The sequence below is a fragment of the Dendrobium catenatum genome, unplaced genomic scaffold, assembly GCF_001605985.2.
Source record: "Dendrobium catenatum unplaced genomic scaffold, ASM160598v2 fragScaff_scaffold_1125, whole genome shotgun sequence".
NCBI lineage: Eukaryota > Viridiplantae > Streptophyta > Magnoliopsida > Asparagales > Orchidaceae > Dendrobium > Dendrobium catenatum.
In genome coordinates this window covers 751,919-873,195 of record NW_021319587.1, presented here as the reverse complement: position 1 = coordinate 873,195, position 121,277 = coordinate 751,919, and the positions used below count along the sequence as shown (strand labels likewise).

General features: G+C 32.6%; 4 protein-coding genes and 1 non-coding gene across 5 annotated transcripts; 3 read left to right on the top strand and 2 right to left on the bottom strand.

Annotated features, from left to right (window-relative positions):
- Positions 1 to 10,002: 10,002 nt before the first annotated feature.
- Positions 10,003 to 60,516, top strand: LOC110095568 (protein FAM133-like). Its single transcript, XM_020821165.2, has 5 exons — positions 10,003 to 10,287; positions 19,929 to 20,030; positions 31,098 to 31,239; positions 49,341 to 49,387; positions 60,110 to 60,516. Exons 1-5 carry the CDS (start codon positions 10,204 to 10,206, stop codon positions 60,341 to 60,343), a joined length of 609 nt encoding a protein of 202 aa, XP_020676824.1. The 5' UTR covers positions 10,003 to 10,203; the 3' UTR covers positions 60,344 to 60,516.
- Positions 60,517 to 66,688: 6,172 nt separating this feature from the next.
- On the top strand, positions 66,689 to 68,900 carry LOC110095574 (polygalacturonase-like). Its single transcript, XM_020821172.1, has 3 exons — positions 66,689 to 67,099; positions 67,500 to 68,021; positions 68,673 to 68,900. Exons 1-3 carry the CDS (start codon positions 66,689 to 66,691, stop codon positions 68,898 to 68,900), a joined length of 1,161 nt encoding a protein of 386 aa, XP_020676831.1.
- A 14,450-nt stretch (positions 68,901 to 83,350) lies between these two features.
- Positions 83,351 to 102,837, top strand: LOC110095570 (vacuolar sorting protein 3). Its single transcript, XM_020821168.2, has 14 exons — positions 83,351 to 84,570; positions 84,725 to 85,000; positions 85,128 to 85,324; positions 85,468 to 85,609; positions 85,845 to 86,120; positions 86,223 to 86,295; positions 91,197 to 91,245; positions 91,802 to 92,090; positions 96,451 to 96,506; positions 96,602 to 96,670; positions 96,759 to 96,870; positions 97,149 to 97,238; positions 101,566 to 101,736; positions 102,400 to 102,837. Exons 1-14 carry the CDS (start codon positions 83,419 to 83,421, stop codon positions 102,490 to 102,492), a joined length of 3,045 nt encoding a protein of 1,014 aa, XP_020676827.1. The 5' UTR covers positions 83,351 to 83,418; the 3' UTR covers positions 102,493 to 102,837.
- A 2,794-nt stretch (positions 102,838 to 105,631) lies between these two features.
- On the bottom strand, positions 105,632 to 105,705 carry TRNAI-AAU. The gene has a single exon. It is a non-coding gene; the product is annotated as a tRNA-Ile (tRNA).
- Positions 105,706 to 112,687: 6,982 nt separating this feature from the next.
- On the bottom strand, positions 112,688 to 113,251 carry LOC114580620. The gene has a single exon (XM_028698707.1). The coding sequence runs from the start codon at positions 113,249 to 113,251 to the stop codon at positions 112,688 to 112,690; it is 564 nt and encodes a 187-aa protein (XP_028554540.1).
- Positions 113,252 to 121,277: the final 8,026 nt, after the last annotated feature.

Below are 121,277 nucleotides of genomic sequence, written 5' to 3'. Positions count from 1 at the left end.
TTCCTAAATCATCCAAGATGAAATATCTTATTTTTTCCTCTAATCGTTCAGGATGATCCACAATATCATCATGGATGATCTATATAAATTTGAACTAATCATCTAGGACTATCATGAGATCGTCCAAGACTATCATGTCAAATTATATACATCATATTAGACATCCTACTATCATCTATGATGATACTTGGTGCTAGAATTGAGTTTTTAGGGTTTTTTGAAGCTCTCTATTTAAGCACATAATTCTGGATGATTCTGTAATTATCTTAGATAATATTTGCCTCTAGAATTAATTTTTAGGGTTTTTTAAAGCCCTCTATTTAAGCTTTGTCAAGACACTTGGTAAGTGTCTTTGGTAGCCATTATATATTCGTTCTTCTAAATAAACTTGAAGAGAGAATTTAAAAGGCAGAGATAAAAGGGTGGAGTTTTAGAGGGAAATGATCCTTGGAGGAGGTTTCAAGGGAGTATAGACGGGATTTCAAATGGTTGCTCCAACAAGCTTGCACCTTAGTACCATCGGATTTAAGGTTCATCTTGAGGGAAGTTTTGGAAAGAAGAATATTTCTTTGGTGTCAAAGGACCCGACTACTCCACCGCACCGGGGAAGGTGGAAGTGATTTTGTAAGGGCTTCAATTCCTCGCCTAGCTTTGGGGGCTAAATGAGAGTTACTAAACGTTTAGTACAATATTTGGAGGGTGCCTCCAACGAGTGAATGTAGGTTAGGTTGGACCGAACCACTATAAATCTAATGTATTTTTTCTAATTATTTTATGCACTTTATTTTTATTATAATTAACTGCTTGGGTGAAATCTCTGATTAATCTTTTTATTATTGATTTAATTTATTTCTACTATAAGATATAAAAAGATTTTTCTTTTAGTTAAAAAAAATTTAAATATATAATTCACCCCTCCTCTTGGTTAGCCTCGGTACTATTTTATAAGGGCTTAATAACCCTCATAAACTTTCAAGTGATATTAAAGTGGGATTCATAAATTAAGTTTTTAGAAATTTTTGAATTTTGATAAATGGCAAATTTTTATAATAGTAATATTACGGAAGGATATTGAATCACCCGAGCACCATTATTTAAAAATATTACTTTTGATTTTTAGAAAATTTGTATATCTACTTTCTTGCAATCAATTGACTATCGAATGTGGCATATGACTCTAATTGATTATTCTATAAGCTATATCATCACATGTTATAGATGAAATTAAAATTGATATTCTTTGTAATTAATAGAGTTGGGTAGATCCAATTAATGCTTAATTGAATGCTAAATCTTTAAATTATTTTTTATTTGCTTTGAATTCTGAAGATTAAATGTTAGTATGAACATGCACTATTGGCAACAAAATTTAAGATAAATTACACATTACATATGAAGGTACTAATAAAGTCAAACAATTTATGTTGAATATTCAAATGTATGATTATGAACTATTTTGCATGAAATCTTATGAGATGATCTTAGATATGTATACTAGGTTTACTCAAATTATGATATCATTATATATTTTAGGTTTATTCTATTGATAATTTGATTGGCTCACTCATTGCCTATGAGTAAAGTTTGAGTTAAAAATGTTTGGACGCAGGTGAAACGAATAGTGCTAAAATTTAAAGATATGGAGAAAAATGGCTTAGTAGAAAATGATGAGTTTACAAGAAAATTTGAAAATTTAATACAACGCAAGCATCAACATCAACAAAAGTGGAACAAAGTTAAACATATTAAAAATGTTCATATTTCTTCTAATGTTATTAATTTGTTTTGAGTTTAGGAAATTCAGACATATGAAAAATCAGTGTCTTAATTTAAAAACTCTTCATGCAAAGGAAACTGATAAAGCTAAGCAAATTATAAAAAGAGCTGATGATAAAAAGCAAAAAATCTTCTTGACAGATCTAGTTTCTGAATCATCAAATCAAGAGCAAGGTAATGAGATAAAAATTTTTATTTATGTGTTATAGTTAATACATGCATATATATTCTTTGTTTTGTTTTGTTCATTTTAAATATTTTTGTGCTATTTTTGATATTTTTTATAATTATTATATTTTATTTTTCTTGTATATTTTTGTAATTTATCTCAGATCTTTACATACAAATCACTATTTATATCATATTTTCTTAAGAGAATCAATTCACTTCTCTCAAATTTTTTTAAAATGAAAATTTTATCTAATTTTTACCTAAAAAATTAGTAAATAGTTATTGACTTCTCTAAATCAGTTAAATGATGAAACAATGATGATTGTATCTTTTCCTCTAACTTGATATTTTTTTGAAGCAAAATCTATTTCAAATTTAAAGTTGGACTTTAAAATTGAGATCTATTCAATCTTCTTACAATAATTTATCTCATATGAATAATGCTCATAATCATTAAATCTCTTTAAATCTTTCTTGATCAGATTGTTGCATTTATTTTATGAATATGATTATGTTTTATGATATATTTTTTTTTTATATTAGAGAGTGAGTTTTACTTCTCTTATATATATAAGATATCCTCTTAACTAAGAGTTTTTAAAGGTTTCAAAAAGGAGCTAGCTTTCCATATCCTCTTAACTAAGAGTTTTTAAAGATTTCAAAAAGGAGCTAGCTTGTAAAAATAATAAGAGGCATAAAATGAGCGCAAAAGAAAATTAAAAAGATGTGCAATGATCGCTAAAAAATTAAAAGATTTATAAAGTGTATCAAAAATCAAAAGATGCACAAAATGCATCAAACAACTGACAAGAAACACAAATGAGCCCACAAGAAATTAAGCTTCATTCTCTTTGAAATATCTAAATCTTAGAAGAATTCATATGCTACTTGATATCTTCAAACACTTGATTTTTTAAAAATTATTATTTTGGTTGATTACCTTGTAATATTATTCTAACAGATATTTTTCTGAGAAAAAAAAATTGAATAGATCATTTTTCTTATCTGATTTCTGGTTTGAATTAGATTTTTTTTTAAAAAAAAAGACTAATATATAAGGAGCTTGAGATAGGGTTAAAAAATTTTAAATTTATAATTTTTTTATATCTTAGTGCTATCAATTTATTTCTTACTATATTTTTTTAATAAAATTAAGAGATAACTTTCCCATTTCAAGAAAAATTATTGAAATTAATTGAATCTTCTTAAACATTACCATCATCCCCAATTAATCAAGGGCTGATTTGATCTTTTATGTTTGTTTTATTTCTTATTGTTTGTTTCTTTTCTATGCTTCTTTTTTTTATAATGTTAAAGGGGGAGAACTAGTTATATTTTTGTTTAAGTTGTATATGTTCATCCTATATTTACTTTAGTTTATTTGTTTTGTAGTTTTTTAAATATTTTTTATTTAAAAAAACCTTTTTTCATTTCCCCTACTTTTAATATAATTATCTTAGTGAGGGAGAGATTAGGAGAAAAAGTTTTGAAATTTATAAATTCAACCAGTAATATTTGTCATCATCAAAAGAGGAAGATTATTGCAACTTGATCTTATGAGTTTATATTTTTTATGATCACAAATATTATTCCTCACATCGTGTTGTCTACTTATTTTGAATATACTTTTGTTTGTGTATGTACGGACTTTCAAGAATATCATGCACCATCCAATAAAGATTCAAGGCTCAAGATTGAGTATAAAATATTATGTTGTAACAATTTTTATAATATTCATTAATGAATTTTTGATTTTTTGAGTCAAGTCCTATAAGGGTGTATGCTTTCTTAGTGACCATGCACACACATACACTCAGGGGGAGTGAGATTGAGTCAAAACTAGATGTTTAAATTTTGAATTAATCGTACTACAAGATTTATATCATCCAGGACGATCAACTCATTGAACTAATCGTACTGGACAATTTCGATCATCCAGGATGATTAGTTATGATCTTGCAAAAAAGCTATCAATAATAATTTAGACAAGGATTTAAGATTCAAATTTTGTTCTAATCATCCCGAACAATCTAGATCATCTTGGATGATCAATACAATTATGCCTAAATTAATCATGTGATTATGGGACTAATTATAGTTAAATTGTTCAATCAGATTATCCTGAATGATCCGTATATCATACTTAATAATGTTTGCTAACATATTTGATTTTCTTAAATCATCCAAGACAAAATACCATAATTTTTTTTTAATCATCCAGGATGATTCATAATATCATCTTGGACAATCTATATAAATTTGAACTGATCGTCCAGAACTATCATGAGATTGTTCAGGACTATTAGGTCAAATTTTACACATTGTACTAAACAATCTTGCGATTGTCAAGGATGATTCTTGGTACTGGAATTAAGATTTTAGAATTTTTTTGAAGCCAACTATTTAAGCACATTATATTAGACGATTATACGATCGTCCTAGATGATATTTGTCAGTAGAATTAATTTTTAGGGTTTTTCAAAGCCCTATATTTAAGCTTTGTGAAGGCACTTAGTAAGTATCTTTGGCAGTCATTATGTCTTCGTTATTATAGAGAAAACTTAAAGAGAAAACTTGAAAGGGAGAGAGAGAAAATGGTTGAGTTTGAGAGAGAGAAGATCTTTAGAGGGTGTTTCAAGGGAGTGTGGAGGGGGTTTCACACGGTTACTCTAGAAAGCTTGCACCTTAATATCATCATATTCAAGGTTCATCTTGAGGGCTATCAAAGTAGCAAACTGTGAAATTATATCTTAACTAACTATTAGATTAGAATTGTATACAAGAGCTGCCTGACTAGAACTTTGTCCATCAGTCATATTTGGGTCTGGTGGATCTATGATCATATAAAATGTATAACTGAACACACATGCACATGAAACAAAAATAATGAACACACATACAGACTTGAAACTACCCCACTAGACTTACAGATCAATTCTTATAGCTCTATTTTATGATCCAATTCCAAAAATATCGCTCTAATAACATAAAAGTTTATCACAACCCAACCTGAGCATGATAAGTCCTATCACATTATGCTATGACTAGCAAATCCTAAGATTTAGTTTTGAATTATTTTAAATTTTTATGTTAATATTCATTGAAATAAACTATCGACTATAAAACTACTAAAACATTTAAATACGAAAATTAAATTCATCCACAAAATTTCTTTCATTTCATCAAAATAAATATCTACACTATAGTACATGTATACATGTAATAACTACATAATAAAAAATTTAACTAGTCATGACTGTACAAAAAAACTGTAAAAAAAAAAAAAAAAATACCTATGACCTTATATTTGATCTTGAATTTCTAGTCTATAACCTTTTTCCCCTTCCTAGATCTTGAAAATTAGAAGAAAAATCATAGTGAGCTACAACAGCTCAGTAAGCCACACAAACCAATTTAAATTTTTAAATATTCTTTTATCTAGTATTTTACTATATATATAAAAATAGTTAAATGAAAATTAAATAAATCACTAAATTAAGAAATATAATAAATGCATAATAGTTATTCTCTAAGTTAAATAATAATATAAAATAAATAAATAAATTAAAAATTAATATCACAGAGTAGTTCAGATCATATTTCCTAGATTTAGACAGAACCTCAAAGGATTCTGATCCCTTATGACTTTCTTTTTGTTTGTGGTTATCGCATAAGAACATATTACATATATCTATTTCAGATAGAATTTCAAAGAATTCTGACCCCTTATAACTCTCAATAATTCCTTGACCTAGATAAAATTTTAAAGGATTCTGATCCCTTATGGCTCTCAACAGATATAACTTAATCACATATGTATATATATCATCACATTATAATAATTAAAGAGTAATTGAGCATGTATAAAAATTTCAGTATTGTGTAACGGTACACAACAGAAAATCTAACTAGAAAAAATACACATTTTCAAAAAAACTATCAAATTATCATGGATTGTATAAAATGATATTTTAAGGCTTTTATTGTACTACAACACTATTTTTTAACATCCAGATAATTTTTTATTTCAATAAAAATATCATAAATTTAAAAATCATTGATGTAAAATTTCTAGAAAATATTCAAAATATGCATAATCATAATTTCTATAATATATAAAAATTTACGTAGTGAAAGTTTTACCGGTGCAAAGTTATTCCCATTTTTTGTTAATAAATACAAAGTTTTGATCAAAATATTCACTAAAACTTGTACATTTTTTAAAATTGAAATGCACATAATATGCCTAACCTCATGACAGACAAGTTTCCTAACTGATCCGATTGACGAAAATGGTTCTAAGACCTCCAAAATTAGAATTTTTCCTCTCTCTCTCTTTTCATTTTTCCTTAATTCTTGTCTTATCCGTTTCTATTCTCTTTTAACATTGGCAAAAGAATTAAATGGGAATTTTAGTAAAGTAAGATTAGATATTTTCTTTTTTAAATATTATTTAATATATAATATTATTATTATAATTAATTTTTAATTGAAAATTCATAGAAATATTTTTAGAGATTTCAAAAATTACCAAAATATATTTATAAATTAGCAATTTTTTTTTTGTGAAATTGGTTTGCAAAACGGGCACCTAACGGTCCCAAAAACCCAACTTGTATCGATAGGTGACAATTTTTTAAGAAATTTTAACAGTGCCAAAAAATTATGAAAAAATTAGATTAGCTAAAATATAACATTATAAATGTTCTAGTGAATACAATTTGTGATTTGGATTTATTATGACTCCAAAAATAAATATTGATTGTTCTAAGTCAAAATTTCTTATAAGAAAATTTAGGGGTTTCACAATATCCAGTGAAGTTTTTTAAATTATCAATTAAGCTCATTCACAAACATATATAACGAGTATTCTTGAGCTACCAAATGAGTTCGTTCATGAACATATCTAATTAGTTTTTTTTTCGAGTTACCAAATGAGCTTGTTCATGTACAAACAAGCTATGATTCATCTTATATTTGTTCATGAACATTGTAAACAAATAATCTAGCAAATATTAACGAATGTCACTTGTCCATAAATAAATTCATTCTATTGAATATATAAAATAAATTGAAAACTTCTTATCGAGCTTCTTATTAAGCTTAATGTTGAGCTTGTTCACGAGTTTTAAATGATGTTATTTGAAAAACATAAATGAGCAAACCATTTTATTAGTCAAGCTTATTTATTTAATGATCAAAAATATAAAAAAATATTCAAGTATATTTGTTTAATTAATTAAATGAATATGAATGTGCTTTAATCAAATCGAGCATCGAGTAGCTTGTCGAAAGATTGGTTCATTTGTACCCCTACTTATAACATCAAAATATGCTCGTAGGCTGAACATAACTTTAACCGCCATAACATATTCGTAGGCTATAAAACATGACTTTAGCCACCAGAATATACACTATAGGTACCATAACACGACTTTCGCCATTAGACATGCCTTATAAGCACCAAAACAAACTTCGTCCTTTTCCACAACATCTCAGAATTTCTCATTTTTAAATAATAGAACATATAATTTATTTCATTAAACATATTCCAAAACTTCACAAAATTTTATAATGGTGCACACAAGAAACCTTACTGAAAAGAAATGTGTTATTTCAGAATTTAGCCAAATTACTAAATATTGTGTAAAAGTCTATTTTGAAACTTTAATTATACTACAACACTATTTTTTAAGTTTAGGATTATTTTTAAATCAGTTAAATTAATGCTCATTTCAAAATACCCGTTATACAATTTCCAAAAAAAATATCTAAATGTTCAAAACAGATGTCTCTATAATATGCATAAAGTTACACGGCAAAAGTTTATGAGTATAAAGTTATCCCCATTTTTTCCCCATTTTTTGTTACAAAAATACAAAATTAATAAAAATATTTGAGAAGGCTTTGTATTTTTTAAAACTAAACTAGGTAAAATGTCACATGCTTACCTTCTCAACTAAATCGTCAGTTGAAAATGGATCGAAATGGCTCAAAATACACTTTCTCTCTCTAGAAATTTCTTTTATTCTCTCTAACACGGGTGTACTCAAATCTAGTTATTTTTTAAAAATATGCATTTTTGCCTAATAGGATTTCCTACTATTTACCATTATAGAAATATGACAATTCTGACACATACTCAATTATATTTTTACTATTATAATATAATGAAAAATATGCATGTGATTAAATAATATATGCTGCGAGGTCAGAATCTTTTGAGATTTTATTTGTCAGGGAATACTCTGGTGCCTATAAGGCATGTTTTGTTAGCTGTAAGTCATATTCTGATACATAAGGGCATGTTTTAGTGCTATAAGCATAAAAGATAGTCATAAGGGACCAAAATCCTTTAAGATTATATCTTGGTTCAAGAAATATGATATAAACTTCTCTATGATATGAATTGCAATTTATTTGTCTGTTTAGCAATATTATTTAAATAATTGAATAGCTATTATGCTCTTATTATATTTCTCAGTATCGTGATTGATTCGATTACATTTATTTACTTTTAAATATTCAATAAATATTTAATAAAAGAATTTAAAATTTTAGAGCAGCTTGTGTGGTATGCTGAGCTATTATAGCTCACTGTTGTTTTACTTCTGATTTTTATGATCTAGAAAAGGAAGAATACTATTGATTAGCAGTTCGGGATCATATTTGAGTTTAAAGGTATTTTTTTTGTTTTAATTTTTATACAATTATGGTTAGTTTATTATTTAGTTTTATAGCTTTACATACTATAGTATAGATATATTTTAATGAAATAAAAGAAATCTTGTGGATAAGTTTAATTTTAGTATTTGGATATTTTAGTAGCTCTATAGTATGTAGTTTATTTAAAATGAATATGGGGAGGGAATCTGAAATATTTCAAAACTAGATCTTGGGATTAGTATGCCACAGCTCAACACGACAGAACCTGTCATGATCGAATTGGGTTGTGACGCCTGGGACCCCCTTCAAAGCATATGCAGACTCTCACATCAAAACAATCTCAGATACATGCAAAAGGGTTCAAATGTAGAAATTTAACAACTTATCTTATTCAGATAAGGTCAGAATAGGTTGAATTGAATACTGAATCAAGAGGTGTTACACATAAATTAATGAGATTGTGCTATAACTGCTAAATTTCACCACTTGAAGTAGAAAAATTAGCACGTATTGGGCTTGTACAAGAAGGCTTCTTGCTTTGAGTAGAAACATTGGGTGGCCCTATCACCCTATTAAAGAGCATTTATTTGAGGCCTCTCCACTTGCAAAAGCAAAAGATAGTTATTGAAAAATCTAAGAGGAGGATGTGAGGAGTGTCATAGGTCTTGAGATGATTGAACCATTATATACTAGTTTTTCATCATTGTTCATATTGTTTAATACTTTATTTATTATTAATTTCATTATTGCTATCACTTCTAGATTATTATAAGAGAATAACATGAGATTCTAAAACATTTTAAAGAAAATTTGATTTATTTCCTCTTGAATGTTATCATTACTTTTATTATATACTTTGTCACTTTTCATGCTCAATAATTCCCTAATATGACCCTTGGGTGATTGTATTATTTTCATCGTGTACTAGTTATTTTGCAAGCTTACTCAATCTAGCTTTATACTCATTGATAAAAAACTAATCATAATTCTATTGTGGATAGTTTATAATACTTAACTCTTTCAAGTATATAAAAATTATTTGTGATTAATTTTAGCATTAATGTATAATGTATTGATATCCATAATTAAACGATATACCTTTCGATCATTATTGTTTATTCGTGCTCGAATGCATTAGACTACTAATTGCTAAAAAATTCATGATGCTTCAATTGGGTGTTTAACTAGTTATGCTTATTATTTTGTTGAAATGTTGAATGCAAAGGCATAGATTTAATGTAAATGATATCCAAATATATGGCATTGACAACACGGAACAAGCTAGCTCATGTCCGGTTCCAAGGCAGGGTCCCTTTTCCGGTCCTTTTAAGACCGCAAAAACCCTTAACCCATCCATCCAGAGCCATCCCTCGGAAGCTCCCGATTCGGTCCACGCCACACATATAAGCTACAGATGGGAAGAAGGGAGAAAAAATCAAAATCCGAATAGACCCGCCAGCCTTCCGCTGTCGATCGAACTTCTTTACGATCTACTTTGGAATCAACTCAGATACTGGATCTTACTTCTCCGAGTCGATTAGCCAGTCCGCCTCTTGCAGGAGTTGTTCAATCATATTTTCTTGCTCCGAGATGGGGAAGAATCAGGCTTACAAAGCTATGCAGAGGTCGAGGCTATCGGATGCGGCTGGGCCGGAGGAGTTCGAGGACGGAAGGGTTCGTACCTTTTCATACCGTTAACCTTGTGTTCTTGACCTATCACTTGTTTTTTCAATTCTATTTAGCTAGTTTGGCTTGTTTTCTTTTGAACGACTGTTGCAATTGAGGATGGAATTGGTTTCTCGTTGGAATTTGAGAGCTCAAAATGAGTAGTTGATTTGGGTCAAGTGTCTTCAAGTTACTAAAGTGAGGGCTGAATAGTTGGCGTAATGGCTGAAATTTTTGTTCGGGATTGTCCATATTTATATTTTTAGTCAAAATATGTAGGCTGTCGCTGTATCCGAAAGAATGTTGGATTCTGAGAGTGCCCCGCTGCTACTGTCATTGATATTGTGATAATAACGCAAGAGATTCTTTCCTTATTGACTTGGTTCATGCATTGACATATGGTTGAGCATCTACATTTTTGTTTATGAAGTTTCCGGCTTGCTGATGAAGCTTAGATTTTCTTTCCTTTCATTTTCAAATGAAATTCGGAGTAAATTTTCAATATTTGGAAGTCCTCGCCACAATTACAGATAAAACAAAGCATATTTATCTTCTTACAAGTATCCAGTAATTTTATTATCCTTCAAAACACTCGGGGAACTCTTTATAAATTCCAATTTAAAGTTATAATCTCCTCTTATTTGATTGAATCCACTTATAACAAGTACTTATGTGAAAGAATTGTCTTTCAACAATTAGTCATCAATTCTCCTTTTTGATAATGAATTCAATGCCCGTTTTGCTGAATTTGGTTGAAATGTGTGAATTCATCTTGATTAGCATTTATGTCATGCTTGACTAAGGCTATGTTGTGTCCATTGTTCGTCGGATTGGACAATGAATTTGTTGTGTAATTTGATCACCCGAGTTGAAGGTTTTTTTGTCATGAAGCAAAAACACTTTTTACATTTAGACATTTTGGTGCTATAGAATGACACTTGAAGGACACCATGTGTTGTATCTCATGTTTGATTTTTGTTCTTAAAATTGTTTCCATTGCCTATTGCCAGAGGAAGGGTTTGGAAATCAAGAGATTCTACTTTCATAGGAGTTTGAATTTCATTGTAGAGGCAAGATAGGAGTAGGGAATTGAGAGAGAAGCAAGGGAGAGGATGTGGAGCCAATAGAGAGGGAGAAGAATGTAGGAGGAGATGGCTTTGGTGTGTTTGGGGGAGAGGGATGTAGAGGAGGTAGCGGAATATGAGAAAGGCTAGAAAAAGAAAAAAAGAGAAAGAGAGTTGTGGGAGAAGCAAGGTTATTGGGAAGGGAGAGAGAGAGAGCGCCAGGAATCAATCATTAAATAAGAAATAATAATCCATTGGGCCTTATTTATAGAGAAAAAGGCTATAAGGATATTACAAAACATATTCCTAAACAAATTAAAAAGTTATTATCCTTCAATATATAAATTCAAAATAAAAAGTATTTCCTTAAATCAATAAAGCAAAAAATAATCAACCCATAGTAGGCATCAAATACGTCTTGATTGAACAATCTGTCGCGGGTCTCCTTTAGATAGTCATGGTGAAATTACTTTAAGTAGGTCTAATGGAGATGGTATCCTCAATGAGCAAAATTATGATGCTTGTTTGAAGGATCTAATGTACCTTCATCAGACTAGAGACCTAATGTGTCTTCATCAGTCTAAATCTGCTCAACATTTGACATTGCTAGAATTGGTGAAAGAATTGAAGCTGGTGCTACTAACATGTTTGTAGAAACTCCACTTACAGGGAAACCCTTAGGAAACTTTGGAGGGTTGATATGATATCAAATCTTCATCAGTGCAAGTTAGACAAATGCTCATGTTAGTAGAAAAATATAGAATATATGCTTTCAGTCTAACCTTTTAATTATATGGGTATGAGCTGGGTTATGAAGTTATTAATTGTATTGTGTGAAAATTGTTTGGGGAAAATATGAACTTAAATGTTATTGTTTTTTATACTTCAGTAGAAATGCATTTGATCATGCACAAATTTTGATGCAATATTTGGATTAAAATTTTTTTAACTAAATTCATGATCATTTGAGCTCCTATTTCAGCTAATTTATAATTGAACTAAATGTTTCAACAAGACAACCCCAAGGACATCAAAAGCAATCTGATTCAAGTTCAAATGAGCCCAAATCAAGCAGTTGGAAGTATGATTGGAAACTTTGAGACCTTAAATGAAGGATAAAATGATTTCCAATTTTTTCATTCTTACAGTCAAATTGAGTGGGATAAAGGCTTGATGTTGTTGTTGTACAGTCAAAATGAGCAGTGCGATGATAGAAATTTAATGAGCCCATGATCGCTTAATTATGAGTTCATTAAGATGCATATAATGATAGAATGATCAATGGTTAAAGAAATTAACATAGGCCTTTGATATAATGTTTTGGAATTTTAGCTTGATTTATCAAAATGCCACTAAAAAAATTATAAAGAGGGCTATATTCTTCACATGAAAGGGATCTTGAACCTAGAGCTTGGAAGCAAATTTGGGCTTTGAGTTGGAAATAGCTCTATTAAAGATCGATGTGATGACCAATTCTAGCAATCATAGTCATCCACCACCATCGCTTGATTATGGTCTCTTGACAATTATTATTTGATTTCAATCTCTCGATCAAAATCGCCCAACTACCTTGTTCGACTACACCGATCCTCATTGAATGCATTGCCCATTATCACCAATAGTGTTGGCATAAGCCATCTCATATAAGACTGATGCATGTCGTCGATGCACGTTGTTGTATATCGGTGTTGATGAACACCATTGTTTATAAGGCTGATGCATGTCATTGATACCAAGACTAATGTTTGTTGACTTCATTGCATGTCGTTGCTTGCAACTTTAATACTCACCATCGCTAGTAAAGGTAAGGCTTGCTGTTGGCATAAACTCTAACTCTCAATGTCAATAACAAGATAATATTGGCCTTCTTGGTCTCTGATCCTCTCTTTTTAAAGGAGAGTGATCGAACAACCAACAAACAATCACTTGAGGATAATTCCAATGCTTTAAATCGATTACAACTTCCACCATATAATCCATCCTCATGTGTTCATTTATACTCCATTGTTTCATTGCCTTTCCAAATTAAGGATAAAGGTTTCATTTCTAGCCAACAATATACACACTAGTGGAATCATTTCATCTAGGTTGGGCCACATGTTTTTTTTTCTTTTTTATTTATTATTTTTCTCGTAAAAACTTTGGCGTCTCTTATATTCATTCTCTTTTATTTGTGTGCACTAGATCTTTGTAGAAAGTCAAGACGTTAAATTCTTTCACTCTAATTCCATGAATAATTATACTCAAATCATTTTATAAGAGGGCTCCCCTTCTACATCACATTAAAGTTCCTCCACCATAGTTTTAGTATGATTTCTTGGACATAGCTAGTTTAATTCATCCTTCTTGTATTGGTTTGCTAACTTATAAACTTTTGACAACCGTGATGGATTTGAACCAACTTTGTGTTATTGACACCTCTTGTGATATCATAGGAGATAAACTTTGATGTTTTGTTTAGGAGTAATTCTTTTAAGGGATATGAATCATCTTACTCATAATCACAATTTTTAGGAGTCTTCGCTTTGACTATTACAATTATTTTATATTACATTCCAAACCATCATGCACAAAATCAAGATATTTTCTTAATTACTTGGAGGTAATCAAAGATATGTTATTTTTCAAGTAAGTTTTTACAAAAACACTTGTATTTTACATTTACATTTAAAATGGTCTCGTGAGGGTAGTTGACAGATAGGGTTTCTTCTATAAAAGCCCTAGAAGGCGCGGCAACAAAGAAGCCTTGATGGGAAGTTAATAGTTGACAGGTTCCTTGCTAGAAATACCCCATGAGAGTAAGTGGGGGGTCTCCACTAATCGAAAAACTTTAGAAGGCATAAGCTTTTGAAGGCACATGTTCTCCAAATTATCAAAAAGGCATAAACTTTAGAAACTACATGATATTCAAAAATATCAAAAGATATAAATCTCAAAAAGTACAAGTTATCCAAAAAAGCTAAAGTTAAAAAGCTTCTAAAAGTATAAGTTTTCTCATTTATTAAAAATCTTACATTATATAAGCTTTAGAAAATACAATTTTTTCAAAAAATTCAAAATATAAAAACCTTAAAAGGTATATGTTTCTTTGCTTATTTTAAAATCTCAAAAAATATAAGCTTTAAAAGATATATATCTCTTCACTTACCTGAAAATCTAATAAGATATAAGCATTAAAAAGTACACGGTCTTTGTTCATATCAAGAATATATGTTAGCATTTATTATGGATTTTCTCTACTTATTTAACATCTCATAACACTTAAGTTTCAGAAGATATAGACTTTTTATGCACCCAAAAATCTCAGAAGGCATAAGCCTTCAAAGTTACACAATCTTTATTCATCAAATTATATCAATGATGCAAGCATATTTAGAAGCCTCAATAAGCACAGAGCCTTTATCAACATAGGGATCGATGCCACTATGTTTCAAATGGTAGACAAGTATCTTTTTGTTATTGACTCAAAGATTCAATTATAATATGCTAAGTTTCCAATAAACCCTGAAGATTTCAAGCGCATCTCAAAGCCATATAAAGGGCTTAGTTTCCTTGGGGGATACGTTCTAAAAAATCTAAATTGCTTTTACACGAAGATTGAGAGCTCTTCTATTATTATTGCTTCCAATAACTTGATTACAAACAATCATGAACTAGAAAATACAAAGTTTAATTTTAAAGCCTAGTGGATCACCATCAACAAAGATTTCTTTCAGTCTTCTAACCTTTAGGTTCCTGCCTCAGCCTCCAAGGGGTGGGTCTTTTTCCCTTTTAAGTTTGTTGCAATGATGTAACTTTTGCTCGACTGCAACACATATTAAATGATTACAATGCAATCAAATCTGGTGGCAATGCTTGAATCACCAGATTTGACACCCAGTGCTACTATCAAGATGAAAATCAAGCACTATTTGGTGGTATCTGAAATGTACATACGCTTTTCTATAAGGTTGAAGCAAAGATTAAAAGGCGAGAATACAAAATGTTATAAATGGACTTACATCACTGAATTCTCTTTCCAATGACTTAAAGCATGTTAGAAAATTCATTTATTTGACATTTCAAATATTTTTTCTATGACAACAATGAGGTGCAGGAATCACCGACTAACAATTATTCAAGAATTTTTCTAAATTAATATTGTATGAGATATATAGTCTTTAGTCATTATGGCCATGTACCACGTCAAAAGAGGGTTTTCCTGTACAAATACAAATATAGTAATAAATAAATTCAATCATATTTTGAAGTTGATGAATCATGAAGTGATGTTACAGTCTTAAAGAATTGTGGAAAAAAAATAACCGAAAGCATTACAATATAACTAGCTTAAAATTAATTGGATAACTCCCTCACCCTCACCAAAGGATGAATATCACTCTCAACCTATTTAAAGGAAGAGATAAAAACTTGCCATCAATCCAAGTTGGAAGAAAATAGAATAAACTCCATTATATTTCAAAATATTGTGGCTTACAACATAAAATTTCATGGCTATTTCTAAGATTTACTTCATAAAAAATTTTATGAGCTATAGGCATAATAAAAAACATTAAATTACAGGAAAAATTATATTTTAATAAAAAACATTTAATTACAGGTGATTTAACTTTATTCCTCTTCGTCTTTCATCTCCCCACATTAAGAATCTTCAAGATTAGTTTTGTTCCACTCAAAAGTCTCAAGTAGAAGCTATATTAAGATCCTTTCAAATATTCAAGGAGAAGTTACCTCAATACCACTCTAAATCTTTAAAAAGAAGCTACCTCAGGCCTTAAACATTCTCCTACCTCTATTGCCAATGTTAAAATGCTTCAAATGCCTATTTTACCTATGAGGAGGTCAGCCCTATCAAGATTTCATTATTCCCACAGGCAAGGCGGCTAAATTTCCATGCAAGATAGTGATAATTTATCTTCATATGCATATTTTTGTTCACTTGTTTTTTTTACATATAATTTTAACTCAAAAAAAAATAAACATAAATAAAGTGGAGGAATGCATCGGGCTTGTTATGTGATAGAAATGTACCCTCAAACTTAAGGGAAAATTCTATAAGATGGTAGTGAGGCCTGCAATGCTTTATGGTGCCGAATGTTGGCCTTTAAAAGAGAAGCATAATACTAAGTTAAGTGTGGCAGAGATGAGGATGCTCAGGTGGATGAGTGGCTTTACCCTTAGAGATAGGATACAAAATGAGCATATACGTGAAAAGGTTGGAGTAGCTCCAGTAGAAGATAAGATTAGAGAAAGTCACTTTAGATGGTTTGGTCACATAAAACGGCAGCCTTGCGATGACCCGATTAGGAGAGTAGAGGTATTAGATTTGATTTATGTTAAGAAAGGTAGGGGTAGACCTAAAAAGACTTGGTTAGAAAATATTAGGAATGACCTTTCTTTATTAGATTTAAACGAGAATTTGACTTTTAATAGGACACAATGGAGAAAAAGGATTCATGTAGCCGACCCCACGTAGTGGGATAAAGGCTTGATGTTGTTGTAAAGTGACATGGCCAGATAAATATAAAAATAATAGTATTGCATGAGAATTAGATGAAAATATAGGAAATATACAAATATATTCTGATCATGCTACACTTGTAGTGGAGACCATCCACTTAGACATAAAAGTAATTTGATTATATGAAAAATATATAGAATTTATTTGTTCTTAAACCTATTATCATGAAATTTGTTAACAAATGGTTCAAATCATTAATGACTTTATTTAGTATTGGTGCATACTAATTTTCATCTTTTATCCAGGCCAGAATATATTCAAGGGAAGACTAAGTTGTGGGATATCAGTGGAAATATATTAATCACAATTAATGTTATTGAAATACTTGATGAGTCATCTTTGGGAAAATTGTTTTTTTTTTGTTGGATGAAGCTGAATGTGTCAATGAAGAGGGCATAGGGACTAATGCTAATGATGACACTAGCATTGAGTGTCTTAAGTCTAATTAATGATACTCATGTAGTCATGTTCCAATTCAATTTCTTCAGAATAACATTGGTATTTATTTATTTTGGAGATTTTTGGACATTTTGCATAATATTAAGTTAAGTGTTGTAGAGATAGAGGATGTTTAGGTGGATGAGTGACTTTACTTTTAGAGACAGGATACGAAATGAGCATATATGTGAAAAAGTTGGAGTAGCACTAGTGGAAGGTAAGATTAGAGAGAGTCGCCTTAGATGATTTGGTCACATAAAACAACTATCTTACAATGATCCGGTTAGGAAAGTAGATGTATTAGATTTGGCTTATGTTAAGAAAGGTAGAGATAAACCTAAAAAGATTAGGTTAGAAAATATTAAAAAATAAGGATATTAAAATCAGGTCTGACCGGCCGATTCAACCGGCTGAACGGGGAACCAGCTAGCCGGCTTGATTAGGTTTGTGTATAAAACTGGAATAGCATTGAACCGCCCGAGAACCAGAGAACTGGCGAACCATCACCAGTTTTGCAAAACCAGGTTGTTTAAGCCTAGCTGATTTTGAACCGATTCAACTCGTATTTAATTAAACAAAATAATTTAAAAATTTATTATTAAATATTTCACTTAATAAATTAATTTAAATTTTATATATTTTAGTTACACAAGCATCAATAATGCTTGATCACCCCATCTTACCATGTGACTTCTTTTACCATGTGAATTAAAAAGCTTATATAAACAAAAAACTATACTAACATATAGTATCTAGTTGATGTTGGACTAAAAAATCAAGATGAAGTTGTCAAGTTCACTATACATACACTACATATTTCTACATATATTTTTTAATTAAAATTTAATAATACAAATAATATTTAATTTTATCTTTTATTTAATTTAATTATATAATATAAAAATTGATTTATTTTAATTTTTTATCTATTTTTAATAATAAATAATATAACATAAATTTAGATATAATTTTATAATATAAATTTTGTATATTTTCATAGGTATAGATTATACCTAAACATATAATATAAATTAGAAATTATTTATATAAAATTTAAAAATATATATGTAAACTAAATTTTTATTAAATATGAATTATATTGTTTGTAAAGTATGATTTTAAACCTCCAACTCATTCTTAGTTTGAATATTTGATATGTATGATATAATGGATTTATGTTTAAGCTTAAGGTTAGATTGTCATATTATTATGTTAATTTTATTAATTTTAATAATATTATTATTTGTTACGTCATCCGATTCGACCCCGGTCAAACTAGTTGAACCGGTCAAACTGTAAACCTCTCATTCTTTCGATTTGTTGTCTGGTCCGATTTTGACAATCTTGATTAGAAATGACATTTAATAGGAAACAATCGAGAAAAATGATTCATGTAGTCGATCCTATGTAGTGGGATAAAAGCTTGATGTTGTTGTTGTTGTTGTGGAGATTTTCGGACATTTTAAAGTAATGTTGTTAAAATGGTTAATGAATGCTTGTGTTTGATTTTTTGTTATGATTATATAGTTTTTTTCATGATATTATATTTCATGTGATGTCTTTAGTAGATAATAGTAGAAATTATATATTTCATATTTAAGTTATTAAATATATAAACGTGCCCGTGGTGTGTTGTGTGCTACTTTTTGCAATTCTTCCGTATTGTCGTTTCCATGTTTTCATGTCATATCGTATTTGTGTCCCCATGGTTGCTTTTGTGTTTGATAGATGAGTATTCAATTTATTCAAGGAATGCAACTATTTTATTGCTTGGTGATAAGAATACAATAGAAACTGTTAATGAAGTTGACAATAACGCCTATAGAGCAAAGCTTGTACCATAATATATAACTCCTTATGACATGTTGAGTATTTTTATTTGGCAACATTCAACTTCTCACTAAAGTTTGCACAGATGGTTTTATTGACTCAAGATATTGCCATTTGTTCTATTTTTGTTAGTTTCTCCTCTGCACAGACATATACTTGTAGGTAAGGAGGCAGATATGCATATGCATATAGTTCGTTTGGGAAATGGAAAGAGCGTTAATTTGATCCAATACGATGGCTATCAGATGGATGAGAGAATATTTGCACTTGCAAATCATCTATTATTCTACACCGGATGTAACTATAACAAAGTTCTTTTCAGAACGGCATTGTCCTGTTGTCTTTTTATATTGTAGTTTGTTTCAGGGACACTTTTCATCTTGTAAAGTGAAAATTGATCAAGTATTTCTAATGATGTTTAATATTTTGATGATAATGCTTCGAATTCTCTTTTGGTATGTCATGCTGTGTCTTACAGATATTGGTCATACATAGACTTAAGGCTTTGTTTTTTTGTTTTAACTAGCTAAATGGTTAATGCATGTTAAAGTTATGTCTGCCTTTTGGGCATTGCATATTTCATATTATTGCGTGTATAGAGTGATACTATTCATATTAAATGCAAGTAAGATCTTTTGCATCTCTTCCATGAGTCTTGATCTGTATGCGATCATGGGAACTCATTTGCATGGTTCCTCTTTTGAATGCTTTAATGTACTCCAAAATAAATATAGCTTTCATCACACACTTCTGCCTTATAGTTTTACTGGAATTTTTACTAACGAGGACCGTCACAGGTTGATGGTACATTTCATTCACCAGAGTGGCATGCTGCTCGTTTGGCCAGCCTTAATACATCCCACACAATAACATGGGAAGAATACAAGAAAAAACAGAAGGTAGTATATAATATTTGTGATGTGAAAGAGTGTAGGGCTTCTTCCTTTGCAGTTTCTATCATATTGAAAGATCATCTGCATACTGTACTCTTTCATGTCGTGGTATGATCTCTTAGTTTTCATTCAGTAATTCCTTTACCTGAGCATTTTCTTTTTAAAAAGAGTAATTCTTTTATATTTGATCACCTTTGCATGTGTCTTACGAACAAGGTACTGTAACATACTCCGATCTATAAGGTGGGTTAGTTAGGAAATTCTTAACTGCGCTGGAGAGATCTGTTCAGCTGGTAATTCTTAACGTTGTTTAAGCCGCACTGTTGTATAATGTTTATTGGCATATAGAAGTTTTTAGCTATGTTTACATCAGGAAAGGTAAACAGAAGGTTAGGCGAACTAAGAATTTAAAAATGGAAGAAAAAATAAACGAGGATACCAATCAAGAACATTTCAAGAATTAGATAATAGGTAAGAGACAGGAGGCATGCTGCCTTATAGTCTTCATGGTTCATTTCCCCACAAATCTCAAGCAAAGTAAATTCAGTCAAATTGTTACCTTTGAATGCAAATATTTTACATTGCATTCTTAATACGCCAAATCAAACAGTCCCTTGTTGTCCATGAAGGCTTGCCTTTTGTTTTTTTGGATATTGAATTGAAATGTCCACGGAGCTTTACACTCCGTTGGAGGCTTCCTTCCCATTTGTTGAAGATTTTCTCCGACCCAGTGGAAACGTTTGCTGCATTAGCAGTGGTGATGAGTAAAGTTGCAACAGCTATTTCAAGTTTGCTGATCAGCTATGCAAACTGATTAAGCATGATCCTATAATGTTGGAAACCCGATATGTAGGCTTACGTTGTTGACAGGTGTAATCATCTCTTTTTTTCCCATCCCGTGGGGAATAAGACTTTGTAAGAGAGATTAGAGTGCTCGCCTTCCATTTTATTGAAGTTTTCTTGTTATGATAAAGCCTTCAAAACCTCATATACCATTAGTACGTATTCTTTCCATTCTATAGTTTGTTAATATGGTATTTCCATTTCCTTCATAATGAATAACAGTGCATCGTTAACCAATTTTCATGCTGTTTATTCTTGTTGAGATTAGCTGTAAGGTAATGAACTGTAAAATCCTTGAAGCAGTTCTCTGCCCTAAGTTGGACTCGTGTATGATAAACCCTTACCCTTAAGATGTTTTAAGTGCGTGGCAGCTCTAGTTTTGATGTGGTCTCATAGAGTCCACTTAAAACTTTTCCTGAACGAACTGCAAAGTCTTCTAATTTTTTTTTTATTTCTTTGGAATCTAAGAAATCAATTTATTGTTTTTCATTAAATTTATTCTTGCAACATGAAGGTCATATTGGATTCCAAAATAAGTTTGCGGACATATTAAAGAATTGAGATTGAGCAATGACATGATTTATTCAGTTAATTATTTATTTTGGTGTCTCTGAATTGTTCTTGAAAATGGGGGTGCTTCTCTCATGAATAAATAAATGTAATTATATTTTTTTTGGGAAATTTTGAGTGCTGGAGCACAAATTTGGTGTGGAGGAATTTAATTCTAACACCTTTGCAACAACTTCCAAGCTGTTCATCAACTAAGCTAGCTCACCCATTACTTATGTTATTTTTTTAATCAAACTAATTAAGAGTAGTTTTTATCAAACATAATTTTTAGAATACCTAGAGGGTTTCCATATATGTAAGTGCAAGTAGTTTGCGTCTGATTGCTTAGGAAAAGCCAACCCATGCTCAATCTTTATTGATTTATGGCGAGGAATTCTAGAGTAGTTTGTTTTAGGTAGATTGTGTTCATTTTAACTAGATTTTCACATATATTAAATCAAGGTTTATTTAGATCTGTGGTCAAAACTTCCTATATGAACATAAACTCCTATATTTAATTACCTTTATGCTCACGAGAGTACCCTTTTGATTAATGAGCTTGGGCTCAAATTTAGGTTTATGATTAGTGTTTGGATTTAATTTACAAGGGTGTTAGAAGAATGGAGATAAACCCTATCGAGATCCCATAATTCCTTGATTTCGAGTTTGCCAGTTTGCCAATGTTAGAGAGCTTTTAACCAGAATGTTTGTGGAGTTTGATTAACAATCATAAGTTACCTTTTTTATGTGTCTCCAGCAAGCCACATGGATGCATATGTTGAAGATGTGCTTGCAAAGTTGCCATCAACTCATTCGCTGATGATAGGCTAGCCATACAATTTTCAGTGAATAGTTCAAATGCACACAAAATGGTTGCTTGCTGTTCAAAGGTATTATACTTGGTCAATAACAGCACAGAGGCATGACATGACCATCAATTTTCTAGAACTTTTAGTATAACTCAAAGAAGCATGTTCAAGGCGCATGTGAAGTTTGATTGACTAGTTTGATTTGATTGATGGGCTCATTAATGTTGGAATTTACTTGAATTTAGCTTATGACTTACATCCTTAAGATGGCTTGAGAACCAAGCATAATTTGATTTGTGTTGGCTTAAATTAATTATGTTAAGGCTAATATCCATTGGATGGTTTGTAACTAGAACTTGCAATTTTTAGGATGAGGAAAGCTTAGCATTGGGTTTCAAGGCTTTACTATATATCTATGGTGGCTTGATTAATCAAATTTGTTTGATGGGATTGTTAACTTTACATTTTCTCCATTTATTGGGATGTAACTTACGTTCATTGGAAGGCCCATAAGTGGAGTTTACAACCTTTAAGGAGAGAAAAACCAAAAAATAAAACTTGATTTGAAATAGAATTTTGAACTTTGAAAGGAGAATTTGAACTGCAACTTTACTTTTCAGTCGAACCTAATGGATTGAGATTTGTAATCTTTGTTTTATGGGGAGTTTGACATAGGCCTTATTATTTTTAATTTATAATGACTTATAATGATGTATCTTATCTTGTCATGTTGACACGACAACCCTTATGAAAGTCTTACATAAAGTTCATGATCTTATTGTTGATTTTTTATCTCTTTGATTTTTTAGAATGACTGATTACATAAGAAAAAAAGTTCATGTTTGAAGGTACAAAGAAAGGGTATGTTTACATGAAATATAATTTTTTTGAGAAGCGGATTACTAGAGGTATTAAGGCTTAATGATCACTCGGATTGCATATATATGTCAACGTTGAATCATGTGCAAATGTGTTTGATGAAGTGAAAAAAAAAAGAATGTACTTATTATTTGAAGAAGTTTGCCACCACCAAAGAAATGACACAAAAGTATAAAGAAGATGATTGGAAATAGCTCATATTTTGATTCCCAGCGTGACATATCGAGTAGTGGAAGTCATTTAGTTTATTCTAATAAATGCACTCAAGGACTAATGAATAGATTTATGTTGAATGTTGATGTAGAGGAGAATATTAACTCTTAAACTTTTTCTCCTCTTGTTGCTACGAAGGAACTCAAGAATATAACCTGTTTAGATATTGCTAGGTATTTTTATGAAAATGACATTCCATTCAATGTTGTTAGGAGTCCAGCATGGATAAACATACTTTGATTTGTTGGGAGCTATGGTTGAGGTTTGAAGTTATGATAGAGGTTTAGAGCTTCCTAGTATGTATGAGTTCAAGACCTGGATATTAGATGAGAAGGTTAGGATAAGGACAATGATGGTGGATGAAGTGAAAAAGACATGGGTTAAGACATGAGTGATCATGATGTTAGATGATTGGTTAGATATTTGATAAAGGAGCATCATCAACATTCTTGTTAACAATCCTATGAAATTGTATTTCGGAAATCTATCAATGTTCAACTTTTATGATGGATGCACAATTGTTGTTTCAAATGTTAGATGAGGTTGTTGAGGAAGTAGGAGAGATATTGGTGGTTCAAGTTGTTACGCATAATACAAGTGCCTACAAAGCCTCCTGCAAATAACTTTGCACATTTTTTTGTCATTTTTTGAGAATTTTATTGCTTTTTCAGTAGCAATTGACCAGTTCTAAACAACCTCTTTAAACTCTTCCTTGCTTCTGAAATAACATTTCCACTTCAAACTTCTACTTATGACAATCAAGCATGAGATTAAAGACTGGCCATCTTGTACAATCATTTTCATCACCATTATGAACACTAGCGTCATCATTGCAATCCATACAGTCAACTTCACGTTGTTTTTTTCTTCAAATTTTCAATTAAATTTATATTTTGAACTCAAATCTTTTCCTTTTCCTTCTTTATAGTGTCTATAAATTCAACAGAACAATCAACATTTTTTTTCAAATAACTCATCATCATCATGCATCTCAGAATCATTGTTTTCAAATTGTTCTCATCATCTTTCAAGTTATAGTCCATATCCTTGTCTTCTTACATCTCATCATTATGGTAACCATGCCTCTTAGGTGTATCTACATTCTGAGCATAAGCATATGACAAATAATAGCGGTTGGTTGGGACAAACCACTATAAAGTTACAAGAAATTGGAGACATCTAACCACTCATAAACTAATGCGCGTAGTCCATCATTCCCTATTTAGTTGCTAAAATATATACACATATTGAACAATACAATCATAAATAAACTCACCTATAAATTAATGTTCATGCTTATCAATGGAGAAAATTAATGAAAGAACTCACTCTCTAAAAACATTCACATTGATATTCAATGACGCTTGTCGTTGATCACCCTTAATGATTCAAACTCTAATGTACAAAAAAAAAAAAAAATCGAAATAACAAAAAAAAAAAAAAAATCGAAATATATATAACCTTCAATGAAAAAAAAAACAAAATACAGAAAAAAATATATTAGAAGAAATTGGTGGTTCAACAATTATTTCTCTGTTCTCTCCAAATTGAGATGAGCCTATAAATAAAATTAAAAAGAAGAGTCTTAGTGAAATGAGTTACTTATTTCATGAGATTTTCAGACATTGTATATATTTCATGAGATTTTCAGACATTGTATAGTTGGTATTGATGTTCTCTGAATTCTATCAAAATTAATGTTTACAGTCTATAGAAATTGCTTTATATTAATTTAAAAGCAACTTGACTAGTCTTTCTGGATTCTTGCACTTATTTTTTCCTACAAGTTTCTTTTCCAATCCACGATAACAAAATAACATAGAAAATAAAGCAAAATAAATGTTATTACTAAATGAAACTTGTTCTCACAATGAAGTTGATTCATTTTTTCCATATTATCTAAATAAATTGATAAGCAAATCTATCTCCGTCTCCTTATGAATGTCGCACATTGCTCGCCATCTTTGTCTCTGGATTTCAAAGCACATTGTGATCACTCGACCTCTCAAGTCATTCGTGGTCTCTCGCAGTAGAACGCGTCTCGCTTGCAGCCTCTCGCATCACTCACGGTCGCTTGCAGCAGCACGACCTTTCTCATCTCGCTTGCAGCTACAGTCTTCTCCCTCGCACTATTCAGTCTCCAAATCCGTCTCCATGAATTATAGCGGGAAGGCGAATGATTAGGTAAGTATTTTTAATAAAATACCCGCAAAGAAGAGAATGCTTGTGGCTTCTTCCGTTAATTTAAATGAAAATTTTAGCAGAGGAACCAAATTGGACAATTTTTAATAGTTGATGAATTAAATTGGAGTAATGCGCATATCAATAGTTAGGGGACTATTTTGAGCTTTTACTCATTTTTTGTATTTTATTTTATTTTTTCGCCTTAGATGGTTTGGTCACATTAAACGGAGGCCTTCCGATGACCCGGTTAGGAAAGTTGAGGTATTAGATTTGACTTATGTTAAGAAAGGTTGAGGTAGACCTAAAAAGACTTGGTTACAAAATATTAGAAATGATCTTTTTTTATTAGATTTAAATGAGACTTTGACTTTTAACTGGACACAATGGCGAAAAAGGATTCATGTAGCCGACCCCACATAGTGGGACAAAGGCTTGATGATGTTGTTGTATTTTTTTTTCTTTTTGAGGCTTATGCATCGATCTATCGTGAGGCTTACGCCTCGACTCGGTAAAGCAAAACACCTTGATTTCTGATTTTGTCTTTTAAACCTTATTAATCATTGATTTTGTTGAAATATCATATAATGCTTATATAGGCTTTGACACCTTTATATCATTAGATCATCACCTAACCCATCAATCATAATAACTATTGATATAATCTAGCATTGAATTCATCGATGACCCCTCGATATAGATCGTGCCATTCAAAATTTTCAAAATCAAGAGTCGCGATCAACAACCCCTCGATAAAAGTTGAACCATTCTAACTTTCTAGTATCAAGAGTCAGGAATTCCTTTTTATTTCTACAATGGGGTTCTTCTCGTCATAACTTTATCTCTTCTTGTGCAGGTCATCATAGTGTGCATATTTATCTCATATGATATGACCTTTTATTTGCTTCTTTTAATTTATTATCATTATCGTTGATATTTAAAATTGCATAGCCTTAATATTCATTTGTTATCAATTAATCTGTTTTAAGAGGCATCCGAGGTAACATGATATATAACAATTTACCTCTATGTGCTCAAATAAATATTATTTTCCATCAAATAATCTGATGAATTGAGCTAATTAAAATATATTGAATTCATTTAAACAAGTACAACAATAACATCAAGCTTTTGAGCACTACGTGGGGTCGACTATATGAATCCTTTTTCTCCATTGTGTCCTATTAAAAGTCAAATTCCCGTTTAAATCTAACAAAGAAAGATCATTTCTAATACTTTTTATCCAAGTCTTTTTAGGTTTACCTCTACCTTTCTTAACAAAAGTCAAATCTAATACCTCTACTTTCCTAACTGGGTCATTGGAAGGCGCCGTTTTATGTGACCAAACCATCTAAGACGACTCTCTCTAATCTTATCTTTCATTGGAGCTACTCTAACCTTTTCACTTTTATGCTCATTTCGTATCCTATCTCTAAGGGTAAAGCCACTCATCCACCTGAGCATCCTCATCTCTGCAACAATTAACTTAGTATTATGCTTCTCTTTTAATGACCAACATTCGACACCATAAAGCATTGCAGGTCTCACCACCATCTTATAGAATTTTCCCTTAAGTTTGAGGGGGATTATCGCACAACATGCCTGATGCATTCCTCCATTTCAACCATCCAACTTGGATTCTATTGATAATATCCCCATCTATTTCACCATCACTCTGAACAATAGATCCAAGATATCTAAAACGTGTACTCTTATTAATGACTTAATCTCCCAAAGTCACAATCCCCTCGCTAGGTCTATTACTACTAAAATTATACTCCATGTATTCAGTTTTAGATCTACTCAAGTGAAAACCTTTAGATTCTAAAGTTGACCTCCATACTTCAAGTTTACCTTCAAGTCCCTCTATAGTATTATCAACAAGAAGAATATCATCAGCAAAAAGCATACAACAAGGTACATTCTCTTGCAAATGTCTAGTGAGAACATCCATGACTAAAGCAAAAAGATACAGGCTTAAGGTTATTCCTTAATATAATCCAACCAAAATAGAAAAAATACTTGGTCAAACCACCTTCTGTGAAGGTTTGAATACAAGTAATAGCTCATGCATACATATCTTTAATGATTTGAATATAAACATTATTAACTCCTTTCTTTTCAAGAATGCTCTATAGCACTTCTCTTGGAACTTTATCATATGGTTTCTCTAAATAAATAAATATCATATGTAGATCCTCTTTATTCTTTATATATTTTTCCATCAAACCTCTCAAAAAATGTATAGCTTCCATAGTAAACCTACTGGGCATGAATCCAAATTGATTTTGAGAAACATTAGTATCACGTCACAACCTACGCTCCATAACTCGCTCCCATAGTTTTAATGTATGACATATTAACAAGTAATTTTATAAAATGCATTAGACTTGTTGATATGATCATGTTATGCTCAATCTGAAGAATATCTACTTGCATGTGCATAATAGCTCAATGGAATTATGAATCTTGACAAATATTAAGTTCCAAGGATAATTTATTCCCTATATTAGAGATTGAGTATCTCACCTGAATTATAGGTTCTTCAGGATAAATTTCCTTATTTTTGTCACCCTGACATCTTGTTCTTTAATAAACAATCAAATAATAATAAATTTCTCAATTTAAATAATTTCTTTAAATTTTTCACATCGAATTTAAATCAAATTAACATCAAATAATATATTTGCCTCAAATTGATTTCTCTATATTCAAGCTTTTAACCCTACAAACGCGAATCTCAACTCAAGTTGTGGAAGAAATTACTAAGATAAAATTGTTATTGAATAATCTTGAATTCTCCTGTTTTTCTTTTTCTTCTTCTTTACTTCTCTCCCTCTTCATCTTCTTCTTCTATATTCCTTCTTTTTCTTTCTTCTTCCCTACCTTCTCATTTTTCCTATTTTCCCTTCTTCCATATCATTCTTCTTTTCTCTGTTTTACTTCTCTGTACCGAGCTCCCCTTATGCCTGGTTCCAGGTCCTGAGCTTACCTGAACTTCCATCCTGATAAGTGTTAATAGGGTTAAATTACATTGCTTAGGTTAGGTAATTTAATAATTATTTTCTTTAATTTAATAGCCTTTTTAAGTCCACATTCTGATTCAGCTTTAATTTTTGAACTCAGCCATTTCCTGCACCCAATTTGGGAAAAAATGGATTTTGCGACAATACAGTCGTTAGTGAATAGTATTATTAAAAACTTTAGGTCATTTTATTTAATTAGAAAATTAATTAATAAATTCCGATATACTTATTTATTTATATACACTTCTATATATCAAATGATAGAAATAAAATATAGAATTTATAAAATGGTTTCAGTGATTTTTGGCAAAAAATGAGGTAATTTTTTATGGAAAATTCTCATCTTTTTTTAAATTTTGCATCAAGATTGAATTTAGAAATCAAATCCTTAGCAAATAGTAGAAAAGCCTCGTGCATTCTTACGATACTACAATAAGAAGTTTTTATCTCACTACGTGTGGTCAACAACATGAATCATTTTTCTTCATTATGTTTTATTAAGAGTCTTATGATAGATGTTGTAAAAGATTTTGATAGCATTTTCCCTCTTCATTCTTTCCTGTTTATAGTTGCTTCCTGAAACATGTGTTGTTGATGGAGATAGCTGTATGCGACTTTCAAAATAATTTACTTATGCCTTAATTAAATAATGGAGATACCTGTATGCGACTTTCAAAATAATAGACTTATGCCTTAATTAAATGAATGGAGATACCTGTGTGCGACTTTAAAAATAATTGACTTATGCCTTAATTAAATGAATGGAGATACCTATATTATTTCTATTAGAAACCACCATTTTCATGGTGATATGACAAGGCTGGCAATTTTTTTTAAAAGGTTGGCATTTGGACCTACATGTCATCTTTATTTGAATCCATGTATTCTTTGTTAACTCTGTATGTTGTGTGAGCTAACTGAAATTTCATCATCGAACAACAGGTTAGGTCTTAGTTTCCTATTTTGTGATGTATTTTAATGTCTTATCTTCTCTTATAATTATCATCATCATTCATTACCACCTTTAACTTAATTTTTTGGGGTTACCCCATCTTATTTTTCTTATCACAATCATCTTTCTTTATCACCGTTAACCCAACTACTTGGTTTTAGCCTGTGTATCCTCTTTCTTGTTCTTTTACATTGAGTGTTGCATGAGATGCTAACACAATTTTATGCAAATCTGTAATGACGTAATCATACTACCTTTAAGCGTCTAATTTTTAAGTAATTCTTTCATAATAATTTTATCCGCCTGCTTTATTGGTGTATGTTCCATTCTCCTTTTAACATATCCAAATCACAAAAACTTATTTTCTGTATCTTATCTTTACAGGAGTAGACTTTCATTTTCTCTTTGATATAAGCATTGCTAACTGTCCTTTTTAGTTTTATCATTCATCTTCATTATTATTTTCTTTTACGCCACACTCAACTTGAATATTGATGTCTTTATTGTAAGGTTATGGATGGTCGGATAGAAGTTATATAAAATCTACATTTAAGGCTTCAGGAGTTTCTCTTATTTCATATCACTCTTATGACATTTCCATTTAACTACAAATTTAACTCTTGAGGTTATGTCCACATTTGCATCCTCTTTCTTTTCTCGAATAGAACCAATTTATTTAAACATATGACATCTCAATTTCACTTCAACTTCCACTAATGTTGGTTACTAATTTATCATTGCCATGGATTAAAATTTTATATCATCAATTCATTTTTCTCTGTATTAATCTTGAGCTCTTTATCATCTGAAAAATACCTCCATTACCTCCATTCTTCCAAATTTTCACTTATTTCAAAATATCTCCCTTATTAGAACTATCTCATTTTAATAACATTTACTAAGATGGTTTCTTGTGGATTTTCTTATAAGCTTATCCATGGCTATATTATATTTGATCGCTGATGTGCTTTTACTAGAATTGAAAACTCTTTGGTTATTCCACAACTAATATTATTCATAATTGCATTGCACATATATTTAGTAAGTTCAATATGCCTTTTCTTTGCATGTCAAATCAATTCTACTCATAATCATCATGTATTTTCATGTTAATTTAAAATCACATGAAAATCCTTTCTTTTCTCTCAATATTATTTTCAGTGATTTCCAAAACGCAGAAATATCAACTACAAATATTTAAGATAAGCCTAATGATGATGGTGACAAATATCACCTCCATTTTATTTTTTCTACTCTCTTCTACAACTTTCTTTTATGAATTATTAAGTTGATTCCAATATAGGTATCACAATCTTAAGCATATTATTTTTTTCTTGAACGGATATCAAATACTTGTTAAATGATTTGACATTCCTTTAGTCTTTATGACACCATTAAAAGATTTGTTAATGAGCAAGCTGCTCTAATTTATACAATAACTCTGCAAATCTTACTTGTTATCCCGTACGAACTTAGCTTTATCTTTATTTATGCTATTCAAAACATGCAACATCACTTTTTTTTTAATTTTTTATTGTTATGTTGGATTCTTTCATTAATTTTGATAAAAAATAGTTGCTGTTGCAGAGTTCTTTCTATAGCACTTATTGGTTTTTGTCAGGAAGATGAACTCAAGAAGGGTGAAATGGAGGCAGACAAGGATAGAATGATGCGAGATTACAGGGCACAGCTGGATGCAGATAGAGCTCGTAAGCTTGCTGCTGGGAGGAACCATTCAGACATCAAGTTGCATAGAAAAAAAGGTAGGACAATAGAAAACGTATGATTTATAATGTCAATTTAATTATGCTGGCCGACAGAATTTTTTTCATGATCAAAAGTAAATGGTGTGCTAAAAATGAATATGGTCTACCCTTCGATGCTATCTTTACTTTATTATTGGATTTGTAACAGCAAACATTAACCAATTGCATGTTAAGGGAACTGATATAGAATAAGTATTTTATGGAATACTTTGGTTTTTCCTCATTCTTATGTCTTCTTGCTCTTAATAGATGCTAAAATGGGATTGCAGCAAATGAAAGGGTAATCAAAACATGGATATATCAAGAAAAACATGATATAACAAGCATTGTAAATGAAAAATCCATCGTATAATAATTTAACTATGCTAGTGACATAAGTTTGCATGAAGAATCCCCTAGAAAATTGCAGGAGACAAGTGCGCAATACGATAGGACACCTTTACTGCAACACATGATATGTCAATTCTAATAAATCAAACAAGTCAATTGGCTTGGATGTGGTAGAAAACGGAGCCAAAGAAGACCATACATATAGCCCAGTTAACTATAATTAAGCTCTAGTAAATTGCTTAAAGTTAATGGTCGAAGACAAGACAAACAAGCCCCACTGATAAAAGACAAAGATTGTTACTATGGTCATCCTGACCATATGATCATAATTACTCTTAATGTATTTTGATCTTGTTGAACATAACTTGTAGTCCCTTGAGGACTATATCATATTTTTTGACCTTGTCAAAGCTAATTGCCCACTATGCCAAGATCTTATCATCGTTTCTTAGTCTTTCAATCTTTTATCTCTTCTATAATTTTTTATAATATTATTTGAGTAGGATTTACAAAAATGGTGCAGGATCATTATGGTTAATGAATCTCTGTCGATGACTTTTAGTCATGTGCCCATTTAGTTTTTTTTAATGTTTTAAATATGCTTCTTATATCAAATGTGTAAGGACACATTATGTTTATTTTGTATTAATTTAGGTTATTTTGAATCTACATTGAGAATCTTGTTTTTTAAAGGTGTCCTGAGATTGTAAATGGGAGCAATGATTGTATATTTATGGAACTTTGGTTTCTCAAACATAGCTTCTCACTCCTCTCCTCTCTTATTCCCTTCTTTTTCCCTTGGGTCTCTCTTATTAGTAGCCATCGTTTTAAAGGCTTTTGAGGCGAATGTCTCGAGGTGCATCTCGAATCGAGGCGTGGCGTGGGTGAATTGAGGCTTAAGCCTCAACTGCTCGGTCGAAATGTACGCCTTTTTTCCCTGAGGCGTATGCCTCAAGACTTGAGGCGCCGAGGTGAAACGTGGCGCTGCCTCAATTTATCTCTATTTTTTTTCGCTAGAGTCATGTGTGTGCGTGAGTCGAGCACACTTATTAGACTTAGGGCTTCTATTTCGAAGCACTTTTGCCGCTTTAACTCTCTCGTTCTTTCTCACTCCCCATTCTCTCTTGTTCTACTTCCGCCGACTTTGACGTGCCTCTCTAACTTCGACGTGTCTCTCCGACTTTGACGTGCCTCTTCGACTCTGACTCTGACGTGCCAAGGCAATAGTCGTCTTTTATAATCTTCGCCAAGGTAACGATTTATTTCCTATTTCTCTTCGCCTGATATTTTTAATTTTATCTATAAATCAAATTGATATTTTTAATTTTATCTATGAATCTACTACAAAATTTGCAAGAAATTCTCTAACCATATACATTATGTTCATTCAATTATTCATGAGAAATTAATAGTTAATAAATTCTTATGAAATTAATTGTTAGACAAAATAGGGCATATGAATTCATACAAAGATTTGTGATAAATGCTTATAAGTATGAAATTATGATAAATTCTAGTATTAGTTCAATTTAAAATATGCTTGATTTCACTTTATATCATGAATTATCAATGCCTTAGATTTTTTATATAAATCCTGATAAAATTAATTGCTAGAAAAAATAGGACATGAATTTATACAAATATTTGCGATAAATGCTTATAAGTAAGAAATCCCGATAATAAAATTGTTATATGTAATCAATTTATGATTAAATTTATATTTTTAATTTGATATTAATTGTTTATTCATATCAATTATTACTATGACTAGTGACGTAAGAAGGAAAGATCATGTATTGAAATATGAAACTCAAGTTGAAGTATAATATGAATGTACGAGGAAGGGATATGTTTATGTGAAATGTAATTTTTGCGAGAAACATATAACTGGTGGTGTCAAGAGGTTGAAGGATCACCTAGCTTACACGCATATCAATATGAGACCATATGCAAAAGTACTTAATGAAGTGAAAAAAGAATGTATAAATTATTTAAAGAAGTTTGCCATCACGAAAGAGATCATACAAAGAAATATGAAAGAGATAATAGGAAATTTTTGTTTATATGGTTCATAGCATGAATGTTCGAGTAGTGGAAGACAGCTACTTTATTCTAACTGAGACACTTGGGAGCCCATCGATAGATTTATGATTAATATTGATGACGAGAAAGACACAAATACTCAGGATATTCCTCCTACTGCTTCAAAGAAACTTAGAAACATAGTTTGTTTAGATATTGTCGGATTCATCTATGAAAATAATATATCATTTAATGTTGTTAGGAGTCCATCATGGATCAATATATTATGATTTGTTAGAAGTTATGATAGAGGACTCAACTTCCAAGCATATATGAGTTGAGGATTTGGATGCTAAATGAGGAGGTCAAGATAACTTCAAAAATGTTGGAAGAAGTTAAAAAGACTTGGATTGAGATAGGAGTGATAATGTCAAATGATTGGTTAGATATTTGACATATAAGTATTGTTAATTTCTTTGTCAACAATCTTTATAGAACTGTTTTTTAAAACTAATGGATGCTTTAAATTTTGTAAATGATGCACATTTGTTATTTAAAATATTGGATGAAGTTGTGGAAGAAGTATGAGAGATCTTAGTAGTATAAGTTATTACTGATAATGTAAGTACATACAAAACTGTAGGGAGATTGTTAACGGAGAAAAGACCTCACCTTTACTAGATTCCGTATGCTGCACATTATATTGATTTAATGCTTAAGAGGTTTGGATAATTGCCTCAGCATAATTCAACCCTATTAAATGTCAAATTCGTTAATAAGTTTATTTACAATCACTCTTGAGTATTAGGCTTGATGAGAAAATTTATTGAAAAAGAAATTATTTGACCTACCATTACGAGATTTGAAATTGCATATTTAATATTGCAGATTTTTAAGAAGTTAAGACAACTTTTGAAAGCTATATTTATTTTTGAAGAATGGAATAAAAGTTCATGAAACAAAAAACAAGAAGAAAAACAAGTTAAGAAGATTGTTATAAAACATGATTTATTTTGACATAGTATAAATTATATTTTGAAGACAACATGATCATTAGTTAAGATATTTAGAATGGTTGATAGTGAGATGACCCTAGCTATAAGATTTATTTTTGAAGCAATAAATATGGTTAAAGAAGAAATAACAAAAAATTTGGAAGGTGAAGGTGTCTGCAATGAAATATGAAATGTTATAAATAAAAAGTATGATCGTCAATTACATCAATACTTATATGCTGCTGCATTTTATTTAAACTCTCAATTTTATTATGATAAGGACTTTTATATTGATAAAGAGATGAAAATTGATTTGTATGCATATATGGACTAATTTATGAAATGACTATCTTAAAGTGAATGATCAACTTGAGAATTTTCATTTGAAGAAGTGAAAATTTGGATTTAGAGCAACGCTTGCATACTACAAAACACGATTTTCCGATATGTTTATAATTTGTATATTTATAATTTTAAATTTTAATGTTTATGTCCAAGTCTTTGATAGGAAATACTTGATTTCAAGTATTTTCTATTCACTTTTACAACAAATCTCAAAGCAAACTGTTGTCCCCAGCAGGAAAACAGCCCAAAACAGTAGAAAAACTGAGAGAAATTTGGAGAAAAGACTTGTATTTTACTAGTAGATGCCAGGAAAATAGCAAAGATACAAGGATCCTCTATTCGAGAGGAGGATCACACTCTCCCAATCTCTAGAATTCGATCTAGAGCCCTAGCCACCAAAGAAGAACAAGAAAACTCCAAGCAAAATTCACATAACCCTAATCTATTCTTTTCTCCCTACTTAATGCATACAATTCAAAAATAACACAAAAGGACCAAATATCCCTTGCTTCCACTCCTTTTGGCACCAAGAAAGTATTTGAATCTCAAGTGGACCCCACTTTTTCCCCCTCCTTTGAGCCCGTCGGCCTCCTCCTTCGATAAAACATCTGGACCGGCCCAAGGGATTGGGTCGGCTGGACCGGTCTAACAGTCTTCTACTTCAATCTATGTTCATAATATATTTTTTTATTTTCATGTAGAATATTAGTGGACTCAATTTGTAGATGATGCTCGTTAATTAAATGCTTTGTAGTTAAAGTTCTTAGCTTAATATGTTCGACTTTTACATGTGTGTGTAATTAAAGCACCTTCAATCAAATTTATACAAAGCGAAGAAGTCGATTATTTGCAGATCGAATAAATAAATTAATATATGTTATGTTTAAAAAAATTGAAGGATAGACATCTCAAATTATGGAAGCAATGAAATTGTGATAACGAATTTCATCATTTACTTGTTGATAATTTATAATATGATGATGAATGAGTTACTTCTAAGAATGCTGATGTTCATGAAGTTGAAGCTGAAGAAGAAACTCATGTCAATGGGGATAATGAAGCAACCATTGTAGATATTAAAAAATCTATTGAATTGAGATTATATTTCAACTCCCAAGTATATAAAAGAAAGAAAAAAAGTGAGATTGGAGTTTTAAAAAAATTCAAAAGTATTATTAAATATAATGAACTATTTTTTATGTTATTCTTTGTTTCATTATAAAATTAATGAAATATTAATTGATATAGAGGATAAATGAAAAAAATTATACATGATGAAGAGTTTGAGGATGACTTTGACATAAATTATAAGAATTCTTCTGAAAACAATCAAAGTAATGATGAGCCTACATTGGGTTTTGATTCTAAAGACATTTTATTTTTAAATGACTTTAGTTTGAATCTTGTATTCCAGTAATATGATCTTAGGATAAATCATTAAGTTCATAATTGACTTAATATTTTTTCATTATTTATAATTTCAAATTATTTTATTTTTATCATTTTGAGGCTTACCCCTCATCTCTCTTAGACAAAACACATCGATTCTCGATTTCATCTTTTAAAACCTTGTCCCTTACTAAGAGTTAACAGACAATTTTGGTCCTTTTCTCCTTATCAAAATTAACTTCAACTAGTATTGCAAAATATAATGTCCTTATTACACGTGTGACATAATAAAAATATTTAAAACATGCATAAATTAAAATGAATAAATAGCTAAAATTAATGACCGATATTCATTAGACTATAATGTTTCCACTTCATTTTCATATATCCTAATGAAATGAAAGTAATGATATAGTATTAAACTAGCGCAAGGAAGATGAAGAGAACAATGGATGCTAATAAGGTTTTAGAAGGCAAATTGAGAATTGAGATGTTTTGTCTAAGCGAGCTGAGGTGTAAGCCTCGAGGCGGATCAGGGCGTAAGCCTCAAAATGATAAAAATAAGATTATTTAAAATTATAAATAATAAAAAAATATTAAATTAATTATGAACTTGATGATTTGTTCTAAGATCATATTATTAGAACAGAAGATTCAAAATAAAATCACTTACAAATAAAACATGTACTTAAGATCAAGACCCAATGTAGGCTCATCATTACGTTGATTGTTTTAAAAAAAGTTCTCATAATTTATGTCAAAGTCATCCTCAAACTCTTCATCATTTATAATTTTTTTCCTTTATTTCCTGAATCAGTTAATATTTTATTAGTTCTAGAATGAAGTAAATAATAACATAAAAAAATAATTTATTATATTTAAGAAAATATTTTGAATTTTTTTGAAGCTTCAATCTCACTTTTTCTTTCTTTTACATACTTGAGTGTTAAAAGATAATCACAATTTAGTAGATCTTTCAATATTTATAATGGTTATTTCATTGTCCTCATTGACATGAGTTTTTCCTTCAGCTTCAATTATAGGAATATCAATATTCTTTGAAGTAACTCATTAATTATTAGATTGTAAATTATCAACAAACCATTGATCAATTTTATTATCACTGTTTTCTTGCTTATATAATTTGAGATATCTATCCTTCAATTTTTTGTTAAATATAACATATATTAATTTTTCATTCGATATGCAGCTAATCCTTTTTTTTGTTTTGTATGAATTTGATTGAATGTGCTCTAATTACGCTCGCATATAGAAGTCGAACATGTTAGGCTAAGAAGTTTAAGTACAAAACTTTTAATTGAGGAACATCATCTTCAAATTGAGCTCACCAATATTCTACATGAAAATGAAAAGTATATTATTAATATAGATTGAAGTAGAAGACTTGAACATAAATATTAAAATTTTAAATTATAAATATACAAATTATAAACATATCAGAAAATCATGTTTTGTAACATGCTGGCGCTCCTCTAAATCTAAATTTTTCCTTCTTCAATTGAAAATTCTCAAGTTGATCATTTATTTTAAGTTAGTTATTTTCAGAAATGAGTTTGTTTATATATGCATACAAATTAGTTTTGACCTATTTATCAATATGGAAGTCTTTATCATAATAAAATTAAGGGTTTAAATAATATGTAATAACATGTAAGTGTTGATGTTATTGATGATCATACTTTACATTTATAATTTCTCATATTTCTTTATTGGCACCTTGACCTCCCAAATCTTTTGCTATATCTTCTTTAGTCCTATTCAATGCTTCATAAATAAATCCTATAGCCGGGATCCTCTCACTATCAATCATTTTAAGCACCTTAACTAATAGTCATGTTGTCTTCAAAGTATAATTTATATTACGTCAAAATGAATCATTTTTCATAACAATGTTTTTAATTTATTTTTCTTTTTATTTTTTTGTTCATGAACTTTTATCTCATTCTTAAAAAATAAACACAATTTCTAAAGGTTGTCTTAACTCTTTAAATATCTGTATTGTTAAATATGTAGTTGCAAATTTCATAACAGTAGATCAAATAATTTCCTTTTTAGTAAATTTACTCATCAAGTTGAGTACCAAAGAGAGATTGTAAATGAACTTACTAACAAATTTAGCCTTTAGTAGGGATGATTTATGTTGAGGCAACTTTCTCAACCTCTCAAGCATTAAATCAATGCAATGTGTAACACATGGAGTCCAGTAAAGGTGAGGCCTCTTCTCTATTAACAATCTCCATACAGCTTTATATGCACTTGCATTATCAGTAACAACTTGTATTACTAAGTGCTCTTCTACTTTCTCCACAACTTCATCCAATATTTTAAACAACAGTTATGCATCCTTTACAAAACTTGAGGCATTTATTGATTTTAGAAAAACAGTTCAATATCAATTGTTAACCAAGAAATTAATAACACTTCTATGTCGAATACCTTATAACTTATTTGATATTTTTGTCACTCTTGTCTCAATACAAGTCTTTTTAACTTCATTCACCAATTTTTTAAGTTGTCTTGATCTCCTCTCATTTAGTATCCAAGTCATCGGCTTATACATGCTTGAAAGTTATGATCCTTTACTATAGCTTCCAATAGATTTGACGGACTTCTAACAACATTGAATGTTATATAATTTTCATAGATGAATTTGACAATATATAAACAAACTCAGTTCCTGAGTTTCTTTGTAGCAGTAGGAGTGGTAATATCTTGAGTATTTTGCATTCCTCGTCATCAATATTAACCATAAATCTATCCATGGGCCTCCGAGTGTCTTGATTAGAAGAAAATAGCTGGCTTCCACTAGTCAAACCTTCATGCTGTGAATCTTAATAAGAAAATTTTTCTATTATCTCTTCCATATTTCTTTGTGTGACCTCTTTCGTGGTGGCAAATTTTTTTAAATAATCTACAAAATTATAATTCGTATAGACATATCCCTTCTTCGCACATTTGCCTGGCATTTCAACTTGAGTGACATTTTCTTGCAGGATCTTTCCTTCTTGTGATACTAATCATACTAATAATTGATAAAAATAAATATTTAACATCAAATTAAAAATACAAATTTAATCATAAATTAATGACATATAACAAATTTTTATCGGGATTTTTTACTTATAAGCATTTATCACAAATCTTTGTATGAATTCATATGCATTATTTTTTCTAATAATTAATTTCGTAAGAATTTATTAACTATCAGTTTATCGTGGATATTTGAATGAAAATAATGCATATGGATAGAGAATTTCTCGGAAATTTTGTAAGAGATTCATAGATAAAATTAAAAATATCTATTTGATTCATAAATAAAAATAAAAATATCAAGGCAAAGAGAAATAGAAAATAAATTGTTACATTGGCGGAGTTATAAAAGATGATTATTGCTTTGGCACGTCAGAGTTGGAGAGGCACGTTGAACTCAGAGAGACACGTCAAAGTCGGAGAGACGTCAAAGTCGAAGCTGTTGTCGGAGAGGCACGTCGAAGTCTGCAGAAGCAGAACAAGAGAGAATGGGGAACGAGAGAGAATGGGGAATGAGAAAGAAAGAGAGAGTTAAAGCGATGAAAGTGCTTTGAAACAGAAGTCCTAAATCTAATAAGCGTGCTTGACTCACACACACGCACGACTTTGGCAAAAAAAAATAAAGAGATGAATCGAGGCAGCGCCTCATTTCGCCTCGACTCCTCAAGTCTTGAGGTGTACGCCTCAATGTAAAAGGCATAAGTTTCGACCGAGCGATTGAGGCTTAAGCCTCAGTTCTAGAGACACTATGTCATCAAGTGGACAAGTTGGCCTGAACATTGCCACTTAAGCAAATAACCATCTAAAAAAATACAAATCAACATTGGGTAAATTTTAACTTTAACAATAGCTTCCTTTGATATTTTTAAAGTAGTAAGTTTACCTTGGGAATTTATAAATTTGAGATTATTTTCAAATAAAAAAATTGTTGAAAATTTCCTAAAATTTCTTTGTAATTATATTTATGCTCAAAATTTTAGAAAGATTTTAGATATGTCCCTAAAATATTTACAAGCTCCCTTGTTAGAGTTTTAATGCAAAATTTTAATTTTTCACATAAAAGTTATTTTCAAATGCTTTTGACAGTATGGTCATCTTGACCACCAACTCTATTAATGAGGGCATTGTAGGTATTCATTAATGGGCTCAAATCGATTCAATTGATTAAGTTTTAGCTGAGATTGCCTACCATGATCTCATCCCAATTGATATATATCAATCTTGGTTAACTCATCTTCTTCCTCTATTAGATTGAAACATTGAGTGTTTTTTCTTTATGTGTGCTAACATATCGACAACTCTGTAAATATGAGAAAAGTTATAACAATATGAATTGGGGCCAATATGGTAGGCAAGTTTGAATTCCTAGAAGGTCAACTCTATCCATAGTATGGCTTGCACCATGCCCAATGATAAATCTTATTTACAATGGGGTCCACTTCTTTCCTGAATCAATTAGCATGCTAAGGCTCAAGAAACTCATCACCCACTTTGAAAGCGTGTGAAGGGGCTAACACTTAGTAATAGTTGAAATAGAGTGATCAATTATTGTGAAGCTTTGTTTATGATAAGATGCATGCTATAATCTCAAGGCCCTAATCTTACCCCCAATAAAGTTTGCAAGGGCACTAGTGCATTATTGAAAATAGGAATGTCACTTGATGTGGCAAAACATAATATATATTTTGAGAGTAAAAAAATGATTTAAATATAAAAAAAAAAAAAAAAAAGGAGTGTTGCTTCACTATGTGCTTCTATGAGTTTACAACCTACATAAAAGTATCAATTTTAAAGCAAAGCCTTGCACAAGAACCTGTCAATGGCAATGTGACCAAGTAAACTATTATTTTAAGCCTTTGAGCAATGGCAATGCTTGTTATACCTTTGAGCCACTGTGGACTATGATGTCTCAGAGCTACTGATAGTCATGTTCTAACGCCTCTAAGAGACACTGATAATGCTATTGGTCTCTGAGTTCCTTTTGCCATGCTTTTTTTCATTGAGTTCTCTTTTTGTCCATGCTTTTGAGTGCCTAAGCCATCTAGTCTCTTTGAAAGAGCATTACTTTTAGACTTTTAGTTTAGTAAATCAAATCCAAGCCTAAAATTGTTCCCCTTGCCATGCTTTCCATCCCTAATTCATTGGAAACCATTACGGATGGGGGAGCAAGTGGCTCCTAACAAGTTAAGTAGCAATCAAAGAATAGTTTGTACTAAAATTAAAAGCTAACGATTCCATTAATCTCATTGACTCTTTTGAACTAGGTTTTATCAACTTGTCCCCCCCCCCCACACGGCAAATTATTGCGTCCGGTCAGCGGACGCGCAGAATAGGCTCGGACATCCAATAAAAACATGTAATGTCACATGCGCTTTAGGTGCGCTTTTAACTGCGCTTTGACTGTGCTTTACCTGCACTTTTCCTGCGCTTTTGACACCCTTAATTTAAAACAATATTTTATTAATATCCGGACCTATCTCAGGCGTCCGGTGACCGGATGTAATAATTTGAGTTTGAATGCAGTGTAATGCCCAAAATTGGAAAAATAGGCATATTGTTTCATTTATTGTAGAAATATACTTAAAAATTCTATCTGGACCAAAAATACCCTCATATTTAGTATTTGCAAATACACAACAAATATTCAATAAATACGCAGCAAATCCGGACGGTTTACTCCACACGTAATAATTTCCTTGTTTGTACTTTGTACAGGAACACTGCTGTTGTCAGGTCCCAAGTTCTAGATGAGAAAAGTGGAGGGTTGCGTTAGGTAGTCGACAGCTAGCGTAAAACTTGTCGAATAATAATGATATGAATCCTTTATGGAGAAAAAAATTCATGTAGCCGACCCCACGTAGTGGTATAAAAGATTGATGTTGTTGTTGTTTGTACTTTGTACAGGGTTCGAATACGACATTATTAGAAATTTATAAAATAGCTGAATTGGAGGTTCAAATAAGGTTTGTGCAATGTTCGAGTACGACTTGAACTTTTTAAACAATAAAGTACAATATAACATAATAGAATAACAACTACAACATAACAGATTATTAGGTAGACATAATAGATTATAAAATTATAATAATAAATGTTACATTAAATGAAAACAATCATAATATTTTGCAGTAACATGTTCAATATAATCATAATCGCTATAACACAACAAAAAAAAATTAATACAACTTAATACAGCACATAAAATTTGATAACACTTAATGCATTCACATTTTAAATGTCCAAATCATACCATATTTATATGACTATAACATGCATAATTCTGTCCAACTCTACAAAAACAAACCTTTATTTCGGCTATATGAATCCTTTTCCTCTTGTGTCCTATTTGGAGTTAAATTCTTATTTAAATCTAATAGAAAAATATTATTCTAATACTTTCTGTTGAATCACACAGCCAAGAGGAGGCCATGTTAGCAATCCATGGGCAACAATTCAAGGGCAGCAGTTGGAGATCCATGGGGGCAATCCGAGTGCTGCAGTTGGAGATCTGTGGGATGTAATTATTATAATTAGTTAGATTAAATATCTTTCCTTTTTTCTATTTATTCTCCTTGAATGTATATATATGTAATGATTCAAAGGAATATAATTGAATTTGAATTTAGATTTAACTCTCTATCTTCCTGGCGATAGCCTCTCTTCAAGCATCGTTAGCCTTTGCTCAAAATTCATCTTCTCTTTCAACCAAGTAAACCCAACCATATCCATGGATAGCGAGATCTCATCCTCCTACCCAAATATTATTGGTTTAAATACCGTAAACTCTATATATGCAAACAACTCTTCTCCTCTTCCTTCTCTCATCACAAACCACTTATTGAATGGGCAAAATTTTTTGCAATGCTCTCAATCGATGATAATGTTTATTTGCTGGAGAAGAAAAGAGAACTATCTCATTGGTGATGCCCCTATACCACCACAAATCGATCCTTTATAGAAAATTCAAAGCAGGAATCATTATATCTTGTCTCGTCTCATCAACTCCATGCATGTAGAAATCGGTGAGAACTTTCTTCTTTATGAGATGGCCCACGAAATATGGGAGGCCATTAAAGAGGCTTACTCCAATTCCGACAACACTTCCGATATATTCGCAATTTAAACCATTCTTCATGACTGCCGACAAGAGGACCTAACGATAACTCAATATTTTAATACTCTAACCTGTTATTGGCAACAATTAGATATGTTTGAACAATATCAATGGAATTGCCCGGAAGATTGCTCACTTCATCGGAAGACTATTGAGACAAAAAGAATATTCAAATTTTTCATGGGCTTGAACAAGAACTTGGATGGCGTTAGAGGATGGATCATGAGTACCATACCTCTTCCCAATCTCTGGGAGGCTTTCTGTAGTTCGAAGGGAAGAGAGCAGAAGAAAGATCATGTTGAGAGGCCTATACGGATCTCCAAAGGTTGAAGAAGGAAATACTCTTACTGTCCACAACAATCGAAACCCCTCACATGTTGAAAATCGACATCAAAAGAAGCGAGGAAGACCATTGTGTGATCACTGTGCCAAATCAGGACATATAGAGAAGACATGTTGGAAGATTCATGGAAACCCGACTGATTGGAAGACAAACAAATCAATACAAGAAAGCATGGAGAACTCTGTCAACACCACGCAAGATCAATCCATCAAAGTTGAAGTCATCCATTTCACCAAGGAGCTTTTAGAGATGCTGAAGTTCCTACTTAACAACATCATAAACCAACTATCTCCAGAACTTGCTACCAGTCTACACACTCACTCAGGAATAAAACAATCAAAAGTTTTGAGAACTAATTTTGCTTTTGTCATTGAAGCTATCTCCCTCAAATAGGTGCTTTATGTGCCAAATCTTTAGTGCAATCTGATTTTCATTAGTAAATTGACTCGTGGAGTAATTGCTTAACAATTTTTTTCATTAATATATGTATTTTTCATGAACTAGATTCGGAGAAGAAGATTGGCAGTGTTGAGATGTGTTCTGGGTTATATTTCATCAAGACACCCAAACATACAAACTTTAATTGCTGCTCCTAAGAATCATTCTCCTAAGAATCATCCTAATGTAAGTCAGTTTGTTAATAGTCATTCTAGAGTCGGTCAAGACAGAGATATTATTATGTGGCATTATAAGTTAGGTCATCCAAAATTAATGTATCTTGAAAAGCTTTTTCCCCATTTATTTATTAATAAAATTTCAAGTTTGTTCAAATGTGAAACTTGCCAATTGGCTAAACATACCATATCATCGTACCAAATTGTTCCTTACTAACTTTCTAAACCCTTTACCTTGATCCATAGTAATATTTGGGGACCCTCAAGGGTTAAAAATATAAGTGGAGCAAGGCTGTTTGTGATATTTGTTGATGATCATATTAGACTCACTTGAGTTTATTTAATGAAGGAAAAGTTTGAAGTTGAAAGGATATTCAAATCATTTCAATTGATGATTCAAAAACTAGTTTGATACAAAAATTTAAATCTTAAAATCATACAATGGGAGAGATTACTTCCATTCTATCACGAGAGAATACCTATCAAGCTAAGGGATAATCTAAGTAAGTTCATGTGCGTGTATGCCTCAACAAAATGGGGTAGCTGAGAGAAAAAATAGGCAACTTCACAAAGTTGCAATATCTATTATGATATTTACAAAAGTACCAAAATATCTATTGGGGGAAGCCATTCTTACTGTTGCATACCTAATAAATAGGTTACCTACTCATTTGAAACACCTAGATAAACTCTACTCAAAGCCTATCCTCATGCTTGATTTGTATCATCTAACCTTCCACCTAAAGTTTTTAGATGCTCTGCCTTTGTTTATATCTATCCACAAGATAGAAGCAAGCTTGACCCAAGATCAAAAAATGCATCCTTATTGGCTATTCCTCCACAAAAAGAGGTTGCAAATGTTTTTGCCCTATTTCTAGGAAAGTATTTGAAATCATGGATGTCACCTTTTTTTAAAACAACCCATACTTCACTAGTTTTGAAATTCACAGGGAGAGGGAAGGAGAATTTCAAACTTGGGAGTGAAATTCCTTATTATACAACCAAACATAGTCTAATCAAAATAAACAAATATCACAAGAAATCTAAACCACGAGTGTTTCCCAAGGTATATCTCATATGTCTCATATTCACCTTCAGACCTATTACCTCCACCCATAAGTCCTAATCAATCCCTACAAAGAGCAGCAATTAAGAAACATGTATACTCAAGAAAAAGAAAGAAAATAGATTAATTAAATGGCCAGAAAGAATCATTACTGATTGTACATGTGGATGACATTATCCTTACTGGAAATGATATAGAGGAAATAGTGAAGATCAAGCATGCTTTGTCCAAGAAGTTTGAATTTAAAGATCTATAATCACTAAGATACTTTCTTGGTATGGAGGTAGCTTGATCAAGAAAAGATATATTTGTTTCCCAACGCAAGTACACCTTAGACCTTCTGAAGCAGACCAACATACTGGGATGCAGACCAACCAGTACACCTATGGACCATAAGAAGAAACTTGGGATAGAAAAGGAGGGACTTCCAGTAGATAAAGGAAGATATCAATGTCTGGTAGGAAAGCTTATATACCTATCCCACACCCATCTAGATATTGGGTTTGCTGTGAGCATGGTAAGCCAATATTTGAGTAATCCTATGAAGGAGCCCATGGAGGCAGTATATCAAATCTTGAGATATCTCAAGAACACTCCTGAAAAGGGGCTATTATTCGAGAAAAATGAAGATATGAAATTGATCCTTTATTCTGATGTAGATTGGGTAGGGAGCAAGGTTGACATTCGATCAACCATAAGTTATTATTAATTTGTGTGGGGGAACCTAGTGACATGGAGGAGCAAGAAACAATATGTTGTTTTCAGAAGCAGTGCAGAATCTGAACTGATAGCATTAACAGTTACTATTTGTGAAGGTATTTGGATCGGACAAGCATTGATTGAACTGGGAATAAAGATTGAATACACGATAAAGTTGAAATGTCACAATCAAGTCGTAAACAATATGACAAATAATCCAGTACATCATGATAGAACAAAACATGTTATTATTGATAGATATTTTATATCTGAGAAAATAGAGAACTCAAAAATTGAAGTAGTATATACCTCAACTCATGAAAAACTTGTTGATGTTCTAACAAAGTCACTATTGGCTCTCTACTTGATAAGTTTGTTTGCAAGTTAGAATTGCAAAACCTGTACAACCCAACTTGATGGGGAGTGTTGAATCACGCAGCCAAGGGCAGGCCACGTCAGTAATCCATGGGTTGCAATCTGAGAGCTGTAGTCAGAGATCCATAGGATATAATTATTATAATTAATAAGATTAAATATCTTTCCTCTTCTGTTTATTATAATTAATTAGATTAAGTGTCTTTCTTTTTTGTTTGTTTATTCACCTAGAATGTATATATATGTAATGATTCTAAGGAATAGAATTGAATTTGAATTTTCTTTTAAACAATTTTTTCATATTCTAACAAAGTCTTTTTAAATATGCCTCTACCTTTCTTAACATAGACCCAATTTAATGCATTTACTCTCCTAACAGGATTGTCGGAAGGCCAACATTTTATGTGACCAAGTCATCTAAGATGACATTATCTGATCTTATCTGCCATTGGAGTTACTCCAACCTTTTCATGTATATACTTGTTTCACATTCTGTCTCCAATTATAAAAGCCACTCATCTATTTGAGCATCTTCATCTCTGCAACACTTAATTTAATTTTATTCTTCTCTTTTATGTCTAACATTCTATACATAATATATTGCATATCTCGCCACCATCTTATAAAATATTCATTTAAGTTCGAAAGGTACTTTTTTCACTCAACAGGCCCAATCCATTCCTCCACTTCAACCATCCAACTTGGATTCTATTAATAATATCCCCATCTATTTTACCATCGTTTTGAACAATAGACTCGAGATATCTAAAATATGTAATCTTTTTAATGACTTAATCACCCAATGTCACAATCCCACCATTAGATCTATTACTGTTAAAATAACACACCATATTTATTCCACTATAAAGTGTGCAAATCTAATGACTTTATAGATTATGCCACTTGGTATCACCAGGATTGAAACCATTCGGATAAAGCAATAATATGTGTATTTTCAGTTTGTAATTATGGTTGTCTCCAAGTTGAAAATTTAAGAGGTATTCAAATTTTTTTAAAAAAGGAATAAGAAAACTGAAAATTTTGTCTGATTAAAAGACCCACATTTGTATTGATCTTTAGCAGTATCTCCACTGAAAGCAGTGTAATGCTTCTCTGCAGGTCTGATTAGAGCATATATATGCATATATATGCATATTCAGATGGTGTGCATGTGTCTTTTATCTTCAACAAAATGATATTATTAGCCTGAAATCACCTAATAATTTTCTCCATTACCCCCAGCTCGATATGTGATCCCAACATATATTTGTATGCATAGCAAAATAATTCAAATGAGTCGATCTCAAAGGAGAATTATTACAAAATAATAAAACTAAAACTTGATATGAGCTTTGCTTGACATTTCACCAAATATTGATCAAAAATTGATTGACCTTCACCAAACATTGATAAAAAATTGATCGACCTTATTAGATGTTGTTTGAACAATGTTTCAACATTGATCAAAATATTTTTGGACATTGATCAAACCGTTTTTTAATCTTGTTTGAAGAAGCTTTTTCAACAATTGTTCGAATTTAGTTCCAAAATACAAATAAATTATGATCAATGTTTGATCATGAGCCGAATATATTTCGATTAAGGTTTGATCAAGATTTGAGACATGTACAAACCTGTTAATTTCCTATCTTATGTCCATCTAGATTAAGGGTTTAGAGTGCACATGTATAGCATCACCCAAGAAAAAAATCCTGCCAAATTTATAATATTACTAACTTTCAACAACAACCGCCAGCTAACCAAAGACAAAAAAGAAATGTTATCTTGAAACTTTACCTTAAAAACATTTTTTGCAAATGAGCACTATGGGGGGAAGAAGAAGACATTGAGAATATAAAGGGTCAATCGACTTCTTGCTCAAGATGTTGCCAATATAATACCCGGGCTTCTCTTCAAATTTTTAGGGTAATTTTGTCCTTGATCAAAAACTTGTTTGAATTTTATTTGAATATTGTTATAATCAATTTTGGTAGCGACGAACTTAAAAAAGAAGTACGTGATCCAAAATGAGTGTATTTTAATATGAACGTAACTTTCAAGCATATTTCCCTATGAAATGAAATAGCTGATATATTTCTGTAATATTGAGTATTATGGGTTATATAAAGTCAAATTTCTCATACTATATGGGCTTGTGATTGTGAAAAACTTTAAACTAGGAATATAAAGTCCTCAAGTAAGGAGAAATCTTAGGGATACTTTATTCACACCAATATGCTTTCTGAAGAAACCACTTGCATACCCCAATCGGCAATCATATGGTGGATTGCTTTTCAAGGACAATAAACCTGATAAATTACAGGAAAAGAATTAATAAAAAAAAGTTGGAGCTGTTTGAATGAAAAAAATGGATTTTTTATTCTACTTTTCTCAAAAATTGCTTTGAAATTGTTTGGAAAAGTAAAATAAAAGCTATGACTTAAAAACAGCCTTTATAAAGTTCCAGCATATAGGCCATTGTGTTAGTAAGTAAACGCTTTTGTAATAAAGCTAAACATTTTCTTAAAACTACATCTGTCCTAGACTTAATGTTATGATTTGCTAATAGAAAGTATCATTCAAAAACTTGGTTAATTTTCTTATGGAATAATATGACTGTTTTTTTTTTAATATCGGAATACTTATCTCTTTTTCTATCACTTGTTCATTTTGAGTAGATTATAATTATTTTTCAGTTAATCCCTTTAAACTCGCAAGAACTTTGCAGCTTTACTTATTTGACATGTAAATGCAGCAAAGAAAGACAAGGATTTGAAGAAACGGAATAGCAAGAAAAGAAAGGTTGCTTCCAGACCTTCTCCATCATTTGGTTTATTTAGTGATTAAATTGAAATGTTTCTTGTTACGACATCTCGATCTTTTTTATGTTGGAGTCATGTGCATATACAAACATTGGCATTGTCATATGCATTCAATTTTATAAGCTCAATTGTATGCTAAAACCACTTTACTGATTACTAATGTCTGGAATTTTTTTTCTTACGCAAGATATATGTCAGATCTATACTGAAAGGCTTGCTTTATTCCTTAGTTCTTGCTCAATAATCACAATGGAAGAAACATTTTATTAAGGATTACTACTATGTGAACACTGCAGAGGAACCAATTTATTTAGTTTGGCTCAAAATTAGTTACTACCTCTCTCTGTAAATTTATTGCCATTCACTGAGGAAGGACTGTATCAAATCTGTGCTAAATTGATTAACTGATTTAAACTTTAATTATTGTTTAACAGTCAAGAACGTGAGAGTAAAAATTCACTTGATTTTTGTATTAGGAATTGTTGCATGTACGAGTTGATTGGACGAACAATGCTATGTTACCGGTGACTTGTTTGTTGCCTTTCTTTCTCTTTTTCTACCAAGAGCGATCACTTCCAACAAACTCTCACATTTCTCTGATGGAGGTGTTCTTTTGCAGTTGACCACTTGCCTAGAGATTACCCAAGTTAGCTCCTTTTTCTTTCGTTGGTTGGTTTAGAGAGGGTGAGGGTTTAACGCTCAGGTTTGGGCGGACATATTTTAGTAGTTTATTTGCAATCATGCGGCTAGCTAGTTTGTTTAACAAAGCTCTGAAGACCAAAAGTACAATTGTCAACTTTTGTGCATTCCATCTTTGCTTCAGTGATTATGTTTTTTTTTCTAATCCTCTTTCCCTTAATCCAAAAAACATGTCGGTGCTGGCGTGTTTTTTTTTTTTTTTTTTTTTTTCCAGCGGTAACTGAAGAAATGAATGAGCGAGCAAATAAAAACCGTGATAGTTTAGTTATACTGTGATTTCTATCTAGTCTATCATAAAAATGTGAAAGCTCAAAAAAAAAAAAAAAAAAAAAAACATAGTTGCTTTGCGCTACGTGTCATGTGCAGCATGTGTGATAAATTTCCTTTAATCTAGTTTTGTTTCTTTATCAGGGATGTTGGGTTTGGTTAAGGTTGGATTTTGACAATCTCTTACAAATTTGTTTTGGTTCAAGCCTTTGTTCATTCTCACTCAAAAAAATGTCATGGGCTAAACTTCTTGCTTGAGTGATGCTTTCCACATGAAAATAAGACAATAATCCTACTATCTTTTTTGTGAAATGATAAAGCAAATAATAGTTGGCATTGAACGGACATATTTTAGTAGTTTATTTGCAATCAAATAGCTACCTAATCTATTTAAGGAATCTCTAAAGACCAGAAGTATGGTTGTCAACTTCTATGCATTCTACCTTTGCTTCATTGATTAAGTTTTTTCTGATCCTCTTTGCCTTAATCAGGAAAGCAACATGTCTATATTGGTGTGCTATTTTTTTCTTTTTTAAAATGGTAACTAAAGAGATGAGTGAGCAAATGAAAAACATGATAGTTTAGTTACACTGTGATTTCTACCTAGTGTATCGCAGAAAATATTGTTGTTTTGCGTTGTGTCATGTGCAGCTTATGGGATAAATTTCCTTTAATCTGGTTTTGTTTCTTTATCAGGGATGTTAGAGGGTTTGGTTAAGGTTGGATTTTGAGAATCTCTTACATATGTGTTTTGGTTCAAGCCTTTGTCCATTCGCACTCAAAAAATGTCATGGCCAAACTTCTTACTTGACTGATGCTTTCCGCATGAAAAGAAGATAATAATCCTACCATCTTTTGTGAAACACTAAGCATATAATAGTTCAAATAGAACGGACATATTTTAGGAGTTTATTTGCAATCAAGCATCTACCTAGTCTGTTTAACATAGCTCTGAAGACCAGAAGTACATTTGTCACTATCTGTGCATTCTACATTCGCTTCATTGATTTAGTATTTTTCTGATCCTCTTTACCTTAATCAGGAAAACAAAATGTTGGTTGTGATGTGTTATTTTTTTTCTAGCGGTAACTGAAGAGATGAATGAGCAGCGAGCAAATTATATTTTTATTTCTGAATGAAAAATACTAAGCCTACTCCGATCAATTCCTACCTTTGGAAAGATGAAGAAGAAGAAATAAATTTTCCACCTAATATTTCAAGAGATTGACTTCAAAAAGAATCTTGCCAAGAGAGTATGACTTAAGGATTTTGCACGAGAGAAGTAAAGTATTTCAAGTGTGAGTTTACCTTAGCGTTTTTGTAAGAGCGAGATGAGTTTACTAGAGAGAGTTTCGGCCAAGAGAGAATTTGGAGGGATTTTAAATATGTAATTTAAATTTTGAAAAACAGGAATATTTTTCAAACATCAAAGTTTTGCCATGGTATTTTTAGGAATAATTTTAATATGCAGTTAATGATAAAATCAATAATATTTATATAATAAATCAATGAAAAATAACAATTAAATTGACCCAAATCCATAAAAGACGGGCACGACCAAGGGGTTTGCATATATATGTAACTTGGTTTGGAAAGATTTGAAATTGAGTTATTTAATTCAAAATCTGAATTCAATGAAATATGATAGTATATATATGATGAATTAAATACAAAATTATAAAAATAAATCAATGGTGGTTAGGCAATGCAAGAAGCCTAAGGTTAAAGAGGTCCAAGTTACCAAATTATCCCAATTAAAAAAAATACTAGAAAATAAAAACAAAGTAAAATAAATGACAATTAAGAGTAAAAATTGTTTTATTAAATCCTTCTCGCTTTATTAAAGGCTTGGAAGGCTTCTATTGAGATGGAAGTTCATGCACATGCATCAATTTAAATTAGATGACCCAATTCAAGTAGAGGATCTAAAGATCGTCCATTATATTAGATGTTGACATTATGAGATTTGAGCCTCTTCTTTTAGGTGGGAGAATTTGATTTTGACAATGAAAATTGAGATTTGGAAGAGCTAATATTTGGTGATTAGGGTTTTTAGATTGTTCTAGTTGTGTGTAGGTTGTTTTAAGTCTTACCCTTTTACGATTGATGTGTAGGTTGGCCATATTTGTCAAGAAGGTAAAAAAATCTTCATAAATTGATTGATTTTAAGACCGCTCTATTTGTCTTATTTGGCCAATTCGATCTTCTTAAATTTGAAAGCTTTAAATTTTATTTTATTTCTCTTAATTTTTTTATTTACATTTGGACAAGTCATCAATTTATATAATAATATTTTGTTAGCTCCTAAGACTTTTAAAAATTATATAGACTTGAAAAAAACCTATAAATAGGACCTTTGTACTTTTTTATTCATTAAATACTTTTTTTTTGTGCAAAATTTGTGGAGAGGTTTGGTGGTTGCTCTACTTTTCGACGAAGCTTGGTGGCTCATCCCCTACCAGTTTGATGAGTTCTTAATTATTTGTTTTTTTACCCTTTTTCAGCTCTTTCCCATCATAATTTTCATCTCCTCTATATAACCTCTAACTTAGCTTTTCTCAACCCAAAACCCATCCAACCTCTTCTAAGCTCTCCTAAATATTTTCTCGCATTCCTAATAATCTTCCAAGGCCTCAACTCACCAGTAACCTTAAGATACCATAACCAAAATATTAATATAGAGAGAATTTTCTTCTATGAGCAATTGAATTAAGCATATCATAGCCTATAAAACTTATAAAAATACAACCATTAGTTTCCTAATATATCAAACCTTTGATATGGAGTTTCTTATTTTTTCTCCAAAGAAAATTCACCTTTTGACAACTTAGAAGTTTCAGCTACAAATCTATCCAAAATCTAAACCTCTTTTTTTTTTCTCCACTTAAATAACCTTTCCATCATATAACCCTAAGGGAATACCAATTAAGTTATTGTCTTCACTAATAAGATCTTATTAATCCTACATTAGTTTCTCTTTCATATTTAGTTGAATGTAAAATTGATTTCATTCTCATTTACAATATCTTTTGAAATTAATCCTTAAATTGTTGTTAGTTGGTTTGACTTTTTTTTTTTTATTTGATGGAATTATTCACACATTGATAACCTTCTTTGAATACATTTAGTGATCTTAAAATTTTTTCATCATTACATTATAAAAATTTTATTTTTAATTTCAAAGTGTCTTTTCAAAATATTCTTAAAAGAAATTATTATGAGAAAATTTAATTTGTCATCTTATTACAAAATAATATTACCCAACAAAGTCTGACCCATTCTAATTTTTGTCTTTTTGATCTATCTGATCAAGATAGGTTTGATATTTTACTTGAATCATTTCAAATTAAATGTTAATAACATCCAATCATTTGTTTGTTGTCATCAAAATCTAAAAGGATGAGTCATGTGACTCATAAGTTTAACACCTCCTTTAAGTAAAAGCAATTACAATAGTAAATTTATACTTGAAGGTGCATGTTAAATTAATATTTCAAGATGATTATTTCTTATTAGGAATGATCATAAAAAAATTATTAAAAAATATCATATTATCTCTTTGTTCCTTTATATGTCGAGCCTTTCTATATGTGCATCATAGAATATCTCTATTTATCATCTTTGCTAGTTTTCATTCCTAATGTGATGAGGACATCGGACAATATTGACGAGTTTATCAGCGCAGGAATCATAGATCAATGGTCAGGATTTGCAGTTTTTATTTTTTATGCATTTATGTATTGCAGTTTATTTATATGCCAGTTACGTTTGTACCCTTTCTTTTGAGATTGCTTGAGTTGTAGCCCAATGGGCATTTGAGTCATTGTTATTTTATTTTCTACGCTTATATATTGTGGCCTCTTCTATTGTAAAAGGATGATGATTATGAATGAAATTTCAGATTTTCTTGTTTGATCTCTTTGTGAGTTCTTGAGAAGAGAAACCTTATGATAGGGCCTTACAACACCCGTCAGGTGCCGGTGGAATCCGGACTTTGCGGTTGTCGTTACCTTCTCTTTTATCGCTGCAAACCCTCCTTCACACCTCTCCCCCCCCCCCCCCCCGCCGACCAACCAAAACATGGGTCGGCCACCTGCCAAAACCCCTCTCCCCCTTCTAAACTGCTGGCCACCCATTCTCCCTTCCCTTTCTTCCCCACCGGCCAAGCCCCTCTCTTCTCAAGCCCACGCCGGCCACACCCCCTCTTTTTCTCCTCTTAATGTTGATTTCAATCTTCATTAAAGACCTTCCTAATTTAGCCTACATAATTTTGGGAAAAGTTTTCATCTATTTGAAATTCAATTTGAATACTCTCCTAAATTAACCACATCAATAAAAATTTTCAATTGAGTCTATTTAATATTAAATTAGATTTGAATTATTTTATTTTCTTCTTTCCTTTAAAGTGAACCAAGAATTAGGAAAAAGCTTAATTTCCACCCCAATTCCCCATACACCACCCATGCCCCCCCCCACCCACGACCAAATTTGAATTATTTGAAAGTGCTAATTCTTCCTTCCACCATCATTTAGTTCTCTTAATTGATTTCAAAGATGATTTAATAACCTAATTTCCTCTAACCCTAGCCGCCCCTTTCAATCCACCCAACCCAAGCCGCCGGCCCCTCCCCTTGCTAGCTCACTTTCGTGGAATTTTCCCACATCTCATGTGCTCTCTTGCTAGGAAAGAAGTCGAGCACCTCTCTTCCAACATTCCACTAGTTCATGGCTGATCTTGACGTTGATCTCGGGTTCGTATATGATAACCAAGGAAGGATGGAGATTCCTTGATCTACTTTCTTCGATTTGAACTTGAACGTCGACGACTCTGTGAAAGGCTACATTGACCGCATCACATTCACGTTGGCACCGGCAATTGAGGAACACCTCCCATTCGGATCGTGGTCGATTGCGAGACGCCCACCAACCCATCTGTCGCTGGCAGCCTTTCCATCAACGAAGATCTTAAGCTTCTTCTTCCTAGTGGCGATCTCTTTTATAGTGTGGAGCATCTTCTGCTAACCCCACGAGTGAATTAGTGAGAAGGTCCTCAATGTGAAACCTCTCATTATTAAATTGTGGATTTTCTTATGCGCTTATAAAAGTTACTCTTTTTTCCTTTTTTTTTTTATAAAAGTTACTCTTGTCTTTGAAGTTTGATCGAATTGTCTTGGTTAATCTAACGTGTACTTTCTTTTTGTGAAAGATAATTTTATATTGGAAAACTTTCAACAATTGCTCTTCTTAATTTCTCGTTAACTCCTGGTAGCTAACATGAGAATTGAAAAGTTGGCCCTGAGGTACTTTGGTCTCTATGAGATACTGGAGAGGATTGGAGCAGTGCCTTATCGATTGAAGTTATCCCCGACCGCTACTATACATCCGGTGTTTTACGTGTCACAGTTGAGGAGAGCTATCAGGGATCATGCATCAAGTTCAAAGTTACTCATGATACTGACAGAGGATTTGGAGGTGGCATTGGAACCATTGGACTTGAAAAGGGTATAACATGGAGAGGGGGGATCAAAAAAGTGTTGATAAAATGAAAGAATCTACCCAACTATAACACCACATGTGAGCCGTACAAGAGGGTGAAGCAGCATTTTCCATCTTTCCACTTTAAGGATAAGGTGGGTCTTTGGGAGGGGGTTATTATTAGACCGGTCCCTCTTGGACCGATCAAATGTTATGTGAGGTAGAATAAGGCCCCGCCTTGTTGAATCCCGGACCCGCCCCTTTCGGGTTGACGACAAGGAGGAAAATTTTGAAGGGAGTGGGCTATTTTGGCATTTGTTACATTTTTGGCATGCTTTATGTATATTGTTTACCCTGGGGTTGAGTTTTTTATTTTTTGTTTTGCTAAAATTGAAGTTTGCTTCGGCGAGAGGGCTTTAGCTAGCGGCTAGGGATTTGGGAGAACCGGATCTTTCTCTTCAATTGAAGATCTAATTATATCTTGCATTTTCTTTCATAGTTTTGCAATAAAAAATGTTCTTCGATGTTCTTCTTCCCAATATTGTTGTGTTGTTTGTTGATTTGGATGAAATAGCATCCACTTTCTATCACAATGTGTTTGTGGGAGGAAAACATGAATAAAAATAGAAATGTTTTGTTTTAAAGTTTAGGAAGAAAAGAAAGAATAGTGGACATTGAAAAAAATAGTAAAACTTTGATACCCTGATAAAATTGGAGAATTATTGAATGTATTTTATTCCAACATTTTAAAGAGTTTATACAATCGTAGAAAGGCTTTTAATTGGAAATATATGAAATCAAGGATAAAACACTAAAATGGAATTAACTATATAATAATTATAATAGGTGGATAATCTATATAAGATTTCCTTGTATAACTGGGTAGCTCCCATAATTGGTATGTTAACCAAATAGGATTTGTGGGAGAGACGATTCACCTCTTGAACAGTGAATCAACTTGTATATTATCTTACTTTGCTTGGAAATTAGTAAAAACAACATTCTTGGTATTATTCCTGGATCTATTTGGAGTAAGTTGTTTTTTATATTGTTGTGTGTTGTTTTGATCATCAAGTCCAATCAATTTAGTTTTCTTGATCAGAGTTTGACACTTACTAATTAAACATCAATTTGCAGCTTTATTCTAGGTTGTATTTATATTTAGAAGAATTCTTTGATCTTTTGCAAATTAAAACTTGATTACTTCAACAAATGCCATGAATTTTGACCATGGAGGAAGTCGCCATGATTTTGTAGATTATAATCCTTTCAACCGCAGAACTTAATCTGCAGCTTTTAGGTTCTGCGAAAATGATAAAAACGGGTTTGCATTTGATTTTGGTTCGGCTTACAGTTTCTAAGGTGTTTGGTACTGATGTTTTAAGCAAACTGTTGCCCATTTTCTCCATAATATGTTGGTTGTGTTGCATCATTTGTGCTACAACTTAGCACTAACAAATGGGATATCGTGATGCATATCATTGATTATAACGTATATTTTATGATTGGCTGTCAACCTTTACCAACTTTTCATTGTTTTCACATTCGTATTTTGGATTACTAATAATGGTTCTCTCTTTAGGCTTATAATGCAATCTAAAAGAATCAGTGTTTATTCAAATTTTTTTTCTTTCCTTTTGCATAAAAATTGCTGACATTTAAATAGGTACTATCAATGAGCTTAGCCGGATATTTAAATAACTGTAATCCTAACTAGTGATGTATGTTATTATGATAATCTCATAAACAAAGTGATCAACCATCTCATTAGCAAATTGTTTTTTGAACTCTCTTACATTAGTTAGATTATTGAACGATAAATTTTTAGAGATTTCAACGTGCAGATTTGGTGGTGGTACTGAATTTGAAAGCTTCAGTTGATGTATGTTTCTTTCTGTTATTCATAGACTAAGGCTTCGTTTGTGACAGCTTTCTTACTGCTTTTTAATATAAAATTTTCTTAAACTAAAAATTTTTATACTAAAAAATCATTTTAAAAAACTGTCAAAATCTCAGTCATCCCTTAGCATTTGATCCCACGGTTAGGATGAGAATCCGTGGGAGGCTCACCTAGATCACGCCAATATTCTTCTATATTTGGGTAGCTGAATTAGGAAGGATTATATTGAGGCAATTATGTATCAATTAGAAGTTATTTATTTCTTTATTAAGACATCTTGTATAGATCTATAAATAGGGATAATTTTGTATAATAATTAGAAGGTATTTTTGCCCTTCTCAAATTCTATGAATTCAAACATGGTATCAGAGCCAACGGCCTTAATTGCCGTCAAAGAACGATCCTAGATCATCGGAGGAGGAAGAGAAAAGAAGAAGCTCGGAGCATCCGAGATGCTGCCGGACCCGTGTACACCAGGACGGGACGAGACGGAGCCGAAACACCGATCGGAACTTCCCATCAGAGAGGAAGGCCAAAGTCGTCGAAAGTAGAAAGCCGAACAGCCACGAACGAGACTCCCGTTGAGAGCCGAGCGGCCCTTATTGCGCCGAGGCTCAACCACCCTAGCCGGTCGTTCTCAGAGAGAAGCCACTCGGGAGAAACCGTGCCGAAGACGACGCCGTAGACGGAGCTTTGCCAACAAAGGCTGGAGCTGAGCTTTGCCGAAGCCAAACGCCGCCAACAGTAGCGGCTTCCCCCTGCGCATGTACGGGAGATCTTCTGCTGACCGGAAGAATCGCACGCGGGAACCTGGTTCCGCCTGAAAGATTCGACCGCAAAACTTCGCCTGCCCGGCTCTTGTGGAGCCTCCGTGCATACCCAACCGATCCCAATCAAACGTCGTAACTTCCGATCCGACAGAAAGGGAAAGTAGTCAAAGGAGCGTAACCACGAAGGAGCCGAAGAAGCAACGCTGGACCTAGAAGCCCGAAGCCTGAAGCTGAATGAAACTGGACGGGTCGAGCAAACTGTGACGAAGTCGAAGGAAGGAAGCGTCGGGGCCTTGCGGGACGGACGGGCCGAGCAAACCTCCTGCGAGACGGAGCCAAAGGAAGGAAACATCAAGACCTCATGGGAAGGAGCCGCCTAATTGCGAGCCAACTCTTGTGCGTGCAGAAGCAACGAAGCCTTGCGATCAAAGCCAAGGTCGCTGACGGAGCTCACGATGCGGATAGAGCTGACAACGCGGACATAGCTACATTGCTCAGACGACTCGATCGAAAGCTCCTTCCGATTTTCCTATTCCGCTCAGATCCATAGAGACGCCCCTCTCGATTATCTTAGACAGGCCAACAACAGCAAGAAGTCTTAAATCAGATTTGAGACATGATTAAGACCTGATATCAGCCTTTATTGCTGATATAATCAAATCAGCCTTTATTGCTGGTATAATAAAATCAGCCTTTATTGCTGGTATAAACAAATCAGCCTTTATTGCTGATCAAATCATCCTTTATTGCTGACATGATCAAATCAACCTTTATTGTTGACATGATCAAATCAGCCTTTATTGCTACAATATCACAGTACAGCCTTCATTGCTGGAAACCTGAGGAATACAAAATTTTCACCACCGGCCTTAATTGTCGGAATTTTGAGGATAGTTTTCCATCATCGGCCTTCATTGCCGGCTTTCTCTGGTGGTTGATACCCTATCCATAACCAATGCAGCTCTACCTCTGAGCGAGTAATTGCAAGCTGGTCTCCAGCTTGAGGGGTAGTGTCAAAATCTCAGTCATCCCTTAGCATTTGATCCCACGGTTAGGATGAGAATCCGTGGGAGGCTCACCTGGATCACGCCAATATTCTTCTATATTTGGGTAGCTGAATTAGGAAGGATTATATTGAGGCAATTATGTATCAATTAGAAGTTATTTATTTCTTTATTAAGACATCTTGTATAGATCTATAAATAGGGATAATTTTGTATAATAATTAGAAGGTATTTTTGCCCTTCTCAAATTCTATGAATTCTAACAAAAACAATAAAAAACCTGTCCCAAACGAAGCCTAAAAATAATAACAGAGCAGAGTTTGGAGCTGAGCAGAAACTTCCGATTACAATGAAACTTGAAAATTTGTTTGAATGACCTTAAACACCCAAATCATGACTAATTGATACTAAGCTAAGATCTATCTGATCACAAATAACTTCTGATTTTTTTTCATGGCAAAATATAAGAGGATATGATGATCTCTCTCTCTCTCTCTCTCTGCTATGGATCTCTTTGATGGTGTCTACCTAGCAAAACCTGAGTTATTATCATTTTTTTTCTTAATGCTTCAATCTTGATCCTGCAGCATAAGAAGAGGTCATCCGATTCAAGTTCTTGCAGTTCATCTTCAGAATCCTCCTCAAGCAGTGACGATGACAATAAAGAGTCGAAGAGGTCCAGGTCCAAGTCAAGATCCAAGAGTACAAGGAAAGAGAAACGGCACCGATCCAAGTCCTCCAAACACCATTGCAGCGACAGTGAAGGAAGTGGTGGCGGTCCGGTACCTCTTTCCAGGTTTTTCGATAATATGAAGAGCTAAGAATTTCCTTCCTGTACTCACAAGTTCTGCTTCCAAATTTACATGTTGTTAGAGATGTCAAAAAGGAGAAAGATCATGTATAATTATTCTTATTTAACATTTATGCCATTAGATCATGACTAGAAGAAAATCATTTTATTTGCATTCAATGAGAAAAATAAATGATTTCGTCAGGTAGTCTGCAACCTGCATAAAATTTGTTGAATACCTATAAAATAAATATTTTAGACTTTGTTTGGGATAAATTTTTTTACTAGTTTTTAATGCATATTTTTTGTGCAAAAGTTTCTTGGACTAGAAAATTTTTTACTAAAAAACTGTCTTAACACAGCTCATCTTGGTCTATTGGTTGCGAGCTTAGGCTACCAACTAAGAGATCTTGTGTATGCGATGTGTGTGTGAGTCTGCCTTAATTGGCCTAACTGTTCGCAAAAAAGGTCTTAAAAAACAATAAGAAAGTTATCCCAAACGAAGCCTTAATTTACATCATGTAGTGGGATAAAATCTTGATGTTGCTGTTCTTCTTCTTCTTCTTGCATTGAATGGGATACTAATTTCTACCATTTATTTTGCTGAATCTCTAAGCATTACCATGTGCCGGTTCTTTGCATCTTAAGGATGCTATCCAAAATTTAAAATTCTATCCGTTGGAAAACTTAGGGGAAAAAACTATATAAATAAGAATAAATTATTTTAGAACTTGGTCTTTTGAGTTCCACTTGTAATCAGAATTTTTTAAAAGATTTATTCATTTTAATTAAATATCTTTGCAGATCTCGTCTTGTCCGTGATTGGTGAATATATATATATATATAACAAATTAAATTCATAAACCTGTTTATTATGAAACAGTTCATCCCTAACATAAATGAGATTCCAATGAATGATCATAAAAAAAATTTAAATAATAACATGATTGAACTCTAATTGAATTAACTAATCGATTTGGCTGGGCTTTCTTATTTCAATGAAGTGATATACAATATATATTTTGGATTGATTTGATTTGGAAAACATATTTTTAGTTTACTTTTATTTAATATAATAAATTCAATAAAAAATTTTATTTTATAATTTAAATGGTTTGAGAGAAAAAAAATTTTTTTTTAGTTTTATAATTTTAAAATAGATTTTATATAACAGCATTTGATTTAGATTAAAGTTATCTGATTTCTCAAACTATATAAATAAATTAATATTGATGCATTAAAATTGCTAATATTCAAGTCATTAGGGATATGTATGCAGGAGTTGTTATTTTTGTTCAAACACAAGGTGATTTGGCTAAGTATTTTTCTATTTCAGTTGGATTACATGAAGTTGCTAATATTCAAGTCATTCGGGATATGTATGCATGAGTTGTTACTTGTGTTCAAACACAAAGTGATTTGGCTAAGTATTTTTCTATTTCAGTTGGATTACATGAAGGATCAACCTTAAGCCCTTATTTTTTTGCTTTAGTCAAGAATGTTCTTACTAGCATTTGCAAGAGGATGTATCCCAGTGTATGCCTTTTGATGATGATATTCTTCTTGTTGATAAGACTAGAGGAGTTGAAGGTAAACTCGAATTATAGAGGTCAACCATAGAGTCTAAAGGTTTTTGTTTGAGCAAATCTAAATCGAATACATTTAGTATAATTTTAGTAGTGATAGATCTAGTAGGGGGTTTGTGACTTTGAGCGATTGAGTCATCAATAAGTGTACTCATTTTAGATTTATTGGATCTATTGTTTAGAGTGATAGTGAAATAGATGGGGATATTATTAGTAGAATTCAAATTGGATGGTTGAAGAATGCCTCGGGTTTGTTGTGTGATAGGAAAGTGCCTCTTAAACTTAAGTGAAAATTTTATAAGATAGTGGTGAGGCCTGCAATGATTTATGGCGCAGAATGTTAGTTATTAAAAGAGAAGCATAATATTAAGTCAAGTGTTGCTGAGATGAGGATGCTCAGGTGGATGAGTAGATTTACTCTGAGAGACAGGATACAAAACGAGCATATCCGTAAGAAGGTTGGAGTAGCTCCAGTGACATAAGGTTAAAGAGAGTCACCTTAGATGGTTTGGTGATGTAAAACGGCGCCCTCCCGATGACCCTATTAGGAGAATAGATGTATTAGATTTTGCCGATGCTAAGAAATGTAGAGAGATAGCCCTAAAAAAGACTTAATTAGAAAATATTAGAAAGAGCTTGCCTTTATTAGATTTAAATAATAATTTGACTCTTAACATGTTACAATAGAGAAAAAGGATTCATGTAGCCGACTCCACGTAGTAGGATAAAGGCTTGATGTTATTGTTGTTGTTGTTGTGAGTCATTTAATTTTCACGTGGGAGCTTATGGGAATAAAATATATAGATTGCTTAATGGAGGTGTTGATTGATTAGAATCATATGATTTATAATTTCTCATTGTTATTTTTCATTGTCAAATGAGGCTATATATTTGCCTTTAGATTTAAGCCAAAGTCAAATTAATGAATAGAAGATCCAGTTTCACTCTTATTTTCCAAATTTTAAGCAGGAAATTCCGAAAACAGTCAGAAAATTAGTAAAAAAACAGCTCAAAAATTGGAGAATTTTAAAATTTTTTATTATCTTGAGGTAATGATAATATAAAAAAAAATTATTTCTTGAGATCTGCAGAAAGTTGGTTTAGAGGGTAACTAGCAATGATAGAGGAGGTGGTGGAGATTGCTTAATTCATCCTTAAATAAATACAATGGCAAAGTGCTTTAGGTGGTGTAGCCAAAAATGAGTTGATCTCATTTTTGTATGAGGTCAATCTCAAGTTCAATCTTAAATTGAATTCCAAAGTTTAAAGTTCAATTTCAAGTTCAAATATAAACCCTAAAGCCCTTGAATTTTACCCTTACAATAAGGTTTCTTTAGCATGCTCAAAACCATTGGGGGGGGGGGGCAAGGGGGGGCATGTGCCCCTCTAAAAATTATATATAAAAAAAAAAAATTATATGGAAGAGTTGCAGTGATATTTACTAGCATTTAATATGAAAAACTCAAGATCTTATTCCATGCAAAAAATTTTGAAATAACCTAGGCTTTGAAATTGTTGGCAACTTTTCAATATTTCGTTGTTTATTTGCAAAGAGAGATCATTTGGTTTTTTGACCTTAATAGGTGCATATCAGTTCTACTATTTAGAGAGTTGCCAGAGATGATTTGGTAACATAAAACTTCAGTTTTCGATGATTTGGTTAAGAAAACATATGTATTAGATATGATTTATATTAAGAAAGCCATAGATGTAGCTCGAAATATGAGCTCGAGCAGTCGAGTGTTCGAGCTCGATTAGCCATCGAGCTAAAAGTCATGTTCGAGCTCGAATAGCGAGCTCGATACGCTCGACTCGTCGAGCCCATTAATGAGTCGAGCCCAAGCCAGCTCACGAGTCGGCTTGACTCTACTGCACCCCTACCCGTGGCGGATATTTATGTCTTCAAAGCTTTAAGGGTCATGTTATTTGCATTCTTAATTTTAATCTTATATCTCTTAATTCTTGACACCGGTAATGAGACGACAAACATAACTATTTTAATTTAGGCCCCCCCCCTGAATAAATTTTTTGGCTCCGCCACTGCCCAAAACCCCAGATGAAGTCTCTAGAATGATGTTTGGTCATTCATATATTGATTATCCATCTCCCTAGAGCCTCACTAATCATTTTGAAAGCCCCCCAAACCCTTCCAAATCCTAAAACCTAAAGCTTCAATGATGAGTTCAAAACCTTCAAATATTACAATGTATGCCACACACATGACATATGGGTTCAAATCTCCTTGTAGACCCTTAGAAATGGTTTGAATATTTTCATAATCATCATTACAATGATTTGAACATATAGGGGTCCATGTTTGATCTAGGTTGATCAAGTTTTACCAAAGGAACCCTTAAACCCTAAACTTTGATCATATGCATGAAGCATGTTGTATATCTTAATCCAAGCCCTAGATTTGATCCTTAGGCATTTGAGTTTTTTCTTTGGAATAAAACAAATTCACTTATGTAGAAGCCTAGGGTGTATTAATGAATGACTTCAAGCACTTTGAAGTTGTTAATTAGCATGATTCTTTGCAACTTAAACTAAATAAATCTTAATTAAATAAAGAATATGTGATCGTTTTATTCTTCGGACTGAAATAAATGCATTCATTTAGAGACTTATGACTTGTTGATTAATAGTTTCAAGGCACATTGAAGTTGTTAATTCAAATCTTTGTTCTTGTTTATTTACATTTTCAAAATGATAGTTGAATATTATTTAATCTTTCAAGATATAAGAATATTCACCATACTATGATTGATTATGAAAATTATAGATTTATATTTATTTTTAAATCGATAATAAAATATCATTTTTGTCTTTTGAGATAGTATATTACTGACTATGCATATTTAATTATAGGAATGTAAAGTACATATCTAGTGGAATATTTTCCCACAATAAGATGGAGCTAGGAAGATCGTAGAGGATGAAGACATGGATGATTACGAAAATGACTATAAGGAGGATAATGTTGCTAACGATGATAAAATATTTCTATTTTCTCTTTGAACAAATGTAAAACAATGGATGTTAAGTACTATAGATGCTAAGGTTTGTAGCTTTGATTTGTTTGTAAATAATATTATATTTTGATTGCTATCAAAGTTGTTTTATGCATATCATATATTTCATATGTTGATTATACATTAAATTTTTGTTTATTGAATATAGAATGATCAATAATTATCCTATTTTAAATCTGTGATGAAGAAGATAAATTATTCTGCTTAAAATCTTAATAATAAAATTAAATATTTCTAATTAATAATGATTATTCATATAAGCTACTCTTTACAAATTAAGAACATAATAAATTGTTAATCAGTCTAAAGAATATATTTTAATTAGTTTACTATATTAAACATACCCTATTCATATTTTGTCTCTCAACCAAAGAATTGAAATCAATGCCTTAATGGTTAATTATTTTAGTGAATTGCCTAATTAATTGACCATTATTACTATTTGAGACTTCATTTGGAATAAGTTTCTTATTGCTTTCTATAATGGTTTTTTAATTCAAGAAATTTTTGTACTAAAAAACTACTTTAAAAAGCAATAAGAAAGCTGACTCAAACTAAGCCTAAGAGCTCTAGATTTTTTTTTTAGGATTTATTTTATTTTTAAGTAGTAGAATTATAATTATCAAGCCAATAATATTTTGATTTTATGATATTTACATATAAGATCAAAATGTATCATTCTCATTAAAAATATCAAAATTTATAATTCACACAAAATTTTAAATTTAATCAAATATGGAATAGCAAAAATTAAAATATGTTATTGCATCATTTAATCACTAATGTACTTAATCCAACTTTAACATTTCCTTAATTCATCCTCCCTAATGATCTCCATGTCATGGCTTTTGTGTTAAGGCATGAAAAAGGTTTCCTTAAATCTCAAATTTGTAATTTAATTAGTCACTAAAATATGTTATTGCATAATTTAATCACTAATATACATAAAATTATATGGGGATTAGGACCAATGCATGTTCATTTGCAATAAATATGATTAAAGATTCATGTTGTGGCTCATCAAGCACATGACATTCTTATTAATTAAATGATAAATTTCCTTCTTTTGAGGTCACAAAGTAATAATCTATAAGGGAAAAATTCCTATTATTCAAAAAATCCTTAAAAATATTAGATTGGTGACATGAAGGTTGTACTGAAATATTGGGCTACTAATTAAAATTGTACTGATAGTCCTCCTTTTGAAGGCAAAGATAGCACGACCTTGAAGCTATATGTGAGGAGATATTATTACGTGCGGAGCGGACACAGAGAACCGTTCGGTTTTGTCTCTATGAACAGTAAAAGCACAGTGGTGAATATTATTATTCACAGAGACAAACAGGACGGTTCTTTGTGTCCGGCCTATGCACATAATAATTTCTCATGTGCAAGACAGTACAAGAAGGTCGAAGATGCCATTGAGGATGATTGAGAGGTGAAGATAATACAACGTGATAAAAATGCTTAAATTACAATCATACATTTTAGTAAGTTCCATCCATTAAACACATTCATAACTAATAAAATAAAAAATCTCTATTATGAATACCCCTTCAAATAATTACTAAGAAAAGTCAACAAATCATTAAAATAATCTTTTTTAAAAAAACCCTAAAAATGTCTTCACCTCCAAGAAATTACAATCCCAATGTAATAACCTAAACCCTAAACTCCATATTTTCTCTCCTTCAAAGCTATAAATACTCCCTCCACCTCCCCAATTCTTTTCACTCTCTTCTCTCTATTTACCGAAAAATGGAGCCGAAATTCATTCTCCTTCTCCTCCTGCATTTTTCCACTGTCGCAAAGTCGGCCTACAATGTAGTGGACTTCGGCGCAAAGCCCGATGGGAGGACTGACTCTACCAAGGCCTTCTTAGCTGCATGGGCCGAGGCCTGTGGTGACAAAATTCCGGCCACAATGGTGGTACCTAGCGGGCCTTTTTTAGTAGGCCGGGCTTTGTTTCAAGGTCCGTGTAAAAATGACAAGATTGGGCTTTTCATAAAGGGCACTATACTGGGCAAAACTGGCTATTCCACCGCGTCGGAGTGGATCACGTTTAAATATGTGAAGGGGCTTTCCATTTACGGCGGCACCTTCAATGCTCGAGGCCAGTCGCTCTGGGCCTGTAAGGCTGCGGGCCGCAATTGCCCCAATGGATCCACGGTAAGCCTATTAATCTTGGGCTTATGAATTTATAGTTTTTTACAAAGAATATTTTTTTTTTTTATAATTTCTTGTTGACTTAACAATAAATGAATGGTTGAATGCATTGACAAAAATGAGATTTCTTTGATGGTCAAAAACATGGATAATTTATTAATTACAATCACCTGATCATCCGGATGCGAATCAGGATGCTCCATGTCACCCGGTATACACTGTACATAGATATGGTACACTATAAAATGGTAACGTGGCGAATCTTAATTTGTCTTCGGATGACATCCGATGATCACACGTAATAATTTCACCAGAAACATGACATGTGTTCGGGAAGGAAAAAAATTTATGTTAGAATTTTTAGTTTAAAATGTTTAGCTAACAATTATGATCTTTCATTCAGGCATTGACGATCAGCCAAGCAAAGAACGTGTTGTTGAGCAAAGTAAAGGTCCAAAATAGCCAGAATTTCCAAATCGCAATCATATTCAGCCAAGAAATAAAAGTGGAAGGGGCGACGATCACCGCACCAGGCAATAGCCCTAACACAGACGGAATTCACATCCATATGTCGAGCTTCATCACCATCACCGGCTCCACAATGGCCACCGGCGATGATTGCGTCTCTCTCGGTGAAGGTGTTTCCAATGCTTGGATTGAGAACATCAAATGCGGCCCAGGCCATGGAATCTCGATCGGAAGTTTAGGTGATGGCACAGAAACGACGATGGTACAGAATGTGACAGTGAGCTCGGTGGTTTTCACAGGAACACAGAATGGATTTAGGGTTAAGACATGGGCGACTCCTTCATCTAAGGGGTTTGTGAGAGGCGTTACTTTTGAGCATGGCACTATGAAGAATGTAGGGAATCCCATTATGATCGATCAAAACTATTGTCCGGTTCCTGGCAATTGCCCTAATGAAGTAAGTGAAATGAATTTTGGTTTTGAATGGGAAATTTTTTTGTCTAAGGATATCTTGCTTGGTAAAAAATTGATCAAGATGAATGTATTATATTTGCAATCAATCAAAAGCATGGCTGTCAAAATCGGGTCATGGGTTGGGTTCATTTCCAACCCGGAATTGACTTGACTCAGTTGACCTGATCAGAACCAAACCTTTTTTTTGCAAACGGATCACTTTTTCTGACCCGAACCTGACCCACTTCGGACCGAGCCAAACAGACACGACCTGCCAACCCGTTTTTAACTTAAAAGTGAAGTCTTTTGTGTTGTCCCAAGGTTTTTATTATTATCAATAGGGATCCCAAGGAATGAAGATCTAATGCATTTGAAATTTCTTATATAACCAAGTCTTTTCTTTGATACTAATTTAGACGGTTGCTTGTAATTTTGGATTTAACTTGAGATTAGTGCAATATAAGTTTTTATTAACCACTCCTATATTATCATAATCTTAAGGAACATTCAACAAATTTGACATTAATCCTAATCAATCTTTTATTAACATATCCTAATAATTTATTTTATAAGTTTGCACAGTATATAATATTTCTTATGAAATTTTCTTATAATTCATAAGATATAAAAAAAAAATCTCTCCTTTTTTCTACAGAGCTCTGGAATAAAGATAAGTAAGGTGACATTTAGTGATGTGCATGGGACTTCTTCAACACAAGTGGCAGTGAATCTGGACTGTAGCAAGAGCAACCCTTGCCAAGGGATTCAACTTACCAATATAAAACTGAGTTATAAGAGGAAAAATCATGAATTGGCTAAGTCATTTTGTAGGAATGTGAAGGGAAAGAATTCCGGCTTTGTTGTCCCTCCTAGTTGCCTTTGACATGGGACAAGAAAATTATGTGAAGATATTTTGATCAAATTATTTATCAGAATATAATTATTTTTATTTATTTTTCATTTTAAGTATTATTATGTATTATAGTTAGGATGTATTTGGTTGGTTGGCTTATCTTAGATGGCTTAAGTGGTCATATTTATAAGAGAATGGACTATGAGCCAAGCTAAGTATGGGTGTTAATTCTGATTAGATGGAATTTTTACAACTCTGATATTATAAATTTTATTTTTTGTGAGAATTACATAAATATGAGAAGAATGGTGTTCATTTTGTGCATAGATAATAAGACGTTGCAAACAGGATTACAAGAAGAGATGAATGCAAAACCCTAGCCATGACACTGCCTGCCCAAGCTCCTCTGGTTCTAGTCAAACAAAGGATTGTTGCAGCCAAAAGCTCGCATGGGAATAATAAGTTTCACTTATAAGCTTCTCTTTTAGTTAATGAATCAACTTTGTCCCTAATTTTTCAAATATATATATATATTTCTAGAAAAGCACAACGACAAAAAGACAAGATGGGGAAATGACCTATAATCAAAGTCTATGATGTATACCAATGAGGTAATAATCCAAAAAAAATCCTTGAAGTTCTTAAAAGAGTTACTAACATATTGCCAATGTCTAGAGTCCCTAAATATGGAATTGAACATAATTAGACCAAAAAAAGCCTATTCTGGATATTATTATACTGGAGTTTAAATTTAATAAGAAATAACTTAGATGTTTATGCACGTTGAGAAATGTATTTGACAATATTTTTAATAAAATCATGGATGAGAAAGTTAAAACTAAAGATAATTTGAAAGCAATAAAGGAAGTTAAGGAATACTATAAGAGAAGAACTCTTGAACTGAAAAAAAAAGAAGAAATTGTTAAAGGTAAAACTTTAAAGCCAAAAGCACCTTTCACCTTCATGCTAGATCAAAGAAGATTAGTTTGTAAGTGGTTCAATACATTGAAAATGTCGAATGGATAAGTATCTAATTTAAGTCGTAGTGTAGATATTAAATCAGGAAGATTATGCGAAATGAAAAGTCATGACTAACACATTATTATGGAGTTTGTTCCTCCAACTCTATCATACTATTTGTCGGATTACATCTCAAACCATTGTTTGAAACTAACAATTTCTTTAAAGATCTATGTTAAATAAAATTGAAAGAAGATGCTTTATTGAAAAGTGAACATAATATACATTTCATTCTTTGCAAGTTATAAAAAATATTTCTTTCGACCTTTTTTTATTTTATGGAGAATCTTAGAGTCCACTTACTTTATGAGGCAAGAGTTGGAGGTCATGTTCAATATTGTTTGATATATCCATTCGAAAAGTCAGTTCAATTTTAATACCTCATTAATTCATTAAAGTTTTCTTATATTTTTTCTCCTTCAATAAGAGTTTTCTTATTCATATGAAAGATACTTGAACAAATTAAAAATATATATTAAGAACAAAGCCCACCCTGAAGGTAGATACACAACCATATTGCTTAATGATTTGGCACAAGAGATAACTCATTTATGTTCTTTCTACTTCGAGTCACATGTTAGAAGTTCAAGAATCAAAATTGGGCATAACATGGATTCTATAGTGGATGATTGTCCTCAATCATCATTGTTAGTTTTAAATAACAATTGGCAACCCAGTGATAGATACACAACCATATTCCTTAATGATTTGAAAATAAGGACAATTACATTGTATGTGATTCTTAGTAAGAGAGGATCTACATGCTCAAGAGATATTTTTACCGACTGCAATAAGTCAGGGGAGCGGCCCTTATAGATTGGAGAGGGTGTATGGGATAAACTTATGAGAGCTTGGGCCATCCCTAAATTTGCGAAGATGAGAGAGTATAACAAGCTGAACAGAGCATCCGACCATGGGGGTTTAGGGAGCTCCCTGCACTCTGGGGGGTTCAATGTCTCACATAGAGCATAGAAGATGATTCGTAAATGATTCCTCTAACATGTGTATTCAACATATATGTTAATTATTATAACAATATTTTCTTTCAAGAAGAGATATTTGGTAGAGATCCTACACCATTGGGGTTGCATATGTGGATACATCAACACCAAGTTGATAAGAAATGGATTGATGAGAAGGCAAAAAAGATCATGTAAGTATTTAATTTTCTATAGTCTTTGATCATGATAACATGTTAATTTAAATTGATATTAATATACTTAATCTATTGTAGGATGATTTCATACGAATTCGGGTAAGTCAGTCTTCTCCTATCGAGGGATCATCTTCATGTTCAACATAATACTTCATGACCCGACAAGGCCACAGACAGTGGGAGGGAGGCAAAAAGGCAGGGTGTACAACCTAGGCTTTTAATCATATATAATTGAGACAAACCAGTCTAGTTCAGCATCATATTGTGACAACAACATAGATGTAATCACAAGCCAAAGGGTAGTTGGTATTGCCAAAGAGATCGAGGAGATGCAACATATACATGCTAGTATACTAACACAACAATCTCATATGATGAAATAATCTCAGATGATGCAACAATCTGAGATACAAGTGGAATTGTGCTCATATATTCAAGAGAATCATAAGGGTAAGGATCAACAATCATATCCTGATCTGAGTCTGAGTTTGAGTCTAGAAATGATTAAAATTTTGAATGTTGTAATTTGAACTGCATGTTTAATTTTTGACGATAATAGACAATTTAAATTCCATGTTTAAACTTTCTGTTTTAAACTTCATATTTGGTGATAGACATTTTGAACTTGAATGATACAATGTTTAGATTTATATTTTAATTTGTATTTTTAATATTTATGTTTAAAATTTAAATGTTGTATTTTCATGTTTATATTCTATTTTCATAAAGTATTGTGAACTATACACTATTGAGTTGTGAATCATCAACATTAAGTGAGCTGCATTTTTTTTTTGAAAAGCTATAGTCAGTGGCTTTTACGTCGGCAAATCCGAAGATAAACTTTGATGCAACCTTTTCGACAAATTTTTTGGCACCTATAGAATGATAATTAGTGACGAAAATTACCAGCGGATAGTTTTGCTTGAAAATTCGCTGGATATAAGAACCATTACTGATGGTTACACCAATAGACACTTCCATTGGTAAGTATGCTGGACGTACGAAGGATTCCCAGCAGCTAATACCGTCGGAAAGTCGGAAAGCCGCCACTAGTCCGCGATAATTTTTTATTTTATTTTTGACAATCTTCCCACCATAGTTATCGTTGTTGATTTATGACAATTTTAATAGGAAAAATATGTTGTATAGCCGTCAGAAGACCGCCAAAAAAATTTATGTCGGATTTTAATTTGCTAGATTTAATTTTTCTAAACAGCTTTTACCGACGGAATATTTTACGTTAGAACACCGCCGAAAATGTAAATTCTGATGGAAATTGATAATTTTTTTGGCAAAAGTGGCCGCCAGAAATGATTGTTTTCCTTGTAGTGATTGTTGATTGGGATTCATGTTTTCTCCTATCAATTTGGCTTACATGGAGAATTGGATTAATTTTGTTGTTGGTTCCACTTGGCTTTAGGTTTATATGATTTAATGAGTTGGTTGTATGTTGTGTTGTGCGCCTAGTGTCTTGTGTTGTGCTCTTGTGTTTGCACTGGCTTAGAGGTCTATTTTTCTTTTTATTTTTGTCTTGCTTTGTAGATGTATTTGAGGTGTATGTTTTTATTTCTATTTTGTTTTTGTTTTCTCCATAGCTTGTATTCGTCATAATAGAATTAATATTGCTTGGATCAATGGTGAATGGGATTTATGTTGTCACTTGTTGCATAGTTAAAATGGAGTATTACATTCATGTTATATTTTGCTTTATCTTATTGATTACCCTCAAGTTATTCTTTTCTTTGTTGTCATATGCTGTGTTGTGCTCCTATGTTTGCTTGGTTTAGGTATCTTTTTTTCTATTTTTGGTTTGCTTTGCAAGTATGATTGTTGGCGCTCCTGATCATTACTTTGTTGTCGCCTACTGATGTACCATTGGGTTTCATATCTATCTCAACTTTGGGCTACTTTGATTTTTTTTTTGATTTGGCATCTTGTCTATCTTGCATTTATGTTTGTTTTTCTCTTTATTTATTGTAATTAGCAAGGGATCTTTGACTCTTAAGATTTTTTTAATTACTTTGATTGTAGCTCCATAAGCAGTAGTGAGTTATCGATCCCTTTAATTCTTTTTTTTTTGAATTAACAAATAGGCCCATTATCAGATTATATTAAAAAAAAAGGTCATATAACAATCAAAAAAATGCTTGATCTTTTGATATGTTCCAAAATATGAAGTCAATATGATATGACGTTCTACTATATCTGTTGCACTTTTTTCTTACAATCTATATTACTACTATTTGTTACATTGTATAGGCATTATAAACTCTTAAATATACTCTTACAAGAGATCTAATGCTTATTTCAAATTTTTCTAATAGATATTTCTTGGATTGCTAAAACCTAATGTTGTGGTTTTTTGACAAATTTTCTACAACTTTTACTATCATTGTCACCTCAAATGTATCTTGTATACCTGCCACCAAGGACCTAACAGTGGAAGGCAGTTTGCTATGTGCATTTATGATTGAAATAAGGATAATTGTAGTTACTTTAAATGGGTAGAACGATGAGCAAGAAAAGCCATCTTATGTGACACATTACAAATTTAAGGCTTTTAATGCAAGGACTTCTAAGAAGCTTGACTTAATTCATCTTATGATTAATTTTTATGTTGCGATAGTTCTTATCGACACTACACTCCGAGTTTATTTTGGCTACTACTGTATTTTGTTCAAGCATAAGATTTTATGGCATGTTTTGTAGCATAACGATATGTTGTATCTTTACTGCTTTTGTGGAATGCAAAGAAAAATCTGATGTTTGTTGGAGAAATTTTGTATTTTCTGCTTCCGTGGAATGAAAAGAAATTCATTATTTTATGCTTTTGTGGAATACAAAGAAATTCAATATTTTCTACTTATGTGGAATGAAAAGAATTATGCATATTTTGCTTTTGTGGAATAAAAAGAAAATATGTATTTTCTATTTTGGTATTCACTACTTTTGTGGAATGTAAAGTTATGATATTATGGGATATTGTAAGACATAAAGTTATGATTTCAAAGTTGGATTAAGTAATATGAATGCCTGCAGGAATTTTTTTCCTTTCTTATGTAAAGTCTGAGAATTAGGCATAAGATTCTTTATCCAAACAGTGTCATAGATGCTGTTACACATGATTAAAAGTATTCCAACAATCAATAAGAAGGATTAAAAGGACTGAATAGGGTCACTACATTATCAACATAATGTTATATCATTTACATATCAAAGATCAAAACAGTAGTCATATAAGAGGAGCCCAAAAAATTCTGCCCCAAAACACATGTCCCTAAAAAGTCAAACCCAAAAAATTTGACCCAAAAATTTCTTTAACCTCAATTACTTATAGGCCTTCAACATATGAATACCCGTATTCATCTCATCATTGAACTCCCGAGTAATCAGTCTACTTTACAACTTTGGTCGTTTTGGTTGCCCTACTTGTGTTATTAATGTGTCATCGATGATATTATGTAATGATTTATTGCATGTACTTCGATTATGACCCAAAGAGCACACCTGCTACATTTATGTACTTTCTTTTCTTTTTCCAAAAAATTGGCAATCTTCTTTTTATGGGTCTTCCTCTAGGTCTTGATGGATTTGGCACTCCACTATCAACCACATAGTGAACTACTTGCCATTGATCCTTCCTAGGTAGCGTGGAATTTGCTCCCTCGTGCGCCATCCTGCACCTAAAAAACTTATAATTAGTATACATAGTGTGATGGGGAATTGGAATTCAATAAAAATTTGATAAAGTTATATGTAGACGTAGTAGTAATCATGAACGGATGTATGACACATGGGATGCTCCTTCATCCCAATGAACGCCATGACATGAATGCAAGGAAGTCCTGTTAAATACCAAACCTTACATGTGCATTCTTTGGATTCAACATCAACTATATGTCTTAAATGGATGGATTCCACCTGAAACTTGAAAATACTAAATTGGCGAACTAACAAACGATATTTTCTTATAGTAATTTTTCTTATGTATTCTTCTACATGGGAAACTATTTCACGTTGCCATGTCAAGCTTGTCAACTTATGTGCAGCCCTTTGCTCCATAAATTTACCATGAATCATGTCAATTAAGTCAACAACTAGTTTATTTATAGCATCCACTATCCATGCATTGAATGATTTGGCGAAGTTATTGATATTGGTTGCGTGGTATATCCCTAACATAAACTGCCTTCACGAGCACTTGTAAGGTAATGATGTAATGTACACATAGATAGTCAGACTCAAAACACTTAGTTCAACAATCTTCTCATTGTACTCTATGCTAGTATACACATTAGATGCTGCCAAAACCAATCATTAGAGTTTATGTCCATCTTTGTAATGGTTTTTTTTAATATTCTTCAACAAATGACGAGTACACACTCTATGCTCAGCTCTAGGGTCTACAACCATATATGAATCCATCTGCACAAACCTTAAAGCTAAAATAAAATCTCTGAAATGAATAGTCATGATTGTCATAGGAATATGTGATATGTGAACCATGATTTCTACCAATCAATTCAATTTGTAGTGTCGGTAACCATTTATAATTATCATTTATAGAGCCAAATATATTGTCACGAGCTTGCTCCCTCGACCTCCACACCTTCATGTAAGGTAATGAAAGATCATATTCTTTCTCTAAATTATTATTGATATCTTTTGGAGGAATATTATGATTTCTTTTGACCATCTCATGAATTTCATTAGCAACCCCATATAGTTATGGCTAGTCTATTCCTAGCACGATTGATCCCACGATAAGTGTGAACTCCATCAAGTCTCTTAATTTCAAAAGTTTGAGTGTCTTCATACAAGGAAGCTCGAATTTTCTATTTACAACCTTGATAAGAACATGTAGCAATAGCATGTTTCTTGTCACTAGCCTTTATCATGACTTTAAAATTCTCCTTGATGGCAACTGATCGTAGAGCATGCTTGAAACTTGTTGCGTCAAAAGAAAAGGTGCCAACGGCTATATCTTTATAACATAAAGTTAGAGCACTCGAAATATCATCGTTATAGTTAAAAGAACATTCAACCATTTGCTCAGAAGTCACAACCTCTCTAAAATTAGAAATTGATTCATCTCCTTCTACTTATTGAACTGTAATAACTATCTTGACACACAATTAATTATCAATGAATAATTTATCAATTCAGTCACCAGAACGTCGGAAATGTTGCCTTTGTATTCCTTCGATAATGTAATATATATATATATATATAGAAACATTTAGTAATCACGAAATAGATCGTCTTGGACCACATCAATAACTTCTCTAAGTAAATGCATGATTTCTTTCAAATATTGTTTCAAACAATCTCCTTCGACATAGTCAATATGTCCTTTAATTTAAACTTATAGGATGAAGTGTCTAAAAGACATTAGTGCAGATTTTTAAAAGCAGAAAATACAGTCATAATAAATAGTTGTTATACTTTCACCTGCTTTTAAATAGTTGATAGACTTTCATATTTCAAAGAAGAGCATGGCTTTAAATGGAGTCGTTACCTCGCTGGAAGGCGCACTCTGGAAGGAATTTACGAGCAGATGTCCGCGCAAAGGAGTTTGCTAGACGTGGCGACAAGGTTGATTTCCAAATAAAACACACATACATACACAGCTCGCGAGATTTTGTGTGCAAAGGGGGGTTTTAGCATGAATAAAGACGCCATGAACTATGCGGTAGACGTAATGGTAGAAATGAGAAAAAATAGGAATTTGGGCAATATAAGTGTAATATTAATATTTGATGTATTAGATACGTAAAATGATAGTAATATAGTGGTGTATATGTAAGTTTCTAAAAAAAATTATGTATTTATACCTAATTATTATTATATTTTTAGAGGGATTTATATACATACCAATTCATTTCATGCTATTTGTATATCTAACATCTAAAATTTTAATATTATATGTCTATCACCCATAGAACAAATATGAGTGCATGGAATGAAGTATTGAAGTTTTTTAGGATGATATTAGTGATAAGAATGAAATATAAAAGTGATATATTTAATATTAAAATTTTATAAGTGGTAGATATATAATAATAAAATTTTAAAAATTAAATATATAAATAATAGAAAATAAAATAGTAAATCCCCTTTTTTTATCACTCATGTAATCATATTTCATAAATTACATGGTTCAAATTAATCTCATAAATATATAATGCCTAAAATGAAAAATTATAAAATCTCATAAAATTTTAGATTATAGATTTCTAATTATAGTTTCTTTAATAAATAGATAAAATTAATAAGTTAGTGATGCTTCCATATTTTTAAAAATTTAAGTTTATTTTGAGATTTTAAATTAAATTTCAAATTTAAAAATAATAAAAATTTCTTAGAATATAATTTTTCTATGTAAGAAAGAAAAAATAATTCATTTGCTTTATTATATTTTTATTATTATGATTATTTCATTATTTTCTCAATTAATCCATGCTTTAATTCTTGACCTACAAAATTTGATTTCTTCTTTAATTAAAATATTTTTAATTTAGTTATTTTTTAAAAAAATTTGAAAATTTGAAGTTTAATTTAAAGTTTAAAGAAGAAAAAAATTATCATGTAATTAAACCATCAAAAACATTCTCATTCAAGAAATAAACTAAGGTTTCGTTTGAAATAATTTTCTTACTGCAATCAAAAGCATCTTTGTAGTACAAAAATTTCTTAAACTAAAAATTTTTATACTAGAAAGTAGCTCTATAAAACAAAAAGAAAGTTGTCCCAAATGAAGCCTAAATATTTGTTTGCTTTTAACTATATGGTTAAAAGAAAAGATGAGAAAAATTGAGAGAAAGAGAGAAAGAGAGAGAGAGAGAGAGAGAGAGAGAGAGAGAGAGAGAGAGAGAGAAGAATTTATTTTACTAATTGAATTTATTGTTGATATGTACTCTTCCACTCAACAAGATAAAAACATCAACTGCCTATCTATTTACTATGTGATATACTTTTTATGGAGGGAAGGATATAGATAATAGAAGATTTGAAAATACTACTCAAAGGCACACTACCATTTGTTATGAGATTAAAAAAGCCATCTATAACAAGTTGATCTTAACATGAAAAAATATCAAGAGATTAAAATTTTGTTTTGGATAGCTTTCTTACTGTTTTCTAGAGTAACTTTTAGTATAAAAATTTCTTGAACTAACTAGAAATTTTTATACTAAAAAATTGTTTCAGAAAGCAGTAAGAAAGTTGTCCCAAATGAATACTTTATTTGGGATTGCTTTCTTACTACATAAAATATTTTCTTAATATAATTTTTTTAAGTTGCAAAAATATAAAGTGGTAAAATGTTGTTCCAAATAAAACCTAAAAGCCTACTACAATGATGGCCCAAAAAAAATTGATAGATTAAAATTTTGACTATCTTAAGAGTATGAATCTTATTTTGTGTTTCATGCTTTTTCCATTTTTTTCTTTGAGCATTGTACTTTTTGTTACAAATCAAGTATGAATTTCATATCATTTGAGTTTTTTTAGGCTTTACCTAATTATAGTTATGTTTTTATGCATCAATCTTAATTATGTCTTCAAAATTTATGCAAAAAATTTAGGAAAATTTACATACATACAACTATATTACTATCATTTTACATATCAACACCTTAAATATTGAAATTACACTTATACCACCCAAATACCGAATATACCTCATTTCTACCACTTCGTCTACTGCGGTCCTCACGACATCTTCTTCCCCCTTGTTTGGCAAATAAGAGCTCGTGAGACGGGAGGAAAATGAGTTCTATTATGTGCTCTCAATTGCATGAACCAAATGGATTTGTTTGCTTGAGTTGGATCTTGGTCTTTTAAGTGGTGGCTAGTAGCATTGTTCGTTTGCTTTGGAGGTCTTTTTGGTTTTATTTGTATGCATAAGGTTGCAGTTGTGTTTCCCGAGTGCAGTTTTCTCTATGTGAGTTAAATTACAAATAAGTGTAATATGGTTTCAACAAAATGTAGCTCTCCCTGGGTGAGTTTTGTTTCAACATGTAGCTACAACATATAACTGAGTTTTGTTATAGCTCTCCCTGCGTGCTCTCTGTGGAAATAACAAAATGCAGCTCTCAGTTTCAACATCCCCCGACATGTAGCTCTCAATTTCAACATATTTTACCTCGTTATTATCTTATAATTTTCCTCTATGTGAGTTTTGTTGCATTGTTAAAACCTAATGTTGTGGTTTTTTGACAAATTTTCTATAACTTTTACTATCATTATCACCTCAAATGTATATTGTATACCTGCCATCGAGGACCTAACAGTGGAAGGCAGTTTTCTAGATGAATTTATGATCGAAATAAGGATAATTGTAGTTACTTTAAATGGGTAGATCGATGAGCAAGAAAAGCCATCTTATGTGACACATTACAAATTTAAGGCCTTTAATGCAAGGACTTCTAAGAAGCGTGACTTAATTCATCTTATGATTAATTTTTATGTTGCGATAGTTCTTATCGACATTACACTCCGAGTTTATTTTGGCTACTACTGTATTTTGTTCAAGCATAAGATTTTATGGCATGTTTTGTAGCATAGCGATATGTTGTATCTTCACTGTTTTTGTGGAATGCAAAGAAAAATCTGATGTTTGTTGGAGAAATTTTGTATTTTCTGCTTCTGTGGAATGAACAGAAATTCATTATTTTCTTCTTTTGTGGAATGCAAAGAAATTCAATATTTTCTACTTATGTGGAATGAAAAGAATTATGCATATTTTGCTTTTGTGGAATGCAAAGAAAATATGTATTTTCTATTTTGGTATTCACTACTTTTGTGGAATGTAAAATTATGATATTATGGGATACTGTAAAACGTAAAGTTATGATTTCAAAGTTGGATTAAGTAATATGAATGCCTATAGGAATTGTTTTTCCTTTCTTATGTTAAGTTTAAGAATTAGGCATTCAATTCTTTATCCAAACAGTGACATAGATGTTGTTACACATGATTAAAAGTATTCCAACAATCAATAAGAAGGATTAAAAGGACTGAATAGGGTCATTACATTATCAACATAATGTTATATCATTTACATATCAAAGATCAAAACAGTAGTCAGATAAGAGGAGCCCAACAAATTCTACCCCAAAACACGTGTCCCTAAAAAGTCAGACCAAAAAACTAAAATTTCTTTAACCTCCAATTACTTATAGGCTTCAACATATGAATACCCGTATTCATCTCCATCATTAAACTCATCAGTAATCAGGCTACTTAGCAACTTTGGTCGTTTTGGTTGCCCTACTTGTGTTATTAATGTGTCATCGATGATATTGTGTAATGAGTTATTGCATGTACTTCGATTATGACCCAAAGAGCACACCTGCTACATTTATGTACTTTCTTTTCTTTTTCCAAAAAATTGGTAATCTTCTTTTTATGGGTCTTCCTCCAGGTCTTGATGGATTTGGCACTCCACTATCAACCACATAGTGAACTACTTGCCATTAATCCTTCCTAGGTAATGTAGAATATGCTCCCTTGTACGCCATCCTGTACCTAAAAAACTTGTAATTAGTGTACATAGTGTGATGGGGAATTGGAATTCAATAAAAAAAATGATAAAGTTATATGTAGAGTAGTAATCATGAACGTATGTATGACACAGTGGATGCTCCTTCATCCCAATGAACGCCATGACATGAATGCAAGGAAGTCCTGTTAAATACCAAACCTTACATGTGCATTCTCTGGATTCAACATCAACTATATGTCTTGAATGGACGGATTCCACCTCAAACTTGAAAATACTAGATTGATGAACTAACAAACTGTCTTTTCTTATAGTAATTTCTCTTATGTATTCTTCTACATGGGGAGCTATTTCACGTTGCCATGTCAAGCTTGTTAACTTATGTGCAGCTCTTTGCTCCAAAAATTTTCCATGAATCATGTCAATTAAGTCAACAACTAGTTTATTTATAGCATCCACTATCCATGCATTGAATGATTTGACGAAGTTATTGATATTGGTTGTGTGGTATATCCCTAATATAAACTGACTTCACGAGCATTTGTAAAGTAATGATGTTAGTACACATAGATAGTCAGACTCAAAACACTTAGTTCAACAATCTTCTCATTGTACTATGTGCTGGTATATGCATTAGATGCTGCCAAAACCAATCCTTGGAGTTTATGTCCATCTTTGTAATGATTTTTTTTAATATTCTTCCACAAATGACGAGTACACACTCTATGCTCAGCTCTAGGGTCTACAAACATATATGAATCCATCTGCACAAACCATAAAGCTAAAATAAAATCTCTGAAATGAATAGTCATGATTGTCATAGGAATATGTGATATGTGAACCATGATTTCTACCAATCAATTCAATTTGTAGTGTCGGTAACCATTTATAATTATCATTTATAGAGCCAAATATATTGTCACGAGCTTGCTCCCTCGACCTCCACACCTTCATGTAAGGTAATGAATGACCATATTATTTCTCTAAATTATTATTGATATCTTTTGGAGGAATGTTAGGATTTCTTTTAACCATCTCATGAATTTCATTAGCAATCCCATATAGTTGTGGCTAGTCTATTCCCAGCACGATTGATCCCACGATAAGTGTGAACTCTATCAAGTCTCTTAATTTCAAAAGTTTGAGTGTCTTCATACAAGGAAGCTCGAATTTTCTATTTACAACCTTGATAAGAACATGTATCAATAGCATGTTTCTTGTCACTAGCCTTTATCATGACTTTAAAATTCTCCTTGATGGCAACTGATCACAGAGCATGCTTGAAACTTGTTGCGTTAAAAGAAAAGGTGCCTATCTTTATAACATAAAGTTAGAGCACTTGAAATACCATCGTTATAGTTAAAAGAACATGCAACTATTTGCTCAGAAGTCACAACCTCTCTAAAATTAGAAATTGATTCATGTCCTTCTACTTATTGAACTGTAATAACTATCTTGGCACATAATTAATTATCAACGAATAATTTATCAATTCAGTCACCAAAACGTCAGAAATGATGCCTTTGTATTCCTTCGGTGATGTACCATATATATAATAATACATATTATATGGATGCCCCTTAAGCCATAGACATATTCTAGCAATCTCTTCTCTAAGCGCGAATATAGTTAGTTGTCATTTCTCAAATTTCACAGTCTTTTATTTGCCACCATCATACCTCTTTCTATGTTGATCATTGGTTTGAACTCGTATTCCTCCATACTTAAATACAATAGAAATATACTCTTTCGGCTCTCTATATAAATTATTTCCAGTATTGTCACCATAAGCTTATAATATCAATTATAAAAATGTAATTTAAAGATTTATAAAGTCTTTTAAATGAAACATTCAGTACTCACGAAATAGATCGTCTTGGACCACATCAATAACTGCTCAGAGTAAATGAATGATTTCCTTCAAATATTGTTTCAAACAATCTCCTTCGACATAGTTAATATGTCCTTTAATTTAAACTTATATGATGAAGTGTCTAAAAGACATTAGTGCAGATTTTTAAAAGCAGAAATACAGTCATAATAAATAGTTGTTATACTTTCACCTGCTTTTAAATAGTTGATATACTTTCATATTTCAAAGAAGAGCATGGCTTTAAATGGAGCCGTTACCTCGCTGGAAGGCGCACTCTAGTAGGATTTTACGAGCAGATGTCCGCGCAAAGGAGTTTGCTAGACGTGGCGACAATGTTGTTTTCCAAATAAAACACACATACATACATAGCTCGCTAGATTTTGTGTGCAAAGGGGGGCTTTTAGCATGAATAAAGACGCCATGAACTATGCGGTAGACGTAGTGGTAGAAATGAGGAAAAATAGGAATTTGGGCAGTATAAGTCTAATATTAATATTTGAGGTATTATATACGTAAAATGATAGTAATATAGTGGTGTATATATAAATTTCTGAAAAAAAATTATGTCTTTATACCTAATTTTTATTATATTTTTTAGAGGAATTTACGTACATACCACTTCATTTCATGCTATTTATATATCTAATATCTAAAATTTTAATATTATATGCCTATCATCTATATAACAAATATAAGTGCATGTAATGAAATATTGAAGTTTATAAGATGATATGGGTGATAAGAATTAAATATAAAAGTGATATATTTAATATTAACATTTTATAAGCGGTAGAAATATAATAATCAAATTTTAAATATTAAATATATAAATAATAGAAAATAAAATTGTAAATCCCCCATTTCTTATCACTCATATAGTCATATTTCATATTTCATAGGCTAGTGCTCGTCGATTGCTTTCCGGCCGCTATTGCCAACTTCATTTGTCGTCTTTTCGTACGCACTGTTGCTTCTATGAACCCTAAACGTCTGCATGGAGACGCACCGATCTGGGAAGGATCGGGTGGTACTGGTACCGTTCACTGATTTTGATCCTGCGAAGCTCGCCGGCTTCTCCCCCGCCGTTCCACTTACGATCCGTTCACTTGCAGTCTTCACTGCCTCCGAGGTTGAAACCCTGATTTACGTCGGCACCGGTGGCGGTAAGCTCATTCTTCTCTCATTGAACCCTTCGCTTCCATCTACTTCTTCCGATGACAGCTCCAATGGTCCTCCGATCGCGCCGGTACAGTTTCTAAGGTCCGCGACGGTCAGCAACCGTGTCATCGAGTCGATCAACGTTCTACCTGAGATTCGAAGAGTCATTGTTCTCTCGGATGGATTCTTGTTCTTGGTAGATACGCTGCTATTGCAGTCTATAAGGAAGCTAGGGTTTGCCAAGGACGTTACCGCCATTTCAAAGAGGGTTTTGCAGCCAGATTCGTCGATTTCGGATCCTTTTGGCGATGGAGCGGTGAGAGCGGAGCTTTCGAGATATGGGCAAACTTTTCTTCAGAAGTTTGGAGGAGGGATTCGGGTAAATGGGACAGCATCTAGGGTTTCTGAGCTGCAGAGAGGAGCAGGAACTGGTTGCTTTTTAGCAGCTGCCACAGGGAAAAAGTTGTTATTGATCGAGCTTTTTTTGCCGAGCAATGTTGACTTGGATGCTGAACATGGTGGCATTTCCATGCGCTGGAAGGAGATTCAGGGAATTGAAGGTGTGAAGACCATGGTTTGGGTTGGTGATTCTATAATAGTAGGAGCATCAGAAGGTTACATGCTCTTCTCTGATGTTACTGGTAAAGGCTCCTTAATTTTTTCTCTTCCTGAATCCTCTCCGCCTTTGGTGAGACCTTTAGTGCGAAGCTCCGATGTGCTTCTTTTGTTTGATAAAGTTGGTGTGGTTTCCAATGCTCTGGGACATCCAGTTGGCGGGAGTTTGATTTTCCAGTATGTGCCGGAATCCATTGCTGAGTTGCATCCGTATGTAATAGTTGCTCGAGATGGTAAGTTGGATTTATATAGGAAGAAAACTGGGGTTTATGTGCAGTCTTTGTCATTGAAAAAGAGTAGTGTTGGCCCCTGCATTGTTGCGAATGATGATCAGGGTAGTGGAGATATTCTTGTTATTGGAACAACTTATAAGGTTGGTATGTCTCGCACTGTTTTCTGCTGCTTTCTTTCACTGTTGTTGCAAAGAAATATGGTACTAATAAATATAAAATTCTCGCACCACTCAGTCATTTGTTTATTCATGTTTCATCTCTAAGGAGCATGTTCGCTATTTTTCTAATTTTCAGGCCTGTTGTTATCGTAAAGTGCCTCCAGAAGAACAGATCAAAGATTTGCTAAGAAAAAAGCATTTTAAGGAAGCCGTTTATCTGGTGGAAGAGTTTGAGTCGGAAGGTGAAATGACAAAGGAGATGCTTTCGTTTGTGCATGCCCAAGTGGGCTTCCTATTACTCTTTGAGTTGCATTTTGAAGAAGCAGTTGATCACTTTCTGCTATCGGAATCAATGGATCCATCTGAAATATTTTCATTCATAATGAGGGATCCCAACCGGTGGTCCCAACTGGTACTTGACTAGTCCTCAAGTTTATTTAAATGCATGCTTGCTGTAATTTTTTCAAATCGATATTTTAGTGCATGCTTACATCTCTGGTATCTTCTGCTGCCATCTTAATAAAGCAGTCATGTTTCAGGCGCCAAGGAAGCGCTACTGGGGATTGCATCCTCCTCCTGTACCTCTTGAACAAGTTGTTGATGATGGGCTTCAGGCTATTCAACGAGCTATGTTTCTCAGAAAAGCTGGTATTGTCAATGCCACTGATGAGGATTTTATTTTGAATCCACCAAGCAGAGCTGATTTATTGAAGTCAGCAATTGAAAACATTATCAGGTTGCTTATTATTAATTTAAATTGAGATAAGATACTGTTTGATCAACTTGTCATATAGGATATTCTATAATTAAAGTTGCACGCATTTATCAGAATTTGGAATCTTTATCTTGACTCTTATCAGCTTCCTTTAATGGACTTAGATATCTGCTTGTCTGCCGGGAGAAGGAATTGCTTCCTCCTGTGAAGGAAGGGGTCGACACTCTTTTAATTTACCTTTACAGAGCCCTTAATCGTGTGCCAGATATGGAGAAGCTTGCATCATCCGAGAACAGCTGTGTTGTGGTATGTGTTTTTATCTTTTCTAGGTTTTCACATAATGTGTTATAGTGTATCTTGAGGCATTATTGGTTTGTGTCACTTGCACAATCAAACTTTAGTGAGTATAAGCCTCAAGGGAAAGCACTATGTATGTGTGGGCAAGCAGTGGAATCTTCTGTTCCTTTGCATTGCAAAGCAGATTCACCGTTGCGAGAAGTCTGCTTGAGGGATGACCCTGCAACTTGCATGGGCGGTGCAGGAGGAGTTAGAAACCTTGTTAGATGGCTCTGGACATTTACGGACGCTTGCATTTCTGTATGCTAGTAAAGGGATGTACTCCAAGGCTCTCACTATCTGGCGTATCCTGGCAAAAAACTATTCAACGGGACTCTGGGAAGATCCCATAGCTTCTGTGGATTATGATTCAAACTCAACTTCTGATTTGCTCTCTGGTCAAAGAGTAGCGGCTGCTGAAGCATCAAAGCTGCTACAGGAGTCATCAGATCAAGCTCTTGTTCTTGAACATCTTGGATGGGTTAGTTTTATTGAATTCTTGTTCACTTCTTTTATTGAATTGCTATAAATATAGCTATTATTCCATCTGTATGTCTACTTAATTGGTTATTACTGGCTTTAGATTGCTGATATCAATCAAGAATGTGCCATCCTGGTTTTAACATCTGAGAAAAGGAGCAAACAACTTTCACCAGGTAATTATAAGGTATTTATCAATTTATTCCTCTTTCCAGGCCCTTACCATCTTGGAGATTAATACCAATTATGTAAGCATGAGATAGAGAATATCTTCACACCTTGAACTTATGCCGTTCAGTTAACCTAACAAATGATATGTGTTATGCTATTGTTTTTTCCTGTGGTTAACAGCCCCTTTTCATGAATATGGTATGAAATAGGAACTTAAGCTGGTAATATGCAAGAAATGTCTGTACACTATACTTTCGATTCATCACCTTAGATTCACTATGATGTCTAGCCCTGATAATCAAAATGTCTCTCAGATTTTAAGGAAGCCTAATCTTCTTCGTCGGTTTGACTTGTTATGAACTATCTCAAATTTATTTGATATGCTAAACAAGTACAAAAAAGGGAGGGAAGTTACCATAATTGACTGAGTGAAATAGCTTTTTTTTTTACTTGAAATTGGAAGTGCACTAAGTGTGTATACTTTATTTTTTGGTTTTTTTGTAAAATTATTATTTTTGATCAAATAAAAAGATCTTTGAGAGTTGAATAGTTAGGACCATATATCTTTTTCAGTGGATCAAATCTATCTTGATCAAGAAAAAAATGTTAGATGTTTCGTTTGTATAATTTTTTTTTGATCTGGAATTTATTATAATGTTTTCCACCATGATATCAAGATATCTTATTTGGTAAATTCTTGATTAAATATTATTAAATGATAAGCACATAAAAAAGAAACTACCTTTCTTTTAGGCATTCTTTTTCTTTAAAAAGTTCCAAATAAGATCCTAGATTTGTATTTTTTTAAAATTTTAAGTGGACTAGCTTTTCATACGCCACTGAAAATTATTTAAATTAATTAAATACATTTGTATACTTATGTAGAACTTTTTCATGGAACACTTAAGCTTAACAAAATCATTTATACTTGCTTCTACCAAACTCACTCTTTTCTCCAATCACTATATAAATAATTATACTTGTTTCAATATTATTTTCATAGCATTGTATTAGATAACATTATAATGAATAAAAAAATGATAATAGACAAATTCATTCAAGTCGTTATATGATTAGAAAAGATAGATCCAAATATAGAATTGATGCAAACCTAAATTCTTAAGTCAAGTAGGAGAACACTAGATATGAAAATAAAATAAATAACTTCCTTTCAATAACACAAAAACAAACACCAAAATGATGGACACTTGGTAGAAAACTATTGTAGGAAATTCATTTGGAAGTCGCATGAGAAAGAACAAATAACAAAACACAAACTATATACCCTCAGAGCAACCACAAATGGTCACCTCTCATGCAAACACAAACTAAGGAATGTGCTCAAAGGAAAGGACAAACCAGAGATCCACCATAAAAAATTATGATCCAGCTAAAGCCTATGCTCTTTTAGCAAATATCAATAGAATGGGGCACAACACCTCCTTACAACTAACAGTATTTAGAGAAGAAAGATACATATGGAAGGAAAACTGTGGAGATAAGAAGTAAAAAGAAGACCAAGAGGAATAAATAGGGGTTAGGGAGAAGACAACTCACAAGCTAAAAAGAAGCCCTCAAGTTTATTTTTTTTTCACACCATCAACAACCTCTGCACAATGAAATTAAGCCACTATTTATAGGAGAAAGGAGGGGAAATGACATTTATTAACTCCCATAAACGAGTCTCTAAAACAATCAATAAGAACCGCCCAACACAACCCCAAAAGAGAAACCCAAAGCATCTTGCGTAGGAAACAACAAAGAGAAAAACGAGCAGCCAGTAGCAGGAAAATAGAGCCAACCAACAGGGAAACCGAGCATACAATAGGGAAACAAACAATTAGCATAGAAACTGAACAAACAACAGGGAAAATGAGCAGACAAAAGGAAAACCAGCATACAACAAAGAAAAACCAGCAGACAACAGAGAAAAACTGCTAGAAGCAGAGAAAAAAATAGTAGACAATAGGGACAAACAGTAGACGACAAGAGTAAGGAAGCAAGATCAACACAGCAGGAAGACAATGGAGTGAACTGACCTGAGAGCACCTAACCCTACATGACCATGGGTTGTTTTCCATCAGAGGGCAAAAGAAAATAAAATTACATATCATCCAAAAATACAAGAAAATAAAAATAAGATAAAATGATAATTCTTGACAATATCAATTCTCCCCTGGTTATGAGATACTTTAGTCATCCGCTGGTAGATATCATGATGACGAAGTTGCAACTTCTCATTTTCAACAATCAGTCAAGGAGACGTCCACTCTATCTAACTAAGAATCGTCGATGTACTCCATGTCTTATTTGGGTAGTTCGAATATCCACAACATCATAGGGAACGATAAGGGGCAAAGTCCCGCACAATTGTATGCTTTTAGCAGCACCTGTTAATATCTTCTCAACAATTGAAGGTTTTTTTCCCAAAACAAGGCTTTACATAATATGCGATTGAACCAACTCTTTTAAAAAACTCAACATCTTTTGATAGAATATTGCTAACCAAAGTATCATTGTTAAGAAAAATAATGGATGATAAACCTTTATTTGACGCAGCTAGATTCATCAATTCAAGTTATTCATCCTCTATAATCTGCTTGTTCTCTTCAATATTTTGATGAGTTATAAAGGTTTTATCAATAGCTTCCTTCATGGCCATTGTCCCTAATTGCAGTTCTTTGGTTGCCTAACCTTCTCTTCTTCCATGTTTACTTTATTCAACGGCTTCTTTGTAGCAGACAAGTTGATCAACATACTGCAATGTCGCCTCATTAGATCGCCTTTCAAGAATAGTAGCTTCTCCATTGTGCCTTTCATAATCATGCATCTCTTTGTCAGTTAGTGTTTGCACCTCACTCTTTCTTTTAATACATTGATTCTCACATGCTACCAACCTATCCAGGACTTCAACTTTGTTTGCTGTTTGAGTCTCCTCACTCTTGTGTAGCCTTTGCATTTGAGAAGTGACATCATTGGCCAACGTATTAGTTAATACAAATTTACTCATAATATCATTGACCGGATAAATGGTAAACTGAGCATCTTGAAGAGCATAGCCTTATTGCATTTCTTTTTTTTGATGTTGTTTCCCAGAAGAAAAACATGACAACTTACTACCAAAAATATGAACTGAATCAGGATTAGCTAAATAACTAACTTCATCAATAGGTGTTCTTCTGAGTGAGTTTTGTAGGCAGCTAGAATCTGCTCGTTGGAATACAAATGTTATCTTATTGGATCTCGCATTTTGTTTCAAAATCGATTGCCCTTTGGAGCTCAAGTTGGTTGTTTTAGCTTTCTCATCATTTCATTGTTTTGGGAATTAGTATTGTTTCGTAAGGTCTTCGCTTCGCCCTATTTATATATTTTTTATTAAAACATACCTAGATAATAAAACTAAAGCCCTGAATAAATCACGTCTTCATGCACCCCTAAGCCACAACAACTTTCTCTCGATTACCTTGCCCTCCAACCCGCCGCTTTCGTTGTAGCCATCAATGTCGTTGTTGCATCCTAGGATCACTTGAAAGCCGCACTCTTGAGGTTTCTCTAAAAAATTTGGAGTATTAATCTCATCATTATGTTGATGAAAAGTACTTATGAAATAGAAGGATGACTAAATAAATGAATAATAAGTAGATTGAGAGGTATGGAATTTCACTGTATGAGATAGGAGAGAGACCATTTGTTATGATAACGACTCAAATAAATACCCCCTAGTGATGACATTGCAGATAATTTCAAAGTTGTTGCCAACTATTTTAGCTTTCTTTAGAAATTATGTGTGGATGAGTAGGAAACTAAGCTAGAAGGAATTTAGAGTTGAACTTGATGATTGTATGATACCTTTATGCAATTCTTATAGTTAATGTTGTTTTGCTCTTATAATATTTGTATTTCAATTTTATTTCACTCAATTTATCACTTGTCACTTTACGTCTTGTACAATTTTTTATTTTATTTGTATGTCAATCTGGTACTTCATAATTTAATAGAAAGTTAATATTTCATCCTTTAACATATTATTTGTGTATTTTGTAAAAAATAACTTTTAACCTTTTATTTGACTTTGCACAATTTTTTTTTTTGAGGCTTTGTCTTGCCTCATGAATAAAAAACTGCCTCAATATCTAATTACGCAAATTTAAACCTGGCATGCATTGATATGTTTCTTGATTGTAGGCTTGTTTTCATTATTTAATTGGTAAGTCTATGCAAAATGGAGAACATATATATGTAACTTTTAATCATAAAGAGTTCAATATTAAGGGCTCATTTTGTTGCTTGAAGATGAAAAGTATGTTTTATAAAGTGATCACTTTTGTCATTTCTATGAATTATTTGTGATTTTATGAGTATTTTATTTTTATGTTTCAAGGCTTACGCCTCGTCTCACTAAGGCAAAATGCATCGATTCTCGATTTTAACTTTTTAAACATTGGTTGCAGCACAGATTATTGGTCTCTAATTTGTGTTCTTTAGTTTAATTTTCACTGTTATTTTAGCACTCGATATGCATTATTGTTTCCTTTAAATCTTCTGATCCCAAATTTTGTCATGCTAGAGTCAATTGTTATCCGTATTGTAGCTGGCTATGACATGTATTATGGGTCCATGTTTTATGCACAATCCTATTTATTATCTAATATGATAATGGACCATAGTGTTAAATTACTGAAATCTTAATGACCTCTATTTCCTTTTGTACTATTCTCATGGATGAGAACTTCCCATGAATTGACTTAATATTATTTGGTGATTCATCATTTCCTTTGAACACCATTATATTTTGAACTTAAATTTAAAAGATGGATTTAGCATGCTATTTTGTGTTTGCTAAAAGATAACTCATGAATTGTCACTTCTAGTTTGTACTGTTAATTTGTTCTTAATGATTATGCAGAAGAGGTGATTGCTTCAATTGATCCAAAGAAAGTTGAAATTCATCAGAGGTATGCGGAAGTTGTCTTCATTAGTTCCCTCTTTAATATATCACATTAATTGGTTACCTGAAGTAAAAGAATGGGCTATGAATTCTGAAGAAAAGACAATTCTTTTATGGTATGCTTGCGAGTGTGTCTAAGCTGTGGTGATTACCACTTTCTTCAAAACAGTTAATTCCTCAAAATTATTTACTTGTTATGGTGTAATAATGATTGATGCTTGTGTTGCTAAAATAGATTCGGATATTTATTGTGATGTTTTTTTAGTTGTTGATTTTCTTCAGTCAGAATATAAAAGCAACCAATAGAACTGAAGCACACTTCTCCACACCTCTGCGTGGTTGGTTGAGGTTGCTTGTAAAAAGATGAAGGCTCTTAAATTAAGAAATAGAATGCTTGTTACTTGAAAGGAATTTTTACTTCTAGTAGCTTCAGTTAGAAAATTTATGCAAAATATGAGAATTCCTATTCTGCATTCGATGGAGTCACTTAAGTTACTATTATTTGGAATCTATGTAACTAATTGTGTTGTAATATGCACTTATGTTCATTCATGTTTGTGTAGATATTTGCAATGGTTAATTGAAGATCAAGGCTCGGAGGAAATGCACCTTCACACATTATATGCTCTTTCCCTTGCAAGATCAGCAATTGAATTGGTTGAAAGGGACTCTAAGCTGGACAATCATCTTACTGAGAGATCTAATGAGATGAGTGCATCTGATGTTGCAAATAAAGGTGCTCTTACATATCATGTCAGGGAAAAGTTGCAGTTGTTTTTACAAGCTTCAGATTTGTATGATCCTGAAGTAGTGCTTAAGGTCGTAGAAGGGTCAGAGTTGTGGTTAGAAAAGGTATCAGACTTGCTTTTTCTATTTTATTATCTGTAATCAACTTACATCATCTGTTTACTTGCTCAAGAACACAAATTCAATTGCATATCGATATCTGTATTTCTAGTCCAATAAAATTATTTTTATATTTAATAATTAGTCTCTTTACACACTTCGCAATGGTTTGGTCCTGTTGAAAAAAGATTCCGTTTAGATGGTTTCAAACATTTTCCATGGTTTCCACATTCTGTTTTGGTTTTAGTTTTTGTTCTTGTTTTCAAAATATATCATATTTCTTAAGTTTATAATTAGAATAAATCATAACAATTTGAAATAAATTATGTGGATTTGTACTATGTTGATTATAAGTTGAAATATTACCAAAAAAAATGGCTGTCATATAGCTTATATGCCTCTGAGTAGTTTACTATCACTTCCTATTTATGTTTGAATATTTTTTAATTTATGTATTATTATATTAAAATTAATTTAAAGGTTGATGTAGTTCATTATGAATTTAACTTATCTTACTTATATAAAAATATTGAATTTTGTACTGATATTGACTACGTAGCATGTTAATAGATGTTCTAATCAATGAGCATATTTTGTAGGGGTGTCAATATTTTACCCGACCTGAAAAATTTCGGGTTCGGGTTAACCCCGAGGTTCGGGTTAGCCCTTTCGGCAAATAGGTCGGGTCTGGGTTCGGATTTCTGACCTATTTTAAAATTGAGTAGGATTCTGGTTGACTCGAAAACCCGAAGTTGACCCTGATCCCCTCCAGCACCGCATCACTCCAATGTCCCGCACCTATGGCCTGCCACGCTCGCGCTCTACCCCGCATCTCGCACCCGCGGCTTGCCTTGCCAGCACTCGACCCTGCGTCCTGCACTTGCGCCCTGCCTCACGAGCGCTCGACTCCACACACTCGTAGCCTGCACTCGGAGTTTTAAATGATATTAGTAATCTTCTTATACATTAAATATACTAGATATTCCTGATATATTGTGCTGCTATATTGGTCTAGTGGTTAGCAACTCTCCCTGTAGCCCTAGCAGACTGTTTAAATCGTAGCACTAGTAGTTTCTGGAAACTTCTGTTTTCTAAATCTTGTGAAACCTGACACCAGCGTTGGGACCCAATTCAATGCTGTGATCATATAGTTGTATGTCCAATGATGATGACCAGTAGTTAATACTTTTATGCTTCTTATAAGGATATATTGTCTTTATTACACATGAAATCTGACTTGAAACAATAGTTTAAAATTTGACCTGTTTTGGTCATCATCATTGCATTCCATATTTATTATCATGTCTGATGTTGTCTCTAGAAAAAGGGTTTTAACTGCTATATTTATGATGATGACCAGTATGACCAATGATGATGACCAGTAGTTAATACTTTTATGCTTCTTATAAGGATATATTGTCTTTATTACACATGAAATCTGACTTGAAACAATAGTTTAAAATTTGACCTGTTTTGGTCATCATCATTGCATTCCATATTTATTATCATATCTGATGTTGTCTCTAGAAAAAGGGTTTTAACTGCTATATTTATGTTTAATTTTTTTTTCCTTAAATTATTTGGAAATTTGTCTATATTTAGATATCATGTTTTCTTGGGCGAACTTGTAATTATCCCTAATGTCGAGCCAATGTTGCACATGACAATGAGGACATCGACATACGTTATCGACAAATTTATCGGCGTAGGAATCGTAGATCGACGGCTACGATTCACAGTCTTTATTTTTTATGCATTTATGTATTATTTATTTTATAGTTCCGATTGTACCCTTTTTACTTGAGTTTATTTGAGTTGTAGCCCAAGGGGCATTTGAGTCTTTTCCTTTATTTTATTTTAGGCCTAGATATTGTGGCATCATCTATTGTAATGGGATGATGAATTTTGAATGAAAATTTTATGTTTGTCTTCTTCATCTTTTGTGTGCACTAGAGAGGAGAGCTAGCCCAAGGTGAGGGCAAGTGCAATACCCCACCAGCCATTGTAAGAGTCCGTGGCTCGTGGTCTATCTCTTTTCGTTTCCTTTCTCCCTTTTCCCCCACCCGCCAATCCCTATCCACCTACCAATCCGCCGGCCACCTATCCTTCACTCCTCCACCACCACTCCACATCCAAAAGTCCTCCTCAAGATCCAATTAAAATCTCCTTCCCAAACTCCAACCGCCGGCCGAACCTTGGCCCCATCCAACCCCACGCCTAGCCGCCCCCTTCCCCCATTGCTGCCGACCCGTCCATTTTTTTCCCCCTCATTATGGTGAGTTCAATCATCATAATTACTCCCTACTTTAGCCCAAGTAAGAGAGGGCAAGATTTGAATTCATTTGAAATTCAAATTCGAATTTCAAATTCTTTCCATATATGGAATTTCAAATAAGGAAAGTATTTATTTACGAGTCCAATTTAAATTCAAAATAGATTGGATTTCCAAATCTACAAACTTTGTTTGGAAACTCTTTAAAACTCTCTCCCAATCCCTCCCTCTCTCTTGATGCCACCCCCCTCTCTTTAATGGGATTTTAAATTATTTTCTTATTCAAGCCTTCACCCTACTTGAGTTTGAATTTAATTTCAAATCCAATTTCCCTCCAATTACACTTAAACCTAATATTAATTTCCACTTAAACAAATTTCCCTAACCCTCATCCTAATCTGGTGCGAGCAAAAGATATAGGGAGCCTATACCCTTCGCCCACAAAAGACACGACGAACTTCTAAAGACGAAAACGACTAAAGATGAGAAAAGAGACGAGAACAGACTCTTACATTTCAATTTATACTAAACAAAAGAAAACTTACAATAATACAAACGACTCTTGCAAACAAAATGACGATACCCTAAAGTTGCTGCACTTAGAGAAGAGGGATACAGGTGGAGTGGCACTTGCGGAGAGACGAAAGAGATTAGAAGCCCGAGAAGAAAGGTTGGAAAGAGCCCGCAGGATTTCCGGAGGGGATAAGAAAGAAGGGTGGAAAGAGCCCGCAGGATTTCCAAGCAACCCGCAGGTTAACAGATTTTTTCCAAAAATCACATATCATTCAACTTTTCAAAACATTACAAATCCTCCCATATTTATAGGTATGAAAGAGGAATACAAAAGGACACATACATTTAATTATCACAATAACCTAAGCATTAAAAGCATGGGAATCTCCCCCCAAGCTCTCGGTTTAACACCCAAACCAAGAACCAAGGAGACAGCCACGGAAGACGAAGGAACCGCACGGACCAAAGAGCCACGGCCACGGGAAACGAAGGAACCGCACGGACCAAAGAGCTACGACCACGGGAGGAGCCCAGCCATGAGATCCCAAGAGGCAAACATAAAAATCTTAAAACCTTGGTGGAAACCAAGGGGTCATACATAGGAATACTAAACACCACACTTGGGATTCCAAAAGTCCCATTGGAAACCCAAAAGACTATAACATAAAAAGCCTAAAAACATTTAATTAAAAGATAATAAATGAACTAAAAATGTTAGCTCATAATGAGCTACCCTTAGTTCAATAAATGAACTAAAGTCCAGCTCATAAATGAACTAAAAGTTCAGCTCAATCATGATAAACTACTACACTCAAGGGAAGCCAAAATTTGATTTATTTTGGACTTGTGTTGACCCCCCCCCTGTCTACATGATAATCCCTCCCTTTCTTCCACAAATTGCTGGCCCTCCTCCCCCTCAATCCCTACCTTCTCCTCCCCTCTTCCCTACTTGTCTACTCCCACCCTTCAAGGCAAGCATGTATGGCCGATCCTGAGGTCGACCACGGTCTTGCCTACAACACCCAAGGAGAGATCGACATCATCTGTTCTCCTTTCTACGAACTGGACTGGGAGTACGACGACTCAGTGGAAAGCTACGTCAACTGAATCCTTTATTGTCTCGGCGAGATGATCGAGATTCAACAACCCAGAGCGCCTTGGATTCTCATCGGACGATCCACTCTTCCTCCACCATCGGTTACCACTCCATCAACGAAGGTCTTCGGAGCCATCTTCCTAGTGGTAATCTCCTTCCTCGTATGGTTTGTCTTTCTCCGCTAAAGCCTAGGGGTGGTTGAGTGAGAAGGTACTCAAGGTGAACTTCTCGTTATTAAGTGGTGGATTATATTATGTGCATGTAGCATTTACTATTGTCTTTGAATTTTGATTGGATTGTTTGGTTAATCTCAAGAGCGCTTCTTTGCTAAGCAAGTTGAATATTTTCAATTCCTAACTCTTCTTTATTTGCAAGCAATAATTTTATATTAGCAAGTTTTAATCAATTGTTACTTTTAATTTCTCAAGTAACTCCCAGTAGATTCACATCACATGAGCAGCTTCAATTTTGGGTTTTCTCTGTAGGCAATTCTTTATCGAAAAATTGGGTTGGAGGAGTTGGTGCTTGAGATCTTAGCTCTGTAAGTTTTGCCAATCCACTAAAAGAGTGCTTTACCTGTTAATTATTTATTATAAATTGCTTGGACTGCCATTGAACTGAGTTTTGTGCTAAAAGGAAACTGGAAGATTGTGAAGCTGCTGAACAGTATTGTGCAGAGATTGGTAGACAAGATGCTTACATGCAGTATGCTTTTTTTTTCCTTCCTTGGAATTGATTTTAGCTTTGTAATACCTTAGTGTTTATATGTTACATGCCTGAACGTATGCTGTAGGTTGTTAGATATGTACTTGAATCCAAAAGATGGAAAGAGCCCAATGTTTAAAGCTGCAGTTCGTCTCCTCCACAACCATGGGGAGCTTTTGGATCCCTTGCTATTGTTGGAGGTATTAATCTCTTGCCAAGTGTGCCAATAGTATTGTTATGTATCTTGAATAATTGCTGTGAAACCCTTTTTTTTAACTGACATCAAAGAAGCCATCACAAATATTGGATCTTTTTAATTTGCTTTCATCTGGTTCTTTTTAATGTTTCATGCATGAGTTGATATTTATTTCTATTTTTTAACCCTGCTTTTAATAGTATTTTTTACCATATATTGATATTTTAGTAAATGATTTCTCGGCTGGTTTTGCTAAGCTATCTTATTGCATGATATATGTAGAAACTGTCACATGAGATGCCCCTCCAGGTTGCCTCTGGCATAGTACTGAGAATGCTTAGAGCTCGAGTTCATCATCATCTTCAGGGACAGGTAGAGTGCGCCAAGAAATTAGAAGCTTCTTCATTTTTTTTTTCAAGCTGAAAGGATAAATCTTCTATTCTGATTTTCTTAAACTGATGATTTTTAGTTCTGATAAGTCTGTTTTCCAACAGGCTTTATTTATAAACTACCGGGCTCTAATTAGCACCAGGTTTCAAAAGCATGAGATATTTTCATTGAAATTACTTTAGCAAGTACTTGTTTTGTCCTCTGTTTATGTTTGACTTTCTAAGCAGTTGGACTAAGATCTACTAATGTTTTATGATCCATCGATGTAGTCTTGGCTAACTGCATTCGGGTACCAAACTATTTTAAGGTCTGCATATGTAGACTTTTATTCTAAGGGTACTCTTCAATTCTTAGGCTCAGACATTCTTTACTGCTTTATGTTTCATTTGATTCTGCTTCTCCGTTTTTGTGAAGAATGGGCTGGGATAAGATGGCGTTTTGATTGCTATGTGTGTTTAAGCCTTTTTAATTTCTTCTTGAAGCCTATGAGGCCTATGGTTGATGTCAAAATTATTTGCCTAGGCTTTTCATTTAGGTGTGCTGTTCGTTGGTAATATTTTACTTTTTTTATTGTTGTTTTGAGTTGGTTCATGTAAAACTTGTCAAGTTGTTATTTTTATATGCTTTAAACTTCAAGTTTCAGATTTATAATTTGTTCGTGCATTACCTTTTAATTGCTTGCTCATAATTGAACTGAATTTTCACTATTCTGACTTGGGTTGGTTCTAGTGCTGGCTTTGATAGGGTTCAATTCAATGAAATATTATTGTGAACAGATTTGGGTTTGGTTCCTAGGTTGGAACAGATACCAGCCCATCCTAATTTTATCCAAACTTTAAAAAAAAATAACTATTCCCAATTTTATTTCATTGACCTACATAGAATATAATGTTCCATAGGAAGTAGATGCCATGCATTTTGTTGCTACTAGTCATTTGTATGAACTCCCAACGTGGAAACAGCAGGATACCTTTATTACGTCTCATAATACAATCTTTGGCTCTTTATACTTTCATTTAAAGAAATATTAGATGTTGATTAACCATACATTAAGTTTCAAATCAATTGTCATAGAACATGAACAAGTTATCCTTACCCGGCCTTTCAGAGAAAATGGATTTTATTTGTCATGACTTAAAAAGGGCATTATTTGATTATCTGGTTTGCTTTATTGCTATAATTATTTGTTTGAACCCCAAGGTAGAATAAACCAGGATACCTCTGTTGCGTCTCATAAATATATCTTTTGTTGGGGTTAACTTCATTTCAAGAGATACAAGATGTTGATTAACCGTACACGAAGTTTCAAATCAATTGTCATTGACATTCATAGACCATGATCCGTATCGGCCTTTCATAGAAAATGGATTTTATATGTCATTACTTAAAACTGAAATGATTTTATTATCTATGCTATCATATTCAGTTTCATATCACTGTGTTATATGTGACAACCAATATATCGTTGATATCTTCTTCCTAGAAAAAAGGGTTATTCATGATAACAGGTCTGCATGCGAAAAAGGCTATTAACTTTTTGTTTAAAAATGCATATAGACTTATCTTGTAAACTGTAAATTTGTGAACCTTGTCATGTTAAAGTTTTGCGATAAAGGAATGTTTTTTTTATATATGAGTCTTTTGATTATTGTCTTGTGGATATGCTTTTATGTACTTTTTATTTATTATTTATAAGAATTATCAGTTTCATTCAAAACTAGAATGTGATGGGATGATGGGAACTATTTTCTTGAAAAGAACAAGCTTTTGACCTATGAAGCACAAAAACTTCCAACTGGCTATTGTGTCCATGTTGGACACTTGTTGAACACTGACATGGCTCCAACATATTGCGACACGTTTCAACACTCTAGAAATTATATCGACATTTTTTTTAGTGTGAAATTAGGCTTTGACATTTACTGACCGCTGTGGGACATGAATATGACATGATGGGAAATGTGGAACTTAAAGTAGCAAAACTTAAAATCAAAACTTGTAAAGGAAATAATACTCGTAGTATTATGTTTGCCTGAGTAGTTTGCAATACAATCGCTTATACACATGTTCTTTTGTATCTACCTCTTATTTTTCAAACTAGAAGAAATGAAAGATGATCGTGCAAAGCTGAAACCTTGTCGTGCCCTTCAAAGTCAGTATCCTTTTCATTTGAAGTCATATTGCGTTGTAACCTTCGAAGCCATCTTTGAAACAAAAATTGTGCCCGTCGAAGTTGATACCAAAATTGTGCCTCTTGCCCTACCCAGCCATTCAATTAATATGCACGTCGATGTTACTAAAAAAAAAAAACTAAGATAAAATTTTCCAACAAACAAATAATCTTCTACTTAACCCATTGTTAGGCATTGTCTGACTTTTTAAATATCATTTAGATGAGACTGATGTTACCATGTTGTTATTTGGCTCAATTTATTTGTCTTTTGATTTCCTGATAAGCAATTTTATTATATTATTATATGAAAAATATATAGACTCTATATTTTGATGTAATAATTTCTTAACTTTGGTATTAAATAACTAGCAATTTATATTATAAAAGTATAATTAACTTATAAATTCTTAAGTTTCTTTTTTGTTATTAGATAATAACTTTTGAGATGGGCACTAGTATGGCTGGTAATAATCCCATTAAGGATGAGATATTTTTTATGGGTATATGTTATCAAATTAGACAAAGTAGGAGTGATTGGAGTTGGAGGCAATATTGTTGTTAATTTGGGTTGACGGGTCAGGTTTGAGTTTGACGTTTGACCTAAATATAATTGACTCAAATCTGACCTATTCATCATATGAGTCAACATGTTTGACTTGAACTCAACTCGACTTTAATCCACCTTATCCGAACTTGGCCCACCTAATCAGTTTATTGGATCAACATGACCCTTCGCTATTTCATAACTATGAATCTTTTAGATGAATTCTCTTTACTATGTATCATAACATGCTGAGCTAAGTGAAGTTTCAAATCGTGCTGCTTCACATAAAGATATAGAGATATCAAACAAGAGGAACAAATGCTTGAAGTGGATTCTTTTTCAAATATTGAAGAGAGATCAATAATTTGGAGATTGCGAACTTCTTTGGATTTAGTGGTGCAGTTTGTGAAAGCAATGTGCAATTTTTGAACCATGGTGTTATCTCAACATGTGATATTTATTGATCTAGAGATGGCATATGAAACAGTTCCAAGAGAAGTTTTAGGGAGAGTTTTAGAAAAGAAAAAGTTAATAATGTTTATTTTCAAATCCCTAAGGATATGTATGCAAGCGCTATTACTTGTGTTCAAACACAAGGTGATTTGACCAAATATTTTCTTACTTCAGTTGGATTACATTAAGGATCAGCCTTAAGCCCATATCTTTTTGCTTTAGTCATGGATGTTCTCACTAGACATTTGCAAGAGGTGGTTGTATCTTGGTGTATGCTTTTTGCTGATGATATTCTTCTTATTGATAAGATTATAGAGGGAGTTGAAGGTAAACTTGAATTATGGAGGCCAACTTTAGAGTCTAGAGGTTTTCGTTTGAGTAGATCTAAAATCGAATTTATAGAGTGTAATTTTAATAGTAATAGATCCAGTGGGGGGATCGTGACTTTGGACAGTTAAGTCTTAATAAGAGTATGTTTTAGATATCTTGGATATATTGTTCAGAGTGATGACGAAATAGATGGGGATATAATTAGTAGAGTTCAAGTTGGATGGTTGAAGTGGAGGAATGCATCGAACTTGTTGTGTGATAAAAAAGCCCCCCTCAAACTTAAGGGAAAATTGTATAAGATGGTGGTGAGACCTGCAATGCTTTATGGTGCAAAATATTGGCCATTAAAGGAGGAGCATAATATTAAGTGTTGCAGGGATGAGGATGCTCAGGTGGATGAGTGACTTTACTATTAGAGATAGGATTCAAAATGAGCATATATGTGAAAGGATGGATTAGCTCCAGTGGAAAATAAGAGTACAGAGAGTTACCTTAGATAGTTTGGTCACATAAAGGGGCGGTCTTCCAACGACTCGTTAAGGAGAGTAGATTTGGCTTATGTTAAGAAAGGTAAAGGTAGACCTAAAAATACTTGGCTAGAAAATATTAGAAATGACGTTTTTTTACTAGATTTAAATGAGAAATTGACTCTTAATAGAATACAATGGAGAAAAATAATTCATGTAACCGACCCCAAGTAGTGGGATAAAGGCTTGATGTTGTTGTTGTTATTGTTTGTCTGAGATAATCTCAGCTTCCAAGCATTTAATATCTACGAAGAATTGATTATACTGTTTTTTTCTTGTCAGGTGGTTCATAATATTTCACGTGCTATAAGTCTAGATACACAGTTAGCCAGACTAGAGGAGAGGTCCAGAAATGTACAAATAAATGATGAAAGCGTTTGTGATTCTTGCCATTCCCGCCTTGGTACCAAACTTTTTGCAATGTATCCAGATGATTCTATTGTCTGTTATAAGGTACGAGTTATCTTTTAAACAAAATTGCTGGACTATTGGCTATTTAATTTCAGCGTCATTTTTTTATGTGTGCTTCCTGCAGTGGCAACAAGTGATGTATTATCTAAAATCCTGCTTTAGTACTGCACTTCTAACTGACACCTTGCTTGATAGATTGCTGCATTCAGTAATGCCCCCATATATGAAAAAAAAAAAGTGCAGAATATTCTAATTAAAATTTTGATGAAGTTGAATCTGACAGCCCTCGCTCACCTTGACGGCATGACCGCCGCTGCCCTCACTCACTCGCCTGTCTTTGAAACTAAATGTGTCTGTGGATTGGGTCGGTTCAATCCGGTAACCCGTGCGAGTTGGGTCTGGGTTGAATGATCTAACTCGTTTGCATAAACATGTTGGGTTCGGGTTGACCCGTTTAGATCCGGGTCATTACGGGTTTGTCCTGAATCCGATCTATCGACCCGATTTGTCACCCCCTACCTTTTATGTCAAAACAGATCCATTCGTTTTGATATATCAGGACATACCTATACAAAATTCTTTCCAAATTTGTGACTGCACACCCTTCTCTTATCTAATGCAAACTTTAGTTCAGTAATTAATATAAGCTTGAATGTTGATTACTTCACCGGCTTGGCCGTTCTATTCTGTTTTTCTTCGTGACAGTGTTATCGTCGCCTCGGTGAATCGACATCTGCACGCGGACAGAACTTCAAAGAAAACCCTATTTTTAAACCTGGTTGGCTTGTTACTAGATAGGAATTGTTCAACAGAAAACCTCAGCTGCAGCATCTTGGCTATTGCTGGTTCCAGGTTAGTGCAGTTTGCATTCCTGAATTGTAAGACTTCATTTGGAACGCCTTTTTTACTGCTCTCTAAAGAAATTTTTTAATATAAAAATTTGTTTATTAGAAAGCTGTTTTTAATTCCAAATGAAGCCTAAAAATTATTAATTTAATGACTTCTTTGTAACAGTAGTGCTGCAATCAAATTAACCTGTCATATTATTTATTGGAGCCTTCTCCAAGCCAAAAATTAATGTGCATAACTATACAAATATGGTTTTAATAATTATGATTTTTTTTTCTCCTTGCGGAGACCTAATAGTTGTGATTATGTTTGTTTAACTGCTGCAAAACCTCCATAGCTTTCAGCTTTTGAGTTATCTTTTTTTTTTTTTTGGTTTTTTGGAGCTCAGCATTGAAATTTCTATTCTTGTTTTTGTGTTTTTGCAGAAGAGTTGTGTTACTTAATTTTGGAATGAATATTTTTTTATTTATTATTTATTTTTCAATAAAAAAGGATTTATTTGGACAAGAAAATAGGCTATTTTTATGAGAATTTATTTTAAAAACTATTAAAATATTTTTAAAAATAGGTTATATACGAAATACATTATTTTTAAATTAGAAATGCAATATATCAAAATTCGTTTGTAGGGGTAAATAAGTAATTCTTTTAATTAAATCGAGCCTTTTTCTTTGATCCAAATTCAACCCATTAACTTGTTTGGTTAAAAAAATAATTTGGAAAACATTTTTTTATAATTTATTAACTATAAAATTTAGGATTATTTGTGAACAGGTCAAAAAAATTAACTCTAGTGTTTATTAAATGAGTCAAAAAATCTAATTAGGAAAAGATATTAAACAAGTCATTTTTGAGTTAAAAATAAGTTGACGGGTCAACTTGAACTGACCTATTAAATAAATTGGTTAAAAAACCCACCTTAAATTCGATATGTTTATTAAATAGGTCAATTCGAACTTATTGTTTTTTTCAGATCGGATCATTTATTGGCACCCCAAAACTTTCTCTTTTCTATTCTAGATTGAAACTGATATTCTATAGAAGATAACTAGTCAAGTAAATATATACGTATGCACCAAGCTGCTAATGCAAGTTTCTTATCTAATAAAGTAGTAAGAAAGCTATCTCAAACGAAGCCTAAATTGATTCGTAGCTTAAAACCCAACTTATATGAGCTAACTTTTTTTTGACTTAATTTGATATTCAAGCCAATTTATGGTTAGGTTTGGATCCAATAGAGTTAATCAATTGGAATGATATTTATAAAGATTTAGAGCTAGGATTGGATGAATTGAGTCGGCTTAAGATTTCAAGATTTGAAAGAAATACGATGAAAATGATCAACACTTCTTGCAGGATGGAGAAAAAAAATGATAAAGCTGTCCCAAATAAATTCAACACTTAATCATGGTAAAAAAAACATTCAAGGTGTGTCCTAAATGTACAAAGCTTATACCAATTCTACTTGGTGCAATCTAAGGCTTTGTTTGAAACAACTCTTTTAGGGTTTCTAAAACAGCTTTTTAGTATAAAAATTTCTTAAATTAGAAATTTTTGAACAAAAAAAGAAGTTTTAGAAAGCAGCAAGAAAGCCATCCCAAACGAAGCCTAAGATGGATGTGAAATTCAAGCTTCATTTGGGGAAACTTTCTTTCTACTTGCTACAACTTTTAGTATAAAAAATTCTTAAAAAGAGCGAAAAAATAATAACAAAAAATTGTCCCAAAATGGAGGGGAAGAAAATTGTTGTAGTTAGAAATCCCAAAATGGAGGGGAACAGATCTTTCGATGTCATCTTGGTGGATTTGGAGCATCATTTATGCTTTCAGTTTAAAAAGAATTTGATTTCATTAGGACAATTTTTTTATTGTTTGCTAAAACGGCTTTCTAATACAAAATTTTTAGTTCAAAACACTTTTTGTACAAAAAAAATTTCTTTAAAAAATAATAAGAAAGCTGTCGCAAACGAGTAAAAGCCATTAATAACAAGAAGCAATGAAAAGCATAACACATCGGTGTATTTAGATATGCATTTGACACTTTCTATTCTACAAATAAACCATATAATAATAATAATAATAATAATAATAATAATAATAATAATAATAATAATAATAATAATAATAATAATAATAATAATAATAATAATAATAATAATAATAATAATAATAATAATAATAATAATAATAATAATAATAATAATAATAATAATAATAATAATAATAATAATAATAATAATAATAATAATAATAATAATAATAATAATAATAATCTGTTTTAAGAAGCAGTAAGAAAATAGTCTCAAACAAATCCTAAATTCGAGTTTATAGGATTTACTAAGGCTTCGTTTGGGACGGCTTTTTATTACTTTCTAAAACGGAGTCTTAGTACAAAAATAAAAAAATTTGTACTAAAACTCCGTTTTAGAAAGCAATAAAAAAGCCGTCCCAAACGAACCCTAAGGCTTCCTTTGAGATGACTTTCTTATTACTTCTTAAAGCAACTTTTTTATATAATTTTTGTAATAAAAAGCTGTTTTAAGAACTAGTAAGAAAGCCGTCACTAACGAAGTCTAAATCCTATTAAAATTAAATCATGCTTGTATCCAAACAACCCCTTAATGATTTAAAAAGTGATCAACTCTCCTTTATGCGCTTTTTTTTTTGCATTTCAGCCCAAAAAGAAATTAAAATTATGAAAACTGATTAATTTTGTCGGGTTATTTGAGAGAAATTTGCATAAATCCAAAAAAATTTAATCCATCATAATTGTTGAAATTGCAAAAGCACTATCCATAAGAGAAGTGTAATTAACTTTTTATGTAAATTTCATCTCATTGAAAAAATAAAGAATTTTGTGTTTTGATAAAAAGCAAATTTTAGATACATACTCCTATTAAATTTTTACATATTTAAATTTTTAATATATAATTATTTACATTTATTTATATAATTATAATTACCAACTACTTCAAAATATTGCCTGGTTAAATAGTGCTCACAGAGGGGCAATTATGTAATAATGGAGTTTCATGTGCTCTGCAACGCAAATTGAAAAATAAAAATAAATTTGCTTCAGATAAAATGTTTGGCCCATGCAGGTTTCGAACCTGCGACCTTCGCGTTATTAGCACGACGCTCTAACCAACTGAGCTAATAGGCCTTAGGATGCTGATGTGAAATAAGGGTAATATATATTTTGTTTAGTACTGTTTTAAATAAACAACTCTTCATCAATAATAATATATTGATAAAAATTTAAAAAATACATGATAAATAGTTTGAATAAATATTACAATAACATAAATATTAAACATATATAATTGATACATCCTTAAAAAAAATTATCTTGATCGGGCATGACTCGAGAAAAATCAATTTGGAAACTTCTAAAATTAAATTTGGGATCATTTGAACTCCAATTTCAAAAATCTTATAGTTGAATTGAACATCTCGGAAATACGAACCCAATGACACCAAATTCGACTCAATACGAGCTCAAATGGGTCAAAATCAAGATCCAGAAGCGTTGTTGGAAGGTTTGAACCATAATTTGGTTTACCAAATGGTTTCCAAACATAACATGCTTATAATCAAATCGAGCGGCTTGAAAAGACATATCCAACAACCCCAAGAACACGGAATTCTGACATCACTAAGACGTTCAAATGTCTAACAAACAGTTCATGATCAAGAGATTCAACATTGGCAGTCCATTCAAACCACTCCCCATTAACCCTTGATCTTCCCCTTATTTACAGACCATGCCACTTTAGAAAATCTATAAATAGACAACTCCTTTCTTTTGAAAAAGGTCCCTAAGCAAGAGAGTAAGAGAGAGATCAGAGATCGCTCTTGCCTCCTCGCTCCTCCTTGACCACATGAAGCCCAAAATTCCACGAGAACACCTGAGGCACGGACTTCTGCCGGAGCATCACCTGAGGCCCGAACTTCTACCGGACCACCACCTGACACCAGAACTTCTACCGGACCACCACCTGAGGCCCAGAATTTGGACATACCACCACCTTAGGCCCAAACTTTCGCCTGACCACTACCTTAGGCTTGAACTTTTGTCCGACCACCACCTGAGGCCCGGACATCCGCCGGACCACCACTTAAGGCCTGGAGTTCCGCAGGACCACCACTTGAGTCCCAGGCTTTGACTGGACCGCAATTTGAGACCAGAAGTTCTGCCGAACTACCACATGATGCCAGAGTTCTGCCATACCACCAACTGAGGCCTGGAGTTCTACCGAATCATCACGTGAAGCCCAAAGTTCTGTTGGACCACCACCTAACGCCGAAGTTTTTCCGTACTACCACCTAAGGCCATGACTTCTGCCAGACCATCACCTAAGGCCTGATGTTCTGTCTAACCACCACATGAGGCCCAAACTTCTACCGGACCACCACCTAATGCCTATACTTCTACTGTACCACCTCCTGAGGTCTGGACTTCTGCCGTACCACCAACTGAGGCTTGGACTTCTCCCGCACCACCATTGTCTTATGAAAATTATCCTTCCGACCTTCGTCACCCACTATGGTCCTTCCGACCTCCATCAACAGACAACATTCTTTCTGACCCTTATCTCCTACCGACTATGGGTATTCCGATCCCGTCTCCTACTTTGGTCCTTTTGATTTCCTCCACTAAACAACGATTTTTCTGACCCATGTCTCTTACCGGCTACAATCATTTTGACCTTCGTCACCTACAACGGTCCTTCCGACCTCCATCGTTAGACAACGGTCTTTCTGACCCCTGTCTCTTGCTGACTATGGTCCTTCCGACCTTCATCGTTAGACAACGGTCTTTCTAACCCTTTTTTCCCTGCCGATTATGATCCTTCCAACCTCCGTTGCCTGCCGACTATGGTCATGCCGATTAAATGAATATTTCTTCCAATTTATACCATGTAATGCATTCTATGTGATGTATATCTGTTATATCAAGCCATTGCCTTTCCTCCCATGAAGGGTCTCATTTGTAATCGGCTGCAAATAATAGTGGATTCATTCAAACTAGGCCAGGCCCCATTGTTTTTTCTCCTTTTCAGGGGTTTCCACATAAAAACTCTAGTGTCTATTATGAATGCTACATTCTCTTTCTTATTTGCTTGTGTGCTGGATCTTTGTACAATGCTAAGACGTTAAACTTCATATTTCTCTACCGCCATGAATATTTTAGGACATAACAATAATAATATTAATATAATGAACCATAAACACTATAATAAATACAAACTAATACCATTAAGAGAACAAATACTAAAAAAGGCCAAGAAATTATAATTAAGCTTTTTTTATTCTCTATATTTTTTCTTGGTAGATAGGGCGTGAAAACGGGTCAACAAGTCGGATTCTAGTCCTACCCAAAATTGATCCGACATGAATCTAATTAATCTGAATACGACCCGCTTAACAAACAGGTCAAAAATGCCGACCTAAACCTGACCCACAAGCAATCTAAATGACCCGAACCCGACCAAATACTTTTTATTAAAAAAAATAATAGCTTTTAAATAATATATTTTATAAAAGAAATAAAATTAAACATGTCAAAATTAGGTTAGCTGGTGAATCCAAATCCGACCCATTTAATAGTCAGGTCTGAATTCTGAACTCTAATCAGACCGATTTATTAAATCAACCAACTTTAATCCTAATTTTTTGTGTCAGGTTCGGATCATATTGACGAATTAGATCGTTTTTTGACACCCTTAAACTACTTTATAATACTATTATTAGTATTAGTGCAGTGCATAGAATATATATATTAAACACCGACAATATGTATAGAGAGAGAAAAGTTATGGGATGGATCATGGGATTATCTGAAAGGCATAGAATGATGTGACCTTATAAGCCTTACAACCTCCCCTTTATCTCCCCTCTCTCCTAATGCCCCTGACCAAACCAAAGAAAATATCTAATTCTGATTATAAATTTTTAATATTTAATTTAAACTTCATTAAGGTTAATTTTTTTTATTATTTTTTGTTTGAAAAGAATTTATTACTGTTTCTCGAAGCAAATCTTAAGTATAAAAATTAATTTTTTTTAATAAAAATTTGATTTAAGAAAATGTAAGGAAGTCGTCCCAAATAAAGTAGAAATTATTCTGTGTAGTCACCTAATGATCTAGAAGCGCAACAAAAAAATGACAAGGCGCGTTTTCATTCGCCTCTGGACGTCGTTCGGTGACCGCACATAATAATTTCTCCAAACAAAACCTTAATTTCACACTAACCCGATCATAAATTATTGCTTAAACAATTAAGGCTTCATTTAAGATGATTTTCTCTTTAAAGTAGGTTTTTAGTATAATAATTTATTGCACGAAAAACATATGTACTAAAAATTGTTGTAAAAATCAATAAGAAAGTTGCTCCAAATGGAGACTAAATTTAAAAAAAAATCATTATTTGTATTATTTATAAATGTTTATTTAATGTCTTTCATACATTTTTTTTAGTTAAAACCCACGGAGGGGCCTACATGTTAATTTCAAAAATCGGTTACAAAGTCCTTTAAAGGACCAACCAGCTTACTACTGTTCCGAAGAGCTACAATCCAAAAAAGAGAGAAAAAAAAACTAGAAGCCGGTCGGTCCTTATCCTATGATTACAAAATTGATAGTAAATATCTATCAGGCTGTGAGACGACAGCACCCAAAAAAGGAAGATCCAATAAATAGCTTCCGGCACGAATGTCCTGCAAAAACTCAAAAGGAAATAGAAATAGTAGATAAAGAGAGGAAAGAGAAGAACCTTGCAAACATTAAAGCTCCCAAGACAGCAATTACTAACGTGCCATCTAAATGAAACTTGCATTCGTTTAAGCTCCCAAGAGAGCAGTTGATAGGTAACCTCAACCAGCATAGACTTTCTGTCAATAGTATACAAAGCTTGAAAGCAGAAAATAAGACCTCCAAACAAAAGCTTAATGGTCCTAATACCCATGATAATAGAGAAGCCAAGCCTGGTAACAGTAGAATCATCTAAAAGACCTTTTAAAGCAAAGATAGTCTGAACAAGATAGATAACGACTTTACGGTTCCAAGTAGACAAAATCCCATGAGGTCTTAAGCCAGCAACAATAAAACAACAAACCAGCCAAATAGAAATACACATTCTATCGTAATGAACTTGACTAAAGTAGCTATCAGAAAAACCCCTGAAATAACGGTAACCAGCAGTAAAAGGAAACCCCCCACATAACCAAAAAAACAAGAGCTTAACCATGTCTAATGTAAGGAAGGGCAATTTTATCAAGGGTGATCATACCTTTCAAAAGAGAATTTAAATTGCAAATATTCAAATCTTGATAACACTCAAGCTGAAAGCCGAAATTAGCCAGCTAGTCAGCACATGCATTTGCTTCACGGTATATATGAGAAATATTAAAATTGAGAGAAGACAGAGAATTTTTAATTTTCCTAATTAGATAAAAATTTTGAGGATTTCCCTGAGCATGGTTATTAATAATCTGAATCACAAGATCAGCATTCACCTCAATCCAGACATTTAAAAAACCCATCTTAATGCATATATCAATACCAAGGGAAACCCCAGTGAGTTCAGCAGTAATGACAGAGTAAGTATGCAAAGGCAGCTAACACGTTACCCTCATGATCACGAATAATACCACCCGTGCCAGCAACAGAGTTTCTTACGGAACCATCGGTATTCAATTTCACAAAAGGAAGAGAGGGCTTCCTCCAAACAACAAGTTTGGGAGAAAACCTGTAAACATTCTCACCCACTTTGATACCAAGAGAATCAGCCAAATAATGAGAGTTTTTGCAGTTTTTAATAGTAATTAAATTACAGGAGGACAGATGCAGAATTTTATGATTGATATTAGTGATAATAACATTAGCATCCATCTTAATATCACAATGTTTGGATTAATTTCTCGCTTTCCAAATGAACCATAAAATAAAAACAGGGATCAAGTTTAAGATGTGACCCTTAGAGTTGATCATCCACTCTTTCAATAAGGAGTGGAGTTCATTGTAAGTATCCCCATGATTCCGTTTAGCCAAAGCAAAGTAGTGATGCCAAATCTGCTTTGCTATAGTTCCATTCACAAAAACATGATTAACACTCTCAATGTTAGAACAACATTGGCATTTAGAAGGGAAACTAAAACCTTTTTTCTGAATTAAAGTATCAACAGGGATAAAGCCTTTAAGACATCTCCACGCTAAAATAGAATAAGATGTAGGAATAATGTTATGCCATAAAGAGGAGTAAATAAGAGAATAGTTGTTCCTATACCTGAAGGAATCCCACACTTTTTTCATCTGGAAATTACCCGAAGAAGACAGCTTAAATAGAATTTTATCCTTGCAAAACAAATCTAAGGGAATCGGCAGAATCATATAAACAATAAAAGGAGGAATAACCTCCAAAAGTTTAGTAACATTCCAGCTCCCATTAGCAATAAAATTAGAAACCTTAATATTATCTATAGAAGAGGTATTTAAAAAATTATCAATCGAAAAAGGACCAATCCAATTATCTTGCCAAAAGAAAACATTACCGTTACCAATTCCCCATTGAATGAAACGTTCGGCAGTCCACTTGATTTTACAAAGTCTTTTCCAGGTCAAAGAATCAGTGGCTTTATAAACACCAAGCAGAGGGTGAAAATCTTTACAATATTTAGCGTTCATAAAACGGGCCCATAAACTCTCATTAGATTTGAAATAGAACCAAAGTTTATGAGAAAAAGCTTGTACCATATCAGAAAGATTTTTGCAACCTAAACCACCTTCGTTATAAATGCCACAAATGTTGTTCCAAGAAGTCCAACGAATACCATTGCTATTAAGTTTGGAACTCCAAAAAAATTTGTTTATCATTCTCTCAATTCTAAGGCAAATAGTAGTAGTAGGTTGAAGAGTGTGCAATAAGTAAATAGGAATGGAATTCAAAACAGATTTAATAAGGATTAATCTATCCCCAAAAGACAACAAATTAGTGGACCAATGGGTTAATTTTTTCTAGAAGCAAGAAAAAATATCTTCAAAAAAGTGACTTTGCTTTTTACCTTTAAAAATAGGGGTGCCCAAATATTTAATGGGTAAAGTTTTAGCTTGAAAATCACAAATTCTTTGAATAGCAGTGATTCTATCTCTAATGATAGATTTACCAGCAATAATCGCTAAACCAGTAGAAGCATGGAATTGAACCAGAAAATTACTCAAAAGTCTAATATTGTTAATCAAGCCGTTAGAGAAAAGAATAAAATCATCAGCAAAACTAAGATGAGAAATCGAAAAACCTCTAATAGTACGAAAGTGAATTTTATGATTTCTTAAGTATAAATCTTCAATACCCCTAGATAGGTATTCCATAGCAATAATAAAAGCGTCGGGGATATATTATCACCTTGTCTTAAACCTTTAGAAGACTTGAAAAAACCATGGTTCCTACCGTTAATAATAACAGAAAAGTAACAATTATCAAAACTATTTTTAACCAACTTTATAAAGAAATCACTAAAGCCAAATAAAGACATAACCTTATAAAAAAAATTCCAGTTAAGATTATCATAGGCTTTAGAAATATCCAGTTTCAAAATGATATTGCCACCTTTAACTTTAGTATTAATTTCATGAGCAAGCTCTTGAGTCAATAAAACATTATCGAAAATGCTCCTACCTTTAACAAAACCAGTTTGATTACAAGAAATAATTCTAGGAAGAATGCTTTCCAATCTTTTGGAGATAATTTTGGAAATAAGTTTATTAAAAAAAGAACAAAGGCTTATAGGTCTAAAGTCATTCCACTTATTAGCCCCAACAATTTTAGGAATAAGAACAATATTAGTAGAAGTGAAGAATTTCGGGTAGGGAGAACCCTTAAAAAAATCGATAACAGCATCAATAATATCAACTTTAACAATATCCCAACATTTCTGAAAAAATTTAGTAGTGTAACCATCCGGACCCGCAATGGAGTCACCATTCAAATCCACAACAGCATTGTAAATGTCCACATCAGAAGGTAAAGACAAAGAGAATCATTATCAAAATCATTAATAATATGCGGGATAACGTGAGGATTCAATAAAGGGGCATTGGTAAAATGATCATTGAACCTGTTCTTAAAATGTTCCACACCAGATTTTCAAATAAGTTCCTCGGAATCAATGATAGAGCCATCACATTCAACAATTTTATGAATATAATTCTTAGTCTTATTACGATTAGCCATGGCGTGGAAAAATTTAGTATTCCTATCTCCTTCCAAAGTAAATTTGAAATTAGCTTTTTGTTTCCAAAAAATTTCCTCCTGATCCTGAAGCAGAATAAGAGAATCCTTAGCACAGTTAAGCATAATCAAATTCTCATTAGAAGGATCAACCATATAGGAATTTTCAAGGTCAAGAACTTTCAGTTCAGCTTCCTTGATGTTGGTGAAGACATTCTTAAAGACATTTTTATTCCACCAATTTAAAACATGTTTTAATCTACTAAGTTTAGACCAAAGACGAAACATACCTTTAATGTCATTATTAGGGTAAATGAGAGCATTCCAGTTGGTACTAATAACATTCTTAAAATCAGCATGAGAAATCCACATATTTTGGAATCTAAAAGTAGCCTTGCCCACTTTAATATTAGCATTGATATTAAGCAATAAGGGACAATGGTCAGATAAAGTTCTACTAAGATGATCAACAGAAGACATGGAGAACATAGAGAGCCAATCATTGTTGAAAAGAAATCTATACAGACGCTACCAAATAGTGGATCTATTCCAGGTGAAAGGACTACCATTAAAGCCAATATCATTCAGAAAGCAGTCAGAGATAACATAATTAAAATCTTCCATAGCAACAGAGTTAGGCAAATTACCTCCTCTTCTTTCCGAAGCATTAGAAATAATGTTAAAATCACCACCAATGCACCAAGGGCCATTTATATTGTTAGAAAATTGTCGTATTTGATCCCAAAGAGGGATACGATTCCATCTAGTGGTAGCAACATAGACAAAAGAGGCATAACACTTGTAGTTAAAAAATTCAATTTCACAATTAATAATTTGAGGGAAATCAGATATAATGTTCACATTAATATTGCTATTCCACATAATCCATATCTTGTTAGAACAATTAGCAGCAAAATTAGAAAAGCCCAATTTCGAAGCAGTAGAACAAAGTTTATTAGAAGAAATAAGAGGTTCAATTAAAACTAAAAACATGATACTATGCATTCTAGAAAGGTTTTTAACTCTAGCAATCGAATTCTTACCCCCAATACCCCTAACATTCCAAAGAAGAGCTTTAATCATTAAGATATTTGGAGGAATTTTGAGCATGGGTTGAACGGGGGGTAGAAGGTAGGGAATTTTTTTGATTTTTCCCTTTCTTTTTTGTAGCTTTCGAAAAGCCATCCTCATCAGAATTTTTAGAATTAGCATTAAAAGCAGTAGAAGAGGAAACTACATTATTACTCACACGGTTTCCATTCGGTAGGACATTAATCACCTCATTTGAAGGAGGGATAAATTCCCCTTCTTCACAAGTAACGGTGTTACCATCCGCAATAATCTCACTTTCCCTATTAGCAGCATCATTAGCAAAGGCATTAGATTGTTGTTCAACAATGTTAGAAGTAATATGAACTAAATCAATATGAGCTTCCTCTAAATTATTAGTATCTTTTAGCATAGATTCTATGGAAATGAAGATATTGGGATCGGAAGCCTCATTGTTGTTCAGATTTGTTTCATGATTCTCTTCCATTAAAATAATTTCAGCATTAGAAGTATGCAAAGGAGCTTGAGAAGCAACAATTTCAACATCCAACTTATCAGATGTTGTAGGCGGATCCACCTGAGTAGATTGGACTTCCATTAAAATAATTTCAGCATTAGAAGTATGCAAAGGAGTTTGAGATGCAATCATTTCAACATTCAACTTATCAGATGATGTAGACGGTTCCTCCTGAGTAGATTGGATAACTTTCCCGGTAGGCACATATATTTTCTCGGTGGATCCAAGCTTACCATCCATCTGAGCAGACATTTTTTTAAGTTCCGGGTGTAGTTTAAAGCAATCCAAAGGAGCGTGTCCATGGGTCTTGCAATGAGAACAAAAGTCAGGGACTTTCTCGAATTCAACCTTTTGCATATAACCATAGGCTTTCGATCCCACCCATATTTCCTTCGAATGCTTTTTGGTTATGTCCACTTCAACTAAAATTCTAGCCACAGAAGGTCATGTGCGTGAAGCTGTAGCTTGATCGGTTTGGAGAGGTCTACCGAAAATAGAACCCAAGGCATGTAAAACTTTCTGGTTAAAAAAATGAAGCCTAAGATTAGGAAAGGAAATCCATATGGGAACTATGGGCGATTTTTCTTTTATATCAAAAAAAGGCGCCATTTTAAAATGCGCATTTGACAGTTAAAGATGAAATACGATCTTCTAGCAAAGATTCTACTATAGTCAAGATCGTTAGAAAGTTGTATCGCTACATGCCTTGAATCTAAAAGACTAACAGAGAAGAAACCCGAGAGTTTAAGGTTAGTAAAAAAATTTTGAATATAGTCATGATTTGGTCTGTTAAGACCAAATTTACCGACCAAGGTGAACTGGAAGGGAGATGCCAGCTTGAGCACTTCATCATCAGTCAAAAGAATGGCAGGAACTCCATTAAAAATTGTTTGGGACAAGTTAGGGAGGACATCACCTTAAGATGCGCCACCTGAGAGAACATCCTTAAAAGATCGCGATCTGGAGGGCGAACCATCACCTGCCTCAAGATTGAAAAAGCCTTTATTTTTGATCGGCTCAGGACCAGCCACAGCGCCCCAAGGGTTTGGGGGCTGCGAAGCAGCCATCTACGAACAAGCCCTCGCGGGGCAAAGACCAAAGAACGGATAGAGCTAGACTAAAACACAAAGAAACACCAAAAAACTGGGAGAAAAACAAGCCGAAATGGACGGAAACGAAGGAGGAAGAGCGGAAACCCTAAATCGCCAGAGCATCGGGTTTCAGCTCAAGATGTGATGAATGTCTTTCATAAATGGATTGCATCTTATGACAAAAAATTTTCAATAAATTTATGACAAAAAATGTCATCTATAATAGGAAGTAGCAAACTTCTTAACTGCTAGTGAAAATGAATTTAAATGAGATATATAGATAGATAGAGATGAAGTTCTTAAAAATATTATTGATGTTCATTATCTGACTCATATGAGATGATTGCATGCTTCTTATGCTCGTCATTATGGGTGTAAGTGAGCCGAGCTGGGTTGTTAGTAGACATGAATCCGACTTGTTAACGAGCTCACGGGTTGAGCTTATCATTCTACAAATTTGAGCTCAAGCCTATAGTCGAACTGGCATATTATACGAGCGCAAGATCAAGCTGATCATTACATGACCGGTTTAGAAGATTGATTTTAAAAGAGGAGTTTTAACAAATATTTGTTAATCTTCATCATCATCTTATTATTTAGATCAATATAAATGTTGAGATCAATCACCTAAACAAATTTATTTATTTCCCATTTTTGAATATTTTTTATGATCCATCTGCACAATATTCTTGGCCTTGAAAAAAAAATCCAACTGCTCAAATTAGAACATGAAATTTCTTTGCTATATTTGGCAAAATCACCTTTTTTTTTGGACATTTAGGCCAATTAAGGCAAACTCACACACACAACGCATACACATAGACTCGAACCTTGGACCTCTTGGTTGGAAGCCTAAGCTCTCAACCAACAGGCCAAGGAGAGTTGTGTAAAAAAAAAAATCACATTCGTTCTCGTTCTTTCTCTCACATCAAATCACCAAAAGCCTTATTCTCTCTCTCTCTCTCTCTCCCTCCCTCCCTATATCCGTATCTTTTTTCTCTTTTCTTCTTATCTCACGTTTCATCTCTCCGTTTCCTAGGGCAAAGGAAAGCCTGTTCTTTAGGCAGAGGACGAGCGCAAATTATTAGGTCCGGTCCTTGGACCTATTTTTTTACGTCCTGACATCCAATAAAAACTTATCATCTGGACTGTGCTTGACTGTGCGCTTTGATTGCGCTTTAGTTGCGCTTTGACTGCGTTTTTTTATTGTGCTTAACCTGCACTTTACATGCGCTTTTGATTGCGCTTTTTTGACTCAAAGCGCAGTCCACGTGGCAAATTTTTAGTGGATGCCCGGACTTAGAAATAGGTTCGGTGACCAGGCCTAATAATTTGCTGAGGAGGAGAGCCAATTCTGGTTGAAGAAGCCGTCATCTCCTTCTTGGATGAGGTAACCGCCTTTGTTTCGATACCATAATGACGAAGAAGAGCTAGATTCGGATTTCTGTCCTCGACCATTTCATGTCTCTTATTTTGTTTTATTTTTATGTTTCAGTTATGTCTGATCTCAAAAATATTGTATAAATTTAGCTCTTTTAGGAGAAAATTCCAATCAAAATTTTGTTTATGATGAAATTTAAAGTTCATAAATTTATCTTCTGAAAATATAATGCAGAAGTTGAAGGATTGTTCATTTATTTCAATGGTCTCAAAACAAATTAAAAAATTTCTAAAATTCATATCGTTATAAAATCTGATCAGAATATTTTTTATGAGTTTTTTTCTTTCTTTTTTGCTAATCTTTCTAATCGATAGATCTGCTTTGATTTCAGGAACTTAGAATAGAGAACTCCTCCGTCAATCATTTTATATAATTTAGTTACTTGGTTTAAAATTTATTTTGATGAGATTTTGGTTTAAATGTCCTGCATCTTCATTGTACTTACATGCGCCATTGATTTCAAATTATTCTTTCTCTCTTCTATTTGTTTTAAGGGTTCATGCAAGCTAGAAATTTGATAGGAAATTAATGGATGGGGTATTGTGTGTTTGAGTTTGGGGAGTTAGCCATAGGGGACTTAGCATACATAAGACATTGCTAATTTGGAAGGAAAATGGTTAGTGTTTGCACTAATAGTACCGTTATTGTTGATTAATTTAGTGTTATTAATGGAAAAATATTTATGTTAGGAGATTTTGATCTAATTTTTTGTTAGAATGATGTAAAAAAATGGTTTTTGTTTATAGATTTTCTGTTATTTATGTTTGTGATCTCATATAAATGGCTTAATATTGTGTTGCTTTTTCATATATTTCACAATAAATTAATGTCTTTATATCACAGGTTATTAATGAAATATGTTCTATTATAAATATAATTTATATTTGAAACATTTGAATTTATTTGTATGAATGTAAAATAAATGCAAATGATTTTTTTTATTTGGTTTGAAGTTTGATAAATGCAGTGGCAAAAGCTTGATGATGGTGGTGACCTGCTGTACGTAGCGGTAGGAAGGGCTGAAGACCTATAGCTGGCAATGATTGCGGATATGTGGTGCATGACCAATGACGAGAGTGAAGTTAACTTGTGATATATTCAAAATTCGGCCAAAAACAAGTAAGTTTTGAAACATAAAAAATGAACTACTTAGTGAATTTGAAAGTAAAAATAATAATAATTCTTCGTTTGTTTTTTATCAGACCGAACACCAAAATTCTTAAAACATTTGTATTTTGAACATTTTACACTCACTTTTTATCAAATCAAATAGCCACATTAGTGCATGCGAAAAATTTTTCTCAAAAAATACATAAGGAATTAATTTTAATAAAATTAAGAGATAAAATATTAAAAAATAAAAAGCTTGAAGACAATTATTTTTTATTACAAGATAACATTATTAATCAAGATACGTACCTCTTATAAATTTTCACATCATAAAGAAAATACTATCTTGTAGCACAAGAAGAAGGGTGTTGATTACTTCAAGAGTTAAATTTAACTAAAAAATCACAAAGATTGGATAGTCTTTATAAGGGCTTAATTAGACAAATTGTATTTATATTATGCACATCAACTATGAATTTATTAAAATATGATGTAAGACAATTATATATATAATAAATGAGAAGTAATTTAATATTATTATTATTTAAAATTCATCTTTAGTCTATTTTTGTGTATTTGAAAATTATTAGATAGGATGATTTTCAAATACAATATAAATTCTCCGCTATTGCCACCGTTATCACTGCCTACCTTATGCTCGCGCCAGCCATTGCCCGTTGTTGCTAGCCATCGTTGGCCTCCAGCTAACAACATTTTTTAGCTTTACAATTCATTCATTTTACTTCAAGTCAAATCTAAAATATAAATCACTTTTATTTATCTTACATTCATTCGAACAACTTAAAATAATTTAAATACACTATATTGCTTTTACATTATATTCTATTTTACTCTAAAGAATAACAAACTAAATCAGTCCTAAATGAAAAATTTTGTCCAAAGGTATTTACATAAAAAACTTCAAGAAAATATAAAATAACTTAAAGATGGCCCTTATAGGTTATAATGTCTATGTTTACTGTCTATAATTTTAAATAAAAATAAAATTTACTTTGCATTTATTATATTTTTTAGATAAATTAATATTTTGCACTCACGAATGTAGTTATTTGATTGGATAAAAAATGAGTGTAAAATATTCTAAATACAAAGGTTTTAAGAATTTTGGTGTTCGGTTTGATGAAAAATAAATAAAGAATAAAATTTTTACAAATTTCAAATACACTAAGTAGTTCATTTTTTATGATTCAAAACTTACCTGTTTTTGGCCGAATTCTGAATATACCACAAGCTAACTCCGCTCTCGCCACTGACAACCACCTATCCAAAATCATTGCTAGCTACAGGTCTTCAAACATTCCTTCCGCTACATCAGGTCACGCACCACCATTATCAAGCTTTACTCTGCATTTACTTTACTTCAAACCAAATAAAAAAATCATCTGCATTTATTTTACATTCGTACAAATAATTTCAAATATTTCAAATACATTATATTTCTCAAAGAACATATTCCATTAATAACATGTGATATAAGTACATTTAGTGTGAAATAAATGACTAAACAACACAATATTAAACAATTTCATGATATCAAAAACATAAATAACACAAAATATATAAACAAACCATTTTTTTAACATCATTCAAATAAATACTAGATCAAATCTGCTAACCTAAATATTTTTTCATTAATAATACTAAATTAATCAACAAGAACTATTAGTGCAAACACCAACCATTTTCCCTATCGCTAACTCCTTCTCAAACTAAAACACACAATACTCCATCCATCAATTTCCTACCAAATTTCTAGCTTGCATGAACCCTAAAAAAAATAGAACAGAGAGAGAATAATTTGAAATCAATGGCGCATGCAAGTACAAGGAAGATGCATGAACATTTAAACCAAAATCTAACAAAATAAAATTTAAACCAAGCAACTAAATTATATTAAATGATTGACGGGGTAGTTCTCTGTTCTAAGTTTCTAAAATCAAAGCAGATCTATCTAACAGAAAGATATTAGCAAAAAAGAAAAAAAAAACTCTTAAAAAATATTCTGATTAAATTTGATAACGATACGAATTTTAAAAATTTTTAATTTTGTTTTGAGATCAATGAAATAAATGAACGATCTTTCAACTTCTGCATTATATTTCAGAATATAAATTTATGAACTTTAAATTTCATCATAATCAAAATTTTGATCAGAATTTCCTCATGAAAGAGCTAAATTTATACGTTATTTCTGAGATCAGAGATAACTGACGCATTAAAATAAAATAAAATAAGAGCCATGAAACGGTACAGAAATCCGAATCGAGCTCTTCTTCTTCATTCTGGTATCGAAACAAGACGGTTACCTCATCCAAGAAGAAGGAGACGACGGCTTCTTCAACCAAGATTGGCTCTCGTCCTCTGCCTAAAGAACAGGCTTTCCTTCGCCCTAGGAAAACGGAGAGACGAAGCGTGAGATAAGAAGAAAAGGGAGAAAAGATACAGATATAGGATGAGAGATAGAGAGAGTGAGAATATGGCTTTTGGTGATATGATGTGAGAGAAAAGACGAGAAAGAAGGCGATTTTGCCAAATATAGCAAATAAATTTCTTGTCGTAGTTTGAGCCGTTGGATTTTTTTTTTCAAGGTCAAAAATATTGTGCAGATATATCATAAGAAAATTCAAAATTGGGAAATAAATTAATTTGTTAAGGTGATTGATCTCAACATTTATATTGATCTAAATAATAAGATGATGATGATGAAAATTAACTAATATTTATTAAAATTCCTCTTTTAAAATCTATCCTCTGATATTAGTCATATAATGAGCTCGAGCTTGAGCTCGAATAATATGCGAGCTCGACTATAGACACGAGCTAGAACTTGTGGCACGATAAGCTCAACTCATGAGCTTGTTAACTAGTAGTGTTCGAGCCGGCTCACGAGCCAGCTCGGCTCACTTATACCTATAATAACGAGCATAAGAAGCTTCCTCTCATTCATGCAATCGTCTCATATGAGTTAGATAATGAACATCAATAATATTTTTAAGAAGCTCATCTTTATGTATCTGTATAACTCTTTTTGAATTCATTTTCTCTAGTAGTTAAGAATTTCGCTACATCCTGTTATAGATGAAAATTTTTGTCATAAATTCACTGAATTTTTTTGTCATAAGATGCAATCCATGCATGAAAGACGTCAAACAAATATTTATAAATAATGCGAATGTGGACCTCCGAAAGAGCACCGCGCGAACGGGTCGATTGGAAGGGACAAATTGAATCGTGCATACGACTAACCATTGAGGATAGAGACTGTCGCCAACACAC

What these genes read in the sequence shown, in the direction of transcription:
- LOC110095574 (XM_020821172.1), top strand. Translation starts at nt 66,689, where the DNA reads ATGGAGCCGAAATTCATTCTCCTTCTCCTCCTGCATTTTTCCACTGTC. An exon ending in ATTGCCCCAATGGATCCACG is followed by an intron (nt 67,100 to 67,499) that starts GTAAGCCTATTA and finishes TCTTTCATTCAG; the next exon opens with GCATTGACGATCAGCCAAGC. An exon ending in CTGGCAATTGCCCTAATGAA is followed by an intron (nt 68,022 to 68,672) that starts GTAAGTGAAATG and finishes TTTTTTCTACAG; the next exon opens with AGCTCTGGAATAAAGATAAG.
- LOC110095568 (XM_020821165.2), top strand. Translation starts at nt 10,204, where the DNA reads ATGGGGAAGAATCAGGCTTACAAAGCTATGCAGAGGTCGAGGCTATCG. An exon ending in AATACAAGAAAAAACAGAAG is followed by an intron (nt 20,031 to 31,097) that starts GTAGTATATAAT and finishes GGTTTTTGTCAG; the next exon opens with GAAGATGAACTCAAGAAGGG. An exon ending in CAAGTTGCATAGAAAAAAAG is followed by an intron (nt 31,240 to 49,340) that starts GTAGGACAATAG and finishes ATGTAAATGCAG; the next exon opens with CAAAGAAAGACAAGGATTTG.
- LOC114580620 (XM_028698707.1), bottom strand. Translation starts at nt 113,251, where the DNA reads ATGTCTTCTGTTGATCATCTTAGTAGAACTTTATCTGACCATTGTCCC.
- LOC110095570 (XM_020821168.2), top strand. Translation starts at nt 83,419, where the DNA reads ATGGAGACGCACCGATCTGGGAAGGATCGGGTGGTACTGGTACCGTTC. An exon ending in GTGCTTGAGATCTTAGCTCT is followed by an intron (nt 96,507 to 96,601) that starts GTAAGTTTTGCC and finishes TTGTGCTAAAAG; the next exon opens with GAAACTGGAAGATTGTGAAG. An exon ending in ATCCCTTGCTATTGTTGGAG is followed by an intron (nt 96,871 to 97,148) that starts GTATTAATCTCT and finishes TGATATATGTAG; the next exon opens with AAACTGTCACATGAGATGCC.